This window comes from Mobula hypostoma, chromosome 11 (assembly GCF_963921235.1).
Source record: "Mobula hypostoma chromosome 11, sMobHyp1.1, whole genome shotgun sequence".
NCBI lineage: Eukaryota > Metazoa > Chordata > Chondrichthyes > Myliobatiformes > Myliobatidae > Mobula > Mobula hypostoma.
Window position 1 is genome coordinate 105,948,219 of NC_086107.1, and position 144,179 is coordinate 106,092,397.

At 47.1% G+C, this 144,179-nt stretch overlaps 3 protein-coding genes across 5 annotated transcripts in view; 1 reads left to right on the forward strand and 2 right to left on the reverse strand.

Annotated features, from left to right (window-relative positions):
- Positions 1-2,703, forward strand: part of LOC134354070 (uncharacterized) — a 137,104-nt gene extending 134,401 nt beyond the window's left edge. The window contains exon 4 of the mRNA XM_063062808.1: positions 2,131-2,703. Coding sequence (XP_062918878.1) covers positions 2,131-2,517 — 387 coding nt within the window. The 3' untranslated portion in view covers positions 2,518-2,703. The remainder of the gene's footprint in view (positions 1-2,130) is intronic.
- Positions 2,704-8,623: 5,920 nt separating this feature from the next.
- LOC134353522 (endoplasmic reticulum resident protein 27) lies at positions 8,624-101,043 on the reverse strand. Its single transcript, XM_063061521.1, has 11 exons — positions 100,917-101,043; positions 98,909-99,000; positions 91,753-91,875; positions 84,563-84,700; positions 83,752-83,871; positions 79,304-79,429; positions 76,296-76,493; positions 41,100-41,256; positions 33,761-33,796; positions 30,933-31,023; positions 8,624-9,313 (listed from the first exon to the last, which is right to left on the reverse strand). The coding sequence occupies exons 1-8, from the start codon at positions 101,041-101,043 to the stop codon at positions 41,143-41,145; spliced, it is 1,038 nt and encodes a 345-aa protein (XP_062917591.1). The 3' UTR covers positions 8,624-9,313; positions 30,933-31,023; positions 33,761-33,796; positions 41,100-41,142.
- Positions 101,044-132,520: 31,477 nt separating this feature from the next.
- The window catches only part of LOC134354391 (dynein axonemal light chain 4-like), a 22,325-nt gene continuing 10,666 nt past the window's right edge, over positions 132,521-144,179 (reverse strand). For all 3 annotated transcript variants that reach the window (XM_063063381.1, XM_063063382.1, XM_063063383.1), the window contains exons 3-4: positions 137,514-137,597; positions 132,521-133,484 (exon numbers count right to left, since the gene is read on the reverse strand). In XM_063063381.1, the coding sequence (XP_062919451.1) occupies positions 133,320-133,484; positions 137,514-137,597 (249 nt within the window). In that variant the 3' untranslated portion in view covers positions 132,521-133,319. The remainder of the gene's footprint in view (positions 133,485-137,513; positions 137,598-144,179) is intronic.

Consider the following 144,179-nt stretch of genomic DNA (forward strand, 5'->3'; position numbering starts at 1 on the left):
TGGATCTATACTGGCCGCCAGCAAAGCAGTCCAATCAATCCCATTCCCCCTGTACCCCTGCTATGTATTTCTTCTCACTTGCCCTGTTGATCTTGCTACCTATGCACAAATAACCGATTACACTACCATTGGTACGTGCGAGGAAACGAGGAAAACTGTTCCGAGAACAGCAAGCTTCACAGTTCCTGGGCACCGACGTCCCAGAGGGTTTACCCTGGGCCCAACACATTGATGCAGTCACGAACAAGGCAAACCAGTGACTCTACTTCGTTCGGAGTTTGAGGCGATCCGGGATGTCGCCAAGGACTCTTGCAACTTCCTGCAGATGCGCGGGGGAGAGCATTCTGATGGGTTGCATCGCGGCCTGGTACAGCAGCCCCAATGCACAGACTTGCAAGAGACTGCAGAAGGGTTGTAGAATCAGCCAACGCCATCTGGGGCACAACCCTCCATCTATGACACCTCCAAGAGGAGGTGCCTCGAGGTGTCATCCATCAGTAAGGATCTTCACTATCCGGAAAGTCCCCTGTTCCTGCTACCACAATCAGGGAAGAGGTGCAGAAGTCCGAAGACCCACGCTCGACAACCTCTACCCCCTGCCATCAGATTTCTGAACCGTCAATGAACACTACCTCACTAATCCTCTTTTGCACTATTTCCTCCTTTGTTCGTTTATTTATTTAAGATTCAAAGGTTTAAAGTATATCGATGATCAAACTATGTATCAGACTACAGCCCACAAAGCAAAGAAAACCATTCAAAGAAAAAAAAATCAACCCCTCACCGCACAAAAAAAAACAAATTGCGCAAACAGCCACAAAAATAAAACAAGTAAGAAACACAGAATAAGAAACAGTCCAGGGATACTCAGTTCAGCCCAGTATTCGTTATCTGCAGGCTGCTCCGATTCATAATCACCCAAAATGGTCGTCGTTATGTCGGGGACCGTGCTGCTGCTGTAAACAACACATATCCCATGACACGCGTCGGTGGTAACAAACCCGGTTCTAGTTCTGATTGCAGTGCCAGAGGTCGGGATTGAGCTCGGGTTGCCAGAGCGGCGAAGTAGCAGGACTACCCGCTGCACCGTCGTGTGAGTTAGGTCCCATTACAGCACAGGGGACTGGCCCTTCAGCCCGTAAGATTGTTTCAGTCGTAACCCTGCACTCTGCTGTTTTTGTTAACCTTTTGTACCACCTCAATACCTGACCGTCCAGTGTGGAGGGGCCGCTCCACAGGATATGAAAAAGCTGCAGAAAGTTGTAAGCTCAGCAAGATTCTCCGTGGGCACTAGTCTCCCCGGCACCCAGGACACCTTCAAAAGCTGATGCCTCGAAAAGGCGGCATCCATCATTAAGGACCTCCATCACCCAGGACATGCCCTCTTCTCATTACTATCATCAGGGAGGAGGTACAGAAGCCTGAAGACACACACTCAACATTTCAGGAACAGCTTCTTCCCCTCTGCCATCATATTTCTGAGTGGACTTTGAACCCATGAACACTTCCTTATTATTTTCCCCTGTCTTTATTCCCATCGTCCAGGACATGCTCTCTTCTCATTACTACCATCAAGGACGAGGTACTGAAGTCTGAAGACACACACCCAGTGTTTCAGGAACAGCTTCTTCCCCTCTGTCACCACATCTCTGAGTGGACTTTGAACCCACGAACACTACCTGATTATTTTCCCCTGTCTTAATTCCCATCGTCCAGGACATGCTCTCTTCTCATTGTTACCATCAAGGATGAGGTATAGGAACCTGAAGACACACACCCAGTGTTTCAGGAAACAACTTCTTCCCCTTTGTCACCACATTTCTGAATGGACATTGAACCCATGAACCTTTTCTCAGTATATTCCCCCTCTTTTTTTGCACTGCTTATTTAATTCAATGTTTTATATATATTCCTTATTGTAATTTATAATTTTTATTATTATGTATTGCAATTATGTATTGCAACAAATTTCACAACGTATGCCAGTGCTATTAAACCTGATTCTGATTATGTACGGCATGAAATGTTCACATAGCATACAAAGAGAAGGTTTTTTTAAACTGTGTCTCAGTACATGGCAATAATAAATCAATTTTGTTTATTATTTAAAACGTGTTTTTTGTTTTACAGAAACTTGGCTATCCAGATGCAGCGATACGTCTGGCTGGCTTCACAATTCACCGCCAAGACTGGACTGCTGAGTCTCTCAAAGGCACAGGAGGTGAAGTGTGGTTTATGATCAACTCCTTGTGGTGTACGAGTGTGGCGATGCTGTTCCAGTCCTGCTCACCTGACCTGGAACATCTCGCCATCAAGTGCAGTCCATTTTACCTGCCGCGGGAGTTTTCAGCCATAATCTTGGTAGCGGTGTACATCCCATCTCAAGCCCATGTCGAACAGGCGATAGATGAACTGAGCAATGTAATCGACAGACATGAAAGAATGCATATTGCTGCCTTCCCTATCATTATGGGCTATTTTAGCCGGGCCAGCTTGAAAAAAATGCTGGAAATCTGAAGTAAAAACACTACTGCACTACCATCAACTTGGATTGTGTTTTTGCACTAATGCCTTGTTTTGCACTATTTTGTGTAATTTATGCATAATTCATGTTCTATTTGTTGTCTGAGTGTACGTACCTGAGAAGCTGCTGCAAGCAGTTTTTCATAGAACCTCACTGTATTTGTAAGCATGATAATAACCTCGACTAGACAGCTTGTCTTGTCTTGATTTTCTTTCCTCCGGCAGGTGGATGAATTCAGTCAATTTTCTTATCATAATTTTATTTTGATTTTGACTTTTGTTGGGATATGGGACAGCAACATACCCTTTCAGCCCTATAAGATTGTGTCACCCAATTAGTTATTAACTTAAAAAAAAAATTCTCAGCTCAAGTTGGTAAAACCTGAGACACGGGTGTAGCCAAGTACACTCATTTCTCAACTGCTAGGAACTTCCTGACTATTCTAGTGGTGTTTAGTATTGAGGCTTTCTGGAGATTTACATAAATATTGCTGTGTAGCCCTAATTGTTTAATGGTATGGTGCAGTGCCTTTGGGGTGATACCAGTTGTGGATATTACTATTGGGACAATGTATACCCTGTTCATGTTCCATAGTCTTTCAATTTCCTCTTTTAATTCAGCATACTTCTGGTGTTTTTCACTTAATGATTGCTGTAAGTTATGTGTGTTTAGAATGGTTATATCTAATAAGTAAGTTGTTCTTGCTGGTTTAACCTGTATTATTATATCTGGAAGGTTGTTATGGATTGTCCTATCTGTAATAACGGGTCGGTCATAATTATTATTATTATTGAGATACAGTGCACAATAGGCCCTTCCAGCTCTTTGAGCCACACCACCCAGTAACCCTCCAATTTAACCCTAGCCAAGTCACGGGACCAATTACCCCACCAACCAGCACGTCATTGGACTGTGGGAGGAAACCAGAGCACCTGGAGGAAACTTACAGAGTCACAGGGAGAAAAAGCTTCCGGGGTCAATATCACAAATGACCTGACTTGGTCCAACCAAGCAGAGACCACTGCCAAGAAGGCCCACCAGTGTCTTTACTTCCTGAGAAAGCTAAAGAAATTTGGCCTGTCCCCTAAAACCCTCACTAATTTTTATAAATGCACCGTAGAAAGCATTCTTCTAGGGTGCATCACAACCTGGTATGGAAGTTGTCCTGTCCAAGACCGGAAGAAGCTGCAGAAGATCGTGAACACGGCCCAGCACATCACACAAACCAATCTTCCATCCTTGGACTCACTTTACACCGCACGCTGTCAGAGCAGTGCTGCCAGGATAATCAAGGACACGACCCACCCAGCCAACACACTTTTCAACCCTCTTCCCTCCAGGAGAAAGCTCAGGAGCTTGAAGACTCGTATGGCCAGATTTGGGAACAACTTCTTTCCAACTGTGATAAGACTGCTGAACGGATCCTGACCCGGATCTGGGCCGTACCCTCCAAATATCCGGACCTGCCTCTCAGTTTTTTTTGCACTACCTTACTTTCCATTTTCTATTTTCTATTTATGATTTATAATTTAAATTTTTAATATTTACTATCGATTTGTACTCCAGGGAGCGGGATGCGCAGAATCAAATATCACTGTGATGATTGTACGTTCTAGTATCAATTGTTTGGCGACAATAAAGTATATATAAACTCCTTATAGACAACGGCGGGAATAGAATCCAGGTCACCTGTACTTTAAAGCGTTGTGCTAACCACTATGCTACCGTGCTGTCCCAACTACACCCACGTGACGAATTACCCTACCAATCTGTATGTCTTTGGAACGTGGGAGCAAACCAGAGCACCCAGAGAAAACCCATGTGGACATGGAAGAGCATACAAACTCCTTGCAGGCACCGGTGGAATTGAACCCGGGTCACTAGCGTTACACAGTCTGGTGGTTTCATGCCCATTGAACCTAACCATTTCCATTTAACTTTGGTTGAATTTCCTCATCAGCTGGGTTCAGAACTCACCACTCTGTCCAACCATTTGGGTGTTTGGATTTCTAGTTCAGTAAAATGGCTCTTACTGCAACATCTTCCTCCAAAGAGAAAAGCAGCAATCTCACGGAACATGGTGCCAGGAGGGAACAGTTCATCCTCTCACCTATCAATAAAACCTCCCTACCATTGATGCTCTCCGTAAGTCTGCAACTTGGCTAACCTTGGAAGCACAAGAGGCTGCAGGTACTGGAATCTGGAGCAACACACAAAAATCTGGAGCAACTCTGGGGATCTGGCAGCATCATTAATGGGACCAATCCAGACGAAGGGTCTCAAATCGAAGCATCAGCTGCCCATCTCTCCCCACAGATGTTGCCTGATCTGTTGAGTTCTTCCAACTTTCCGTGGGCTGCAATTGGTCAACAATTGTCCTGTGTGAGCTTGCTGTGTCCGTGCCAGAATATACTTGCAGTTTTCCCCCAGCATATCCTTAGGTTCTGTTGGTTGTGAAGGCAAACAGCACATGTCATTGTATGTTTCCATATATCTGTTCGTCCATTATGTGCCGTGTTGGATGACGTGAGCGATCATGGTCTTTCCATGACTATTCTTGGCAAATTCTTCTACAGAAGTGCTTTACCATTGCCTTCTTCTGGGAAGTGTCTTTACAAGACAGGTGAGTCCAGCCATTGTCCATGCTTTTCAGAGAATGTCTGCCTGGCGTCAGTGGTCACGTAGCCAGGACTTGTGATATGCACCAGCTGCTCATACGACCATCCACCACCTGTTACCATGGCTTCACGTGACCCTGATCGTGGGGATAAGCAGGTGCTACATTTTGCCCAAGGCTAGCAGAGGGAAAGAGCGCCTTACACCTCCTTTGGTAGAGACGTACACCACCCTGCCACCCATGTTCGATGGATAAGTGATAAATAAACAAGTGAATCTGATCTGAGTCCTCATCTGACATAGGTCGATGGGAGGGCGCAGGCTCTTGACTGAAGGTTTACAACTTTATCTCCACACTTTGTTATGTGGATAAGTTGGGAACAACCTGAAAGTGTCACCATACATTCTGGCACCAACCACACAGGACACTCTATCAAGGGGAATTGTTGCTTGCTTGCTGGCAGGAATATTCAAAGTTCAAGGTAAATTTATTGCTGAAGTACTATATAAGATTTAGCATATATAAGATTCATTTTCTTGCAGGTATTCACAATAGAACAAAGAAATCCTTGCCATAGAGGGAGTACAAAGAAGGTTCACCAGATTGATTCCTGGGATGGCAGAACTTTCATATGAAGAAAGACTGGATGAACTGGGCTTGTACTCGTTGGAATTTAGAAGATTGAGGGGGGATCTGATTGAAACGTATAAGATCCTAAAGGGATTGGACAGGCTAGATGCAGGAAGATTGTTCCCGATGTTGGGGAAGTCCAGAACGAGGGGCCACAGTTTGAGGATAGAGGGGAAGCCTTTTAGGACCGAGATTAGGAAAAACTTCTTCACACAGAGATTGGTGAATCTGTGGAATTCTCTGCCACAGGAAACAGTTGAGGCCAGTTCATTGGCTATATTTAAGAGGGAGTTAGATATGGCCCTTGTGGCTACGGGGGTCAGGGGGTATGGAGGGAAGGCTGGGGTGGGGTTCTGAGTTGGATGATCAGCCATGATCATAATAAATGGCGGTGCAGGCTCAAAGGGCCGAATGGCCTACTCCTGCACCTATTTTCTATGTTTCTATGAAATACCATAGAATCAACGAAAAACCACACACAGACTGACAGATAACCAATGTCCAAAAGTGGGTAGGTAAAGGTAAAGCTCGTCCCTGCACCTTGTTTGGGCGCATCGGGACGGCAAACTTGCTGTTTCTTTAGCGTTTGTCTGCTCTACCAGGCAGACTTGCTAGCTCGACCTCAACCAGCACAGATGGAAAACGTGCGAGATGCCGGCCAGATCAGAACCCGGGACTTCTCGCTCTGAAGTCCAGTGCGGACACCAGTGCACCACTGGTACAGACAGTCAAATGAAGGCATCTGTTCAAATTAGATTAGATTAGATTATGAGGACACGCAGTCCTCTTTTATTGTCATTTATTAATGCATGCATTAAGAAATGATACAATGTTCCTCCAGTGTGATATCACAGAAATACAAGACAGACCAAGACTGAAAAACTGACAAAAACCACATAATTATAACAGATAGTTACAACAGTGCAAAGCAATACCGTAATTTGATGAAGAACAGACCATGGGCACGGTAAAAAAAAGTCTCAAAATCTCTCGAAAGTCCCATCATCTCACGCAGACGGTAGAAGGAAGAAACTCTCCCTGCCATGAGCTTCCAGCACCGCAAACTTGCCGATGCAGCATCCTGGAAGCACCCGACCACAGTCCAACTCTCAGTCCGTCTGAAAACTTCGAGCCTCCGACCAGCTCTCCGACACCGAGCACCGAGCACCATCTCTGCCGAGTGCTTCAACCCCATTCCCGGCCGCCAGCAACAGGCGAAGCCGAGGATTTGGGGCCTTCCCTCCGGAGATTCTCGATCGCACAGCAGCAGCGGCAGCGAACCAGGCATTTCAGAAGTTACTCCAGATGTTCCTCTGTGCTTCTCACATCCATCTCCATCAAATCAGGATTGTGCACGGCCCCCTATTTAACAAATACGATATCATTTCACTGGAGAGGCCGCGTGCACTGCATTGCGCCACCATCTTCTCCTCCCTCCTTAGCAAAAATGCAAAAAAACTCAATAATAAATAGATAATACTGAGGACATGAGTTGTAGAGACCTTGAAAGTGAGTCCCTAGGCCGCTCAATTAGTTTAGTGTTGAGTTGAGTGAAGTTATCCACGCTGGTTCAGGAGCCTGATGGTTGGAGAGTAATAACTGTTCCTGAACCTGGTGGCATGGGACCTGGGTCCCCTGTATCTCCTTCCCGATGGCAGCAGTGAGAAGAGAACCTCGATGTTGGGGATTGTTGATGATGGAGGCTGCTTGTGACAGTACTCCTCACAGATGTGCTCAGTGGTGGGGGAGGGAGTGTAACCATCACTTTTTGTGGGATTTTTCAATCTCGGGCATTGCTGTGACACCAGGTCATGATGCAACCAGTCAGGAAACTCCCCACTGTGCATCTAGCAAAGTGCGCAAGTCCAGTTGAAATCATAGCGTTAGCACGGTCAGGTCCTGTGGTCTCCCCTGCTTACTGAGGGAGAGTGAGGGAGGTCGAGAAGAACGGTTCGAAAATTGGGGTTATCATTTGGATCTGCTTCCTGTCCACTTACTGTCCGCCATCTTATCCAGCCTGTGGTTTCCCTGTTAACCCTTCTTCCTGAAACTGTCCTCATACTGGGACCAGAACCAGGCTCAGAACGGAAGCCAAGCTTTAGAGATGAGGTTGGGGATGGCCACAATGCAGTTAGAGTGAGCCGAGAACAATTTTATTGCCCTGGTCAGACATACCTGGGGTATAAGTTCCATAAGTTTGCTTCTTGCAGCAGAAGCACAGTACAATCATAAATTCCATAAACTTGAATTAACATAAATTATACATAACTTACACAACACAATAAAAATAGTATGTCATTAGCACAAGCTGAGTGAAATATAGTCTGAGGTATAATTAAAGAGATTAGCTTTTATTTGTTACATCTACATCAAAACATACAGTGAAATGTGTCATTTGCATCAAATCCAATCAGTGAGGATTGTGCTGGGCAGCCCGCAAATGCTGCTGCACTTCCAAGTCCAACATGGCATGCCCACTACTTACTAGCCCTTACCCGTAGGTGTTTGGACTGTGGGAAGAAACCAGAGCACCCAGAGGAAACACACACAGTCACGGGAAGAACAGGCAACGGTAGGAATTGGACTCCAATCAGTGCCCGCCGGAGCTGTATTAGCGTTACACTAATCACTATGCTACCTCAGGGCTTTCCATGTCAGCTTGAGAGCCTGACAGCAATGGGGAAGAAACTATTATTGAACTTTGAGGTGTGGGTCTTCAGGCTCCCGTACCTCCTGACTGATGGAGGCAAAGAGAGGAGGGGAGGGCCCAGACAGTGAGGGCCCTTATTGGTAAATGTCACCTTCCTGAGACAACTGATGTCCTCGGTGGTGGGGAGAACTGTATCCGTGATGTGAGGGATTGAAAGGATAAAATCCAATCCTTTTCATCTGATTTTCCATAGCAAAAAAAGATATCTGAGTTAGAAGATTGCACAAGATGTATCTTGGGATATTATTTCAATGCTCGTTCAAAATCGTTTACATTACATCATGCACAGAGGAACAATACACGTAATATAAGAACTCCACATCCTTTCGGCTTATGCCCTCGTTTAAAACTGTGCTTTTGGTCATTGCAACTTAAAATAATCGTTTGCACTCCACCATACTGTGGCTCCATCCACCAGCAAGATCCTGTTCCAAAATAAAATCAGAACATGGCTAAAACAAAAACGTCAGTCTTCTAATCTTAGTACGAAAGCTGAAATTTGAATGACTTACTCCATAACCGAGCAGGCGTCGATCTCCACCAAACTGACACTCTGCGTGTTCCTGAAGGTACCCAGTGCTCCCCGTTGAAATTAATTAAGCCGCTCTAAGTTGTGAATGTTGGTGCCTGATTGGTTGCAGTGTGCATTATGAAGATCCCAATACTGATCTGACTTGCTTCTTGGTAATCAGTGTCTCTCTGGGATCTGAAGGTTGTAGTGCTGTTCTTTGGTACTGTACTGAGGGAGAACCCACACTGTCATTGCTGCACCTTCGAGGGCTGCTGTAATCTGGTGCAAGGCACTGAAAGAGCACGAAAGGCCGAGCAGCATCTGGTGGAGGCAAAGACATCGTCAGGATCCTGGGTGAGAGAGAACATGTTACAGTGGAGGAACAGGATTGATGGGAATGCGTAGACACGAGGGGTTGAATGGTACGGTGAGGCGGCTAAAAGAGCTATTGCCTCACAACACCTGGGACCCGGGGTTCAATCCTAACCTCGGGACCTGTCTGTGCGGAGTTTGCACGTTCTCCCGGTGACCATGCGGGTCTCCCCCAGGTGCTCCAGTTTCCTCCCACATCCCAGATACGTGTGGTTTGGAAGGTTAATTGCTCGCCGTAAATTATAGGGGAGTTGGAGAAACAAGCGTAACAAAAAATATTTTTGGAATCAGAACCAGTGGATGTGGTATATTTGGATTTTCAAAAGGCTTTTGACAAGGTCCCACACAGGAGATTAGTGTGCAAACTTAAAGCATATTGGGGGTATGGTATTGATGTGGATAGAGAATTGGTTGGCAGACAGGAAGCAAAGAGTGGGAATAAACGGGACCTTTTCAGAATGGCAGGCGGTGACTAGTGGGGTACCGCAAGGCTCAGTGCTGGGACCCCAGTTGTTTACAATATATATTAATGACTTAGATGAGGGAATTAAATGCAGCATCTCCAAGTTTGCGGATGACACGAAGCTGGGCGGCAGTGTTAGCTGTGAGGAGGATGCTAAGAGGATGCAGGGTGACTTGGATAGGTTAGGTGAGTGGGCAAATTCATGGCAGATGCAATTTAATGTGGATAAGTGTGAAGTTATCCACTTTGGTGGCAAAAACAGGAAAACAGATTATTATCTGAATGGTGGCCGATTAGGAAAAGGGGAGGTGCAACGAGACCTGGGTGTCATTATACACCAGTCATTGAAAGTGGGCATGCAGGTACAGCAGGCGGTGAAAAAGGCGAATGGTATGCTGGCATTTATAGCGAGAGGATTCGAGTACAGGAGCAGGGAGATACTACTGCAGTTGTACAAGGCCTTGGTGAGACCACACCTGGAGATTTGTGTGCAGTTTTGGTGTCCTAATCTGAGGAAAGCCATCCTTGCCATAGAGGGAGTACAAAGAAGGTTCACCAGATTGATTCCTGGGATGGCAGGACTTTCATATGATGAAAGACTGGATGAACTAGGCTTATACTCATTGAAATTTAGAAGATTGAGGGGGGATCTGATTGAAACGTATAAAACCCTAAAGGGATTGGACAGGCTAGATGCAGGAAGATTGTTCCCGATGTTGGGGAAGTCCAGAACGAGGGGTCACAGTTTGAGGATAAAGGGGAAGCCTTTTAGGACCGAGATTAGGAAAAACTTCTTCACACAGAGGGTGGTGAATCTGTGGAATTCTCTGCCACAGGAAACAGTTGAGGCCAGTTCATTGGCTATATTTAAGAGGGAGTTAGATATGGCCCTTGTGGCTAAAGGGATCAGGGGGTATGGAAGGAAGGCTGGTACAGGGTTCTGAGTTGGATGATCAGCCATGATCATACTGAATGGCGGTGTAGGCTCGAAGGGCTGAATGGCCTACTCCTGCACCTATTTTCTATGTTTCTATGTTTCTATGTTAATCGGAATCAGGGGGTGTTTATCACTGACGTAAGTCAAGTGAAATTTGTGGTCATTTAACTATACAGACGTATACTGCCAAATGAGACAACATTTCTCCAGGTCAGGGTGTAAAGCATACTAGTACACACAGCACACATATAACACACAATAAGTTAGGAAAATAAGAATTAAATCCACAAATGAATTATGCACAGATAGACTGAGTAAACTGCATAAATTAATTATTGAAGGGTATAGTACAAACACTATTAGCTGCAATACTGTGCCACTCAGCCCTTTGAGTCAATGCAATCCAATCCACTCCGTTCCCCTACTGTAATATATCCTCAAGAATACTGATGATCACTTTGCTCCACCAAATACTGATCAGCTCTTTGAGCTCCTCCAGTGGCTCTGCACCAGATTACAGCAGCTCTTTATGATGTTGAATTTTTCCGGTTTAAGATGGTGCTACAGAAATCAGGCGACAGTTTACTGGTAGTTCAAAATACAAGGAATTTGACTAAAAAACATTATTAATAACACCTTTTCTGAATTAAATTATGCTAAACACCTTGAAGCTTTGGGCCTTCTCCAGCTGCTCCGAGGATTAGGATCAATGGACTCAATCTGGATCAAAAACTCGCTTCTGTTGTTTGCATGATTTGTGTTTTTTTTTGCCCCTTTCTCTGCGCATTGGGTGTTGGTCTTTCCTTTTTTAAACTGGGTTCTTTCAGGTTTATTGCTTTGTGGCTGCCTGTTAGCAGCCAAGTCTCAAGGTTGTACAATTTATACATACTTTGATAATAAATGTTTCTGAATCCTTTGAATCATGACAACATAAGTCATGAAATCCGTTGCTTTGTGGTAGCAGAACAGTGCAATACATTAAGATTATTATAAACAACAATTAAAATATGTAACAAATAAATAAATAGCGCAAAAAGACAGTAAAGTAGTGCGGGAGTGTTCATGGGTTCATTGCCATTCAGAAATCTGATGGCAGAGAGGAAGAAACTTTTCCTAACAAAGTTGAGATTTTGTTTCCTGCTCTTTCTTGATTCAGCAGTGGGGGATATCCGCAAAGGAGACACTTTACACATGTTAAAGGTTACAGGAAATCACTTAATTGGAGTTACAAAAATACAGGAAGGAAGAAGAATACCTAATACAATATGGAAAGAACAAAATAATGCTTATCAACTAATCAGTGGACTGATTCATAAACACGAGAAAGTCTGCAGAGGCTGGAAATCCAGAGCAGCACACACAAAGTGCTGGAGGAACACAACAGGTCGGGCAGCATCTATGGGAATGAATAAACAGTCGTTGTTTTGGGCCGACACCCTTCTTTGGGACTGGAAAAAACAAGATTAGAGGTCACAGTAAGAAGGTGGGAGAGGAGAGGAAGACGTACAAGGTAGTAGGAGATAGTTGAAACCAGGAGTGGGGAGGAATGAAGTAAGGAACTAGGAAGTCGATTGGTGAAAGAGATAAAGGGCTGGAGAAGAGGGAATCTGATAGGAAGGGTCAGAGGCCATGGAAGAAGGGGAAGGGGAGGAGCACCAGAGAGAGGTGATGGGTAGATAAGGAAGCAAGGTGAGAGAGGGAAATGGGAATGGGGAATGGTGAAGGAGAAGTGGGGGACAATTACAGAAAGTTCGAGAAATCGATGTTTATACTCAGACGGAATATAAGGTGTTGCTCCTTATTGCAGCAGTAGAGGAGTCCATGGACTTACATTTGGAATGGGAATGGGAAGTCGAATTGAAATGGGTGGCCACTGGGAGATCTCTGATTAAGTCTACGAATCTACATTGGGTCTCACTGATATACGGGAGGACAACATTTCCAACATCTGCAGGTTTTCTCTTGTAGATGATAGGTGAAGCCAAATTGGGTGGGAAAGGTGAAGGACTGGAGAGGAAGGAATCTGATAGGAGAGGAGAGTGGACCGTGGGAGAAAGGTGTTGCTCTGCCACTCTCCTTGGCACAAGAGGAAACCATGGACTGACATGTTGGAACTGATTCATTGATTATGTCTGGCAGAGTCTCAGTGACTCTCTCTCTCTCTTAGCACCAGTTGCAACCCAGCCCAGAAGCTCACTTTTATACCTTTCAGAACCTAACACAATACCTACTCCAGTATTTTTAAATTCAGTCATAGTACCACTCTGCACCCCCTATCTCCTGTGATCCTGAGCCAAGGCATGTACCGTAAAAATAGAGACAGTAGGTCTGCAAGAAGGAATTTTTCATCAGTCTCTAATGTCAAGACCATGCATCAAAAGCCCAAGCACGTCAAGATATTGCCACTTTCCAAGCTGTCACCTTTTTGTGTTACACACTTTGCACTTACAAAGGAGGAATCAAATATACCCTTTCTAAAATGTTCTCCTTACAACTGGGGAGGGGGAGCGGGGGAATTGATGTGAATGTGGTAAGTATAAAAGGTGGGATTAGTGTAGGATTGGCGTTTATGGGTGAAGGTTGGGATGGACTCAGTGGCCAAGTGATCTGTTTCCCTGGTGACCGTTTCTATGGCCTCCAGTACTCTGAGAAATATAGACGACTGGCTATTTATAGCAACTCTCACAACACGCTTGAGGAACTCAGCAGGTCGGGCAGCATCCGTGGAAACGATCAGTCAACGATTTGGGCCGGAACCCTTCATCAGAACCAACGAACCCGGCCCGAAACGTTAACTGATCGTTTCCACGGATGCTGCCCGACCTGCTGAGTTCCTCCAGCGTGTTGTGAGTGTTGCTTCCACCCCAGCATCCGCAGAGTATTTTGAGGCTAATTATAGCAACAGGGCTTCCTGCTGTGTTCACTGCATACCTGCCCTTCATTGACCCCAAAGCACTCTGGGATGTCTTAAGGGGGAATAAAACACGCTATCTCCATGTCGGTCCTTTTTGTGAAACTTGATCTTCGGCCCAGTTTGGGCTCTGGCAGAGATGCGGACACAAATACTCCTACACCCCACAGCTTTCTTCCACCGGTAAACATCAAGGTTGCTTCAGGAAAAAAATATTGAAGGTAAGTGTAAACATTTGTTGAATTGAGGTTGTGGACCATGCAGTACACATTCCCCATGTTCCTGTCTGGCATAATGGTGCCTGGGCTGGAAGGTTTTGCGGTGCTGTATGAACCCAGTTTGATTTGCACAGCCCTGTATACACTGGCAGTCACAGCCGGCCTGTTGCTGTTTGCTTTGCGACTGAGTCAATCAAATGTGCCTTTGGATACACGGTCACACCTGGGAGGATGGTGGGAGAGAAAAGTCCCCGGGAGTGGGGGCGTAGCGACAACAAATTGCATCAAATATTTGGTGTCTGGAAGTGCCTAGCCATCAACTAAAGGAAGATAGACCCTGTGTGAATTGTGCTCACCGACTGTTTCCAGCACCAGCCGTTAGATTCATTACCTGTTGCTCATTTACGGTGGGTGAAAAAGCTTTGAAGTTTTCAAAGTTCAAAGTAAATTTATTATCAAGGTACCTGAGCTCATTTTCTTGCGGGCATACTCAATCCAATAATCATAATAAAATCAATGAAAGCCCACACCAACCAGTACGCAAAAAACAGCAAGCTATGCAAATACAAAAAGAAAGAAATAATAATAAATAAGGCCAGATATAAATGTAAAGGCTCAGAGCTAGAGAAATGCCAAGAGAAGCTCCAAGGAGCTCGTCCCTGGGAGAAGAAGGACCTTCATGGATGGGTTACACCTGGGGACAGCATGAAAGACAGGCCCGGGACAGACAACTCCGACAGGCTGCAGTTGGCAGCCCATGTTCCCACAGGACTGATGGGCTTAAGGTGAAGAAGAAGTAGAACTGCACACTGTTAGGGCATATGCTGCACGTAGGGTGTGCCGCAAAATATTAACTTCCACAGCCAATCTTTAGACCTGAACGTGGATTAAATTTAAAATGTAGATCTGGACGATAGGTTCCCAGAGCTGTACACATAGTCATAGTCATAGTCATACTTTATTGATCCCGAGGGAAATTGGTTGTCGTTACAGTTGCACCATAAGTAATTAAATAGTAATAAAACCATAAATAATTAAATAATAATATGTAAATTATGCCAGGAAATAAGTCCAGGACCAGCCTATTGGCTCAGGGTGTCTGACCCTCCAAGGGAGGAGTTGTAAAGTTTGATGGCCACAGGCAGGAATGACTTCCTATGACGCTCTGTGTTGCATCTCGGTGGAATGAGTCTCTGGCTGAATGTACTCCTGTGCCCACCCAGTACATTATGTAGTGGATGGGAGACATTGTCCAAGATGGCATGCAACTTGGACAACATCCTCTTTTCAGACACCACCGTCAGAGAGTCCAGTTCCATCCCCACAACATCACTGGCCTTACGAATGAGTTTGTTGATTCTGATGGTGTCTGCTACCCTCAGCCTGCTGCCCCAGCACACAACAGCAAACATGATCGCACTGGCCACCACAGACTCATAGAACATCCTCAGCTTCGTCCGGCAGTTGTTAAAGGACCTCAGTCTCCTCAGGCTCTGTCCCTTCTTGTAGACAGCCTCAGTGTTCTTTGACCAGTCCAGTTTATTGTCAATTCTTATCCCCAGGTATCTGTAATCCTCCACCATGTCCACACTGACCCCCTGGATGGAAACAGGGGTCACCGGTGCCTTAGCCCTCCTCAGGTCTACCACCAGCTCCTTAGTCTTTTTCATATTAAGCTGCAGATAATTCTGCTCACACCATGTGACAAAGTTTCCTACCATCAGCAGGGAATGGAAAACCAGACAATGCTGATTAACATTTATTTTGGGTGTCTGGAGCATGGGTGCGAAAATTATATGTGATTCAAAGGAAGCATTGTAGATACATTGTAAATAGAGAATTGTCCTTTGAGCTCTAGCATATATAATGTAATGTGATGTTGGGTTGAACAGTTCTCTTCCTCTTAAAGGGTCTCAGTATGATTGTAGAAGGGCCAAGATGGCCTGTTTCCATGCTGTAATTGTTATATGATGTTTTTGTTGAATAAACCACTTGTGCATCCATAAGCTTCAGACTCTCATTGGTGACTTGGTTTGCTTTACAACACACACAATACTCCAAGTGCAGCCTAACCAAAGTTTGATGTACAGTAAATGAAATGTGACTTAGTGACTCTTATACTCAACGCCCCGACCAATAAAGGCAAGCATGCCATCCACTTTCTTAATCAGCCTGTGTACTTGCATGGCTACTCCTACTGAGCTAATTAAACCTTCAATCGTCCACCAGTAAACTAGCGCAGACAAGGTTATCAAAGCTGGCCTGAAGACTCACTTATGCTCACAGGAGTCAGAGGAGGTTTGTAGAAGAGGACATCTAATTGGAGTCTGTAAATTTTAACTATTTAGGATGATAATTCTATAACCTGCAAAGAGATAAGCGATTGAGTATTTCTACTGTCAATCAAGTTTGGTGACCACCCTACTGCAACTGATCTTATGTAGATAATTTATATGTAATGTGTTATAATACATAATATATACCGTAGCATAGCATATAGTACATAATATGCATGAGCAGTATGGTAGCGTGGAGCTTAGCTATTACAGCGCCAGCGAACCAGGTTTAATTCCTATCATCGTCTGGAAGGAGTTTGTATGTTCTCCCTGTGTTCCCATGGGTTTCCTCTGGGTTATCCTCCCACATACTGTACCAAAGACATACGAGTCCGTAGATTAATTGGTCACATGGGTGTCATTGAATCGGAAGAGCCTTTTAGACCATAAAACATAGGAACAGAAATAGGCCATTCAGCCCGTCGAGTCTGCTCCACATTCCATCTTGGCTGATTTATTATTCCTCTCAACCCCATTCTCCTGCCTTCTCCCTGTAACCTTTAATGCCCTTACTAATCAAAACCCTATCAACTACTGGTTTAAGTATATCCAATAACTTGGCCTTTGCAGATATCTGTGGCAATGAATTCCACAGACTAACTACCCTATGGCTAAAGAAATTCATTCACGTCTCCGTCCTGGAGGGATGTACTCTGAGGCTGTGTCCTCTGGTCCTCGACCTCCCCACCATAGGAAACATCCTCTCCACATCCACTCCGTCGAGACCTTTCAATATTAAATAGCCTTCAATGAAACACCCCCCTCATTTTTCTAAATTCCAGTGAGTACAGGCTCAAAGCCATCAAATGCTCCTCACATGTTAACCCTTTCATTTCCAGGATCATTCTTGTGAACCTCCTCTGGACTCTCTCCAATGCAGACACGTTTTGTTACCAGATGGTATCTCCAAATAAAAATTTAAACAAAAGTACATGGAGCTTAGGAAAATAGAGGGCAATGGGTGACCCTAGGAAATTTCTAAAGTAAGTACATATTCGACACAGCATTGTGGGCCAAAGGGCCTGTATTGTGCTGTAGATTTTCCATGTTTCTATGTTTTTAAGTAAGTCTCCTGCATTTTCTGGAGAAATTTCCCGGCTTTTATCAAGAGATGTTGCTGCTGTTGTTAATATTTTTTTAACATTATCTCTAAATTAGTTTTGTGTGAGGCACAGTAGACTGATGAGACATTTTCTCCATTTTATGTAGTGTTGTCAATCAGTATTCTGCGTTACTGTTGGCGGTTGTGATGGGTGGTCAGCACAGACATTCAGTAGCAACATGAGTCAGTTTATGGTGGGTTCACTGCAGACTAGGTCCAGACTGACTCGTGAGTGTGGTAATGAGGGGCAACTCCACTGTCCGAGGCAGTGAAGCTAAGCTTGCATCTTATAGTCCAGTGGTCCCCAACCTCCGGGCCGCGGACAGATACCGGGCCGCGAAGCATGCAGGGGTGTAGTGGTAGCCGGGACGCAACCAGCCCATCTTTAAGAAAAAAGCCAAAATAAACAAGCTAATTAATTAGGTGCAAACAACAGGAATTCTGCAGATGCTGGAAATTCAAGCAACATACATCAAAGTTGCTGGTGAACGCAGCAGGCCAAGCAGCATCTATAGGAAGAGGCGCAGTCGACGTTTCAGGCCGAGACCCTTCGTCAGGACTAACTGAAGGAAGAGTGAGTAAGGGATTTGAAAGCTGGAGGGGGAGGGGGAGATGCAAAATGATAGGAGAAGGCAGGAGGGGGAGGGATAGAGCCAAGAGCTGGACAGGCGATAGGCAAAAGGGGATACGAGAGGATCATGGGACAGGAGGTCCGGGAAGAAAGACAAGGAGGCGGGGGTGACCCAGAGGATGGGCGAGAGGTATATTCAGAGGGACAGAGGGAGAAAAAGGAGAGTGAGAGAAAGAATGTGTGCATAAAAATGAGTAACAGATGGGGTACGAGGGGGAGGTGGGGCCTTAGCGGAAGTTAGAGAAGTCGATGTTCATGCCATCAGGTTGGAGGCTACCCAGACGGAATATAAGGTGTTGTTCCTCCAACCTGAGTGTGGCTTCATCTTTACAGTAGAGGAGGCCGTGGATAGACATGTCAGAATGGGAATGGGATGTGGAATTAAAATGTGTGGCCACTGGGAGATCCTGCTTTCTCTGGCGGACAGAGCGATAATTAATTAGGTGCCGCCCGGCACGTAAACGTTGGCCCTGATCAGAGGTGACTGCCGATTGCGTAGAGCAAGTGGTGCAAAATCAGTCGTGATGCTTTAAGTTACAACAGAGAATAAATGGTCTCGTCAATGAGGGAAAAAAGTGACAATGGAACTTAATCCAGAGAACTGTGAAGCGATGCACCTGGGAAAGTACAACAAGGCAAGGGAACGCACAACTCCACCAAAGATACTTGCAAATTTCTACAGGTGTACCCCAGAGAGCAGTCTAACTGGTGGCATCACCGTCTGGTAAGCAGGGGGGGCCACTGCACCGGTTCGGAATAAGCTGCAGAAAGTTGTAAACTCAGCTTCACCACGGGCACCAGACTCCCCAACGTCCAGGACGTCTTCAAGGAGCAACGCCCCAAAAAGGCAGCATCCATCATGAAAGACTCTCAACACCCAGGTCATGCCTTGTTCTCATTGCTACCATCAGGGAGGAGATACAGGAGCCTGAAGACACACACTCAATAATTCAGGAACAGCTTCTTCCCCTCTGCCATCTGATTTCAGAATGGACTTTGAACCCATGAACACAACCTTGCTTTCTTTCCCCTTTTTGCACTGCTTAATTAACTTAACTTTTTAAAAAATATATATGTACTTCTTGCTGTAATTTACAGCTTTTACTATTATGTATTGCAATGTACTGCTGCCACATTACAGCAAATTTCACGGCATATGCCAGTGGTATTAAACCTGATTCTGACAAATAATATAGATAGTAAGAGGTGTGGAAGAACTAAGGGATCTCGCAGAGTTTGCCCACATATCATAGGTAGCAGAGCTTGACAGGAAGGTGATTAAAATGAGCTACTGACGCACAAGAGGAACTGTGAGGTTATGCTGCTGCTGTATACAACCCCAGTTAGTCCACAGCTGCAGTGCTCAGTACAGACCTGTCACCACATTACAGTACAGATACCATTGTGCTGGAGGACGGGTAGAGGGGGATTATGGTGATGTTACCAAGACTGGAAAACTGAGGCAGTTAGAAAAGATGAGATCAGAACGGTTGTTTTTCTTCGGAACAGAAGAAAGCGAGGGGAGATTTAATTACAGAGTGCAAAGTTATAGTGGGTCCACATAGAGGCAATGAGGCAACACACACACAAAATGCCGGGGGAACCCCGCAGGCCGGGCAGATTCTGTGGAAAAGAGAAAACAGCTGACATTTCGGGCCAAGACACCTCATCGGGACCTGATGAAGGCTCTCGGCCTGTTCACTCTTTTCCGTAGATGCTGCCTGGCCTGCTGAGTTCCTCCAGCATTTTGTGTGCGTTGCTTTGGATTTCCAGCGTCTGCAGATTTCCTCGTGTTTGTAGAGACAATGAAGGCTATTTTTCCTTCGCAAGTAAGAGGGCTGGAGGAGAAGGAGAACGACACTTACTTTTCAGAGAGATGCGGAGCTGTAGAACCCACTGCCTGAAACGGTGACACAGGTAGAGACTGTCAACTTGGTTAAAAGATATTCAGGTAAGTGGGCAGGGAGCTGTCAGGGGGACAGACCAAGTGCTGGTGGGATAAGGCTGGGCAGTTCACTTCCTACAATGGGCCAAATGGCCTCCATCTATTTGGAAAACAATCTCTGAGCACACCACTCTATATTATTAGCAAATCCCTTTAGAAACCTAAACACAGCATTATCCTTAGCTCCCTGCTGCCTCTCCTCTGCTGAGAGTGGACTGCCAGACTGCACTTTGTACTCACTGGAATTCAGAAGGATGAGAGGAGATCTGGTAGAAACGTATAAAATTTTGAAAGGGATAGATAAGGTAGAGGCAGGAAAGTTGCTTCCACTGGATGGTGAGACTAGAACTAGGGGACATAGTCTCAAGATTCGGGGGAGTAGCTTTAGGATGGAGATGAGGAGGAACTGCTTTTCCCAGAGAGTGGTGAATCTGTGAAATTCTCTGCCTAATGATGTAGTGGAGGCTACCTCAGTAAATATATTTAAGACAAGGTTGGATAGATTTTTGCAAAGTGGGGAAATTACGGGTTATGGGGAAAAGGCAGGTAGGTGGAGATGAGTCCATGGTCAGATCAGCCATGATCTTATTGCATGATGGAGCAGGTTCGACGAGCCAGGTTGCCGACTCCTGCTCCTATTTCTTATGTTCTTTTGAGAGGCAGGTCTGTTTAGATAATTGGCCCTTCCTACCCAGACTCATCATCGCAGCCATTCTGACCGGAAGATAAAGCAGGCAATGCGATGAGGAAGAATGCATTTGTTTATTTATTTTTTTCTGTTATGTTTGCAAGAATGCGGTGGTACTGAAGTGTTTTCACCCTACATACACAGAGACGATTTGCAGTGCGGAGAAATCATAGTGACAAGGAATTTAAAAGCATTAGCAACTGCAGTATTATGTTGTAGACCTGCATATCATTAATAGTTAATCGAATATTAAAGTGTCTGTGCTGTAACATCATTATAAAGTATGCGTTTTTGTTTTCACCATTTGTGCCTTTCAAATGTTGAATATTTAAACATTAAATATTCCTGCAGATTTTTGACAAACTACACAGGCTAGAGTTACTGGGAATGGTGATTCAGAAGAGAGGTAGCTGTACTGGTAGTGGAGAGGGAAATACAATGGGCACATTCCCTATTATGTCTCAGCATAGACCTCCCTCCGTGGGGTTGTTCCCAAATGTTCCCAAACATCCTGATGACCAAACTCCTTTCTGCTTCTCTCCCCCTCCAGTGGCAAATCCACCTCTGGTTTTAACAGCGTGTGATTGAAAGGTTCACAGCTGGCAGCTAGTTCTTACTCCTGAGTTCATGTCTACTAAAAATCCCTCTTTTCCCCAACTCGTGTTTGTAGTCCCGCAGACTCCACAGGGTCTTGACGTCCGGGCGTGGTTCCACCTGCGGCTTAGCAACCGTGGGGTCAGGTGGGGCACTGAAGGTCAAAGGTGAAGGAGCAGCAAGAGAGACACAGACGAAGGGAGACCCACAATCCCACCTGAACCAGGCAGGGTCTTTCTTCACTCTTTTCACCTTTGACGGACACTTGTCGCATCCAGCTTCCAAGCACATCACTGGGCGTGCAGGGCCGAAAATGCGTGCCAGAGACTGCGCTGAAAAGTGGGGCATCAGAGCACGACTTCCAAAGCACTTTCTGGGGGGGTCGGGGTGGGGGTGGTGAGATGAAAGAGGAAGAATGGCCAGATGCCTTGCCTTAGCCTCCCCCAGTAAGTAGTGTTAACTTTTCATATTTCCAGTAACCATATCACTCTGACCACTGCCGGCTTTGACAAGAGAGATGCCTACACTCTGTGTGTGTGAGAGTGAGAGTGAGAGAGACTGAGAGAGAGAGAGTGAGACAGAGAGAGAGAGAGTGAGAATGAGAGAGAGAGTGAGAATATGAGAGAGAGAGAGAGAGAGAGTGAGAATATGAGAGAGAGAGAGAGAGTGAGAAACCTACACTGTGTTTGAGAGAGTGTGAGAATGTGATACCTACACTGTGAGAGTGAGAGTGTGAGTGTGTGTGTGTGTGTGTGAGTGTGTGTGAATGTGTGTGAGTGTGTGTGAATGTGTGTGTGTGTGAGTATGTGTGAGTGTGTGTGAATGTGTGTGTGTGTGTGTGAGTGTGTGTGAATGTGTGAGAGTGTGTGTGTGAGTGTGTGTGAGTGTGTGTGTGTGTGAGTGTGAGTGTGTGAGTGTGTGTGAGTGTGTGTGTGTGTGTGAGTGTGTGTGAATGTGTGTGAGTGTGTGTGAATGTGTGTGTGTGTGAGTATGTGTGAGTGTGTGTGAATGTGTGTGTGTGTGTGAGTGTGTGTGAATGTGTGAGAGTGTGTGTGTGAGTGTGTGTGAGTGTGTGTGTGTGTGTGTGTGTGAATGTGTGAGAGTGTGTGTGTGTGTGAGTGTGTGTGAATGTGTGTGTGTGTGAGTGTGTGTGAATGTGTGAGAGTGTGTGTGTGTGTGAGTGTGTGTGAGTGTGTGTGTGTGTGTGTGTGTGTGTGTGTGTGTGTGAATGTGTGAGAGTGTGTGTGTGTGAGTGTGTGTGTGTGTGTGTGTGTGTGTGTGTGAGATTGAGAGAGAGAGAGAGAGGTCACTCGTCAAGCACTCTTTACACCAGTGGTTCCCAACTTTTTTATGCCGAGGACCCCTAACATTAATCAAGGGATCCACGACCCCTAGGTTGGAAACCCCTCCTTTACACCCTCATCAGTGGTTCAATGTTTCCATTGATATGAAAATAATTAATAGTCGATCAAATATTAATCTGGCTGTGCTCCAGCATCATTGTAATGTATATGTTTTTGCTTCCATCAGTTATGGATCTTGGAGTTGCTGACGTTTGGATATTCCTTCGGTCTTCTGAAGACATACATGGGTTAGAGAGATACTGTTGCTAGAATTAGTTGACCAGAAACGTGATAGTTATGGGGAAGGCGCAAAATGCCGGAGGAACTCAGCAGGCCAGGCAGTATCTATGGGAAAGAGTAAACAGTCGACGTTTCGGGCCGAGACCCTTCATCAAGACTGGAGAGGAAAGAGAGGAGTCAGAGTAGGAAGGTGGGGGGAGGGGAGGAAGAAGTACAGTGGGGCAGGTGATAGGTGAAACCGGGAGAGGGGGAGGAGGTGAAGTAAAGAGCTGCAAAGTTGATTGGTGAAAGAGATGAAGGGCTGGAGGAGGGGGAATCTGATAGGAGAGGGTAGAAGAAAGAAAAGGGGGAGGAGCACCTGACAGAAGTGATGGGCAGGTAAGGAGATAAGATGAGAGAGAGAAACAGGAATGGGGATGGTGAAGGAGGGGGGAAAACACCGAAAGGTCAATAATGCTCCCCCTGTTATATCTCAACATGGCCAAGCATCAGTGGGATTGTGGTGAGTCCCCAATTGCCCAAAGAGGTGAAAGTTTTCTCATCACAAAACTCCTTCCCTTTTTTTGTGTCTTCTCCCTACCCTGTAAAGGCATCCGTTAGTCTTGCGAGACCATAGCTCTGCGCCTGGAAAGTCTTCACTCTCCAGGGCGCAGGCCTGGGCAAGGTTGTATGGAAGACCGGCAGTTGCTCATGCTGCAAGTCTCCCCTCTCCACGACACCGATGTTGTCCAAGGGAAGGGCATTAGGACCCATACAGCTTGGCACTGGTGCCGCCACAAAGCACTGTGTGGTTAAGTGCCTTACTCAAGGACACAACATGTTGCCTCGGCTGGGGATCGAACTAGCAACCTTCAGATCACTAGTCGAATGCCTTAACCACTTGGCCACGTGCCCACAAGGGGGAATTAAACCTTCAGCTCTAACCGTGCAAGCGTGTGGTTCAGGAGGCACTGAACTCTTATCCTGAGCCGGGCTGAATGCTTATTTTCTTTACCCTCTCTGTCTAAGAGGGAGGGATAAGAGATTGGTCCTCGGCCATTGAGATCAATTATCTGTTTCCTCTGCTTTGCCTTGCCTGGTGCATTACACTAACTTGATATTTTTCCAGTAACTGTATTGCTCTGACCGGCACCTGCTTTGACAGGGGAGTGAGGGGTTGGGAGATTCTTCGTAATCACACTCAGTATTTAGCATAGGAGGCATAGTAGTAGGGTCTGGGGTATCCATAGTAACCGTAGCCACAGCCTTTGCCATAGTATGAGTAGGGGTAATCCTTTCCGCAGTTCTCATCATCGTCACAGTATTCTCTGTGAAGTTCAACAGGGCCCCTATAGATCTCCCGGGCACTGAAACACACAGAAAGAATCAGTTTTCTATCACAACTCTCACAGCACCAGGACATCACAATAAGCTGTAATAACAAGGGGAATACCATTGCCAGAAGAGGCACAGCCAGCAGCAAGGATTAGGGTAAGTGCAAGCAGGATTTTCACACTCACCCTGGGCAAGGCTAGGACTAGAGGTCATGGGTTAAGGGTGAAAGGTGAAATATTTAAGGGAGGGACAAGAGAGGGAACGTCTTCACTCAGGGTGTAATGAGGGTGCCTTCTCCGTGGATTGTCACCTTGTCGCGGTGGAGAAGCTTGTGTGGTCCTGTGATCCCGAGAGCGATGCCGTCTGGTGCTATGCTCCTGGTAGGGTCACCCATGGCGGTAAGGTTGAGGGTGAGGTCCCTGACAAAGAACAATCCAACCAAGACCTCAACGGTGGAACAGGCGGACGAAGTTACTTCGAACTCAACGGCTGTGAAGGCGGATGAAGGCTGCAACAAATCTATCAGCTCCAATCGTCGTGGTTTCCATGCCATTGGAATCAGCTGGTTGATTTGTGAAGTATCGTGTGCTTCTTGGAGTGCAACATCAAGTACACGTTAAACAAATACACGCACAGGCGTCTTCGCTCTGTGGGACACTTCTTCAGAACGAAGACCATCATCCTCGACCTCGAGGATAGCCACGACGACGATGAATGAGGGTGTGGAACGAGCTGCCTGTGGAAGTGATGGTTGTGGGTTCCGCAAAATTCTGCTCCTATGTCTTGTGTTTGGCTCTGTCTCCCTGAACACGACAATCATCAGGCTCCTGGCCTGGCATGCTATGGGGTGTATGGGGTGTCCAGGGAGTGATAGCATCTCTGGTGATGGGGCTTGTCGTGTCCATTCCAGGGCAGCTCACTCACTTTTGGTCCCCGCTGGACACGTGGCTCTCACCTGTGGCTCCAAGTAGCTGTTTGCACGCAACACTCTTCACCACTCTCTGGGGAAATCAGTTCCTCCTCATCTCCATCCTAAGTCTACTCCCCCGAACCTCGAGGCTATGTTCCCCTAGTTCTAGACTCACCTACCAATGGAGACTCACCTCTAGTCTCACCTTACAGCACCTTTGACTCGATCAAAGCTTTTGCAGATCGCTTCAACTATTATTCGCTCTGTCACAACTGATGTAGTGCTGTCCATAAATATTCTGTGTTAGTGTTGGTGCTGGTAGCGAGTGGTCGTAACACCATGAGTAATATCATGAGTCAGCATGCAGTGCAGACTAGATCAATGCGTCTCGTCAGTATGGTAGTGAGGGACTTCTGCACTGTCTAAGACAGTAAAACCAAGCTCTCATCTGAATATTTAAGAATTTCTTATGCTCTGAACAAGTCGATCACACAAATAGTTCAACGGTTCTAATTAATATCAGAGACTGTGTACAGTATACAGCCTGAAATTCTTACTCTTCACAGACATCCACAAAACAGAAGAACAAATGACAGAAAAAACATAAGAACCCCAAAGCCTCCCACGCACAAGCAGCAACAAAGCATCAACCCTCCCCCTTATATTCCAGCAGAACGCATTAGCAATCACACCACCCACTATACAAGCATCAGCAAACCCCCTCCCAAAGAGAGACCATGATCTACAGACCATCAGAAACCACCGTTCACCAAATAGTTCGACATGCCACAGGCTCTCTCTCTTTGTGGACTAGTTCTGTGTACCAAATGGCAGTAGACTTCCCTACTAATGCTTTTCAAGCAACTGAACATTTATTATGGAGTGATTTCTGTGGAGTCGAACAGTCGCCGCCAAGCAACCATTTACAGCAATCTACACAAATCCAAAATTAAAGAGATTTTGCAGGTGCTGGAAATCCAGAGCAACACACACAAAATGCTGAAGGAACTCAGTAAGTCGACGGAGGGGAATAAACGGTCGACGTTTGGTCAGTCTGGATAGTAGCATACCGGTTATTGTAGCGCTTTACAACACCGGCACTAAGACCGGGGGTTCAGTTCCTGCTGCTGTCTGTAAGGAGTTTGCACGTTCTTCCCCCTTCCTCTGGATGCTCCAGTTTCCTCTGGCATTCCCAAGCAGCATGGTAGCATTATACACCCAACTGTTGCTGAGTCATCAGAGAATTTCTGTTGTATCTATAATCTGAGGTATACAGGGTAAACAGGAAGGAGCCAACTGTGGGGCCCCAGTGCTGCTTATAGCCACGTCTGACACACATCTCTGAAGCCACACAGACTGCGGTCTGCCAGTCAGGTAGTCCATTATCCAGGATACAATGGAAGTGCCAGCCTGCACTGAACGGAGCTTCTACCCCAGCAATGAGCACTGCATGGTACTGAAGGCACTTGAGAAATCATGATCCTCACAGTGCTACCCTGCTTACCCAAATGGGAGTCAGCTCTGGTCAGCAGGTAGATGACAGCATCGTCAACTCCAGTGTGCTCCTGCACTTTGAACTAGAGGTGATGTATTAATGGTGAAATGTTTAAGGGGAATACAAGGGGAAACTTCTTCACTAAGAGGGTGATGAGTATGTGATACAAGCCCCGAACGGAAGTGGTGGAAGAGGGCATGATTTAAGATAAATTAGCATAAATACATGGATGGGGGGGTGGTACGGTCTGGGTGCTGGTCGATGGGATTAAGCAAGATAATAGTTTGGAGAGATTAGATGGGCTGAAGGGCCTGTTTCTGTGCTGTGGTGTTCTTTGACTCTATGACTCTAGTTCAGGAATGTGAGGGGATACACTTAGGGGTGTAGAACAAGACAGGGGAAGTATCTTAAATGGCGAAGACACTTAGTGATGTGGAGAATCTAGGGGATCATAGACCTACCCTTAAAGGTTGCAGGAGAGAACAAGAAGATGATTAAAATGAGCTACTGATGCACAGAGGAACAGGGAGGTTATGCTGCAGCTGTATACTGCCCTAGTTAGACCAGAGCTGCAGTGTTCTGTGCAGATCTGGTCACCAGATTACAGTACAGATACCACTGTGCTGGAGAGGGGGCAGAGGAGAATTATGACAACGTTACCAGGACTGGAAAATTGTAGCTTTTAGAAAAGATGAGATCAGAACAGTTGTTTTTCTTCGGAACAGAAGAGACGGAGGGTGAGATTTAATTACAGAGTGCAGAATTATAGTGGGTCCACATAGAGACAACGAGGACTGTTTTCCTTCACAGGTAAGAGGGCTGGAGGAGGAGAAGGACAGAACTTATTTTCAGAGGGATGTGGGGCTGCAGAACTCGCTGCCTGGAAGGGCGATGGAGGTAGAGACCACAGTGGCTCCACATAGAGATGAGAACTGGTCTTCCACCAAAGGGTCAACAGCCAGGAGGGCTTAAAGTAAATAGTGAGAGGATAAGCACACTTTCAGAGGGAGATTGGGTGTACAGCTCAGTGCCTGAAAGGGTGATGAAGTAGAAACGTCACTCTGAAAGGTACTTAGGTGCGAATTTGAAGAGGAGAACAGGCAGGGATATAGATCAAGTTCTGGTGGGTGGTATTAGTATGGACTGTATCTTTGGTACAATGGGACAAATAATCTATGATTCTACTATTTTGTATATATTTTAAAATTTTATTTAGAGATTCCGTACAGTAACAGGCCCTTCTGCCCAATCACACCCATGTGACCAATTAGCGTACTAGCCCGCACGACTTTGGACTGTGGGGGGAAACAGGGACACACGGAGGAAACCCATGCGGTCACAGGGAGAACGTACCAGCTCCTGACAGACAGCGATAGGATTGAACACCAATCGCTGACATTTTAAAAATGATACACTAGCCTCTATGCGAACTTATTGCCCAGATTATGTAAAACTATGATTGTTCCAATCGGAAATCTAATAGAATGGATGCATCATCTATCAACCGCCTCTGCCCTGTTGAGACATTATTCTGTTTATACCAGCAGATCTTCCTACCTAGACTCCCCATCACTGTCACTCAGACCAGGGAATAAAGCAGGCAATGCAAGGAGGGAGATCGCATTTGGTTTATTTATTTATTTCTGTTAAATCCGCAAGAGTACACTGGCGCGTGCATATTGGAGTGCTTTTAGACTAGATTCAGAGAAATGATTTACAGTGAGAAGGCATCAAAGAGACAAGGGAGAGATTATAAAAACAGTGGTAACTGCAACGGCGTGCATATTATTAATGATTCACAAATACTAATCTGCCCGTGCCCTAACGTCGCTATAATGTGCGTGTTTTTGCTTCCATCAGCCATAGCCTTTGGAGTTTCTGAAGTGTAAATACCCCTTCAGACCTTTGACAAACTATGCAGGCTAGAGAGATACTGTTACTGGGAAGGGTGGATCAGAGAAGCAAAGCTATGCTGCGTTAGTGGTGAGGAAGCTACAACGGGCGCTTTCCCCGTTGTATCTCAGTGTTGTCTCAGATGGACGTCCATCCGAATGAGTCCCCCATCCCAATAGAGATGTCATTGCCCTTCTCACCAAAAACCTTCCCCCTTTTTATCACCTTCTCTCTGGCCGACTATGAGGAGATGGAGTAACTGCTGAGGAGTCATACTTCCCGCTCTAGCTGTGCAAGGACATGATTCAAAAGTTCACTCCCCCGTCTCTCTCTCTCACTCACTCTGGAGTTGGCCTGACTGGTCACTTTTCTTTTTCCTCTCACGTTTGCCAGAGGAGAGGAGAAGATGGCGGCGCAACGCAGCTCACAGCGGCCACTCCGGTGGTGATGTCTGTTATCTGTCAAGTAGGGTGCCGTGCACCATCCTGACTTGATGGAGATGGACGCGAGAGCACGGAGGAACATCTGGTGAAACTTCTGAAATGCCTGTTTCGCCGCTGCTGCTACTGTGTGGTCTGAAATCTCCGGAGGGGAAGGCCCCGAGTTCTCGGCTTTGCTTGTTGCTTGGCGGCCGGGGTGGGGTCGAAGCGCTCGGCAGAGGATGGTGCTCAGTGTCGAAGGGCTGGTCGGAGGCTCGAAGTTTTCCGATGGACTCAGAGTCCGCTGAGGTTGGGTGCTTCCAATGGTGCTGCGTCGGCAAGTTGGCGGCGCTTGGAGGTTCATGGCGGGGAGAGTTTCTCCCTTCTGCCGTCTGCGTGAGATGATGAGGCTATCAGGACTCTGAAACTTTTTTTTACTGTGCCCATGGTCTGCTCTTTATCAAATTACAGTATTGCTTTGCACTGTTGTAACTATATGTTATAATTATGTGGTTTTTGTCAGTTTTAGTCTTGGTTTGTCCTGTGTTTCTTGTGATATCATACCAGAGGAACATTGTGTCATTTTTTAATGCATGCATTTCTAAATGACAATAAACAAGGACTGAGTGTTCTCATAATCTAAATCTTCCGATTTCCGAACCAGTTGCGAGTTGTGTGGGTAAAAAGGCTAATGGCTAAAGGCATGGAGTGGATATCTCCGATAGTGGAAGAGTGTAGGACTCAGTGTCTGAAAGGGTGATGAAGTAGGAGTGTCACTTTCAGAGGTACTTCTATATGAACCCAGAACAGAACGACGGTGGTGAGTCTGTGGAGGACAAGTCATACTTGATGCAGAGTTTAATAGGTTCTGATCGGTAAAGGTGTCAAAGAGAGAAGGCAGAAAAATGGGGTTGAGAGGGATAACAAATCAGCCATGATGGAATGATAGAGCAGATGCAATGGGCCGAATGGCCTGATTCTGCTCCTATGTCTTATGGTCAACAGCCCAATAATTCGGCCTCACCTTCCCTGGTAAGCCATATTTGCTATTTCCAGTAACTGCATCAATCTGACCACTGCCTGCTCTGACAGTGGGTGGGGGAGGAGATTCTTTGTAATCACGCTCAGTGTTTGGCAGAGCTGCAGTCAGCAAGAAACGGGCCTTTTAGCTCATCAAGTCCACACCGAATATCAAACACCCTTTTTACACCAAAATCCCATGTTCCCAACAAAAGCTCATTTTAACCTTCCATATCCACACCCAGAGCGTATGCTGTAGTGTCTTTCTTTAACATCTCGTCTGAAAAAGCACACCTCTACAGTATAGCACTCCTTCAGTGCTAACATTGACAGCTTAAATCTTATTTTTTCTGATCAAGTCTCCAGAGTGGGACTCAAACCCACAATCTGTTGATTCCAGGGAGTGCCCTCTATTGAGCTAAGATCAGCAAAAAGAGTCAAACATATGGATTCAGTCCTGACGAAGGGTTCCAGCCCGAAACATTGACTGATCGTTTCCACGGATGCTGCCCGACCTGCTAAGTTCCTCCAGCGTGTTGTGAGTGTTGCTTTGATCCCAGCATCTGCAGAGTATTTTGTATCAAACATATGGAAGTTCTTTGGCTATATAACACCTTTGATTCAATAGAAGTACCTTAGCAATAATTTAAAATTACTCCTCATAAAGATGTGTTAGGATACGGGACCAGAGTGTGGGAAATGGCTCCCACAGGTCCACGATCTAAGGATCACCACTCCTGAGGTTTGGAATGACACAACGCACACAAAACGCTGGAGGAACTCAGCAGGTCGGGCAGCATCCACGGAAATGAATAAACAGTCGACGGCTTGGCCCAGAGATCCTTCTTCAGGACTGGAAAGGAAGGGAGAGTGAAAAGGTAGGGTGGGGGGAGGGGAAGGAGGACTAGCTGGCAGGTAATAGGTGAAACCAGGTGAGGAGGAAAGGTGAAGGACCGGAGAAGAAGGAATCTGATAGGAGAGAAGAGTGGACCGATGACAAGACGTTGGAATGATGCCCCCCAACAAGGAAATTCCTGGGGATGTCACTGGGACAGTAATAAATTGTCAGGGGCTTCAAAACAGAGAGGGAAGGGTGTGTCAGGCCCTACCTCTCGTACGATGGTACGTGGTGGTAGCACCCATAGGCATGTCTCTTTCTCCTCACAAAGTTGTTTGCCGACTGCGTGCCCATGAAGGTTTCTACAGGAAATAAGAAAGTGCTCTGGGTTAATGAGCAACCAATCTACACAATGTAACTGGGATCTGCACCCCTACCCTAATGCCAACCATGCCTGCTTTACCTTGTTAAATACATCCAGTGGTCTCTTTATTAGCTACCCCCTGTACCTAATAAAGTGGCCACTGAGTGTAGGTTCATGGTCTTCCACTGCTGTAGCCCGTCCACTTCAAGGTTTGACATGTTGTGCGTTCAGAGATGCTCTTCTGTACACCACTGTTGTAACGTGTCATTATTTGAGTTACTGTCTCCTGCCTGGCCATTCTCCTCTGACCTCTCTCATTAACAAGGTGTTTTCTTCCACAGATCTGCCGCTCGCTTGGTTTTTTTTCTGTTCTTTGCACTAATCTCTGTAAACTCTAGAACAGGGGTTCCCAGACCCTCGGTTAATGGTAGGGGCCCATAACCATAAAAAGGTTGGGAATTTGGGAACCCCTGCTCTAGAGACTTCTGTGTGTGAAAATCCCAGGAGATCAGCAGTTTTTGAGATACTCAAACCACCCCATCTGGTACCAACAATCACTGAGATCACGTATCTTCCCCATGCTGATGACTGGTCCGAACAACAACTGAACCTCTTGACCTTCACTGCATGTGTTTATGCATTGAGTTGTTGTGCCATGATTGGCTGATTAGATATTGGCATTAAACGAGCAGGTGCCCAGGTGTACCGCATAAAGTGGTCACTGAGTGCGAGAAGATGACAGTAATGACCAGGTCGTTTCAGTCTCCAGGGCAGACAAGAGCTGCGCCTCTGTGTTGAAGGAGCTGCTTACAGCTGGGTCATGGTCATGATTTAACATTGGCTGCATATCCCAGGATTGGGAGGGGAATTTGGGATCCTTCATTTCCTTATTGCTGGAGGCATGGGCCACTGGGAAGTCAGTGTGTGGGATTGTCTCACAGTGAGGGTCACTGTGTGTGTGTGACCTGTTCCCCCAGTGAGGGTCAGTGTGTGTGTGACCTGTTCCCCCAGTGAGGGTCAGTGTGTGTGTGTGTGTGACCTGTTCCCCCAGTGAGGGTCAGTGTGTGTGTGTGGGATCTGTTCCCCCAATGAGGGTCAGTGTGTGTGTGTGTGACCTGTTACCCCAGTGAGGGTCAGTGTGTGTGTGACCTGTTCCCCCACTGAGGGTCAGTGTGTGTGTGGGACCTGTTCCCCCAGTGAGGGTCAGTGTGTGTGTGACCTGTTTCCCCAGTGAGGGTCAGTGTGTGTGTGTGGGACCTGTCCCCCAGTGAGGGTCAGTGTGTGTGGGACCTGTTCCCATAGTGAGGGTCAGTGTGTGTGTGTGTGACCCATCCCCCAGTGAGGGTCAGTGTGTGTGTGTGTGTGACCTGTTCCCCCAGTGAGGGTCAGTGTGTGTGTGAGACCTGTTCCCCCAGTGACGGTCAGTGTGTGTGTGTGTGACCTGTTCCCCCAGTGAGGGTCAGTGTGTGTGTGTGTGACCTGTTCCCCCAGTGAGGGTCAGTGTGTGTGTGACCTGTTCCCCCAGTGAGGGTCAGTGTGTGTGTGTGGGACCTGTTCCCCCAGTGAGGGTTAGTGTGTGTGTGACCTGTTCCCCCAGTGAGGGTCAGTGTGTGTGTGAGACCTGTTCCCCCAGTGAGGGTCAGTATGTGTGTGACCTGTTCCCCCAGTGAGGGTCAGTGTGTGTGTGACCTGTTCCCCCAGTGAGGGTCAGTGTGTGTGTGACCTGTTCTCCCAGTGAGGGTCAGTGTGTGTGTGTGACCTGTTCCCCCAGTGAGGGGCAGTGTGTGTGGGACCTGTCTGCTAGTGAGGGTCAGTGTGTGTGTGGTACAGTCCCCCAAGACGGTCAGTGTGTTTGTGTGGGAAAGGACCCTGGTAAGTGCCAAGAGATGGAGAACAACTGCATCATGAAAAAACAGGAAAAGAAATTTGGTTATCAGAATGTAACCAGTTCTGTGGGAATAATTTTGACAAGGAGGACGTCTTGCAGGTCTGCTAAGGAGCTGGTGCAGGAACAATGGGCTGCAAATTGGCCAGTCTACAATCAGCAGGAGTCGAATGGAGGCCAGGGTGACGTCAGAGGCAGAAGAGAGAGTTTATGTCAAACGGATTGCGTTTCTGTTATTAAATTAGCGCCAAATGACTGGGATTGCTGTTTTCATACAATACAGCATGTGCGACATGATCTCAGCCAACAGACAACAGGTCAAGACATTTAGCAGAGAAAGTCAGCTCTTCCAGAATAATATGGTCACGTCATTGAGTAATTAGATGGTAGTTGAAGATCACAATATGAGATTAGCGAGAATTGAAAGACTGTCATCTTGAGAATTACGTAGCATCATTACAGGACAGTGGTTTCAGTGTGCGGTTGTGATGACATCAGCTGGTTTTAACTGCCCTTTGAAAACTTTCTCTCTTCCAGTGTAGCTGGCAGTTTCTTCCCCCGGTGATTTATACATCACTCAACCTGCACTTGGAAGCTGACACACTGTCCCTTCACAGGAGGTAGCAAAGTCCCAACTCCTGCCCAACCCCAGTCCCTAGCTCTCACCCCACTCACCCTTGCCCCCTCTCTGTGCCCTTTGGCAACCCCTTCATGCTTGGCTGAGATGAGATCCCCCTAGGCACTGCCCCTCTCACTGTCCTTAGCTTCTCGTTTCCTGTCCACTCACTAGCTCTCCACATCATGCACTGTTATAACCTTCAGTGTACAAACTCTTGGCAGATGTACTGACCTTCTTTCTCGGCTGATCCGATGAATTCTTTGGGGGCTGGAAGAGAGAGAGAGAAACAAATAGAATTCAAAGTACAGCTGGCAGAGTCCACCAAATCCTCAACCAGTTTAAAGAAGTGCAGTGGGGGGCACTTACAGAGTCCAAAGACCTAGATACAATACTGACGGGTTCTGTCCATGTAGAGTTTCATTGTGGACTTCAGAAAGGGTAAGAGGAGGGAAAACACACCAGTCCTCATAGGGGGATCAGAAGTGGAAAGAGTGAGCAATTTCCGTAAGACCATAAGACCACAAGACAAAGGAGCAGAAGTCGGCCATTCGGCCTATTGTCTGCTCCGCCATTTTACCATGAGTTGATCCATTCTCCCATTTAGTCCCATTCCCCCGCCTTCTCACCATAACCTTTGATGCCCTGGCTACTCAGATACCTATCAATACACCCAATGGCCTTAAATACACCCAATGACTTGGCCTCCACTGCCGCCCGTGGCAACAAATTCCATAGATTCACCACCCTCTGGCTAAAAAAATTTCAAGTCCCTGGGTGTCAATATCTCTGAGGATCTAATCTGGGCCTAACATATTGATGCAGCTACAAAAATAGCACAACAGTGGCTATATTTCATTAGGAGTTTGAGGAGATTTGGTATGTCACCAAAGTGCACATTTCTACAGATGAACCATGGACAGCATTCTAACTGGCTGCATCACCGTCTGGAAGGGGGTCGGGGGGCATTGCACAGGATCAAAATAAGCTGCAGAAATTTGTAAACTCAGTCAGCTCCATCATGGCCAGTAGCCTCTCCAGCATCCAGGGCATCTTTAAGGAGTGATGCCTCAGGAAGGCAGTGTCCATCTTTAAGGACTCTCATCACCTAAGCCATGTCCTCTTCTCATTGCTACCATCAGGGAGGAGGTGAAAGCAACACTCACAACACGCTGGAGGAACTCAGCAGGTCGGGCAGCATCCATGGAAACGCTGACTGTCCTGACGAAGGGTTCCGTCCCGAAACGTTGACTGATCATCTCCATGGATGCTGCCCGACCTGCTGAGTTCCTCCAGCGTGTTGTGAGTGTTGCTTTGACCCCAGCATTTGCAGATTATTTTGTGTTTAGGGAGGAGGTGAGGAAGCCTGAAGACACACACTCAACGTTTTAGGACCAGTTTCTTCCCCTCTGCCTTCTGGTTTCTGAATGGACATTGAACCCATGAACACTATCTCACTACTTTAGCACTGCTTACTTAATTGAACACATATCTATATAGACTTTTGCACAATTCTGTATATTATGCCAGTGATATTAAACCTAATTCTGATTCTAATATTCTCTGTGACCACATAGGGTTTCCTCCAGATGCTCTGCTTTCCTCCCGTGTGATTTAGGTGCGTGGGTTGGTGGGCGAATTGGCCACCGTAAATCATGGCCAGTGTGTGAGTGGGTGGCAGAATCGGGGGGCAATTGTGTTATGTCTTGTAACTTCAAAACATTAAATTAATTCAAAGGAAAACCTGGGGAGTCCGAAATACGGGAGTATCTTCAGCTTTACTTTTAGCGAGGCGCACACGTATCACGTGGTAGCATGATGACATATGCAATTAATGTATTTTTACATATAACCCATAATTAATTATTTAAATGAACAAGACTGCTTAATTAAAGAATCCCCATATATAAGTGTACTCAAATATTATTGAAATACACAAGTTGGTGAGAGTATAGGGAGCATAAATGGGATTAGTGTAGGATCTGTACAAAACCGGTTGTTTGATGGTTGGTTAGGACGAGCCGGTGTACTTGCACTGTGTGTGACTCGACTGAACCTAGCAACAGACACAGGTAAGCAACAGGTCAGTGTGAGAGTGAGAGGACGCTGAAGTGTCAGATGTGTCCTCCCACACATCACAGAGAGGAGAAAGCGGCCAAGATGATTCAGCAGACGAAAATCCAGAAAATCATGAACCCCCCCTGGTGAAGCAATGGAAATAAATGAACAGGGGTTGTTGGGCTGACAGAAACTGTGGATACTGTGGAGAATGCAGCAAAGGAGATGACTGGTAATTGGTTTATTAAAGTACAAATTTGAAAGTAAATTCATTATCAAAATACACATGCTACCATATTCAGCCCTGAGTTTCATTTTCCTGCGGGCATACTCAATAAATCCAAAGAGTAGTGACTATAAGAGAATCAATGAATAATCAGCAAACTAGGGTTTTCAACCAGACTGCAGAAGAGTCCTAAGGCTCCTGTACTTTCTTCCTGAAGGCAGCAACAAGAAGAGAGCATGGCCTGGGTTGTGGAGGTCCCTGATGTTGGATTGAATTGGCTTATTATTGGTGCAAGTACCAAAATGCAGTGAAAACCATTGGTTTGCCATCCAGGCAGATCGCTCCGCACGTAAGTACAGTAAGGTTATGCAAAAGAAACAAGAATGCAGAATATAGAGTTACGGTTACAACGAAAGAGCTGTGCAGGTAAACAGACAAACTGCAAGGGTCATGATGAGGTACATGGAGAGATCAATGCATGCCCAAGAAGGCACCCACAAACATCTTGTTGGCACATGGCATGCAGTGCCCCCACTCGATTCTTTAAACACCACCCATAATAAAAAGATACAAAATGATTATTTTCACTGTCAAGCGAAGCAGTGTTTGTTTCTTTTCCACAGGAGATGTTTTCTCAGGAAATCTCCATAATTATTGTCATTAATTCACTAATGAATGATAACGTCTGTTCAAAATTACCGTGGCATGCTAGAGAATTTTGTTTGGAAGATTATTGCCAATTTGGGCGCACATTTGTGAAAGGATTTGCCACCCCTGGTATGGGTGGAGATACGTCTCTACTGAAGGAGGTGTAAGGCACTCTTTCCCTCTGCTAGCCTTGGGCAAGATGTAGCACCTGCTTATCCCCACGATCAGGGTCACGTGAAGCCATGGTAACAGGTGGTGGATGGTCGTATGAGCAGCTGGTGCATATCACAAGTCCTAGTTATATGACCACTGACACCAGGCAGACAATCTCTGAAGAGTATTGATAATGGCTGGGGTCTCCCATCTTGTAAAGACACTGCCCAGAAGAAGGCAATGGCAAACTACTTCTGTAGAAAACTTTGCCAAGAAAAGCCATGGTCATGGAATGATTAATGTCGCCCACGTCATATGACACGGCACATAATGATAATGATGATGGTATGGGAGGTCTTATAACAGCAGGATGGAATCTGACCTTCAGCCCAGAGGTACGTGTTCTTAGTCTTTGTACCTTCTGCCTGATAGGAGGGGGGGAAGAGAGAATGACCGGGTGGGTGGGATCTCTGGCTGCTTTCAAGGCATTTGAAAAGACAAAGTACACTGGAGCAGGGAACATTTGGGTAAATTTCTGACAGTATTCCCGTGAGTCGGGGACATCGGTGGCAAATATCAGGCTTTGTTACCCATCGTTAATTGTCCCTAAGAAGAAGGTGGCGGCTGTCGTCTCAAATTCTTACAGTTCTTCGAGTGAGGGAGACAGGCATTGGGGTCAGAAAGGGGTTCTTGTGGCCATTCGACCCATCTAGTCCGTGCCAAGCCATTAATCTGCCAAGTCTGTGCCGACATGGTATTCTGCCTACTCCCATTGGACTGAACCCGGACCATGGGCCTCCATGCTCCTCCCATCCATGTACCTATCCAAATTTCTCTTAAATCGTGAAATCAAACCTGCACCCACCACTTCTGCTGGCAGCTCATTTCACACTCTCACCACCCTCTGAGTGAAGAAGTTCCCCCTCATGTTCCCCTTAAACATCGCACCTTTCACCCTTAACCCATGACCTCTAGTTCTAGTCTCACCAAACCTCAGTGGAAAAAGCCTGCTCACATTTACCCCACCTATACCCCTTATAATTTCGTATACCTTCTACATGTGACTCCAAACCCACCAATGAGATTGCCTCTTAATTTACCTCACATGCCACTCAGGAAGATGACCATTGGCAAAGCTCAGTAAATGCCAATCTTGTCCAGGTCCCCCAAAAAATGAATAAATAAAGAAAAATTCTCCTCTCAATCCCATTTCGACAACCGTGAGTCAGTGTCAGGTGGGAGATACGAGAACTGGCTCTCTCTTAGGCTAGGCCATGGTGTCCGTGAAGACCAGAGTGAACACTGAGGCACTTCAGGGACACGTGGACTGGACGTCCCACTGGGTGGATGGACAAGGCAGGGAAATTCCGGAGCGAGAGTAGAGTGAGGAATTATAGGGAAAGTGAACCAAAAGATGGTGGCAGGAGCGGTGCGATCTAATTTCAATGCTGACCTGAGGTGCTGCCTTTGTGGAGTTTCCACACTCTCCATGGTTCTCCGGTTGACCAAAGGTCAGTTACTTAGAAAAAAATAACCTTTAGTGTAAGTGAGTGATATGTGTAGGTAGGGAAGGGGACTGATGGGATTGCTGTGAGAGCTAGTGTACTCTCAATGGGCTGAATGGTCTCCTCTGTCGTAGGAAACTATCAGTAGGTGAGACTTAGGGCAAGTGGAAGAGAGTTGGTATCAATGTTACCAGTGCACATTGTAAGAGGAGGGAGCCAAGAACAGAGCCAACATGGAGCTTTATACAGTGTAGTGGCCAGCAGGGCTGTCGCAGATTATGTTTCACCCGGTCACATTTCTCTAAGCTTTCCCTTATTGATTTATTGAGATACAGCATGGAAACAGGCCCTTCTGGACCTTCAGATGCTGCCCAGAAACCCCCAATTTAATCCTATTCTAATCACAGGACAATTTAATTTTACTAATTAACCTACCACCGGTCAACATTCCGAGCCGAAATCCTTCATCAGAACTGGAGAGGAGGAGCTAAAAAGTCAAAATAAAAAGGTGGGGGAGTGTGGAAGGGATGGGGGATGGAAGTTACTACAGTTATGCACGCTGTTCCTTTTTGTAACATCGACTGTTTATTCATTTCCGACACCGAGCACCGAGCACCATCTCTGCCGAGCGCTTCGACCCCGCCCCGGCCGCCAAGCAACAGGCAAAGCCGAGGACTCGGGGCCTTCCCCTCCGGAGATTCTGGATCACACAGTAGCAGCAGCAGCGAAGCAGGCATTTCAGAAGTTTCTCCAGCTGTTCCTCCGTGCTCTCACGTCCGTCTCCATCAGATCAGGATTGTGCACAGCACCCTACTTGACAAATAACAGACATCACCACCGGAGTGGCCGCTGTGAGCTACATTGCGCCGCCATCTTCTCCTCCTGCCAATTCATAATTATCCTGAGAGCTCCCTCAGGGTGGAGAGACATGGTGGGAGGAACCTTGGAATGAGGAAGGAAACGTGGTCTGAGTGGAGTGAGGAATGTTGAGGGGAAGAGTTGGCAACGGTGGGAGGGATGTACATTAATCTGGCAAAACTATCCTGGGGGAAACTTCAAAGTGAAGTCAAAACTCATTAATCCCATGTTAAAGTTTATTGGGGAACAAGCCCTGGAGGTGAAGCCAAGGTCTGGGGATTTAATTGAAGTGCAGCCCAGAGGCTCATGTCACTGAATGAGACAGTGGTCTGGCACCTTCTAATGTAGCCTCATCTTTTCAGGTACTCCCGATTAGCAATCCCTACACAGCTCCTTCCCCTGCACCTTGAGAACCTGAAGCAGACATATCTGTCTATGTTTGGTCCACATCCCTCTAACCTTTCCTGTCCAAATCTTTGATAGCGTCTTTTAAATGTTGCAATTGTACCTGCCCCAAAGACGTCACCTGGCATCTTGAGGTTTCGCTACACAGTGCATACCATCCTCTGGGTGAAGAAGCTGCCCCTCTGGTCTCTTTTAAACCTTTAGCCTCCTTTAAATCTTTTACCCCCTTCCATGGAAAAATGATGGTGTACATTTCCTCTTATGACTTTATATATCTCTATAAGGTCATTTCTCGGACCCACGCTCCGGTGAATAAGATCTAGCCTGCACAATCTCTCCCTATAATTTAGGCCCTTGAGTCCTGGAGGTGTGTCCTGCTGGGACCAGGGCACAAAGCGCTCAGTCTACTCATCCAGGTGGCCTTTACTTACACCCAAGTTTAGAATGGGACAGGACATCTCACTTTGTAAGTTGTTATCACCTCTGTACTCGAATATTCTGACTCTCTCCTGTCTCCACAAATATAAGACCATGGCAACCCCAACTTCTCAGCACCAAGGACCATTCATCGTGACCTTCACTAGTTCTGGGTTGAGCAAAGCCTTGCTTTTAAAATTATCATCCATGCTTTTAACTTCCCCCTTGTCTCCCTTAGTTACCTCACCCTAACTCTGCAACCTCCTCCAATCCTAGAACCGTCTGTGGTCTCTATGTTCCTCCAGCCCAGCCCTCCTCATCGTCCTGCGACAACACCACCATCTTGTCTTCAGTCACCCGTGCCCCAAGCTCTGGAATTCCCTCCGACAATGCTCCTTAATCATCCCTCTTTCAGTCACCACTGAACATCTCTGGATATGGTGCCAATTTTTGCTAGATAACGTTCCTTATAAGAAAGGTTAAGCGAGCTAGGGAGTGAAGGAGGATGAGAGGTGACTTGATAGAGATGTACAAGATGATAAGAGGCATAGATAGAATGGACAGCCAGGTAATTTATTTTTCCCCAGGATAGAAATGATTAATAACAAGGGGCCTAAATTTAAGATGGTTGGAGGAAAGTATAGAGGGTGATAGGCTGACTTTGGAGAGGACGGTGCTGTTTTGCAGCAGAGCAATATTGACCTCTATTGTCTTAGCCTGCCTTTCACTGTGTAATGTTGCACATTGGCTTCTTCATGATGTAATATCTCCCATGCCCAAACAGTCTATAGAGCATAAAGATGAATGTCCAAGCTCAGATGAAGATGAGCTTGAATTACACAAAGATAAAGATCTGATGGATTCGGGGATGTTTCCGATAGTGGGAGAGTCTAGGACCAGAGGGCACAGCCTCAGAATACAAGGACATCCCCTTGGAACAGAAATGAGGAGGAACTTCTTTATCCAGGGGGTGGTGAAACTGTGGAATTAATTGCCATTGACGTCTGTGGGGGCCAAGTCTTTGGGTATATTTAAAGTTGAAGTTGATAGGTTCTTAATTAGTAAAGGTAACAGGGTGAAGGCAGGAGAATGGCGTTGAGAGAGAAAATAAATCAGCCATGATTGAATGGCAGAGCAGACTCAATGGACCAAAAGGCCTAATTCTGCTCCTATGTCTTATGGTCTCACCCGTATTCTATCCATCATATAGGTGTTTGATGGGACAGTTAGATGGAGCTTTACTCTCATTCTGTACAGTGTATGATAGTCCCTCTCACCGCCCATCCACTTCCGATGGACTCACCCTCACTTTGATGTTAACAAAAAGTGTGAAAGAATTCTTCTTCTCATCTGTGTCCACCAAAGTCACGGATCTTTCCGCTGCCGGGTGCAATCATGGGATTACCGAACGTCTCCCAGGGCTGCAATTTTAAGTCCCTGCTGGGACCATCTTGAAGAAACTAACAGTGTAAAAAGAAAACATTTTGTTGAAATTAGGCTTCATTTGCAGAGTACAGAAAATTCCACTTAATAAAAAAGAAAGTGATGGTGTGGAATGTATTGTAAACGGTGACACGTAGCAGCTCTGATCCGTTCTGACCATAGAATCAATTACCTCTCCTTAAGTACTACAAATATTTAAAGGCTGTTCCATAGAATTTCCAATTCCATGTCAAGCCATGGTCTTCTTAAATGGGGGAACAAGATCAAGTGGTCAAGTAGTTATCTTTAAAGAGAGTTTACAGTGCAGAAGGCTAATTCGACCCTTTGAATTCATGCAAATTTTACTTTTAAAACTTTTTAAACTTTTTAAAACTTTATTTATAAAATATAAGAAATATGAAAAACAGAATACACAGCCCAGCACATCACACAAGCCAATTTTTCGTCCTTGGACTCACTTTACACCGCACGCTGTCGGAGCAGTGCTGCCAGGATAATCAAGGACACGACCCACCCAGCCAACACAATTTTCATCCCTCTTCCCTCCGGGAGAAGGCTCAGGAGCTTGAAGACTCATACGGCCAGATTTGGGAACAGCTTCTTTCCAACTGTGATAAGACTGCTGAACGGATCCTGACCCGGATCTGGGCCGTACCCTCCAAATATCTGGACCTGCCTCTCGTTTTTTTTTTTTTTTGCACGACCTTATTTTCCACTTTTCTATGTTGTATTTATGATTTATGATTTAAAATTTTACTATTTACTATTGATTTGTACTCCAGGGAGCGCGAAGTGCAGAATCAAATATCGCTGTGATAATTGTACGCTCTAGTATCAATTGTTTGGCGACAATGAAGTAAAGTAATATACTCAAAGTGTTGATCGGTCTATACATTCATAGTATCGCCAGTTTTATATATTAGTAAGTAACGTGAGCACGTTCTGTACACAGAGCACCATGGCCACCCATGTGGGCTTCTTTGAGCAATACACTACCTCTTGTGTTTCAGATGTTTTTATACAGATGTTGCAAGGGTCAGTAACTTTAAATTCCTTGCTGTTATCACATCCACGGATCTGTCCTGGGATAGACACATAATTGCCATAGCAAAGAAAGAATGACAGAGCCTCTACTTACTTCAAAGTTTGTGGAGATTTGGCATGTCACTGAAAACTTTGACACTTCGACAGCTACGCAATGGAGCGTATCCGTGCTGCATCACAGCCTGGTATGGATACACCAATGCCCTTCAGTGGAAAAGCCTACAAAATGGGGTGGATACAGCCCAGGCCACCACAGGCAATGCCTTCCCCACCATTGTACCCATCTACAAGGAGCCCTGCCACAAGAAAGCAGCATCTGTCATCAAGGACCCCCATCGAAGGCCATGCTCTCTTCTCGCTGCTGCCATCGGGAAGGAGATACAGGAACCGTAGGTCCCACACCGCCTTCAACCATCAGGCTCCAGAACCACTGCGGATAACTCTGAACTGATTCCACAACCTATGGATTCACATTCAAAGATTCTACAACTCATGATCTTAGTGTTAATTATTTAGTTATTCATTGCACTTACCCAGTCTGTCTTCTTTTGTACATTAGTTGTTTGTCAGTCTTCGTTTGTGTGTAGCTTTTCATTGATTCTATTGTATTTCTTTGTTCTACTGCGAACGGCTGCAAAACATGAATCTCAGGGTAGTATACACTGACATATGTGTACCTCGACGATAAATTTACTTTGAACTTTGAACTCAATGTGTCATGGCTGAAGAAGCCCAGACTGCAGTCCTTCCCACACGATATAACTTTGTGTTGGTTACACCGACTTCAGTGTATCCCTCAGCATGCACCCCAACAGGCCGGAGTGTGCCAGTTGACAGCATTCCCTTACAGACACCTCGCTGTGTTGGAAGATCAATCAGTTTTGGGCAGACCAAAGTACATCTTTCACCAACTTGATGATCTTCCACCAGCACTTAATGTTTGGTTGAATATGCAGGGCTATTGAAACTAATCCCAATTTGTCCAGATCCTGGTCCTTGTGGGGCACGGCTAATCAAAGTGTTTTTTCGATCTGTTGGATTAAAACACCCATTGAAGCCCCCATTCAATGGTTTTAAGATAGATCAAGTTTGCATTCATTTATTTAAAGACTTTGCTTCCCTCTCCCATTGATATAGGGAGCTCCAACGGTGCTCAGAACGAGACATAAGTGACTTGGTTCAAGATCAAGGACGAAGGGTCAAAGTTCAAAGTAAATTTATTATCAAAGCACGTCAGTATATACAACACTGAGATTCATTTTATGCATTAGCGGTTAACGTAGCACTACTAGTAACCTGGGGTTCAATTCCAGCCGCTATCTGTAAAAAAAATTGTACTTTCTTCCCATGGGTTTCCCCTGGGTGCTCCAGTTTCATTCCACATTTCAAAGACGTACTGTTTAGTAGTTTACGGTCACATGGGTATAAATAGGAGGTACCTGGTTCCATGCTGTATCTCTAAGTAATCAATTAATAAATAAATAAGCAAATATAATTTATACATATTAGCAATTTGCTGTGGTGCATTGCGGAGGGTGCAACATGCAAAAACAAAAAAAATTCAACAATTACAAAGAATAGTTATATAAATAAAATTAGAGATTAAAGTAAGGATATGGAATAAGTATGCATAATTACCAACATGTATTTGCAATGTAAACAGCATTTTAAAAGTGGCACAAACAAAATGCTGGAGGAACTCAGCAGGCCAGGCAGCATCTATGGAAATGAATAAACAGTCGATGTTTTGGGCCGAGACATTTCTCAGAGTATCTACGGTGCAATGACAGGAATAGATAGAGAGGGTGGGATATATAACCAGAATGGTTGATCAGATCTAGGGGAAGAAAGTTTTTAGATGCTGTGATTTTTTTTCTAATAGCCCTATAACGCTTTAGAGAAGGGAGTTTTTGGAAAAGGCAGTTTGCAGGGTGGGTAGTGTTCTCAATGATTTTTCCTGCCCACTTCATTGTCTTGGACACATACACACCCTGCAGAGATAGTAGTCTGCAGCCAATGACTTTTTCTGTTGACCTGAGAGTTTGCTGTAGCTTTTGTATACACCTAGTGGCCATTTTATGAGCTACCTTCTGTACCTAATAAAGTAGTCACTGAGTGTATCTTTGTGGTCTTCTGTTACTGTAGCTTATCTACTTTCACGTTTGACCCGTTGTACATTCAGAGATGCTCTTCTGCACATCGTTGCTGGTTATTAGAGTTATTGCTGCCTTCCCGTCAGCTTGAACCATTCTCCACTGACCTCTCTCATTAACAAGGCATTTTCACCCACAGAACTGCTACTCACTAGAGTTTTTTTTTTGGATTTTTGCGCCATTCTCTGCAAACTCTAGGGAATGATGTGCATGAAAATCTCAGGAGATCAGCAGTTTCTGAGGTACTCAAACCATCCCGTCTGGCACCAACAATCACTCCACCATCAAAGTCACTTAGATCACATTTCTTCCCCCATTCTGATGTTTGGTCTGAACAACAACTGAACCTCTTGACCAGGCCTGCGTGCTTTTATGCATTGAGTTGCTGCCACATGATTGGCTGATTAGATATTTGCATTAATGAGCAGATGCACAGGAGTAGTTAATAAAGTGGCCACTGGGTATATGTTGCCACTGGAGGAAAGCTCCCCCTCTTGTCAACCCTATCTGGATCAACCATATTTTCAATCAGCAATTATCCTTTTACATCATCTGGTATGAGGGGCGGCGCTACACCACAGGAGCGAAATATGCTGCAGAGAGTTGTAAACTTAGTCAGCTCCATCATGAGCTACATCATAGCCTCCAGGACATCTTCAAGGATCGATGGCTCAAAAAGGTGGAATCCATCATTGAGGACCCCCATCTCCCAGGACATGCCCTCTTCTCATTGCTACCATCAAGACGAAGGTAATGAAGCCTGAAGGGGGAATGTCGACTCAGACCATGAGAGGCCTGCGTTGGGCATTTTCATGCCTTACAAGGCGCAGATTGGAAGTCTGTGTGGGGCACCACTCCTCACACAGACACTACAGCAATGTGTGATTAAGTGCCTTGCTCAAGGACACAAACACGCTGCCCACAGCTGAGGCTCAAACTAGCAACCTTCAGATCACTAGAGGAATGCCTTAACCACTTGGCCACATGCCCAACACAAGCCTGAAGGCACACACTCAACAATTCAGGAACAGCTTCTTTCCCTCTGCCATCTGATTTACTGAATGGACATTGAACCCATGAACACCACCTCACTACTTTTTTATTTCTATTTTTGCACTACTTATTTAATTTAATTATTTAAAACACATATACTTTTAATTCATGTGTAGCCCCCCCCCCCCCCCGGCCACCCTCAGGGTCGCTCGGCTCGCTGTCGTCTAGGGAAACAGCCTCGGCCCCGCCAAACTGGATAATTCGTTTGTGTGGATGCTGTGTGATGTACCCCACCCCGCACAAATAACAGACAATACACCAGATACGATTTACAGTTTATAGATATTACTGGAACTATATAATTAAGAGAGAATAAAATATGAAAGGAAAATGAAAGGCGCCACACTTATCAAAGTTCAATCTCTTCGTGCACAAAACAGTTGGAGCTCAAGGACCTTCTTCTTCACCCTGCGACCCCCTTGGACCACCTCGACCGGCCACCTGGGACCAACAACGGTGGTCGACCAGATGCTCCACAGGAGTCCGTCTCCGTCTCCTCGCCGAACGTCCCGCTCGGGGTCCGATCTCGTTAGCGGACATCACAGCACATCGTCCATCCTCTGTCTCGCTCTCCCGCCTTCTGCCCCCAAACCCCGCGCATACAGTATCTTCAAATACACCAAAACCATAACAACTATCCCAATTGGTTAATAATATATTTTTATCACACTCTAAACCAAAACAAGCTGCTAGCGCAAACTTTCTCAGCGTTTAACACAACAAAGCCGCATTCCCCAGATTAACATAACAAAGACGCCATTTTAATTAGCCTCCGCAGTAACATAAAAGTCAAACCCCCCTTACACATGTTTTTTCTCTATTATTATGTATTGCATTGTACTGCTGCCACAAAGACAACAAATTTCACAACGTTATACCAGTGATATTAAACCTGATTCTGAAGATATCATCCACTAAGTCTTAGTCTTTAAACCTCTTGGTGTAAGTTTAGTCACTGTCCCCTCCCACCCGTTCTCCTCTAACGCAAAGAAGACAACCCCGTTCTAGCTAGTCGCATAACTGTGATGCATACGTGCTGGTAATGCCTTAACTCTCCTCTCCACCTTCTCCAATGCCGTCAAATCCCGACAGTGCAGGGGTTCCCAACCATTTTCATACCATGGACCTCTAATATTAACCAAAAGGTCATTAATGGAGTGACCACAGTTTTATCCACTGTTCCTACAGTTGCTTATTGTATCGTGCTCTTGAACCCACAGCTTTATCACTGACGGAGCCTAGTCCATAAGGCACAAGTCCCCAGATGGTGCACAGATGAAGCCACGATGCATTTTCCTTCCTCTGCGCCACGTAAATGAGGGCTGCCGTGAGAGTTTTATGTCAGGACAAAATGTGCAAGTGGAGTGAGACCACACACCGGGGGAACGGCAGGAGTCGAGATTAACGCACAGTTGCTGTGTGACTCGAGGCTTGTTAGTGGTGAACATGACAGATTGAAGGGGAAAGGGGACCAGGACACCATAGATCACAGCAGAGTGCCTTCAGAGTAAACTAAACAGCTTTCATGGATGGAAAACTTCACATGAAATTGGAATGTAGGTGCTGTGTTCAAAAGGAACAGTACACTCCATCAGGACCTGGCTAGTACATGTCACAAAGACATATTTCCATTCTGTTTAAAACAATCCATTCCCCCTCCCACCGCCAACCCCTCCTCTTATCTAAAACTATGGAATACTTGAACAAGGAATTTTCTTTAAAGCTTTCCTTTTGTAGTTGTAAATATAAGACACTCTACAGATGTTGGAAATCCAGAGTAACACACACACAAAATGCTGGATGAACTCAGCAGGTCAGTCAGCATCTATGGAAAGGAATAAAGAGCCAACATTTTGGGGCAAGACCCTTCATCAGGACTGGAGAGGAAGGGGGAGGAATCCAGAATAATAAGATGCGAGGTTGGAGGGGAAGGAGTACAAGCTGGCAAGTGATAGGCTTCTTCCTTCCTTCCTTTCCAGTTCCAATGAAGGGTCTCGACCCGAAACATTAACTGGAGTACAAGCCAGAAGATGGTAGGTGAAGCCAGTTGAGGGGAAGGTAGGTGGGTGGTGGGGCGGAGGGTGGTGATGAAGTAAGAAACTGGGAGGTGATAGGTGGAAAAGGTAAAGGGCTGAAGAAGAAGGAATCTGATAGGAGGGGAGAGTGGACCAATGGTGAAAGGGAAAGAGGAGGGAGGGGATAGACAGGTTAGGAGAAGAGAAGGGGTGAGAGGAGAGTCGGAATTCATGCCATTAGTTTGGAAGTTACCCTTTATAGTTGTGTTGTGGTGATCGGAAGTGTGGGAAGACAGCTATTTCTCAAATGAATGTGATAGAGTGGATGTGGAGAGGATGTTTCATACGGTGTGGGAGACTAAGACCAGAGGACACAGCTTAGAATAGAGGGACGTCCATTTAGAACAGAGATAAGGAGAAATTTCTTTAGCCAGAGGGTGGCAACTCTGTGGAATTCGTTGCCACGGGCGGCTGTGGAGGCCAAATCATTGGGTGTATTTAAGGCTAAGCTTGACAGGTTCTTGATTAGTCAGGGCATGAAGGGATATGAGGAGAAGGCAGGAGATTGGGGCTAAGAGGGAAATGCATCAACCATGACAAAATGACAGAGAAGACTCAATGGGCCAAATGGCCTAATTCTACTCCTACATCTTATGATACCAGGCTGCCTGATCAGTGACTAGCGGACTCTGACCCATAGTTTTGACCCAAAATTCTGACAATTCCTTTCTCCCCACAGATGCTGTGCAAAGTATTGTTTTCCATTGCTCCAGATTCCAGCATCTTGTGTGTCTCAAAGTCAAAGTAAGCTTATTGTCAAAGTACATCATTATCATGTACTACCGAGATTCATTTTCTTTTAGGCATTTACAGGAAAATAAAGAAACACAATAGAATTAATGGGAAACTATGCATAAACAACGACTGACCAACAACCAGTGTACACAAGAGGACAAGTTGTGCAAATAATGAGATAAATAATACTGAGAACATGAGTTATAGAGTCCTTAAAAGTGAGTCTGTAGTTTGTGGATTCAAAGTAACTTAGATATCTAAGAATGGATGTGCTGACATTGGAGAGGGCCCAAAGGAGGTTCAGGAACATGATTCCAGGATTGAAAAGCTTGTCATATGAGGAGGGTTTGATGGCTCTGGGCCTCTACTCACTGGAACTCAGAAGAATGAGGGGCAACCTCGTTGAAACCTATCGAATATTGAAAGGTCTCGACAAAGTGGATGTTTCCTATGACGGGGGAGTCTAAGACCAGAGGGCACAGCCTCAGAATAAAAGCATGTCCAATTAGGATGGAGATGAGGAGGAATTTCTTTGGCCAAAGAACAATGAGCATCACTCAACTTCACTTGCTCCATCATTGAAATGTTCCCACGACCTACAGACTCACTTTCAAGGACTCTTATCTCAAGTACTCAATACTTATTGCTTACTTCTTTATTATTATTATTTCTTCTTTTTGTATTTGCATAGGTTGTTGTCTTCTGCACTCTGGTTGAATGTCCTCGTTTGGAGGTTTTTCATTGATTCTGTTATGGCTAATATTCTATAGATTTATTGAGTATGCCCACAAGAAAAAGAAACTCAGGGTTGTATATGATGACATATATGTACTTTAATATTAAAATTTAGTTTGAACTTTGAAAACAGTACAGCACAGTACAGGCCCTTCAGCCCACAATGTTGTGCCAACCTTTTAACCTACCCTAAGATCAATCTAACCCTTTCCTCCTACATAACCCTCCATTTTTCTATCATCCATGTGTCTATATTAGAGTTTCTTAAATGACACTAATTTGTCTGCCTCTACAAGAAGATACATTTAAGGCAGAGATTGATAGGTTTTTGATTGGTAGGGAGGCTAAGGCTTATAGGGAAAAGGAGGGTAAATGGAGTTGATAAAAATCAACCGTAATTAGATGACAGAGCAGATTCAATGGGCTGAATGGCCTAATTCTGCTCCTATATCTTATGGCCTTATAGGGTACTCACTATAATACCAATTTAAGGAACATTTCTGATGAGATTTCTGACCAGATTTCTCTCTGGCATCTTTGGTACAAATCTCGGCCAAGCAATTTTAATTTCCTTCTGAATCCTATGGCGTTTTACGATCGCTCCATTTCCAGCCACCTCACGAGAAACGGGTTAATTTATTACAGGTGCATATAAGGAACATAACTCGATATTTACTACGTGCCAATTGGAGCCTCACATTTTGTGAGCCACCTCACGGGGAACTCCCTGCTTCTTTTAGCCCCTTACCAATTGAGTGGTTCACCGCATAAGCCTTGGTCTAAATTGTCTGCTTTGAAACCATTAAGAGCTCCTTTAACGACCTGTCTGGATAGGTCTCTTTCACTTACTGTACTTGAAGACAATTTCAGTGTGAAACATGAACACTGCTTTGCCTTCAAATGCATATCACAGACACTCTACACTGGTGTCTATAGCAACACACAAAATGCTGGAGGAACTCAGCAGGTCAGGCAGCATCTATAGAAAAGAATGAACAGTCGACGTTTCGGGCCGAGACCCTTCTTCAGGACTGGAAAGGAAGGGAGAAAGGCAGGATATGAAGGTGCGGGAGGAGAAGCTGGCAGGTGCCAGTCCTGATGAAGAGCCTCAGACTGAAAGGTCGACTGTTTATTCCTGTCCTTAGAATCCGCCTGACCTGCTGAGCTCCTCCAACATTCTGTGTGAGTGGCTCTGGACTTCCAGCATCTGCAGAATCTCTTGTGTAGGTGGTAGGCTCCCTCCCTCCTCCTTTCCAGTCCTGATGAAGGGTCTCGGCTCGAAACGTTGACTGTTTATTCCCCTCCATAGATGCTGCCTGACCTGCTGGGTTCCTCCAGCGTTTTGTGTGTGTTGCTCTGGATTTCCAGCATCTGCAGAATCTCTTGTGCTGGTGACTATACCTTACACGAGGCTCTTGCAAACCCTCCTCACCTCACCCCGTTATGACAGCATTCACATTCTACTTCACTTGGTTGTTTAGCCAGCTTTCCCTTAAGTTCACCATTGCCATTCATCTCAACTGCTGCCTACAAACAAAGTCCACCCCAAGCACCTCTCTCCAAATCAATTCTGGGATTAATCATTATCTCCTGTACCTAATAAAGTGGCCAGACTGGATGTTCATGGTCTCCTGCTGCTGTAGCCCATCCACTTCAAGGTCCGACATGTTGTGCATACAGAGATGCTCTTCCGCACACCACTGATTTGCAACATGTGGTTATTTGAATTACTGTTGCCTTCCTGTTAGCTTGAAATACTCTGACCTCTCTCATTATCAAGCTGTTTTTCACCTACAGTACTACCTCTCATTGTTTTTTTTTTGTTTTTCGCACCATTCTCTGTAAACTCTAGAGACTGTTGTGCATGAAAATCCCAGGTGATCAGCAGTTTCTGAGATACTCAAACCACCCCGTCTGGCACCAACAATCATTCCATAGTCAAGGTCACTTAGATCACATTTCTTTCCCATTCTGACGTTTGGTCTGAATAACGACCTCTTGACCATGTCTGCATGCTTTTATGCATTGAGTTGCTGCCATGTGATTGGCTGATTAGATATTGTATTAATGAGCAGGTGTACAGGTGTGCCTAATAAAATGGCCACTGAGTGTACAGTATAGGAGGAAATGTTTCCCAAATCCTGCTGCTTAACTTTAAGAACCAAAGATCATAAAAATAGAAGATCGAATTATTATTATTTAAATAGTGAAAGACTGCGGCGTGCTGTTGTGCAGAGAGACTTGGGTATGCTGGTACATGAATTGCAATGGCTTGGTTTACAGGTGAAACAAGTTCAAAGATTCAAAGTACATTTATTATCAAAGCATTTATGTAGTATACAACCCTGAGGTTCATCTTCCCACAGACAGCCATGAAACAAGGGGGATATTAGAGGAAGGTTTTTTACTCAGAGAGTGGTTGGTGCGTGGAATGCACTGCCTGAGTCAGTGGTGGAGGCAGATACACTAGTGAAGTTTAAGAGACTACTAGACAGGTATATGGAGGAATTTAAGGTGGAGGGGTTATATGGGAGGCAGGGTTTAAGGGTCGGCACAACATTGTGGGCTGAAGGGCCTGTACTGTACTGTACTGTTCTATGTTCTACGAAACAAAGAAACACGATGGAATCTATTCAAAGAAAACATCAGGTACCCAATGTGCAAAAAAAAGAACAAATCATGCAAACAGCAAAAAAAAAACACAGAATATAAAATATCAAACCACAGGGTCATTGAAACAGACCAGTTCATTTTAGCACTGCGTCAACTGCAGGCCGCGGTGCCAGTTTGCCCTGATCAAAGTCACACAAGATATCAATAAAAAAAAAGTAACTAGAAACTCAGATAACATGAGCTCCAGCGACCAATCCGCAGACTGCTTTGATTAAACCTTGCCCAAGACCCAAGACTCCAGCATCATTCTTCGGCAGCAAAGAGTAAGGGCGGGGAGAGAGAAAGAGAGACAGAGAGAGAGAGAGAGAGAGACCAGACTAGGTTATTAAGAAAGCAAGTGGAATATTGGCTTTCTTTGCTCGAGGGATCGAATTTAAGAGCAGGGTGGTCATGCCTCAACTGTGCAGGGTACCGATGAGACCATACCCTGCAGTACTGTGTGCAGTTCTGGTCTCCTAAACTTAAGGAAAGATTTACTGGCTTTAAAGGCGGCGCAGAGGAGGTTCATGGGGTTGATTCCAGAGATGAGGAGATTAACAGATTAGGAGAGATCGAGTCGCCAGGGACTATACTCACTGGAATTCAGAAGAATGAGAGAAGATCTTACAGAAATATTTTTAAAAAAATGAAAGGGACAGATATGATAAAGGCAGGAAAGTTGTTTCCACCGATAGGTAAAATTAGAGCTAAGGGACATAGCCTCAAGGTTCAGAGGAATAAATATAGGACAGAGATCAGGAGGGACTGCTACTCCCAGAGAGTCGTGAATGTGTGGAATTCTCTGCTCCAGAATTAGAATCAGGTTTTATATCACTGGTATATGTTGTGAAAATTATTGTTATACAGCAGCAATACAATCATAATGAAAACTGTGAATTACAGTAAGCAGTATACTTACATGTCTCTGTGTTAAATTAATTAAGTAGTGCAAAAAAAGTGGTGAGGTAATGTTCATGGAATCAATGTCCATTTAGAAATCGGATGATAGGGGGGAAGAAGCTGTTCCTGAATTGTTGAAATTGTGCCTTCAGGCTCCTGTACCTCCTCCTTTAGGATAGCAATGAGATGAGGACATGTCCTGGACCCTGGGGAGATTAGCGCCATGATTGAGCTGACCGAGCTTACAATTTTCTACAGCTTATTTTGATCCTGTGCAGTAGCCCCATCCACGAACCCCCCACCCCCCACCCCCGGGCGGTGATGCAGCCAGTTAGAACGCTGCCCACGGTACATTTGTGGAAATTTGCCAATATCGTTGGTGACATACCAAATCTCCTCAAATTCCAAATGAAATATAGCCTCTGTCGGGTCTTTTATGTAACCGCACGGATATGTTGCCCTCTGGATAGCTCCTCAGACACCCGGGGACTTGAAAGTGCTCAATGCTCACTCTTTCCAATCCTGGTCCCTCTATGAGGTCTGGCTTGTGTTCCCTCATCTTTACCCTCTCTGAAGTCCACAATCAATTCTTTGGTTTCTTAGTGACATTGAGGGCAAGCTGCCTCATTAAATATACTTAAGACACAGTTAAGTAGATGGTCGCAGAACAGGGGAATTAAAGTAGGTTTTTGGAGCTGAGCCCACGGCCAGAGCAGCCATGATCTTGTAGAACGGCAGGTCAGTCACAATGGCCAGATGGCCAACTCCTGCTTCTATTTCTTAAGTTCTTACGTGCTCCTGTTTTGAATTCTCCCCCCAACCCCCTAATATTTTCTCGTTTCCTCCCATGCACCAGAGAAAGTGGATGCTTTGCGGTAAGAATCAAACCTTCATTCACATGAAGACAGAAGCCTTGGGCACACTTCACACTTCAGACCAAAGGAATGGGTGGCAACATAAGGAGAGGCGTTCCCCTCCTGTTGCTGGAGGGAGACACACAGGCACGTCGATCACACACCGCCCCAGCACCCCACAAGCCACATACAGCAGCAGTCCCCAACCACCGGGCCGCGGACCGGTACCGGGCTGCAGAGCATGTGCTACCGGGCCACGAGGAAACAATATGATTTGGCGATACGAGTCAGCTGCACCTTTCCTCATTCCCTGTCACGGCCACCGTTGAGCCATTACGCACGCGAGGTCATTACCCGCGGTTTATCCATGTCAGCGTGGGAAGAAGACCAACTCCTCGAGCTTGCAAATGACGGCGGGCTGAAAAGTATGTTTGACATAACATCTCTGCCGGCATTCTGGATCCAAGTCAAGGCTAAATATCCTGAGATAGCCAGGAAAGCACCGACAACGTTGCTTCAATTTCCAACATATAGAAACATATAGAAACATAGAAAATAGGTGCAGGAGTAGGCCATTCGGCCCTTCGAGCCTGCACCGCCATTTATTATGATCATGGCTGATCATCCAACTCAGAACCCCGCCCCAGCCTTCCCTCCATACCCCCTGATCCCCGTAGCCACAAGGGCCATATCTAACTCCCTCTTAAATATAGCCAATGAACTGGCCTCAACTGTTTCCTGTGGCAGAGAATTCCACAGATTCACCACTCTCTGTGTGAAGAAGTTTTTCCTAATCTCGGTCCTAAAAGGCTTCCCCTTTATCCTCAAACTGTGACCCCTTGTTCTGGACTTCCCCAACATCGGGAACAATCTTCCTGCATCTAGCCTGTCCAATCCCTTTAGGATCTTATACGTTTCAATCAGATCCCCCCTCAATCTTCTAAATTCCAACGAGTACAAGCCCAGTTCATCCAGTCTTTCTTCATATGAAAGTCCTGCCATCCCAGGAATCAATCTGGTGAACCTTCTTTGTACTCCCTCTATGGCAAGGATGTCTTTCCTTAGATTAGGGGACCAAAACTGCACACAATACTCCAGGTGTGGTCTCACCAAGGCCTTGTACAACTGCAGTAGTACCTCCCTGCTCCTGTACTCGAATCCTCTCGCTATAAATGCCAGCATACCATTCGCCTTTTTCACCGCCTGCTGTACCTGCATGCCCACTTTCAATGACTGGTATATAATGACACCCAGGTCTTGTTGCACCTCCCCTTTTCCTAATCGGCCACCATTCAGATAATAATCTGTTTTCCTATTTTTGCCACCAAAGTGGATAACTTCACATTTATCCACATTAAATTGCATCTGCCATGAATTTGCCCACTCACCCAACCTATCCAAGTCACTCTGCATCCTCTTAGCATCCTCCTCACAGCTAACACTACCACCCAGCTTCGTGTCATCTGCAAACTTGGAGATGCTGCATTTAATTCCCTCATCCAAGTCATTAATATATATTGTAAACAACTGGGGTCCCAGCACTGAGCCTTGCGGTACCCCACTAGTCACCGCCTGCCATTCTGAAAAGGTCCTGTTTATTTCCACTCTTTGCTTCCTGGCTGCTAACCAATTCTCCATCCTCATCAATACCTTACCCCCAATACCATGTGCTTTAAGTTTGCACACTAATCTCCTGTGTGGGACCTTGTCAAAAGCCTTTTGAAAATCCAAATATACCACATCCACTGGTTCTCCCCTATCCACTCTACTAGTTACATCCTCAAAAAATTCTATGAGATTCGTCAGACATGATTTTCCTTTCACAAATCCATGCTGACTTTGTCCAATCATTTCACCGCTTTCCAAATGTGCTGTTATCACATCTTTGATAACTGACTCCAGCAGTTTCCCCACCACCGACGTTAGGCTAACCGGTCTATAATTCCCCGGTTTCTCTCTCCCTCCTTTTTTAAAAAGTGGAGTTACATTAGCCACCCTCCAATCCTCAGGAACTAGTCCAGAATCTAACGAGTTTTGAAAAATTATCACTAATGCATCCACTATTTCTTGGGCTACTTCCTTAAGCACTCTAGGATGCAGACCATCTGGCCCTGGGGATTTATCTGCCTTCAATCCCTTCAATTTACCTAACACCACTTCCCTACTAACATATATTTCACTCAGTTCCTCCATCTCACTGGACCCTCTGTCCCCTACTATTTCTGGAAGATTATTTATGTCCTCCTTAGTGAAGACAGAACCAAAGTAATTATTCAATTGGTCTGCCATGTCCTTGCTCCCCATAATCAATTCATCTGTTTCTGTCTGTAGGGGACCTACATTTGTCTTTACCAGTCTTTTCCTTTTTACATATCTATAAAAGCTTTTACAGTCAGTCCTTTTTACATCGCTATAAAAGCTTTTACAGTCAGTCCTTTTTACATATCTATAAAAGCTTTTACAGTCAGTCTGCGATGAATGTAACAAAAACTAAATTGAGGAATAGACTGGTCATAAGGAACTCCATTCGAGTATCACTGTCTCCCATCACCCCTCGATGGCACCGTCTTGTTGCAGGGAAACAAGCCCAGGGCTCCCACTGATTCAGCAATATTGGTGTGTTGTAATGATTTTATATGTTCATACGGGGAAAATATGTGCTGTGTGTTTAATATCCAAACGTTACTTAAAATGTTATGATGCTATTGACTTATATAACCATATAACAATTACAGCACGGAAACAGGCCATCTCTGCCCTTCTCGTCTGTGCTGAACGCTACTCTCACCTCGTCCCACCGATCTGCACTCAGCCCATAACCCTCCATTCCTTTCCTGTCCATATACCTATCCAATTTTTCTTTAAATGATAATATCGAACCTGCTTCTGCCACTTCTACTGGAAGTTCGTTCAACACTTACTTCAAGCTTCCCTGTCCTCCCCTGATAATTGACTTATCACTATATTCATGCAAGGAAAATATGCGCTGTGTGTTTAATATTAAATTTGTTAGATAAACCCTTTTAGAAACAAAATTGAGTGTACTAGCCACTTATCACCGATATTACGGTCGTGGTTAACACCTCCCCCCCGTGAACGGAATCGCCAAAAACAATTTGTAGAAAAAATAATCGGTACGTGCACGCATGCACAAGTCACACATGCGCACTGGTGCCCTCGCAAGGCTTCATGGTCATTGTAGTCTTTCTCTGGGTAAACACAACGTATTTGACTGCTACTCTTTTCCGTTGCCAAACATCTCCCCACCCCCCACCGGTCCGCCAGTCCGCAAGAATGTTGTCAATATGAAACCGGTCTGCAGCGCAAAAATGGTTGGGGACCCCTGATATACAGTACAGACTCCAACAAGAACAGGGTCTGCCTTGACCTCGCAGCCTGGGCGAGTCACGGAGGGAAGCTGCTTGCACGTGGAAGAGTCAGCACTTTAAGGTGGGAGGACCCCTCGAGTACCAGGGGCCATCTCTCCATCCTGTGCACCGACTTCTTTGCATTCGTTTGATCAGGAACGGAGAATCCACCTCTTGGGCAACATGCGTTCCTGCTTAATTCCAGATCAAACAGTCATTATCTCGGAAACACATGGAGCGGGTGCGCCATGTAGTCACTTAACACATAAACCTTACAAAATTGTTCCCTGGTTGTAAACCACCGCGCTCCTGCGATGGACCCATTTCCATCTGAAGAGGGGGGTGTGCTGATAACTCTTGTTACCGCTGAATTCAACCGGTTCTCCTGCCAAATCCTGGCTACTTTGATGAGCCCGAACCAAGAGCGTAGCCACGAGAGAACTTCAGAGATTGCAATGGGCTGTTCACACTGTGCGGAGCTCAGCGTGAACCCTCACCAAAGGAGATTGAGGGATTAGTGAGGCCTACTGCTGACAGAGGCTCTTTTGGGGCAGGGGTCCTTTGAAGTTGCAATCTTATCACCATCAGAAATATATCAAAGTATGAAGTGAAATGCATCGTTTTCATTAACAGCCAACACAACCTAAAGATACACTGGCGCTGCCACACATTCTGGTGCCAATATAGCATGCCCACAATGCTTGGCGCGTGGCCAAGTGGTTAAGGCGTCAGTCTAGTGATCTGAAGGTCGCTAGATCGAGCCTCAGCTGAGGCAACGTGTTGTGTCCTTGAGCAAGGCACGTAATCACACAGTGCTCTGCGACGACACTGGTGCCAAGCTGCATGGGTCCTAATGCCCTTCCCCTGGACAACGTCGGCGGTGTGGAGAGGGGAGACTTGTAGCATGGGCAACTGCCGGTCTTCCATACAACCTCGCCCAGGCCTGCGCCCTGGAAACCTTCCAAGGCACAAATCCATGGTTTCACGAAACTAACGGATGCCTACAATGCTTGGCAGAACAACAGCAAAACAAATCCCTTTCCTTCCTCCCACCCTCCCACCCACCCATTCCCAACCACAGGACAGGTTGCCTCCATGCCTCAGGCTTCCATTGGACTTGTGGACTCGCAGACTTCGGACCTCCAACTTCACCAGTGGACTTGCAGACTTATTGACACAGGGCTTTGGCCATCGGGCCTCGACTTCTGAACTTCCGATCGACCTTTGTGCTTTGATCATCAGTATCAGCCCCAGTACTCTCCGATGACAGGACCCCGATCTTCAGGCCTTAAGCTTTGGACACGCTGATGACTGGACCCTGAACTCAAACCCATCGGCTGGTGACTCACCACCTAGGTGTCACTGGCCCTCATGCCTCCTCTGGTCCTACTGACGCCACCAGGGAACTTTATGACCTGGGATGGGAGTGTGCCAACCTAGTCTTCGCTGGTCTTCATTCCACAGCTCCCGAGACATCCACAACCCAACAAGGATTAGATTACATTCCCAAAAGAGATTATATAAAAGTTGATCACACCACCTTGTATAAAATTGCGAGCGATAGATAGGGCAACTGCTAAAAAGGGTGTCTCAACTGGGTAGTAATCTAAAGCTGAGGGTCACTGTCTCCGGATAAATGGCAGCCCATTTAAAACAGAAATGAGGAAACAGAAATTTCTTCACTCAGAAGAATGAAAATCTTACGGAATCTTCTTCACCTGATGGGTCTGAGTCCGTAGTTGATTTGCAAGTTTAAGACTAGAGAACCGTAGTGTTACACAGCACCGAACTAGGTCCTTAGGCCCAACCAGTCCCTGGCAACCAAGATGTCTATCCAAGCTAGTCCTATTGCAAGCACTAGACCCTTAGCCCCTAAACCTTTTTGGTCCATATACTGGTCTAAAGTTCTTTTAAACACTCTATCCACCTCCACCACCTTCCCCTTTTCATATACTCACTACCCTCTATGTGAAGAAGTTACCCCTCAGGTCCTTTTTAAATCTTTCCCCTGTCACCTTCAACCTTTGCCCTTTAGTTTTAGACTGATCTATCCTGGGAAAAAGACTGTCACCATCCATCTTTTCTACAGTTCTCATGAGATTATAAACCTCTATAAGTCACTCATCAGCCCTCCTTCGTTCCAGGGGCAATAGTCTCAGCCTATGTAGGCTCTCCTTATAAGTCAATAACTGTCATTACAATACTTGACATTTGGAGAATCAAGAGACCCATGGAACAGGCAGGAAAATGGAGATGGAGCACGGGTTCTTACTGAATGCCAGAATTTTCTTGATGGGCTGAAGGGCCCTTTGCCCTCTCTTTTTCACGTTCTTATCCACAGAGAGACAGAACGTGAGGCATCTTTCCCTGAAAGGTTATATCCTCTGCAGTCATGTGGGGAAAAAATGCAAGAGATATTTAACAGGTCAAACAAGATCTGTGGAGAGTTTAACTCTTCACATCAATGAAATTTCAAAAGTTCAAAGTTTGAAGTAAATCAACTATCAAAGTACATCAATGTCACCAAATGCTACTTTGAGATTCATATTCCTACACGAAAGAAAGTAATAACAATTGTACTTGAACAGACAAAACTTTACAAGGAACACTGCCACCAGTAAACAGCATCCATCATCAGGATGCTCACCGTTCAGCCCATTCTCCTTTCTCACTGCTGCCACCGAGAAGGAGGTACAGGAGCCTTAGGCCCCACACCAGCAGGTTCGAGAACAGTTATTACCCCTCAGCCATCGGGCTCCTGAACCAGTGCGGATAACTTCACTCACCTCAATGTCGAACCGACTCGACTCGACGACCTACAGACTCACTTTCAAGGACTCTGTCTCAATATTATTTATATCTTTGCACAATTTGTCATCTTTGGCAAATTGGTTGTTTGACAGTCTTTTTTTTCATAAATTCTTTCGCATTCGTGTTCCTGTAGAACGTGGTAGCGTATGTGAACTTTGATAATAATGTTACTTTGACTTTGACTAATCTGTGATTACTGATGCTGTAAAATATTGTGCTGAACGCTATGCTATCACGTCACTGCCGTGTTATCCGTATATGCACCCCCGCTCCATTTTAATAGCTGAAATGTTCAACCTGGACCAGCTGGGACAAGTCTGTGCCTCCTATGGGATGATGTCTTCCATTGCCATTGCCTCGCAGAACCCCAGGAGCGTGCTGTTGCATGAGAATGATAAAGACAGGGTGATGGAAATCTGGATCGAACACAGAGAATGCGGGCAACACTTAGGTCACCTCAGTAGAGATCTGTTTTCACTTTGACACAAGAGTCTTTTTCTGTTGATCAGTGTCAAAAAAGCCAAATTAAATCCACTGTAATTCAATGTCATAAAACAATAAAACATGAAAACGTCCGGGGAGGGGGGTGGGGTTGAATACTTTTTTTAGGCACTGTAAGTACATAGATAGAAAGAACATCCATATTATCACTTTGTAATATATATTATGGTTGCATGGGGGTTCTAACTTGTAATGATGAACCTCTGGAGTTATTGCTATTTTGTATCTGAAGCCTCTGCTTTTATATTCGTTCCTTCTCAGTTCAAATGTTGCATTTCAGTGTTATCGGCTATGGGTCATCTGACTAACCTATAACCCTTTCTCATTGGATGTAGCCAGGGGCTACACAACCTCATGCCTTGGGTGAGTTCTTTTGTTCCCTTTGATTCTGGTTCCAAACAGTCAAACCAGCTTACCCAGACACTGCGCTGAGATAACGAGATTACTTCTGCAAACCCACCATTGTAGACAATTCACAGTTTATCTGAGAATGTTCTCAGGTTTAGCAGCTCAACAGCAGAAACCCCTTGTGTCCATGTTCAATTGCTCTGATTAGATTATCTCAGAGCAAGAATCAGTTCATCAAACAGTTCACAGGATGGAGGTTACAGAGCAGCTTCACAAAATGGTAGTCTCCATTCCTTTGAGCACGTGGCAAGAACAAAGGTCACTGGTTTGTCTGCTTCCACTTGGCCTTGAACCATTTGAGTTCGACGTCTTCTTCCATATTTTAACTCCTCCATGGCCAACAATATTACATGACATTCCAAAAGATCCCTGTCATAGAGTCATACAGCAAAAGCACAGGCCCTTTAGCCCATCATATTGATGCCAACCATCAAGTACCTATCTGCACTCATCACATATCCAAGCCTTTGTCCCCATAGCTTTCTATACCTTGGTGATTAAAGTGCTTGTTCTTTGCCCATTCTCAGTGCATGTGTTCAGCATTTTCATATGATGTAATATGATGTAATGTTTTCAATACCTCTGCTACGAAGAAAGATTCCCTACAATCTACCTTATCTCTCCCTTCAATTCCATATAACTTTTATCCTCCCTTTGAGACAGGTTGGACTGGACTGAGAGCAAAAGGTCTCAGTGGTATTACAATGCCTTCTGGGCCCTGGAATTATCACACAAAATGCTGGAGGAACCCAGCAGGTCAGGCAGCACCTATGGAAATGAATACTGTAGATCGTCAAGGTTTCGGGCTGAGACCCTTCTTCAGGACTTGCTGGAATTACAACCTCCTCAGAACGCCCACCTCCAGCAAACAAATAATTGCTCCCCCACCACCGCTACTTTATCATTTCCTGTCAGAGGTCAGAGTCACCTTATGTACAGACACACCTGTGCCTGGAGTCACTTTATGGTCATAGAATCAATCTATCCATATAAGCTACCTCATGTATTTATTTTTATTGTGTTTTTTATTATTATGTTTTTGATCTCATTATGTTTTTTTTTTGTGCTGCATCAGATCCAGAATAACAGTTATTTTGCTTTCTCTTATACTTGTGTACAGGAAATGACATTAAACAAGCTTGAGAAACACACTCAAAATGCTGGAGGGACTCAGACGGCCGGGCAGCATCTATGGAAAAGAGTGAACAGTCGGCGTTTCGGGCCCAGACCCCTTGTCAGGACTAGAAAGGAAGAGGAGAAGTCAGAATATGAAGGTGGAGGGAGGGGAGGAAGAAGTTCAAGGTGGAAAAGGGGACAGGTGAAGTAAAGAGCTGGGAAGTTGATTGGTGAAAGAGATAAGGGGCTGGAGAAGGGGGACTCTGATAGGAGAGGACGGAAGACCATGGAAGAAAGGAAAGGGGGAGGAGCACCAGAGGGAGATGATGGGCAGGTAGGGAGATAAGGTGAGAGAGGGAAACGGAAATATGGCGAAGGTGGAGGGGGTGGGAGAGGCAATTACCAGAAGTTTGAGAAATCGATGTTCATGTCATCAGGTTGGAGGCTCCCCAGCCGGAATATAAGGTGTTACTTCTCCAACCTGAGTGTGGCCTCATCGCGGCAGTAGAGGAGGCCATGGACTTGAATCTTGAATCTACACCTCCTTCAGCTCAGCTAAAGAAAGCATTAGCGTTTAAGTAAGTTTCACACTGGCAAAATTCCATTTGAAGTGCACTCCAGTCCAGTTTGTCAAGAGCAAAAGTAGGCTGAGGTAGGAGTATAATAAAATAACTTGCTTCCGGCAGCCTCACAGGCATTTCGGTTCAGACATCACACAGAATATAAATTATATATAAATTGTACATAAATTATACAAGGCTGAGAAGGGAGATGGAAAAAAGTCTGTGTAAAAACAAAACATTAGTGCAGAAAAGAGACTCAATCAGAGAGATTCCAAAGTGCTGTGAAGTTTAGTCCCACCCAGCGAAAGCACAATATCTTTACATTCCAAACTCTTCCCTGGCTCGACAAATGTGTTGTCCACTGGTTCACTCAGTCTAAACCCATCCACTGAGAATGTGCAAAGGGCAAACACGCTGGGTCAGTAGACAAGCATCAGGTCCACGCTCCTCAACAATTAGGTCTTCTGGAGATGGCATTAAGGACATTTCATTCAATTTATATCTATGCATACATATATATTTATGTATGGGGTGTATGGGGTGTCAGGGAGGGGTAGCACTTCTGGTGGGGGAACATGTCGCGTCCTTTTCAGGGCGGTTAGTCCACCTTTGGTCCCCACCTGGCACTCAGCTCTCACCTGTGGCTCCCCGTAGCTGTTTGCACGCGACAGCGGCCACTCCCCGGGCGACGGCTTCAACAAGCCGGCTAAACCAGGTGAGGGTAGCCGACGGGTCTCGAACCCTCCGTGAGATAGGGAGTTGTCCATCCCAGCATGTGAAGACAGACTCCGGCGGATTAGGGCGGACAAGACCAATGGAAGGTCCAATGGTCAAGAAGGCGGTCTCTGCAAGCGTCGTGGAACGTGTAGAGCAGGACAAGACACAGAAGTCGTCCTGGTCATCCACTGCGCCTAGTCCCATCTCCAGCCGTCTAGACTCTGTCTTGCCACTGGATCCAGACGGGAATTGGGAAGAGAGAGTGAGGCTGACGCTGCGCAACTCTCCCTCACTTAAATCCAAATCACACGCTAGTCTCGACACCATCATTATGGTGTCGAGGTCCTCTTCGACGTCAACGATGGACGAACAACAACATATATTTATTACCAATCTTATAATGCTACGCACGCGCGCACACACTTACAATCAATTGCTTCAAAGATTCTTTGAAGTTCAGCGATTTCCTGAGGCCATCACCTGCCTAGAATTTTATGGTCTGTGATGGATGAAGATTGAACATAGAACTGGTGGCTCGATGGAAGGGGAACTGCATCAGGTCAGTTGATTGTCATATTACAAGAAACAGCTTCCAACTCTAAAAGAGTGACAGCTCGGCAGCCATACCAGTGAACAAGTAATCCCGCACCCCAGACAAAAGATCCAAAGACACAAGTTCAAATCTCATTGCAGTAACTATGGAACTTAAATTAAATTAACCTGGAACTAAAGTTCAAAGCTTAAAGTAAAGTTTTTATCAAAATACATATATGTCACCATATACTCCTCAGAGATTCAATTTTTTTGCCGGCATTCCCAGTAGAACAAAGAAATACATCAGAATAAGTGAAAAACTATGAACAAGACTGACAAACAATGTGCAAACTGTGCGAGTACAGAAAAACAAATAACAAATATAGAACTGTGCAAAACTCTTAGACACATATGTATAGCTAGGATGTCTAAGACTTTTGCACAGTACTGTACTAATCTTATGTATTGCACTGAACTGCTGCCGCAAAAAAAATTCATGACATATGTGAGTGATGATAAACCTGACACACACCCCTTATATAAACGCTTCTCCCTCCTGCCTTCTGGAAAAAGGCACCAAAGCACTCGGGCTCTCACAACCAGACTATGTAACAGTTTCTTTCCCCAAGCCATCAGACTCCTCAATACCCAGAGCCTGGCTTGACACCAACCTACTGCTCTCTACTGTGCCTATTGTCTTGTTTATTATTTATTGTAATGCCTGCACTGTTTTGTGCACTTTATGCAGTCCTGGATAGGTCTGTAGTCTAGTGTAGTTTTTGTGCTGTTTTATGTAGTTCAGTGTAGTTTTTGTACTGTTTCATGTAGCACCATGGTCCTGAAAAACATTGTCTCATTCCTACTATCAACACACATAAAAGTTGCTGGTGAACGCAGCAGGCCAGGCAGCATCTCTAGGAAGAGGTACAGTCGACGTTTCAGGCCGAGACCCTTCGTCAGGACTAACTGAAGGAAGAGTGAGTAAGGGATTTGAAAGTGGGAGGGGGAGGGGGAGATCCAAAATGATAGGAGAAGACAGGAGGGGGAGGGATGGAGCCAAGAGCTGGACAGGTGATAGGCAAAAGGGATACGAGAGGATCATGGGACAGGAGGTCCTGGAAGAAAGACAAGGAGGTGGGGGGGACCCAGAGGATGGGCAAGAGGTATATTCAGAGGGACAGAGGGAGAAAAAGGAGAGTGAGAGAAAGAATGTGTGCATAAAAATAAGTAACGGATGGGGTACGAGGGGGAGGTGGGGCATCAGCGGAAGTTAGAGAAGTCGATGTTCATGCCATCAGGTTGGAGGCTACCCAGACGGAATATAAGGTGTTGTTCCTCCAACCTGAGTGTGGCTTCATCTTTACAGTAGAGGAGGCCGTGGATAGACATGTCAGAATGGGAATGGGATGTGGAATTAAAATGTGTGGCCACTGGGAGATCCTGCTTTCTCTGGCGGACAGAGCGTAGATGTTCAGCAAAGCGGTCTCCCAGTCTGCGTCGGGTCTGCCAATATATAAAAGGCCACATCGGGAGCACCGGACGCAGTATATCACCCCAGTCGACTCACAGGTGAAGTGTTGCCTCACCTGGAAGGACTGTTTGGGGCCCTGAATGGTGGTAAGGGAGGAAGTATACTTATCCGTGTAAGCGGAACAAGTGCTACACATGCCCTTACACTTCCTCCCTTACCACGGGGTCCCGTTGTGCAGGTTGGGGAACCCCCAGGGTACCGTTGTGCGGGTTGGGGAACCCCCGGGTTCCCGTTGTGTGGTTGGGGAATCTCCGGGGTCCCGTTGAGGGAGGTTGGGGAATCTCCGGGGTCCCGTTGTGCGGTTTGGGAATCCCCGGGGCCCCATTGTGCGGTTTGGGGAATCCCCGGGGTCCCATTGTGCGGGTTGGGGAACCTCCGGGGTCCTGTTGTGTGGTTGGGGAATCCCTGGGGTCCCGTTGTGAGGTTTGGGAATCTCCGGGGTCCCGTTGAGGGAGGTTGGAGAATGCCCGAGCCCCGGGGTCTTGTTGAGGGGGTTGGATCCCCCGGGATTCATTGAGGGCTGTTGAGCGGAGGAAGGAGCTTGGTCGAAGAGCAGGGCCCAGGGTGTGGGGTATCCCGATGCTGGGAGATGGCGATAATGATCCCGATGGGAGGGGTGCGGAGCGGATCGGCTGTCCCAGAGAAGGGTGAGAGGCCGGACCCCAACAATCAGGTCTGAGGCACGGCTCCGTCTGGGCGAACGTCGCTACGGCCGCACTCCCATTAAAGCGGCCTGTCGGAGGCTCAATTTATTTTTGTGGCCAGGGCAAATTTTCCAAAAAAGGAAAACTATTTTGTATCAGAAGTCAAGTGTTCCGCTGGTTTTAATTGTTTCAGTCAATATATTTAGACCGCGGCCCCAGGGATGTCTGTGGATGTGGACGTGGACGGGGCTCAGACGCCACAAAGCCCAAGGACATTTCTCACATCCAGTTACACCGCCGGCGGGGTCGGGAGTTTAAACAGAAGTCCTTGCTCCTACTACTGATTAACTTCTGGAGAAGTCCTTGTTACAACATCCCCCCGCTGGACACTACCCCAGCGGAGACCGACTGCTAACCCGCCCCCAGCACCCTCAAACGCGCCCCGAAATCAGTCTCCGTGCGCCGCAGGATGCAGATTATAAACCAGGAGCCCCGGCTGGGTTTCACCCTCTGTAAACAAGATGTTGGGGGAACCCGGCTGTCCAGGCAATGGAGATTCCAGATGAAGACGTCAACTGCCCGTTTCAAGATTCGAGATACAGGATTGCCTTTTTTTTGGTCACTCATCAGCGTAAAGGAGAACAAAATGATTGGTACTCCGGTTCAGATGCAGCATTAAAAAGCACGATAAGATAAAGAACACAATATCAATAAATACATAAGATTAGCTTCTATAGACGGACGAGGGTATACATAATCGGCATCAGGGTTAATATCACCGGCATATGTCGTGAAATTTGTTGTCTTTGCGGCAGCGGTACAATTAAATGCATAATAATAGAAAGAAAAAAGCTGGATTACAGTAAATATATATTAAATTGTTAAATTAAATAAGTAGTGCAAGACTAGAAATAAAAAAGTAGTGAGATGGTGTTCATGGATTCAATGTCCATTCAGAAATCGGGTGGGGAAGAAGCTGTTCCTGAATCACTAAGTGTGGGCCTTCAACCTTCTGTACCTCCTCCCTGATGGTAGCAATGAGAACAGGGCATGTCCTGGGTGATGGGGGGTTCTTAATGATGGCTGCCACCTTTCAGGGGCATCGCTCCTTGAAGATGGATGCTACCTACGAAGGCTAGTGCCCGTGATGGAGCTGACTAAGTTTACAACTTTCTGCAGCTTACTTGGAACCTGTGGTGTAGTTCCCCCCTCCCCGTACACACTAGACGGACATGCAGCCATTTACTATGCTCTTCCCAGTGCATCGGTAGAAATTGGCCAGTGTCTGGTGACAAACCTCCCCAAACTCCTCATGAAATATAGCCACTGTCATGCCTTTTTTGTAGCTGTGTCGACATGTTGAGCCCAGGTTAGACCCTCAGAGATATTGACACCCGGGAACTTGAAATTGCTCACTGGCAGATTTCACTCTGTTAGAAGGGTTTGACAAAGACTCAAGACCATTGCTGCATTTTCATAGTGATTAATCTGACTCAGCATCCAGGGAGGGATATGCACCCTTTTTACCCACTCAGACCAATATCTCAGTCCTTGCCTCCTGAGCATCTACTGCCCATCCCATTCGCTGATTTCACACAACCACTCAGTGGCCACTTTATGAGGTACACCTACACACCTGCTCGTTAACGCAAATATCTAATCAGCCAATCTTTCCAGGAAAGCATACAGGCGTAGTCAAGAGGTCCAATTGTTGTTCAGACCAAACATCAGAATGGGGAAGAACTGTGATCTTGAGTGACTTTGACCGTGGAATGACTGTTGGTGCCAGATGGGGTGGTTTGAGTATCTCAGAAACTGCTGATCTCCTGGGATTTTCATGCACAACAGTCTCTAGAGGTTACAGAGAATGGTGTGAAAAACAAAAAAATACCCAGTTCTGTGGGCATGAAAGCCTTGTTGATGGGAGAGGTCAGAGGAGAATGGCCAGTCTGGTTCAAGCTGACAGGAAGGTGACAGTAACCCAAGTAACCACACGTTACAACAGTGGTGTGCAGCAGAGTGTCTCTGAGCACACAACGTGTCGCAACTTGAAGTGGATGGGCTACAGCAGCAGAAGACCACAGACAGACACTCGGTGGCCACTTCATGTGGTACGAGAGGCACAAAATAAAGTGGGTACTGAGTGCACACTCTGTTTAAATTATGCTGGCCCATCATGATGAGCATCTCCACCATCCTGTCACGGGGAGGGAATGTCAACTCAGACCATTAGAGGCCTGCGTCGGGCATTTTCATGCCTTACAAGGCGCAGATTGGAAGTCTGTGTGGGGCACCACTCCTTGCACAGACACTAGAGCAATGTGTGGTTAAGTGCCTTGCTCAAGGGCACAAACACGCTGTCACAGCTGAGACTCGAGCTAGCGACCTTCAGATCACTAGACGAATGCCTTAACCACTTGGCCACGTGCCCAACAACAGGGTGTGGAGGTTAATTGTACTCTACAACAGGTCCATCCATTCTGACTGCCCACTTCCAAGGTAGTGACTATGCCCAAGTTGAGAGGTGGTGGACATATGGATTGTGTGCTTGCACTGGCTCTGGAGTCTTCCCCCACTATCTGACACTGTACAGGGTTCGAGTACATCCTGGGTAGAGAAGACAGCACCAGAGATTTAGTTTTACTGCTGTTTTAATGAAAGTGATTTTAAAATTCCAAAAAGGATATACAAATAGGAACAGGGAAAGAAGGGGTTAAATATAGGATAAAGTCAGACTGATCGACATGTATGGGTCTGTCGATCATTATTTGAATGGAAAGTTAATACTTGACCTACAGCCAATATCCCAGGAATGAAAGGGTTAAAGTATGAGGAGCATTTGATGGCTCTGGGCCTGTACTCACCGGAGTTTAGAAGAATAGGGGTTGGTGTGGAAATCTCATTGAAACCTACTGGATATTGAAAGGCTTCGATAGTGGTTAGAGGATATTTCCTAAAGTGGGGGTGTCTGGGACCAGATGGCACAGCCTCAGAATCGAGGGACATCCATTTACAGCAGAGATGTGGAGGAATTTCTTTAGCCGGAGGGTGGTGAATCTGTGGAATTTATTATTATAAACGGCTGCTGAGGCCAAGTCATTGGATATATTTAAAGCAGAGGGTGGTAGATACTTAATTAGTAGGGGTATCAAATGTTATGGGCAAAAGGCAGGAGATTTGGATTGAGAGGGAGAATAAGTCAGCCTTGACAGAATGGCACAGCAGACTTGATGGGCTGAATGGCCTAATTCTGCTCCTATGTTCCTATGGTCGATACCGGGTGTTGAAGCAATCTCTTCGCAGTGATCAAAAGGTGTGTCTTTATTTCAGTGACCGAACACAACGTGGGAAAACATGAACAGCATAAAGAGGATGGCAATCCGTGTGATTCACAACTCCTCTGACGGAACTTTCTTCGGCGGCTGAAAAACAGAACGGGCAGTTCGGTCATTGGTAACAGAAGTAAGAGTTTGAGACCATATGAAATGAAAGTGGAAGTTAGCCAGTCTGTCCCTCCCTCCTGTTCTGCTGCTCAATAACATCCCTGGCATTGCTTTAGTTCAGCATCACTTTCTTACACTAAATCTCTTGCTTCTGTTAAATCTATCAATCTCTGTCTTGAATATAAGACTATACTATACAGTACTATATATATTGTATATAGCACAATATATATGGAATAGGCCCTTCCAGTCCTTCGAGCCGCGCTGCCCAGTAACCCCCGATTTGACCCTAGCCTAATCACGGGACAATTCACATTGACCAATTAACCTACCAACCGGTATGTCTGTGGACTGTGGGAGGAAACTGGAGCACCTGGAGGAAATCCACGCGGTCACAGGGAGAACGTGCAAAGTCCTTACAGGCAACGGCGGGAATTGAACCCTAGTCGCCGGCACTGTAAAGGGGAGCCCACGTCAGAATGGGAATGGGAAGCAGTTAAAATGCGTGGCACTGGGAAGTCCCACCAAGGTGCTCAACGAAGCATCCTACATTGCGGGTCACTAACGTAGAGGAGGCCGCACTGGGAGCACCGAATACAGTAAGTGACCCCGACAGGTTCACAGGTGAGGGGCTGCCTCACCTGGAAGGATTGTTTGCGGCCCTGACTGGAGTGAGGGAGGGGGTGTAGCACTTGTCCCCGCTTGCAGGGGTAAGTGCCAAGAGGGAGATTAGTGGGGAGGGCTAAGTGAACAAACAAGTCACATTGGGAGCAATCGTGCAGAGAGTGGGGAGGGGAGAGAAAGATATGCTTTGTGGTAGGATCCTGTTGAAGATGACAGGTTTTGGAGAGGGATGTGCTGGTGCAGACTCTCGTCAGGTGGTGAGTTAAGTGCAAGGGGAACTCTATCCCTGTTACGGTGCTGGGGAGGTGGGATGAGGACAGATGGCTGCGAAATAGAGGAGTTCAGGGTAGTTGGAGGTGCTTGACAAAGTAGGCCAAAGTCAGCACAGTTGGAATTCTGTTGGAATTCTTTTAGGAAATAGCAGGCAGGGTAGACAAAGGAGAGTTAGTGGATGTAGCTTACATGGATTTTCAGAAGGCCTTTGACAAGGTGATGCACAGAAGGCTGCTTAACAAGAGCCCATGGTAATACAGGAAAGATATTTGTGTGGACAGAATACTGGCCGATTGGCAGGAGGCAGAGAGTCGGAATAAATTTTCCAAGCAGGGTCAGCAACCTCTCATGGTGCACGCACACGAAATACGGACTCGTCCAGACTGCGGAAATGGACAAGTCCGTGAATAAATTTAAAAACCTGTTCCACAGCGCAGCTCTGTGCCTGCCCTGGAATGTTTGACGGGGATGACTAGACAAAGCTTCACACTGCATCTAACCTCTGCTCTCCCTTTTCCGGGCACAGCACACAAAATGCTGTAGGGGGCATAATTTTAAGGTGATTGGAGTAAAGTACGGGGGTGGGGGGATGTCGGAGGTAAGGTTTTTACACAGACAGTGGTGGAGTACACTTTAAGGGATGGTGGTAGAGGCAGGTACATTAGGGACACTTGGGAGACTCTTAGATAAGTCAAGGTCAAAGTAAATTTATTATCGAATTATGTGATGACACCGTGTACTGCTTTAAGATTCATTTTCTTGCAGGCATTTATAGGAATAAATGCAGCGTCCATTATTAAGGACCTCCAGCACCCAGGACATGCCCTTTTCTCACTGTTACCATCAGGTAGGAGGTACAGAAGTCTGAAAGCACACACTCAGTGATTCAGGAACAGCTTCTTCCCGTCTGCCATCCCATTCCTAAATGGACATTGAAGCTTTGGACACTACCTCACTTTTTAAAAAATATACAGTATTTCTGTTTTTGCACACTTTAAAAAATCTATTTAATATACATATACTGTAATTGATTAACTTAATTATTATTAATTTTTTATTTTATTTATTATTTTTCTCTCTCTCTGCTAGATTATGTACTGCATTGAACTGCTGCTGCTAAGTTAACAAATTTCACGTCACATGCCGGTGATGATAAACCTGATTCTGATTCTGAAAATAAATAACTATAATTTATGAAAAAATATACATAAACAAAGACTGACATACAATCAATGTGTAAAAGAAGACAAATTATTCGAAAGAGTACTGAGAATATGAATTGCAGAGTCCATAGGCTGTGGAATCAGTTCAGCGTTGTTGAGGGTTATGTTACCCAGCAGATGCCTTGTGCAGATTGGCACATGGATGATAGGGAAATGGAGGGCTATGTGGGAAGGAAGGGTTAGATTGATCTTGGGGTAGGTTAGAAGGTTGTTACAACATCATGGGTCAAAAGGCCTTTACTGTGCTATACTGTTCTATGTTTTATATAACTCAGCAGGTAAAGCAGCTTTCATGGAGGGGAATAAACAGTCAATTTTTCAGACATAAATCTCAACTTTAAAGTCAGTTTGTGTGTGGGCCCCACCTCTTTGTCCTGAGCACCAGAGAGAGAAACAAGCTTTCCCACCCTGGTTCCTGCCCCCTTCCCTTCCAGTCCTGATGAAGGCTCTCAGTATGAAACATCGTCTGTTTATTCCTCTCCATAGAAGCTGCCTGACCTGCTGAGTTCCTGCAGTACTTTGTGTGTGTTTCTCAAGATTTCCAGCATCTGTATAATCCATCCATGCCTTCTCTGGGTCCGTCTGATGTCATAAACTCTGGATTTTTGCTTTACGGGCTTCACCTTGATGAGCTTGGCAGAGATAGCAGTTGAGTTTCAACAATGAATCGAGTGAATTGGGAGCTGTCCCGTGAGCGGGCTTCCCTGCAGGGTAACAATAGTCTGCCAGTTCCCTCTAGTGGCTATGCCTTCGCTGTGCTCCCACTTGACAAACCTGACATGGCTGGGATTTAACACAAGAAAATCCAAAGTAACACACACAAAATGCTGGAGGAACTTAGGCAGCGTCTGCGTAAAAGAATAAAGAGTCGATGTTTCGGGCCAGGACCCTTCATCAGGACTGGGATATGGCATCTGTAGTTTTTGATTTTCAAGAAGTTCAAAGTAAATTTATTAATAACAACGAGCTTGGGATTCATTTCCTTGCAGGCAATTATGGGGGAAAGAGAAATACAATAGAATTTATGAAAAACTACACTTAAACAAAAACTGTCAAACAACCAATGTGCAACAGAAGCCAAAATATGCAAATTAAACAAAAATAGTGAGAACTTATGTTGTAAAGAGTCCTTAAAAGTGACTGTGTAGGTTGTAGAATCAGTTCAGAGGAGTGGTGAGTGAAGTTGTCCGTGTCAGTTCAGGATCCCAATGGCTGAAGGGCATTAACTTTTACTGAACCTGCTGGGGTAGGACCTAAAGCTTCTGTAGCCCTGCCTGATGACAGGAGCAAGAAAAGGGCATGGCCCGGATGGGGAGGGTCTTATATGATGGAAGCCGCTGTCTTGTGGCAGTGCTCCATGTAAATGTACTTAGTGGTGGGGAGGGTCTTGCCTGTGATGGAGTGGGCTGTGTCCACCACTTTCTGTGCATAACGTCGCAAGGTCCATCTCTGAGGAGAAAGGATTAGAGAAGCAGAGATTTAAAGTTCAAAGTAAATGTATTATCAAAGTATATATATATCACCATATCCAACCCTGAGATTCATCTTCGTGTGGGCATACACAACAAATCAATGGAATAATAATCATAATAGAATCGATGGAAGACTGCCCAACTTGGGTGTTCAAGCAGAATGCAGAAGACAACAAACTGTGCAATTGCAAATAAAAAGAAATAATAATAATAAATAAATAAGAAATAAATATCAAGAACATGAGACGAGGAGTCCTCGAAAATGAGTCTATAGGTTGTGGGAACATTCCAATGACGGGGCAAGTGAAGTTGAATGAAGTTCAAGAGCCTGATGGTTGAGGGATAGTGACTGTTCCTGATGGTGTGAAGTCCTGAGGCTTCTGTACCTTCTTCCTGACGGCAGCAGCAAGAAAAGAGCATGACCTGGGCGGTGGGCATCGCTGATTATGGATGCTGCTTTGCTTGCTGCCACAACGCTTTGTGTAGATGTGCTCAATGGTGGGGAGAGTCTTACCCATGACGGACTGGGCTCTATCCACTGTTCTTTGTAGGATTTTCTGTTTGAGGGTACCGGTGCTGCAGCCAGTCCATACACTCTCCACTACACATCTACAGAAATTTGTCAAAGTATCAGGTGTCATGCTGAATCTTCGCAATCTCCTAAGGGAGTAGAGATGCGACCGTGCTTTCTTCATAATTGCACTTACATGCTGGGCCAAGATGTAGTTCTCTGAAATGATAACACTGAGGAACTTAAAGTTGCTGATCCTCTCCACCTCTGATCCGAGGACTGGCTTAGGAAACCCTGGTTTCCTCTTCCTGAAGTCAATAATCTGCTTCTTGGTCTTGCAGACACCGAGTGAGGGGTTGTTTTTGTGGCACCGCCCAACCGGATTTTCAATTTCTCTCCTGTATGCTGATTAGCACCTTTGATTCAGCCTTTGACAGAGGTAAGGGTGAAAGGTGGCGAAGGTGGAAATGCACGGCGCGAGGGTTAAACGAGAGCACAGATTCATGGAGTCACTCCTCCTGGAAACAAACTCTTCAGCCCAACCTGTCCATGCTGACCAACATTTCCATTTCAACTCGTCCCACATGCTCACCTTTGGCCCATATCTCTGCAATTTTTTCTATCAACGTGCCTGTCTAAGAGTCTTTCTCTGGTAGCTCATTCCATATGTGCTGCAACCTCTGTGTGAACATATCACCCTTCAGGCCCCTTTTAAATCTTTCCTCTCTCATCTCAAACTCCAGTTTGATTCCTTTCCCCTGTGAAAAAGCCCCTATCTTTGCCCCTCATGATTTTATACACCCCTGCCAGGTCACCTCTCAAAAAAGTCCCAGCCTATCCAACCCTTTCCCTTTTAATCAGCCCCTTGATTCCTAGCAATATTTTTGTAAATCTTCTTTGTATTCTTTCCAGCTTAATGATACCTAGCCTCTACAGTGGGACCAAAACTGAGATTTAGAATTGGACTTAGTTTATCATTGTGCCCTGATACAGTGCAAAATCTTCATCCAGACTGATTATGCCATATATAAAATACATTCAGTAAAGGCATCCGTTAGTCTTGTGAGACCATGGATCTGCGCCTGGAAAGTCTTCACTCTCCAGGGCACAGGCCTGGGCAAGGTTGTATGGAAGACCGGCAGTTGCCCATGCTGCCAGTCTCCCCTCTCCACGACACCAATGTTGTCCAAGGGAAGGGCATTAGGACCCAAACAGCTTGGCACCAGTGTCATTGCAGAGCAATGTGTGATTAAGTGCCTTGCTCAAGGACACAACACTCTGCCTCGGCTGGGGCTCGAACTCACGACCTTCAGATCGCTAGTTGAATGCCTTAACCACATGGCCACGTGCCCACGTGCATTCAGTGGTATGCCACTTTATTAAGTACCTCCTGTACCTTATAAAGTGGCCACTGGGTGTGTGTTCATGGTCTTCTGCTGCTGTAGCCCATCACGTGTTGTGCCTTCATAGATACTTTTCTGCACATCACTGTTGTAGTGGGTGGTTATTTGAGTTACTATCACCTTCCTGTCAGCTTGAACCAGTCTGGCAATTCCCCTCTGATCTCTCTCATTAATAAGGTGTTTTCACCCTTAGAACTGCCACTCACTGGATGTTTTTTGTTTCTCATGCCACCCTCTATAAACTCAAGAGCAGGGGCTCCCAATCTTCTCTGTGCCATAGACCAATACCATTAAGCAAGGAGTCCGAAGACCCCAGACTGGGAACCCCTGCTCAAGAGACAGATGTACATGAAAATCCCAGATCCGCAGCGGTTTCTGAGATACTCAGAGCACCCTGTCTGGCACCAACAATCATTTCATGGTCAAAGTCACTTAGACCAATTTTTTTTAGCAATTCTGATGTTTGATCAGAACGACAACTGAACCTCTTGACCATGTCTGCATGCTTTTATGCATTGAGTTGCTGCCACGTGATTGGCTGATTAGACAGTTGTAGTAATGAGCAGGTGTATAGGTGTACCAGTAAAATGGCCACTGAGTGTACATATAACAGAATTCAGAATATAGTGTAGTAACCTCAAAGGAAGATATCACACTGAAGTAAACTGGGAGAACAAAATTCATCTTTCGTTAATGAGAGGTCCATTCGAGAACCTGGTAACAGCAGGATAGAAGAGTCTGTTGAATGGGTGTTCAAGCTTTTGTATCTTCTGCCCAATAGGAGAAGGAGAAGAGAGAATTACCAGGCTCCTTGAATATGTTGGCTGCTTTCTTGAGGCAGTGGGATGTGTAGATGGAGTCAATAGAGGGGATGCTAGTTTGAATGGTTGACTGGGCCTAGTTCACAACTCTCTGCACAGTTTGTTCATTAAGTGCTGTGTTGCATGATGTGGGCAATCATGGTCTTTCCAGGACCATGATTGTTCTTGGCAAATTTTTCTACAGAGGTGGTTTGCCATTGCCTTCTTCTGGGCAGTGCCTTTTACAAGACGGGTGACCCCAGCCATTATCAATACTCTTCAGAGACTATCAGCCTGGGATCAGTGGTCACATAACCAGGACTTGTGCTGCTCATATGACCATCCACCACCTACTTCCACAGCTACATATGACCCTGATCGAGGGACGAAGCGGGTGCTGCACCCCGCCCAGGAGTGACCTGCAGGCGAGCAGAGGGAAGGAGCGACTCACAGCTCCTTTGGCAGAGACGTATCTTCACCCTGCCCAGTAATGGTTTATTATTGTTGCATGTACCAAGACACGGTGAAAAGTTTGTCTTGCATACTGTTCATACAGAACAAATCATTACACAGTGCATTGAATAAGATAAAAACAATAACAATGCAGAATAACGTGTAAAAGCTACTGGAAGTGTGCAGTGCAGGTGAACAATGAAGTCCATAATGAAGATGATTGTGAGATCAAGGGTCCATGTTATGGACAAGAGGTCTGATAACTGTGGGACAGAGCTTTCCTTGAGCCTGGTGCTTCACGCTCTCAGGCTTTGGTGTCTTCTGCCCGATGGGAGAGGGGAGACAAAGGGACGTCTGGGGTGGGTGGGATCTTTGACGATTCCTTTACTGAGAAGAGAGGAGAAGCAACGTGGTGATAGTGATTTTCATAACATTTCATCAAGATGACCCTGTCACTCACCTCCTCAATACCTCCTATGAAGTCAGTGTAGAACCTCCGTATGACACCAGGGCTGATTTCACTGACCTTCATCGCCTTCGCTGCGTTTGTCTCCACGTGAAAGAGGCAGATCGCAGGCAAATCTGGCTCCTTCACTTTGAAGAACGTAGTCACTCGTCGGTTCTCCTTCTTGTCTGTGTTGACCAGAACAAAGATGACCTGAGAGAGAAGAGGCGGGCAGAGGTTAGGAGCTGAGTAATTGGCAGACACGTTGAGTCCTTGCGGAGAGGTCTCCTGAGCCGCATCAGGCGAAGAGCGAGAAGGTGGCAGGTGCACAGGTGGCCGATCGATCGCGCATTGAATCAATTGGACCTCCTGCACGCAGAGGGTTCTTTCTTTCCGCACGGGCTTTCAAGTCTTAGCGGCTTCGTTTGTAGCTCCCACACTATACGTTTCCCAGCGCATACTGTTAGTGACATAACTGAGTAAAAAGTTTTAATTCTACCACTCCGCTGTCGTCCTGGCTCCACACACACGCAACATCTCCTATCTCTCTTACCAGCAGGCAAAAAACAAAGGGCAAATGACTTCAAATATGAACAAACAATCCACTGGAGGAACTCAACAAGTTGAGAGGCAACTATGTAGGAGCGGTGTGGTAGTAGGGGGAAGAATTGTCGATGTTTGTCAGGTCAACCTTCGCTCTCCCCTCTTCCCTGTCGCATTTGCAATGGAGTTGTCCACGGGTGGAAGTTCACGGCAGGGCAAGGGTTAACATAATGTCCGGGCAAGGACAGATTGCGGTCAGCCCAGGCAATAAAGGTCTTTGAAGAGCAGAGTTTCACTTTGCACAGCAAACAATGGAGCCATTAGGCTTGCTGAGCCAAGGTAAGAGAGGGATTCAAGTGAAACCCCTTTTTACTGGGCGTCTCTGGAAATGCAGCTCGTTAGCTTTTTGCTAACAGCCACTGGGCTCTGCAGCGAGGAACCCACCTTTCTCAGGGTCCGTACGTCTAGGATGTACACGACCTTGGACCCGCCAAACCCGTGAGGTTGGAATGTCTCACCCACCCAAACCCCAGTGTGTGTGAATGCTGTGTGATTTACTGCCCCCTGCAGTTGGCTGTTGGCATGAAATCGTACACTACAGACAATTATAAATAAAGTATATTTCAGAATGTTAACCAAACAGTTATTAAAGAAAAGAAAGGAAAAAACAAAAGGGCACATCATAACTAAACAGTCAAATGTGCAGATAAGTTGGAGCTCATCTTGCATTTGTCTTTAACTCACGCACTGGTCCCTCAGTCTGCGTGAAAGCACACACCACCTTCCAAATCTCGCTCAAAACCCATCCCGAACCAACACGAGAGTATTGGTTCTTCCTCCTGGAAGCCACTCATCTGCACAAAGCACCTTGTACAACAGGGACGGCATCCTCAGCCATCTTCCCTCCTGTCTCCTCCCAGCTCCCGCCAAAAAAGACCTCAACCTACACCAGTTTCCCTCACAAAAACCTCTCTGCCCAGCATTCTCTAGAACCTTCTTCCAATTGCACCATCCTGATTGGCTGACACCACATTCCTAAGTTGCACAACAAAGCCCCTTATCTCAGCTCAACCCCAAACGGACTGCTCTTACAGAACTGCTAAAAATGAAATACCTACATAATATCAGCAAAAATCTTAACCATTGCATTAAACAAGGAACACACACCAACTAAAGGACAATTACTTTCTTAACTTCAAATTTAACTTGTAGTTTCTATTACCTTTTAACACCTGTATTGTGAATGGTGACTGATCCTCTAAGTAACAAATTTGAACAAACATAGTTTATCAAATGGTCAATATCCATAACTGTTAGTCAATTCTGTAAAATGTAATTCCTTTGGGGTTCTAACATTTTTCTGTCACTCCTTCTTTGTTTTTTTTCTCTCTCTCTGTTTCGTGGATGTCTGCGAAGAGTAAGAACTTCAGGTTGTATACTGTCGCAAACACGAGGAAATCTGCAGATGCTGGAATTTCAAGCAACACACATAAAAGTTGCTGGTGAACGCAGCAGGCCAGGCAGCATCTCTAGGAGGAGATACAGTCGACGTTTCGAGCTGAGACCCTTCGTCAGGACTAACTGAAAGAAGAGCTAGTAAGAGATTTGAAAGTGGGAGGGGGAGGGGAGATCCAAAATGATAGGAGAAGACAGGAGGGGGAGGGATGGAGCCAAGAGCTGGACAGGTGATTGGCAAAAGGGATATGAGAGGATCATGGGACAGGAGGCCCAGGGAGAAGGAAAAGTGGGGGAAGCCCAGAGGATGGGCAAGGGGTCAAGGGGTATAGTGAGAGGGACAGAGGGAGAAAAAGGAGAGAGAGAAAAAGAATGTGTGTATAAATATAAATAAATAAATAACGGATGGGGTACGAGGGGGAGGTGGGGCATTAGCGGAAGTTTGAGAAGTCAATGTTCATGCCATCAGGTTGGAGGCTACCCAGACGGAATATAAGGTCTTGTTCCTCCAACCTGAGTGTGGCTTCATCTTTACAGTAGAGGAGGCCATGGATAGACATATCAGAATGGGAATGGGACGTGGAATTAAAATCTTATTTCAGTTAGTCCTGACGAAGGGTCTCGGCCTGAAACGTCGACTGTACCTCTTCCTAGAGATGCTGCCTGGCCTGCTGCGTTCACCAGCAACTTTTAGTTTGTATACTGTATACAGTCTCTGATATTAAGTTGATTTATTGAACCATTTCTGTGTTCAGGCTTCAGAATAGTGTAGTGACAGGGGCCGGGCTGTTCTCCTTGTGCAAAAGTAAATAAGGTATGTTTGAGGAGTGAGTGTGAGTTTTCAGAGTCCAGTTAAATCAGCCATGATACACCTGCTTGTAGTTTCCAGGCCGTGCTTCATCAACACCTGAAATTCCATCCGACTTCCCAAAGAGCAAACCATTGACATCACCAACATTCAACCAATAAATGCAACACATCAAAGACATACACAAACAGCTTCTTACGAACTACCTGGGACTTACCTTCCCCAGAAACTCAGGGGCTACACCTTTGAACTTGTCGAACAGAGGCTGATATTCTTTTGATGTCTTGCTGACAAGCAGAAGGAGCTGAGTAGGAACCCCAGACCCGAAGATCTGGCCTGCATACTGAGAAGAAAGAAATGCAATCATCTTCCAAAGCATTTTGTGCGGAGACGTTTATGCAATTTGTTCACTCACAGGATGACAGTTCTGGAGTTTGCTGTCCATCCCTACCTAACTCTTGATCTGACAGCTTTCTGCAGGCTCTCTACGGTAATTCCCATGATTAGAAGGTTGTCCAATCAGGAACAACAAAAAGGCTAGATCTATATTATAGACATGGAGTCATAGAGCACTACAGCAAAGAAACAGGCCCTTCAGCCCATCTAGTTCATGCTGAACTGTTATTTCGCCTAGCTGTTGAGTTCTGTTCATTTGGGCCATGTAAACATTTAGCTGGGATGTACACTTCCCTTGTTATGGGCGTGCACCCAGAGGCTGAGAGGGGATTTATGGGGAAGAAGATGGCAGCCTTTTTGTAGAGGATGTAGTCAGATAAAGTAAAGTTGTTTAAATGAAAGAAAATCTTGTCTTTGTCGTTTGAACGTTAACATAGTCCCATTGACCATTGGCCTAAGGAATCCACGTATTCCCTGGATTTGGAAAGATGAAGGTATCTATGTATTCTACAGAGTTTGGAAGGATGAGAATGATCTGAAGGGGTCATGACAAGGGGGATGTTGCCATGCTCCCAGTAGTAGGAGCTTCTTGAATGGGGTGATCTGGCGACAAGATCAAGGGGCAGTCCCTTACAACTGAGAGGTAGAAAAATTCCTTCTTATAGAGGGTGATGAATCTCGGGAACTTTAACCGAGGAGGTTTTTGGAGGCTAAATCATCGGAGGTAATTAAAAAGGAGGTGGATACATCTTTGAAAGATTGAGAGCTCTGGGAACTGCCACAGTACTGTGCAAAAAACAACTTTCATGATATATGCGAGTGATGATAAACCTGATTCTGATATGGGTCTCTATTGTGGACTGAGAGTGGGAAGGGGGCAGGAAGAAGGGAATCATGGTTGGGAAAAACAGATGGGAAGGGGAGAGGGAGTTGGAAGCACCAGAGAGACATTCTGTAAGGATCAATATACATTATACTTTATACTTTATTGTCGCCAAACAATTGGTACTAGAATGTACAATCATCCCAGCGATATTTGATTCTACGCTTCACACTCCCTGGATTACAAATATTAAATATTAAAAATATTAAAAATAGTTAAAATTAGTAAATATTAAAAATTTAAATTATAAATCATAAATAGAAAATAGAAAAATGGGAAGTAAGGTAGTGCAAAAAACCCGACAGGCAGGTCCGGATATTTGGAGGGTTCGGCCCAGATCCGGGTCAGGATCTGTTCAGCAGTCTTATCACAGTTGGAAAGAAGCTGTTCCCAAATCTGGCCGTACGAGTCTTCAAGCTCCTGAGCCTTCTCCCGGAGGGAAGAGGGATGAAAAGTGTGTTGGCTGGGTGGGTCGTGTCCTAAACCAGTTGTTTGGAATCAAACGACCTTCCCTGGTGTGTCAGGGCTGGGTGTGTCTACACACACGCCGCCTCCCACCCCGGCACTCGTTTTCTGCCACCTGTCCCGCACCCCTCCCGTGGCACGCCACCCTCGCCATTCCCAGCATCCTTTGCTCCAGCCAATTTACAAACTCACCCTCTGCTCCACATTGACAAGTACAGTACTGGGTATAGGTCTTAGGCATTCTAGCTACATATATGTGTCTAAGGCCTTTGCACAGTACCATATAACATAAAACATAGAACACCACAGCACAGTACAGGCCCTTTGGCCCATGATGTTGTGCCAACCTTTTAATCTACTCCTGGATCAATCTAACCCTTCTCTCCCATATAGCCCTCCATTTTTGTATCAATCATGTGCCTAACTACGAGTCTCTTAAATCACCCTAATGTATCTGCCTCTACCATCAGCTCTAGCAACATGTTCCACGTGTTTACCACTCCCTGTGTACAAAAACCTACCTCTTACATTCCGCCCCCCCCCGCGTACTTTCCTCTCGTCACCTTAAAATTATGCTTTGTATTAGCCGCTCCCACCCTGAGAATAAGGTGCAGGCTGCCCACTCTACTAATGCCTCTTATTATCTTATACACCTCTATCAATACACCTCTCCTCCTTCTCCATTCCAAAGAGAAAAGCCCCTCCTCACTCAGCTTTTCCTCATATGACAATAAGAACACTGAGGCTGTCTACAGGAAGGGTCAGAGCCGTCTCTATTTCCTGAGGAAACTGAGGTCCTTTAACGTCTGCCGGACAATGCTGAGGATGTTCTACGAGTCTGTGGTGGCCAGTGCGATCATGTTTGCTGTTGTGTGCTGGGGCAGCAGGCTGAGGGTAGCAGACACCAACAGAATCAACAAACTCATTCGTAAGGCCAGTGATGTTGTGGGGATGGAACTGGACTCTCTCACAGTGGTGTCTGAAAAGAGAATGCTGTCCAAGTTGCATGCCATCTTGGTCAATGTCTCCCATCCACTACATAATGTACTGGTTGGGCACAGGAGTACGTTCAGCCAGAGACTCATTCCACCGAGATGCAGCACAGAGCGTCATAGGAAGTCATTCCTTCCTGTGGCCATCAAACTTTACAACTCCTCCCTTGGAGGGTCAGATGCCCTGAGCTGATAGGCTGGTCCTGGACTTATTTCATAATTTACTGCCATAATTTACCTATTACTATTTGACTATTTATGGTTCTTTATTATTTATGGAGCAACTGTAACGAAAACCAATTTCCCCCAGGATCAATAAAGTATGACTACTACGACCACTACTACTACATGACATGCTTTCTAATCCGGGCAGCGTCCTCTGCACCCTCTGTAAAGCTTCCATGTCCTTCCTAAAGCGGGGCGACCAGAAAAGGAGATCAGGTCTGGGGTAGGAGGCCTCACTTTGACAGGTGTTTGCAATGAAAGGTGGGGCAGGCTTGAGGAGCGGAGTTGTCCTCTCCTATCCCGCTGTCCCTCTTTTCTCGTGCAGGCCAGCCTGGGTTCGGGCAGAAGATATCCAAGCCCATGGAAGGAGTTTTATAACAATCCAGTCAGTTCCACGCACACCGTTAGCAATGCACTTTCACTGCAGATAGGCTTAATTAACAAATTTAGTGAGGGATGCGGCCTCTTATCTCTAGTCCGGTGATGGAATTAATCCCGTAACTTTTAGCCGGCTGGTGGTGTAGTGGCTTCCGCACCAGACTCCGAGGCAAGTGGTCTCAGGATTAAGTCCAGCCTGCTCCTCGTACACTTTCTATTGATGCCGGGATGAGCACTGAGCTGGCAACTCGACCTCGTGAAAAACAGACAGAAATGCTAAAGAAACGACATGGTTGCCACCCGATGCACTGGCAAGTGCCGAAAGGAACAACGATTCAGTAATTAAGGCATTGAATAAGGCTCGATCACCAGTTCTTTATTCATCCTACATTAGGGTTCGTTCATCCTACATCCTAATTAAGTGAAGGCCATGGTTAATGGAATTTAATTTTGCTAACTGCTCCAATGGGATCTGAACTCATGACTGGATCAATATTCCTGGATACTAATTTAGCAAGTTCTCCACTGTGCCATGATGGAATTGAGTCTCTGTGGCCAAGTTTGCAGTGAATGCAGGTGGAGGGGTAGGAATCTGTAAAAAGGCTTGGACAGATTAGGAGAATAAGCAAAGAGATTAGGGGAACGGGCAGATTAATGCAGCGTTGGGAAGTGCATGGTCATGAAGGAGGACAATTTAACATGGAGGAATCTAATGACATGCGGGGGGTGGCGTGGTCGTAGAGTGGTTAGCAGTGATGTGTGGATAGGCATTGAAAAGGCTTGCCACAGGAGGGCGCAGGTTTAAGGTGCTTGGGAGTAGGTACAGAGGAGATGTCAGGGGTAAGTTTTTTACTCAGTGGTGAGTGCGTGGAGTGGGCTGCCGGCGACGGTGGTGGAGGCGGATATGATAGGGTCTTTTAAGAGACTTTTGGATAGGTACATGGAGCTTAGAAAAATAGAGGGCTGTGGCTAACCCTAGTAATTTCTAAGGTAGGCACAGCTTTGTGGGCTGAAGGGCCTGTATTGTGCTGTAGGTTTTCTATGTTCCTATGTTTCAATAAGGCTGAGGAAGATCGTGGACCTACTATAACCCCTAACCTCCTCGATTATCCCAATATTCCCTTGGGAACTGTTCTTTTTGCAAAGGATCTGTGGTTACCCGCATTCTCAGTCCTCTCGTGTTAAGAGTTCAGTATGAGTTTGGACGTGGAATCATTTTCCAGCTCACTAGGCTCTCCAGGACTGGACGGCTCTGTCGCTGGGGCCTAACATTCACCACCCACCCCGAATCCTCCCCCCCCCCCACTCTGCGGCAGTGTACATTACCGTGGGATTGTACTCGGTCACCAGGCGGAGTTCGTTGTGCCGCAAGAAGTGAATAATCTTCGTGACGTTCGGCTTCAGGTGACCTTCCTCGAAGGCATAGTCAGCGCGCCCTTCATCGAACTGACAGCAATAAAGAGAAGACAGGAGAAACTGCAGGTGCTGTATTCTTGAGCAGCATCCGGTAAAGAGCAGACTGACAAGGGCATTGGCATGCAATGCAAAGTGAATTGTAAGTCAAAGTAAAGCTATTAGCAAACTACATTTATGACACTATATTACTACCATAAGATTAATTTTCTTGCAAGCACTTACAGGAAAATAAAGAAATTCAATAGAATTTATGGAAAGACTATATAGACAAAACCAATGTGCAAAAGAAGCCAAACTGCGAAACAAAACTATACTGAGAACATGAGATGTAAAGTCCTCGAAAGTGAGTCTGTACATTGAGGAATCAGTTCAGAGTTGAGGTGAGTGAACCTCTAGGCAGATTGGTGGAACAGAAACATGAGAAATTCTATACTGGAAATCCAAAGCGACACACGCAAGGGCTGGTGAGACCCAGCAGCATCTATGGAAATGAATAAACTTTTTTGTTCGTTGTTTCGGGCCAAGACACTTCTTCTGGACAGATCAGTAGAACTTTCTTTTCTTGGAGGGTGTGGGACTTGATCCCAGAGGGAATTAGCAAAGAGGGAAAGCTGGTGGGATTATGGATTGAGTGACGGAGTGGGCTGGAGAGAGATGGGACGAAGCTCATGTGGCAAATTAACACACAACTATCACTCTGTGGAAGCTGACTTGATCTTACCTCTTTGAAAAGGGTGATGGTGCTCCTGCTGATGTTAAACTTCTCCCAGACGGTTGTGTTGTAGGTTACGGCGAAAGACAATCTTTTCAGCTTCTGAGCCACATCACTGAAAGCCTCGGCCTCCAAGGACTTCAGATCCTGGCGTGGGGAAGGAGCATGAAGAGAAGTCACAAGAGGCAATGAACCCAGAGTATCAGCAAACACGAGCAGGAGTCCTGACCAATTCCGCCCCCATTCTCCCCAAAGTGTGGGACGCCATGGTAACACAGCGGTTAGTGCAACACTATTACAGCTCAGGGCGTTCCCGAGTTCCAAGTTTACTTCTGGCACTTTCCGTAAGGGGTCTCTGTGAGTTTTCTCCGGGAGCTCTGGCTTCCTCGCACAGACCAAAGATGTATCGGGGAAGTTAATGGATCATTATAAACTGTGCCATGGTTAGGTTAGGGTTAATCGGGGTTGTGGGGTTGCCGGGGAGGCATGGCTTGAAGGGCCAGATAGGCCTACTCTGCGCTGTATTGCTAAATAATTAATTATATTAAGCTTGTCGTAGCCGGAAGGAGAGGGGCGTGGTGGTATTGGGGGCAAGCCCCCACTACCTATTAAAAGCTTCCAATGGCGGGTGTCTCAGGTAGCCTCTGACAACCAAGTCCAGCTCCTGGCCTTCACGTGTGGCTTAGCTACTAAGCCCAGCAGAACTGTTTCTGCTGATAGGAGAAGGGGCAAAGGTGGGTTACTGGCACCTTAACACCAGTCGCTTTGGGCAGATGGGGCTTGTCAGCCGTGGTTGGCAGCTCGTCTAGGAGACGGAAAACTCGGATCTCTAACCTCTGCTGCCTTGTGGCTGCACCCACTCATGGGGGGGGGGTCTTCAGGAGTAAACCCCAAGGAAAAATCCGGAGCTGGAGTCCCTACGTTGAGATCAACGCTGACTGGCAACTCCTGCGACACCATTGATGCCAGACTGTATCGGTCTCTGCCGCTCCCTCAGTTGCTTGGAGAGGGGGAGCTTGCTACATGAGCAATAGCAGGCTCCCCATATTGTACTCTCCTGGCTTGTGTATCACAACTAAGACGCAACATCCAGGGTCAAGCCCAACCATCTCCTCCTCCCCAAAATGTGGGACTGAGAGCCATTCAAGTATTTTAAAGAAGTTGAAAAAATACGATCAGTTACCACTTTATGAGGTACACCTGTACACCTGCTCATTAATGCAAATCTCTAATCAGCCAGTCATGTGGCAGCTCAATGCATAAAAGCATGCAGACACGGTCAAGAGATTCAGCTGTTGTTCAGACCAAACATCAGAATGGAGAAGACATGTGATCCATGTGACTTTGACTGTGAAATGATTGTTGGTGCCAGATGGGGTGGTTTAAGTATCTCAGAAACTGAAGATCCCCTGGGATTTTCATGCACAACAGTCTCTAGAGTTTACAGAGAACGGTGGGAAAAACAAAAAACATCCAATAAGCGGCCGTTCTGTAGGCGAAAACGCCTTGTTAATGAGAGAGGTCAGAGGAGAATGGTCAGACTGGTTCAAGCTGACAGAAAGGAGGCAGTATAGTAACTCAAACAGCCACACGTTACAGCAGTGGTGTGCAGAAGAGCATCTCCGAATGCACATGACAAACCTCGAAGTGGATGGGCTACAGCAGCAGAAGGCCATGAACATACTCTCAGTGGCCTCTTTAGTAGGTACAGGAGATCCCTAATAAAGTGGCCACAGAGTGTAGGTTATCATTCTGTAGATACAAGGGATTCGACAGAGGCTGGAAATCCAGAGTAACACACACAAAATGCTGGAGGAACTCAGCAGATCAGGCAGCATCTATAGCGAGGAGCATACAGTTAACATTTCAGGCTGAGATCCTTTATCAGTACTAGTGGGGAGTCTCAGCCCAAAATGACGACTGTTTATACAAAATACTCTGCAGATGCTGGGGTCAAAACAATACTCACAACACGCTGGAGGAACTCAGCAGGTCGGGCAGCATCCGTGGAAACAATCAGTCAACGTTTCGGGTTGGAACCCTTCATCAGGACTGTAGGGGGAAGGGGCAGAGGCCCTATAAAGAAGGTGGGGGAGGGTGGGAAGGAGAAGGCTGGTAGGTTCCAGGTGAAAAACCAGTAAGGGGAAAGATAAAGGGGTGGGGGAGTGGAAACAGGGAGAGGATAGGCAGGAAAGGTGAAGAAGGAATAGGGGAAAACACAATGGGTAGTAGATGGAGGCGGAACCGTGAGGGAGGTGATAGGCAGCTGGGGGAGGGGGCAGAGTGTAAAGGGGATAGGGGAACGGAGGGGGAGGAAATTACTGGAATTCCCTCTTCACTACCCTCCCCCCACCTTCTTTATAGGGCCTCTGTGCCTTCCCTCTTCAGTCCTGACGAAGGGTTCCGGCCCGAAACGTTGACTCATTGTTTTGACGCATTTTGTGTGTGTTGCTCCTGTCATTGTACAGAATATTCCAGATTCAGGGTCAGATGAATTGTCGATGACTTACGTGAGGTGAAATTTGTTGTTTTGCAGCAGCAGAGCAGTGAAGAAATAAAATTACCATAAATTACTAAAGCAAACCAATTATGCGCAAAAGAGAAATGAGGTAGTGTTGGCTGTTCAGAGATCCTTCAGAAATCTGATACTGGAGAGGTAAAAGCAGTTTCTGAATCGTTGAGTATGGGTCTTCAGACTCCTGTACCTCCTCGCCGACAATATTCCCTCTAATTTGTAATGACCAATGAGCGCAAAGATCTTGCGCTGCGCAGTTTGTTGCCCGGTGACAACAACAAGTGTGAATCAATAAGTTCTTCAATTAAAACAGTATAAATAAGCCAGTTCTAAACTCTGCGGACAAATCATCACAAACTCCACATTGTCAACACTGTCCACATCAGAAAGCAGAAAAGGAAATATGATTGTATATGATTGTGAAATATATTTAACATGCCAATGAGGTAGAGGGTGACACTGTGTGCTGTGTGTGTGTGTGTGTGTGTGTGTGTGTGTGTGTGTGTGTGAGAGTGTGTGTGTGTAGATTGTGGTGTGTGTGGTGTGTGTGTGTGTGTGTGTGGTGTGTGTGTGTGGGGGGAGCACATGGAGGTTGTGTTGTGTCTGTGGGTGCTGTGTGGTGTGTGGGGGGAGGAGGACACGGGAGTGGTGTTGTGTCTGTGGGTGGTGTGTGTGTGTAGATTGTGGTGTGTGTGGTGTGTGTGTGTGTGTGTGTGTGAGAGTGTGTGTGTGTGGAGATTGTGGTGTGTGTGTGTGTGTGTGTGTGTGTGAGAGTGTGTGTGTGTGTAGATTGTGGTGTGTGTGGTGTGTGTGGGGGGAGCACAGGGGAGTGGTGTTGTGTCTGTGGGTGGTGTGTGTGTGGGGGGAGCACAGGGGAGTGGTGTTGTGTCTGTGGGTGGTGTGTGTGGGGGGGAGCACAGGGGAGTGGTGTTGTGTCTGTGGGTGGTGTGTGTGTGGGGGGAGCACAGGGGAGTGGTGTTGTGTCTGTGGGTGGTGTGTGTGTGGGGGGGAGCACAGGGGAGTGGTATTGTGTCTGTGGGTGGTGTGTGTGTGGGGGGAGCACAGGGGAGTGGTGTTGTGTCTGTGGGTGGTGTGTGTGTGGGGGGAGCACAGGGGAGTGGTGTTGTGTCTGTGGGTGGTGTGTGTGGGGGGGAGCACAGGGGAGTGGTGTTGTGTCTGTGGGTGGTGTGTGTGTGGGGGAGCACAGGGGAGTGGTGTTGTGTCTGTGGGTGGTGTGTGTGTGGGGGGAGCACAGGGGAGTGGTGTTGTGTCTGTGGGTGGTGTGTGTGTGGGGGGAGCACAGGGGAGTGGTGTTGTGTCTGTGGGTGGTGTGTGTGTGGGGGGAGCACAGGGGAGTGGTGTTGTGTCTGTGGGTGGTGTGTGTGTGGGGGGAGCACAGGGGAGTGGTGTTGTGTCTGTGGGTGGTGTGTGTGTGGGGGGAGCACAGGGGAGTGGTGTTGTGTCTGTGGGTGGTGTGTGTGTGGGGGGAGCACATGGAGGTTGTGTTGTGTCTGTGGGTGGTGTGTGTGTGTGGGGGGAGCACATGGAGGTTGTTTTGTGTCTGTGGGGGGAGCACAGGGGAGTGGTGTTGTGTCTGTGGGTGGTGTGTGTGTGGGGGGAGCACAGGGGAGTGGTGTTGTGTCTGTGGGTGGTGGGTGTGTGGGGGGAGCACAGGGGAGTGGTGTTGTGTCTGTGGGTGGTGTGTGTGTTGGGGGAGCACAGGGGAGTGGTATTGTGTCTGTGGGTGGTGTGTGTGTGGGGGGAGCACAGGGGAGTGGTGTTGTGTCTGTGGGTGGTGTGTGTGTTGGGGGAGCACAGGGGAGTGGTATTGTGTCTGTGGGTGGTGTGTGTGTGGGGGGAGCACAGGGGAGTGGTGTTGTGTCTGTGGGTGGTGTGTGTCTGGGGGGAGCACAGGGGAGTGGTGTTGTGTCTGTGGGTGGTGTGTGTGGGGGGGAGCACAGGGGAGTGGTGTTGTGTCTGTGGGTGGTGTGTGTGTGGGGGAGCACAGGGGTGTGGTGTTGTGTCTGTGGGTGGTGTGTGTGTGGGGGGAGCACAGGGGAGTGGTGTTGTGTCTGTGGGTGGTGTGTGTGTGGGGGGAGCACAGGGGAGTGGTGTTGTGTCTGTGGGTGGTGTGTGTGTGGGGGGAGCACAGGGGAGTGGTGTTGTGTCTGTGGGTGGTGTGTGTGTGGGGGGAGCACAGGGGAGTGGTGTTGTGTCTGTGGGTGGTGTGTGTGGGGGGGAGCACAGGGGAGTGGTGTTGTGTCTGTGGGTGGTGTGTGTGTGGGGGGAGCACAGGGGAGTGGTGTTGTGTCTGTGGGTGGTGTGTGTGGGGGGAGCACAGGGGAGTGGTGTTGTTTCTGTGGGTGGTGTGTGTGGGGGGAGCACAGGGGAGTGGTGTTGTGTCTGTGGGTGGTGTGTGTGTGGGGGGAGCACAGGGGAGTGGTGTTGTGTCTGTGGGTGGTGTGTGTGTGGGGGGAGCACATGGGAGTGGTGTTGTGTCTGTGGGTGGTGTGTGTGTGGGGGGAGCACAGGGGAGTGGTGTTGTGTCTGTGGGTGGTGTGTGTGTGGGGGGAGCACATGGGAGTGGTGTTGTGTCTGTGGGTGGTGTGTGTGTGGGGGGAGCACAGGGGAGTGGTGTTGTGTCTGTGGGTGGTGTGTGTGTGGGGGGAGCACAGGGGAGTGGTGTTGTGTCTGTGGGTGGTGTGTGTGTGGGGGGAGCACAGGGGAGTGGTGTTGTGTCTGTGGGTGGTGTGTGTGTGGGGGGAGCACAGGGGAGTGGTGTTGTGTCTGTGGGTGGTGTGTGTGTGGGGGGAGCACAGGGGAGTGGTGTTGTGTCTGTGGGTGGTGTGTGTGTGGGGGGAGCACAGGGGAGTGGTGTTGTGTCTGTGGGTGGTGTGTGTGTGGGGGGAGCACAGGGGAGTGGTGTTGTGTCTGTGGGTGGTGTGTGTGTGGGGGAGCACAGGGGAGTGGTGTTGTGTCTGTGGGTGGCGTGTGTGTGGGGGGAGCACAGGGGAGTGGTGTTGTGTCTGTGGGTGGTGTGTGTGTGGGGGGAGCACAGGGGAGTGGTGTTGTGTCTGTGGGTGGTGTGTGTGTGGGGGAGCACAGGGGAGTGGTGTTGTGTCTGTGGGTGGTGTGTGTGTGGGGGGAGCACAGGGGAGTGGTGTTGTGTCTGTGGGTGGTGTGTGTGTGGGGGGAGCACAGGGGAGTGGTGTTGTGTCTGTGGGTGGTGTGTGTGGGGGGGAGCACAGGGGAGTGGTGTTGTGTCTGTGGGTGGTGTGTGTGTGGGGGAGCACAGGGGAGTGGTGTTGTGTCTGTGGGTGGTGTGTGTGTGGGGGGAGCACAGGGGAGTGGTGTTGTGTCTGTGGGTGGTGTGTGTGTGGGGGGAGCACAGGGGAGTGGTGTTGTGTCTGTGGGTGGTGTGTGTGTGGGGGAGCACAGGGGAGTGGTGTTGTGTCTGTGGGTGGTGTGTGTGTGGGGGGAGCACAGGGGAGTGGTGTTGTGTCTGTGGGTGGTGTGTGTGTGGGGGGAGCACAGGGGAGTGGTGTTGTGTCTGTGGGTGGTGTGTGTGTGGGGGGAGCACAGGGGAGTGGTGTTGTGTCTGTGGGTGGTGTGTGTGTGGGGGGAGCACAGGGGAGTGGTGTTGTGTCTGTGGGTGGTGTGTGTGTGGGGGGAGCACAGGGGAGTGGTGTTGTGTCTGTGGGTGGTGTGTGTGTGGGGGGAGCACAGGGGAGTGGTGTTGTGTCTGTGGGTGGTGTGTGTGTGGGGGAGCACAGGGGAGTGGTGTTGTGTCTGTGGGTGGTGTGTGTGTGGGGGAGCACAGGGGAGTGGTGTTGTGTCTGTGGGTGGTGTGTGTGTGGGGGGAGCACAGGGGAGTGGTGTTGTGTCTGTGGGTGGTGTGTGTGTGGGGGGAGCACAGGGGAGTGGTGTTGTGTCTGTGGGTGGTGTGTGTGGGGGGGAGCACAGGGGAGTGGTGTTGTGTCTGTGGGTGGTGTGTGTGTGGGGGGAGCACAGGGGAGTGGTGTTGTGTCTGTGGGTGGTGTGTGTGTGGGGGGAGCACAGGGGAGTGGTGTTGTGTCTGTGGGTGGTGTGTGGTGTGTGTGGGGGGAGGAGGACATGGGAGTGGTGTTGTGTCTGTGGGTGGTGTGTGTGTGGGGGGAGCACAGGGGAGTGGTGTTGTGTCTGTGGGTGGTGTGTGTGTGGGGGGAGCACATGGAGGTTGTGTTGTGTCTGTGGGTGGTGTGTGGTGTGTGGGGGGAGGAGGACACGGGAGTGGTGTTGTGTCTGTGGGTGGTGTGTGTGTGGGGGGAGCACAGGGGAGTGGTGTTGTGTCTGTGGGTGGTGTGTGTGTGGGGGGAGCACATGGAGGTTGTGTTGTGTCTGTGGGTGGTGTGTGGTGTGTGGGGGGAGGAGGACACGGGAGTGGTGTTGTGTCTGTGGGTGGTGTGTGTGTGGGGGGAGCACAGGGAGGTTGTGTTGTGTCTGTGGGTGGTGTGTGTGTGGGGGGAGCACAGGGAGGTTGTGTTGTGTCTGTGGGTGGTGTGTGTGTGGGGGGAGCACATGGAGGTTGTGTTGTGTCTGTGGGTGGTGTGTGTGTGGGGGGGGGAGCACATGGAGGTTGTGTTGTGTCTGTGGGTGGTGGGTGGAGCTGGTAGGCCTGAGCTCTGAACCACGGCCGCTCTCCTACCTGGAGAAACCCGACGACGGTAACCGGGGCGGACTGGATGAAAGCTTCAGCACTGGGCACGTCGTTCAGCACTCGCGCCGATTGCTCCTTATCTGTAAAACAAACTCCCAGTGACTCCCGGCGCTGATGCAGGAGACCCCCCCCCCCAGAAAACCCGTCAAAAACGAGTTTGTCCCTCAACAGTAGAGGATACTGTATTCCAGGAGGGGAGGAAGATTCTGCTGAGGGAGAATCCATTCCTCAAAATGGAATCACAGACTCAAGCGTGTGGAAGTTGAGGGGAAGTGGTGAGAGGGTTTGACGTTGGTTAGTGTTACTGACTTCATCAGCTTTGCGGAGGTGTTGGAAGGGCAGCTGGAATTACTGATGTGATGAGTGGCTTAGAGTGGGTGTCCATTCATGTCAGTCTGGGCTAGAGGAGAGACCACCGTCCTCACTAACCTCTGATCCCCAGACACGTTAGCACTGATGGTCCGCTGTGAGCACAAACAAGGCATGGAAGACATCAGCATGCACCAAAATCCTCTGCGAAGACAGACCGGGGAACAATGCAGTACCCTCCCTCCGACAGCGAGACACTCCCTCAGTACTGTCCCTCCGACAGCGAGACACTCCCTCAGTACTGTCCCTCTGACAGTGAGACACTCCCTCCGTATCGTCCCTCCGACAGTGTGACACTCCCTCGGTACCGTCCCTCCGACAGTGTGACACTCCCTCGGTACCGTCCCTCCGACAGTGAGGCACTCCCTCGGTACCGTCCCTCCGACAGTGAGACACTCCCTCGGTACCGTCCCTCTGACAGTGAGACACTCCCTTGGTACCGTCCTCCTGACAGTGTAACACTCCCTCAGTACTGTCCCTCTGACAGTGTGACACTCCCTCAGTACTGTCCCTCCGACAGTGTGACACTCCCTCGGTACCGTCCCTCCGACAGTGAGACACTCCCTCAGTACTGTCCCTCCGACAGTGTGACACTCCCTCGGTACCGTCCCTCTGGGTACTGTCTCTCTGACAGTGTGACACTCCCTCGGTACTGTCCCTCCGACAGTGTGGCGCCCCCTCGGTACCGTCCCCCCCGACGGTGAGGCGCCCCCTCGGTACCGTCCCCCCAACGGTGAGGCGTCCCCTTGGTACCGTCCCCCCGACGGTGAGGCGCCCCCTCTGTACCGTCCCCCCCCAACGGTGAGGCGTCCCCTCGGTACCGTCTCCCCCCCGACGGTGAGGCGCCCCCTCTGTACCGTACGGTGAGGCGTCCCCTCTGTACCGTCCCCCCCCAACGGTGAGGCGTCCCCTCACGGTGAGGCGCCCCCTCGGTACCGTCGCCCCCCCGACGGTGAGGCGCCCCCTCTGTACCGTCCCCCCGACGGTGAGGCGTCCCCTCGGTACCGTCTGAGGCGCCCCCTCGGTACCGTCCCCCGGACAGTGAGGCGCCCCCTCGGTACCGTCCCCCCGACGGTGAGGCGCCCTCTCGGTACCGACCCCCGACGGTGAGGCGCCCCCTCGGTACCGTCCCCCCGACAGTGAGGCGCCCCCTCGGTACTGTCCCCCCCGATGGTGAGGTACTCCTTCAATGTCTCTCTGGGAGCCCCAACTTGGATTATAAATTGAAGACTAACTCAGCTGCAATAGACGACCCCACTAAAGCAAAACTGACAATCAATAGGTTTATCTTGATAATAACTTCACAAGGTTGTGATATTTTAAGCTGCTGTTGTTTTACGTCGTGGTGCATTGTAGCTGCTGAGTAGTTAGCCTGCTCCTTAGTCTTTCATCCACTCATGAGTAATTGTTCTGCTCAGCTTATTTTCAAAATAATAACTCGTGCACTTTAGGCACCGGGTTTCTCCCATTTTTCTCTGAGTTCGACAACATTACAGAGTATAGATTGAGAGATAGATTGTTCTAGAAGGATGCCATAGTGAAAACATTATATTTGAAAGGTGGGGGAGGGGAGGGAGAAACGCCAGGCTCAAAGCTAAAAAAAAAATCTACTTCAAACAACAGGAATTCTGCAGATGCTGGAAATTCAAGCAACACACATCAAAGTTGCTGGTGAACGCAGCAGGCCAGGCAGCATCTCTAGGAAGAGGTGCAGTTGACATTTCAGGCCGAGACCCTTCGTCAGGACTAACTGAAGGAAGAGTGAGTAAGAGATTTGAAAGTTGGAGGGGGAGGGGGAGATCCAAAATGATAGGAGAAGACAGGAGGGGGAGGGATGGAGCCGAGAGCTGGACAGGTGATAGGCAAAAGGGGATATGAGAGGATCATAGGACAGGAGGTCCGGGAAGAAAGACAAGGGGGGGGGGACCCAGAGGATGGGCAAGAGGTATATTCAGAGGGACAGAGGGAGAAAAAGGAGAGTGAGAGAAAGAATGTGTGTATAAAAATAAGTAACGGATGGGGTACGAGGGGGAGGTGGGGCCTAACGGAAGTTAGAGAAGTCGATGTTCATGCCATCAGGTTGGAGGCTACCTAGACGGAATATAAGGTGTTGTTCCTCCAACCTGAGTGTGGCTTCATCTTTACAGTAGAGGAGGCCGTGGATAGACATGTCAGAATGGGAATGGGATGTGGAATTAAAATGCGTGGCCACTGGGAGATCCTGCTTTCTCTGGCGGACAGAGCGTAGGTGTTCAGCAAAGCGGTCTCCCAGTCTGCGTCGGGTCTCGCCAATATATAAAAGGCCACATCGGGAGCACCGGACGCAGTATATCACCCCAGTCGACTCACAGGTGAAGTGATGCCTCACCTGGAAGGACTGTTTGGGGCCCTGAATGGTGGTAAGGGAGGAAGTGTAAGGGCATGTGTAGCACTTGTTCCGCTTACACGGATAAGTGCCAGGAGGGAGATCAGTGGGGAGGGATGGGGGGGACGAATGGACAAGGGAGTTGAGTAGGGAGCGATCCCTGCGGAATGCAGAGAGATGGGGGGAGGGAAAGATGTGCTTAGTGGTGGGATCCCGTTGGAGGTGGTGGAAGTTACGGAGAATAATATGTTGGACCCGGAGGCTGGTGGGGTGGTAGGTGAGGACCAGGGGAACCCTATTCCTAGTGGGGTGGCGGGAGGATGGAGTGAGAGCAGGTGTACGTGAAATGGGGGAGATGCGTTTAAGAGCAGAGTTGATAGGGGAGGAAGGGAAGCCCCTTTCTTTAAAAAAGGAAGACATCTCCTTCGTCCTAGAATGAAAAGCCTCATCCTGAGAGCAGATGCGGCGGAGACGGAGGAATTGCAAGAGGGGGATGACGTTTTTGCAAGAGACAGGGTGAGAAGAGGAATAGTCCAGATAGCTGTGAGAGTCAGTAGGCTTATAGTAGACATCAGTGGATAAGCTGTCTCCAGAGACAGAGACAGAAAGATCTGGAAAGTGGAGGGAGGTGTCAGAAATGGACCAGGTAAACTTGAGGGCAGGGTGAAAGTTGGAGGCAAAGTTAATAAAGTCAACGAGCTCAGCATGCATGCAGGAAGCAGCGCCAATGCAGTCGTCGATGTAGCGAAGGAAAAGCGGGGGACAGATACCAGAATAGGCACGGAACATAGATTGTTCCACAAACCCAACAAAAAGGCAGGCATAGCTAGGACCCATACGGGTGCCCATAGCTACACCTTTAGTTTGGAGGAAGTGGGAGGAGCCAAAGGAGAAATTATTAAGAGTAAGGACTAATTCCGCTAGACGGAGCAGAGTGGTGGTAGAGGGGAACTGATTAGGTCTGGAATCCAAAAAGAAGCGTAGAGCTTTGAGACCTTCCTGATGGAGGATGGAAGTATATAGGGACTGGACATCCATGGTGAAAATAAAGCGGTGGGGGCCAGGGAACTTAAAATCATCGAAAAGTTTAAGAGAGTGAGAAGTGTCACGAACATAGGTCGGAAGGGATTGAACAAGGGGTGATAAAACAGTGTCGAGGTATGCAGAAACGAGTTCGGTGGGGCAGGAGCAAGCTGAGACAGGCAGGTTTGTGGATCTTGGGTAGGAGGTAGAAACGGGAAGTGCGGGGTGTGGGAACTATAAGGTTGGTAGCAGTGGATGGGAGATCCCCTGAGCGGATAAAGTCGGTGATGGTGTGGGAGACAATGGCCTGGTGCTCCTTAGTGGGGTCACGATCGAGGGGTAAATAAGAGGAGGTATCCACGAGTTGTCGCTGTGCCTCGGCAAGGTGGAAGTCAGTACGCCAGACTACAACAGCACCACCCTTATCGGCGGGTTTAATAATAAGGTTAGGATTAGTGCGGAGGGAGTGGAGAGCAGAGTGTTCCGAAGGAGTGAGGTTGGAATGGGGACAAGGTGCGGTGAAGTCGAGACGGTTGATGTCCCGTCGGCAGTTAGCGATAAAGAGATCCAGAGCAGGCAGAAGACCAGAGCGGGAATATGAAGAAGAGGAGGGTTGAAGACGGGAGAAGGGGTCATCGGTGGGGGTGGAAGAGTCCTTGCCGAAGAAGTAGGCTCGGAGACGGAGACGGCGGAAGAAAAGTTCCGCATCGTGGCGAACACGGAACTCGCTGAGGTGTGGGCGAAGGGGGACAAACGTGAGGCCCTTACTGAGAACAGAGCGTTCTGCCTCCGACAGTTGAAGGTGGGAGGGGATGGTAAAGACCCGGCACGGATGAGAGCTGGGATCAGAGGGGGGAGGGGGGAGGCTGGGGGTGTCAATGGAGAGGGGAGGGTTGGAGTGAGAGGAAGATGGAGCCTCTGAGGGCCCAGGAGTTGACGATGGGATCTGAGGAAGACGGGGCTGCGGAGTGGTGGTGGGGGAAGGGGAGACGGGAGTCACAACAGCAGCACATAAAGACCAGGCCTGGAGTTCAAGGCTGGAGTCACAGTTGGTGGTTGCGCAGTTTTTTTTCTCCAGTTCTCCCATAGGGTTTCGGCCCGAAGCATCAACTGTACTCTTTTTCCATAGATGCTGCCTAGCCTGCTGAGTTCCTCCAGCATTTTGTGTGTGTTGCTCGAATTTCCAGCATCTGCAGATTTTCTCTTGTTTGTGCTGAACAATCATTCAGGGGCCCTGTGCCCTGAATGATGAAATATCAGTCCTAGGCCCTGTACCCTGAATGATGAAATATCAGTCCTAGGCCCTGTACCCTGAATGATGAAATATCAGTCCTAGGCCCTGTACCCTGAATGATGAAATATCAGTCCTAGGCCCTGTACCCTGAATGATGAAATATCAGTCCTGGGCCGTGTGCGAAACATAACAAACTCTTTAGTTTTTGGCTCTTGGTTATTGTGTTAATGGACAGTAGGCCTTTACTCCATGAAATGAAATAATCAAACAGGGCTGTGAGCCTTGTGTACTGAACATTGTGATTTGTCTCATACCAGGAGGTTGACACAATAAGTAGTAGGGTCAGTCAGCACCTGAGGTGGGAAATGGAAAATTCGACTGTTCATTTCCCTCCATAGATGCTGCCTGAGCTGCCGAGTTCCTCCAGCAGTTTACTTATTTATTTATTGAGATACAGCGCGGAATAGGCCCTTCAAGCCTTTCACGCCACACTGCCCAGTAATCCCCCGATTTAATCCCAGCCTAATCACGGGACAATTCACAATGACCAATTAACCTACCAACCGGTATGTCTGTGGACTGAGGGAGGAAACTGGAGCACCCAGAGAAAACCCACACAGTCACAGGGAGAACGTACAAACTCCTTACAGACAGCGACGGGAACGGAATCTGGGTCACTGGGTTAACCACTATGCTACCATGCCGCCCGTATCTCACGTGATGCTTAAGATTCCAGCAGTCTCCTGGGCCTTTTGTTCCGAAGCTGTCTGTCCTGGGCTCTGGAAAATGAATTAGCAGCCCAGGGTCCTGTATATTGTACTTCCAGACCTGGGCCCTGTCTACTGAACTACCGGCCCTGGGCCCTGTATAATGAACTACCGGCCCTGGGGCCCAGTCTACTGAACTACCAGCCCTGGGCCCTGTATAATGAACTACCGGCCCTGGGCCCTGTATAATGAACTACCGGCCCTGGGCCCTGTATACTGAACTACTGGCCCTGGGCCCTGTATAATGAACTACCTACCCTGGGCCCTGTTTACTGAACTACTGGCCCTGGGCCCTGTATAATGAACGTTAGCCTTGGGGTTTCTTCTCTGGTTTAATTCACAGAATAGATTCAGGGGTTGGGGGTGGTTCAAGACAGGTCTGGAGTCCAGTCTAGGCACCCAGCCCCAGTGCTCTACAGGCAGTTCGCACCCTTTCCAGCTCGGTGGCATTCTTCCTGTAGCAGGTGAACAGAATCATGCACAAAACTCCAAGAGCAGTTTCACCAACATCCCATAGAGTTGTGACATGATGCCCCAACTCTTGCTTCAAAGCTCTAATTACCAGACTGCAAAAACTCATTTCAGGGAGGTAGCATCATCAATTTGCGGGAGACTTCCCGGAGAGGTGGGATGTCTGCAACAGAGTAGCTCCTTAGCAGCTAACCAGCTAGTTCAAATAACGTTAGCTATGCTAATGAACGAATGACACCTGTTAAAGGGTCTCGGCCTGAAACGTCGACTGCGCCTCTTCCTATAGATGCTGCCTGGCCTGCTGCGTTCACCAGCAACTTTGATGTATGTTGCTTGAATTTCCAGCATCTGCAGAATTCCTGTTGTAAACTCACCTCAACATGTCTTTTACAGTCTAACCCACCATGGGCAATAGAAGAGTCACTGTTGCAAACAGTGCAGCGAGCAACACTGTCATTATTTTTGACCCCTATTAGACAGGGGTACACTTTAGTGTAGTCTGGGGGGACGTACGTTTTATATTTTCTTTTTGGAACACTCTGCCACTCTGACTTTTTTTGGAACTCTCTTGCTCTCGCTCTCTCTCTATCGCGCACATGCGCGCTCTCTCGCTCGTGGTCGCTCTCACTCGCGCTCGCTCTAAAAAAAATCAATTTCTGGGACATTGTATATAATTTGCGGGCACCAGGGAGCCACTATTAATTTGCAGGAGACTCCCGGACTTTCCGGGAGAGGTGGGATGTCTGAATTACTGAAGTCAAGCATGCCATAAAGCTTTTTCTCCACCCTGTCTACCTGCATCACCGCTTTCAGGACTTTGAGGAAGGGAGCCCTGGGGAGTTGAAGTCATTCAGAGCCTGGCCCGGAGTGAAAAGGCTGAGAGGCTCGAGTGATGTCGATCTGTTTGACTCCTACCTGCTGGAGAAGGCTTTTCTTCTCTGTTACTGTCCTCTCCCTCGGCTTCTCCTTGTTGGCCAGAGTCCTGGGCGGGGAGATCACCTCCAGCCCTGAGGAAGAGCAGAACGAAGAGGAACAGGGAGCAGGAGGTCATTTTGAGTGGCCACTCAGACAACACAAACACACACACACACACACACACTCACACACAAGCAGAACGCTAGCTGGAGCCTGCTGAGCTCTCTGCCTGACGTGTGGCTGAATTATAATGCTGGCACCAAAGAAATCTTGACCTTGGAGCAGGTGTGGGAACAGGGCAGGTGCCGGGCTGATTCTCACCGGCAGCGTACACAACGCTCGCCATCATGACACTCATTTGTTGAGTTTTTTTTCCAAATGCCTGCGACTTAGTGGTGAAAAAACATCAGGACGGCGAGAACCTCAAACTGAAACAGGAACTGCGGGCCCCAAGATTGAGACAAAGGGTTGACCGTGGCCCGGCAGAGCGCTAAGTAAGAGTTCAATCCAAGTCCCGTTCCTGACTGGAATCCCAATTCTGATCCAGCTCCAGCTTTTGATTGAGATCCAGCTCCAATCCAGTCCTGCTCCTGATCCAGGCCGGTTTGTGCTAAGAATCCCTCGGTGTGCGCAGCATGAAATATTGATATGCATAAATAAATATTCATTGGTTTATTTATCTGCTTTAAAGTTAGCAATGTACTATGGTGACATTTAGAAGTATAGACATAGAGAGTTATTCAGGCATCATTTCAATGCCAGGTCTTTTTTAAAGAGTCCCAATTAGTCAGACTTTCCCCTCCTTTCCCCCAGAGCCCTGCAGATTTTCCCCAGCAACTACGAATCCAAATTCCACTTCTGGAAGTTCCTCTTGAACTTGTTTCCACTGCACCATTAGACAGCGTGACCTGCATCACAACAGCTCGTTACCTGCGTGAAAATTTCTCATCTCTCCTCTAATTCCTCCGTATTACCCTTCTTTGGTTCCCAGTGGAACCACCCTCCCTTTACGTACCCTGACAATCTCCGGAGATTTTCATGGTACTTTCCCACATGAGCACCCACTCGGTTCAGAGTATGTGAGTCTGACAAGGGACAGAGGTAATGGCAGACACAAGAGCAAACACACACACAGTACAAGTGACCCAGGTTCAATTCCCACCTCTGCCTGTAAGAAGTTTGTATGTTCTTTGTATGTGACTGCGTGGGTTTCCTCTGGGTGCTCCGGTTTGCTCCCACAGGCTAAGGATATAGGTTAGTTGGTCATTGTAAATTGTCCTGTGACTAGGCCAGGATTAAATGGGGGGATTGCTGGGTGGTGTGGCTCGAGGGTCTGGAAGGGCTTATTCTGCGCTGTATCTCAATAAATAAAATATAAACTCACACACGTGTGCGTGACTCCGAAATGGGAGACAGGCAGAAATATAGACAACAGGAACACAGAGACAAAAACACACAGACACATACCCATACATGCACACGAACTGATATTCAGATTGTACTGACAATGGTCTAATGGTCCACCGTGGCTTTGATTGGACCTAAATTAAAGCTACATGATATGATTCATGTCCCTCCCCAACCCCCTCTCCCAGTACAGCTTCAACTCGATTTGACCAAGACTTCGGTCCAGTGATCCGGGACTTAGAACGAGTGTCATTTACCGCCGTGCCCTGTAAACTACGGGACACTGCTTGAGTTCTCTTTGTATGCCACATCCGGGCAGTGCAGTCACGAAGAAGGCACACCAGTGGCTCAATTGCGTTCAGAGTTGGAGGAGATTTGTCACCATAGACTCGTGCAAATTTCTACAGATGTACAGCAGAGAGCATCCTGTCTGGTTGCGTCATCAGCATGTTTGGAGGCTCCGGTGTGCAGGGATCGCAGGAGGCTGCAGAGGGTTCTGGACTCACCACGCCCCATCACAGGCACAACACTCCCCGCCATCAAGGTCACCTTCAAGAAACAGTGCCTCGAGGAGGTGGCGTCGGTCACAAAGGACCCTCACCATCGGGGACATGCCCCCTTCTTCTTGCCAGCATCAGGGAGGAACCAGAAGCCTGAAGACCTACAGGCTTCTTCCTCTCGGCCACCAGCTTTCCGAACGGTCCCTGAATCCATGAGCACGACCTCATTATTCCTTTTTATTCTGCACTAACTGTAATTTATAGTAATTTTACGTCCTTGTACTGTACTGCTGCCATAAAACAAGTTTCCCATCAGGTGCGACACTGATGATAAACCCGATTCCGAGTGAGGAAGATGAAACTGCATTTCCATCCTTCTGGTCGGGGGGAGCTGTATTTGGACGCACCTGCTCCCCTCACCTTGAACCAGCCCCCAGCCCACTTTAATAGATCAATAACTAATGCAAAGGGTGGTGGGGTGGAGATACGTCTCCACCAAAGGAGGTGTAAGATGCTTTTTCCAGCCACTAGCCTGCAGGTCACTGTTGGGCAAGGTGTAGCACTGCTTAGCCCCCCCTCAACCCCCGATCTGGTCACGTGAAGCCATATGAGCCGGTGGTTGATGGTCATATGAGCAGCCAGTGCATATCACAAATCCTGGTTATGCGACCACTGACGCCAGGCGGACGATCTCTGAGAAGTATTGATGATGGCTGAGTTGAGCTGTTCTCTGATCGTGGCAATTTTACTTGCAAACGTCTTGTCACCATGCGAGGAGGCATCGTCAGTACGCTGTTGATTGTGGTGTGCCCTCCGAATGCTTGGCCTTTATATACTTATCGATAAGCTGGTCGGATATCTTTTTGGAGGCTCATTTGTGATATGGGGAGGAATTCCCGTCGTTGACTGGCTGAGTGGCAAACTTTGTGCGTCGTGGTCTGGAATTTTGCCTGCATCGGCTCATACATAGAATCGAGGTCCGCGAGTTTGTTTACAGAACTGTTTGCGGAAAAACACGCTTCTAGGAGTTCTCTTGCATACCTCATACTCACTTGCCCAGTAACTTTCACTGATGGCCAGTCGAGCTTGTGCTCCTCTCGATCTTCACGGGTACTGATAACGGCTGGGGTCACCTGTCTTGTACAGACACTGCCCAGAAGAAGGCAATGGAAAACCAATTCCGTAGAAACATTTGCCAAGAACAATCATAGTCATGGAAAGACCATGGTCACCCATGTCATAAGACACAGCACATAATGATGATGTCATATGACATGGCACTTAACGATGATGTCATGTGACATGGGACATAATGATGATGTCATTTGACAAGGGACATAATGATTATGAGGAACTAACTCAGAATTTGATACATTTTCAGTATTTAATTTTACATTGATGTATGCTGTCCGGCTCATCCTTTATCAGATTCTCTTACCCCCCAACGACATTAGATGTAATGTACAAGAGCCCAAGTCCATTAACCATGGGTGCCATGGTAGTGTAGCGGTTAGCGCGACACTATTACAGCTCAGGGTGTCGGAGTTCAGAGTTCAATTCCAACGTCACCGGTAAGGAGTTTGTACGATCTCCCTGTGGAATGTGTAGGTTTTCTCTGGGTCCTCTGGTTTCCTCCCAAATACTGGTTAGTAGGTTAATCGGTCATTGAAAATTGTCCCATCAACAGGCTAGGGTTAAAATCAGGGGTTGCTGGGAAGTATGGCTTGAAGGGATGGAAAGAACTATTCCGTGTTGTATCTCTAAATGAAATTAATTACATATAGATAGATAGGTAGAGAGACAGACTGACTGTCAGCCATTTTCAGAACATGGGAGAAAGGGGAAAAACCACCGTGGTCACAGAGACAGCGTGCAAACTCCACACAGACAGTGCCAAAGGCTGGGATTGAACCGGGTCTCCGGAACCGCCAGGTAGCAGTGCAACCAGCTGCACCACTCTGCCACAAAATATTTTATCTTCTCATGAAAGCTCACCAAAATGAAACAATAACCTTTCTTTCTTTCTCCATGGATGCTGCCTGGCTTGCTGAGTACTTTTGACTCTTCCTGATGTTATTCCTGAATTCTCATCGCTCCTGGGAGAACGATCCCAGCTTTGCCGGTCTCTCTTTACCAACGCCTCTCAACCAGGCAGACTTCCAATGTAACACACACACAAAGTGCCGGAGGAATTCAGCAGGTCAATCCCCAGAGAGGAATAAGCGGTTGATTTTTCCAGCCGACACCTGATGAAATGTTGACAGTTTGTTCATTTTCATAGATGCTACCTGACTTGCTGAGTTCCTCCAGCATTTTGTGTGTCACAGACACCAGAAAATCTGCAGATGCTGGAAATCTAGAGCAACGCACATGAGTAGCCTCCAAATTTCTTTTCGTTGTCGCTATTTTGTGTGATTTTGATTGGGGTGGATTGCAGCCTGAGTTAACGAGCAGCACAGCGCAAGATTGAACTGAACTATTGAGCTAAACTGAATATGTCCGGCCTCCTTTCAATGACTTTGGGGGCTGCTTTTTTATTTTCTGTGGTTTTTGCTCGTTTTTTTGTCCGTTTGCACAATTCTTTTTCCTTGCGCATTGGGGCTTTGATGGAATGGGGTTTCTTCCTTTGTTTTCCTGGCTGCCTGTGGGAAAGTCGAATCTCAGGGTTGTATACTGCATACATAAATAAAGGCATCCATTAGTCTTGCGAGACCATGGACCTGCGCCTGGAAAGTCTTCACTCTCCAGTGCGCAGGCCTGGGCAAGATTGTATGGAAGACCAACAGTTGCCCATGCTGCAAGTCTCCCCTCTCCACGACACCAATGTTGTCCAAGGGAAGGGCAAGGGCCGATACAGCTTGGCACCAGTGTCGTCGCAGAGCAATGTGTGGTTAAGTGCCTTGCTCAAGGACACAACACGTTGCCTCGGCTGGGGCTCAAACTCACGACCTTCAGGTCGCTAGTCCGATGCCTTAACCACTTGGCCACGTGCCCACACACTGCATACATACTTTGATAATAAATGTACTCCGAATCTTTGAAAACCTGGATGGTATGAATATCGGTTTCCCCTTCCAGGAAAACAAAATCCATCCCCTTCCCCTCTTCTTCAATTCTCCACTTTAGCCCCTTACCTCTTCTCACCTGCCTATCACCTCCCCCTGGGTGCCCTCCTCCTCCTCTTTCTCCTATCAGATACCTTCCTCTCCAACCCCCCCCCCCCCCACCGGCTTCATCTACCACCTACCGAGTCCTTCTTCCCTCCCCCAACCTTTTACATAGAACATAGAACATAGAATAGTACAGCACAGTACAGGCCCTTTGGCCCACAATGTTGTGCCGACCCTCAAACCCTGCCTCCCATATAAGCCCCCACCTTAGATTCCTCCATATACCTGTCTAGTAGTCTCTTAAACTTCACGAGTGTATCTGCCTCCACCACTGACTCAGGCAGTGCATTCCACGCACCAACCACTCTCTGAGTAAAAAACCTTCCTCTAATATCCCCCTTGAACTTCCCACCCCTTACCTTAAAACTACGTCCTCTTGTATTGAGCAGTGGTGCCCTGGGGAAGAGGCGCTGGCTATCCACTCTATCTATTCCTCTTATTATCTTGTAAACCTCTATCATGTCTCCTCTCATCCTCCTTCTCTCCAAAGAGTAAAGCCCTAGCTCCCTTAATCTCTGATCATAATGCATACTCTCTAAACCAGGCAGCATCCTGGTAAATCTCCTCTGTACCCTTTCCAATGCTTCCACATCCTTCCTATAGTGAGGTGACCAGAACTGGACACAATACTCCAGGTATTCCAGCATCTTCCTTCTTCCTTTCCAGTCCAGAAGAAGGGTCTCAGCCCAAGACGTTGACTGTTTATTCACTTCCACAGATGCTGCCTGATCCATCGCATTCCTCCAGCATTTCGTGTGTGTTCCTCTGGACCTCCAGCATCGCGGAGTCTCTTGTGTTTAAAATTTCCCCTGTGCTCTATTTGGAAACCGTGAAGGACATTCACACTTAACAACTAAGGCAGGTTTAAAAACAGCAGAATGAAAGAGATAAAGGAAGAAAGATCCAGTTTATTGAAAAATATTTCCTCAGATAATAGATGGTGGAGCCACAGTAACAGTAACATTGTGAGCTGTTCGGAACTTACAAAGCCTCAGGGTGCTCAGCAAAGGCCTGCTCTGTGCCTGAAGGGAGTCTGGAAGGGGCAAGGAAATGTGGCTCACTGCCTGCGAGGCCAATCACATCATCATGGGCTTGACAGAATCTCCCTACAGGGTGGAGAGGGGCAGAGGGGGGGAGGAGTGGAGAGGGGGGGAAGAGTGGAGGTGGGAGGAGTGGGGGGGAGGTGTGGAGGGGGGAGTAGAGGGGTGGAGGGGAAGGGGGAGGGGTAGGGGTGGGGTGGAGGGGAGAGGGGAAACGGAGAGGAGGGAGACAGGGGGTGGGAGAGGAGGAGTGGGAGAGGGGGAGAGGAGGAGGGGGAGGAGTAGAGGGGAGAGGGGAAAGGGAGTGGGAGAGGGAGAGTGGGGGGGAGAGAGAGGAAGGAGAGGAGTGGAAGGATGGAGGGAGAGGAGTGTTGAGGGAGAGTGGGGAGAAGAGGAAGAGGGGAGATCACCTGGAGACAAAACCCCACTGGAGAACCTCCTGTCGCACGAGATGCTGGTGTGAATCTATATCATGAAGTGAGAATTCGCCGAGATCGCGAGGAATGCGTGAACCTGCACACTAACCCCACCCAGCACAGACCGCACAATGTGGAGCTGTACAGCTGAGCTGATGCATCAGCAGATACAGTGCGTGAGATCTGGCTGAGAACTGTCCGAGAAGGAGCTCCCGATCGCCAGTGGATAAATCAGGACGCTCTGCGTGGGCTCCAGTCACTCACTCTGCATCAGGAATCTCAGCCCAGTCCTTCTGGAGACAGAGGAGTCATCCACAGTTCATGTGTTCAGTCTTGTCGTCATCGATGAAGTTCAATTTCATGGTGTAGTTGCCGCGAGATGGGAGCCCCTTGGGAGGGTCTCCCTTCGAAGACACAAACTCATACTCCTCCATCCATGGACCGTAGCTGCCCATCATGAAAACTGCCTTTTCCACTGAGAGAGAGAGAAATAACTGACATTTCTGTAGCAACATTCACAGGGGCAGGGGCTTCACCTTGTGGAAAAGTGAACAACCAGCTAGCACATAGGAAGAATTTTTTTTTAAAACCTGCACATACTGGAAATCTGAAACAGGAACAGAAAATGCAGGAAATGCTCGGCAGGTCAGTCTGCCTCCGTGGGAAGAGGACCCGTTAGGCATCTCCACCATTTTCTGTTTCCATCTTAGCGCATTGGGAGGCTCTGCGATCAGCAGCTCAGAATGAACTGCTGGGGGAACTCAGCGGGTCGAGCAGCATCCGTAGGAGGTAAGGAATCGTCAATGTTTCAGGTAAGGGAGCAGCAGAATATGAGACCGGATGCTCCAGCAAAGGACCCTGAGAATGGCTGAGAGGATCTTAGCAGACTCCCTACCAACCATTGGGGACATTTATCAGGAGCCCTTAGCCCTTAGTATTATTAAGGACTGTGCTGGCGCGTTGCCAGGTGGTTAAGGCGTTGGACTAGTGATCTGAAGGTCGTGAGTTCAAGCCTCAGCTGAGGCAGCGTGTGGTGTCCTTGAGCACTTAACCACACATTGCTCCTGCACGTTTATAGCCCAGAGGCGGCGGTTGGCGCAGTATGGACAAGACAAGACAAGGATCCCACCCATCCATCCAGCATCCTCTTTGACTTTCTACCATCAGGCAGGAGACTCCGATACATAAAGACAAGAACGGTCAGGAAGGGAAGCAAGGCCATTAGGATTCTGAGCTCTCTGCCGCATCATCTTCGATGTGTCACCAGATAATCTATACTCTACCCGGCAATATTTAATTTATGCACTTTACTTTGCTTATCTGTGGATAATTCATTTGTAGATTTAATTCTTAATTGTCTAAGTTATTGTGGGTTATGTGTACAACTGTGCTTTACATCCTGGTCTGGAGAAACTTTGCCTCATTTGGTGGTATACCTGTAGATAGTTAAATGACAATAAACTTGAGTTGAATTTGAAAACCCCGCATCAGGGGCCCGAAACATTGACAATTCCTTTCTTCCCATATTAGTCATTGCCTCCCTGGGAAAAGAAGTGCTGGTTGTCCACTCTAGCTCTGTCTCTTATCCTCTTATACACACCTCTATAAAGTCACTCTCACCCTCCTTCGCTCCAAAGAGAAAAGACCTCGCCTGACTTTCCTCACAAGACACGTTCTCTAATCCAGGCAGCATCCTTGTAAATCTCCTCTGCACCCTCTCTAAAGCTTCCAAGTCTTCCCTATAAATGAGTGGACCAGAATGGAATGTGGTCAAACAGCAACACTTTGCACCTGTCAGGGTTAAATCCCAGGAGGAAGGGACTGATGGGATGTTCCCCTTGGAGTTAGCATGCGCTCGAGTTGAATAGTCTGTCAGGGGTTTCCAACCTGGGTCCACAGACTCCTTGCTTAATGGTATTGGTCCGTGGATAAAAAAGGCTGTGAACCCCTGGTCTTAGTCATAATAAGAGTTTAGAAGAATGAAGGGAGACCTCAACGAAGCATTTAAAAAAGGATTGACAGATTGGGTGTGGTGTGAAATGCACTAAGGATTTCCAAGGCCTTGTGATATCGTTTGAGCATAAGGGATCCAGCTGTTTAGGTCTGAGATGGGGGAAAATGCCTTCATCGAGAGGGTGGTGATGTGGCCCATGAAGGAATTAAACCATCGAACTGGAATGAGTCGAGACAGTGCGAGTAGACAAACCAAGTGTCTTTGCTCTTGACACCATTTTGTGTTGCAACCTCCATTTTGTGAACTGCATTTACTCAGGAATAGCTAGATCAAAGTACTTAAAAGTGGACGCAATGAGGCCTCTGCTGATAATCTGCTGAACTAGAGATAATTCCCAACTAAGAGGCTGTTTGTGAGATGTTTCTTGGTAAGATAGAACATGCAGGTTTATGAGTAGGGCAGTCTGTGCCTGTAACATGAGGTAGGTAGCCTGAGCCTAGCAGTGATAATCCTGCTGAACTGCTCCGATTCAGGGAGAACAAAGAAAGAGGCATTAATTACGAGTCATTATTAATTACGAGTCATTACTTGTGAGAAGGGCAATAAAATAACCTGCTATGTTCCTCCAGCACTTTGTGTGCATTCAAGATTTCCAGCATCCGCAGAATCTCTTGTGTTAATAAAATAATTCTGTCTTGGACCAGAGCTAATGAAAAGCTGGTGCACATTAGCTGGTTAGGCCAGTGAGATTGGTACACAACAGTTTGAATTGATAAGGGAAGAGAGTAAGAAAGAGTGGCTTCGGGCGCAAAGCCATGAGAGCTCTGGAGACTAACCGTTGCAACGAAGATCCCTTGCCAGGGGTGGGTGAAGGAGGATCAATCATTTGGCCTGTGTTTGAAACTGGAGAGGTGGTCAGAGTGAGTATGGCCACAAAGGGAACAACAGCGTCTACAACTTAAATCACTGGCCTGGGGTCGACATGGTTACGTTGATATTTGTGTAGGGACAATGAAGTGCGAACGCTGGGCAACGGTAGCCTCGCGGTTAGCGCAACACTTTTGCAGCCCGGGGCGCTCCAGCGTTCAGAGTTCAATTCCGGCGCCACCTGTAAGGAGTTTGCATGTCCTCCCCATGACATCGAGGGTTTCCTCTGGGGGCTTCTTTTCCCTCTCACAGCCCAAAGCCGCAATGATTAGCAGGTTAATTGTAAATTGTCCTGTGATGAGGCTCGTGTTAAATCAGTGGGTTGTTGGGCCAAAAGGAGGCCTCTTCTGTGCTGTATCTCTAAATTAATTCATTAAGAGTTGTGTAGTGAGTTGCCTAACTGAGGTCGGTTTGAGATAGGTCAACAGGGCACCTTTGGAATTTTCTATCCCAGGGGTCTGTGGGGGCTTTGCCACTGAGTTCATTCAAAACAGAGGTTTCTGGATACAGAGCAAGCCAAGGGATATGGGAAAGGCAGGGAAACTCCCTGGATATTGATGATTGGCAGAGCAGGCTCGAGGGACCTGGCTCACATTTCTTAGCAACACACTCAATATGTTGGAGGAACTCAGCAGGTCAGGCACTTTCTATGGAAGTGAATAAACAGTCTATGTTTCGGGCCGAGACCCTTCTTCAGGACTGAAATGGAAGGGGGAAGATGCCAGAATGAAAAGGTGGGGAGTGGGGAAGGAGGCTAGCTGGAAGGTGATGGGTGAAGCCAGGTGGCTGGGAAAGGTCAAGGGCTGGAGAAGAAGGAATCTGATAGGAGGGGAGAGTAGACCACAGGAGAAAGGGAAAGAGAAGGGGACCCGGGGGAAGAAATAGGCAGGTGAGAAGAGGTCAGGGTGTGGAATAGAGAAAGTGGAGAGGGGGGTGGGAAATTTTTTACTGGAAGGGGAAATCAATATTTGTGCCATCGGTTTGAACGCTGTCCAGATGGAATACAAGGTGTTGCTCCTAAGGGCGGCCTCATCTTGGCACAAGTCAAAATGGGAATTGGTGTTGGAATTAAAATGTCCGGCCACCTGGAAGTTCTGCTTGTGGCGGGTGGATCTGAGGTACTCGACAAAACAGTCCCCCAATTTACGACGGGTCTCACCAATGTACAGGAGGCCGCAGTGGGAGCACCGGAAGCAATAGACGACCCCAGAAGATTCGAAGGTGAAGTGTTGCCTCACCCAGAAGGACTGTTTGGGTCCCTGAATGGAGGTGTACGGTCAGGTGTAGCACTTAGGCCATTTGCAAGGAAAAGTGCTTGGAGGGAGACCAGCAGGGAGGGACGAACAGACAAGGGAATCGTGGAGGGAGCAATCCCCGCAGAAAGCAGAGAGGGGTAGGGAGGTAAAGATATGTTTAGTGGTAGGATATCTTAGATTGTTTTCTTACAATCTTATGATAAGTACAGGAACACCAGGAAAATATTCAATGAGAGCTGTATCAGTCTAGAAGTCATAAACCAAGGTTAATAACACACTGTTAATGTCCTCCAAGTGGACCACAACCCTGTAGTAGGGTTTGGAGGCTTGTGTGCCTCAATGACCGGGAGAGCTCTGTTGGCTGGAGTCAGGGCTTTGGCTCTTGGTAGGGTCACCAATGCAAAACAGGTCAAAGGGTAGAGGTCAGACTAAGAGTGGTCCACCGGTCTTCCAGGTTCAGGGGTTCAGCTCAGGGCTGACAACCCAGACTGATCAAACAAATTTGTTACGGAAACAGCGATGAAGAATCCTTCTACATCTGAGCGTGACAGTATTCCTCAGTCTCCACCCGGGACTCGCATGACTGACAGTAGTGAAAATGGAGAGGAAGCTTCTGACACGGTGAAGGAAGCCAGAGATGGAGAACATTCACTGCTGCCGTAAACAGCAGCGGCATTACATAGAAACATAGAAACATAGAAAATAGGTGCAGGAGTAGGCCATTCAGCCCTTCGAACCTGCACCGCCATTTATTATGATCATGGCTGATCATCCAACTCAGAACCCCGCCCCAGCCTTCCCTCCATACCCCCTGATCCCCGTAGCCACAAGGACCATATCTAACTCACTCTTAAATATAGCCAATGAACTGGCCTCAACTGTTTCCTGTGGCAGGGAATTCCACAGATTCACCACTCTCTGTGTGAAGAAGTTTTTCCTAATCTCGGTCCTAAAAGGCTTCCCCTTTATCCTCAAACTGTGACCCCTTGTTCTGGACTTCCCCAACATCGGGAACAATCTTCCTGCATCTAGCCTGTCCAATCCCTTTAGGATTTTACACGTTTCAATCAGATCCCCCCTCAATCTTCTAAATTCCAACGAGTACAAGCCCAGTTCATCCAGTCTTTCTTCATATGAAAGTCCTGCCATCCCAGGAATCAATCTGGTGAACCTTCTGTGTACTCCCTCTATGGCAAGGATGTCTTTCCTCAGATTAGGGGACCAAAACTGCACACAATACTCCAGGTGTGGTCTCACCAAGGCCTTGTACAACTGCAGTAGTACCTCCCTGCTCCTGTACTCGAATCCTCTCGCTATAAATGCCAGCATACCATTCGCCTTTTTCACCGCCTGCTGTACCTGCATGCCCACTTTCAATGACTGGTGTATAACGACACCTAGGTCTCGTTGCACCTCCCCTTTTCCTAATCGGCCACCATTCAGATAATAATCTGTTTTCCTATTTTCCTATTACGGGCTGTAACTCACAGTTAATATGACTGAATGAACCGAGGCCCTATTTATATCCATAAACCCACGAACACTACCTCACTAATTTGCTCTCTTTTTGCACTACTTTTTTAAAAACGTATTTCTTATTGTAGCTGATAGTGCTTTTTAAATATATGGCACTGTGCTGGGGGCGCAAAACAACAAATTTCATGACATATGTCATTTTTCTCATTGCTACCGTCAGGAATGAGGTACAGAAGCCTGAAGGCACACACTCAATGATTCAAGGACACCTTCTTCCCCTCTGATTTCTGAATGGACATTGAACCCACGAACACTACCTGACTTTTAAAAAATTATTTACGTTTTTGCCTACTATTTTTAATTTAACCAAGTAATATACATTTTTTCTATATTTATCGTGTATTGCATTGTACTCCTGCCACTAAGTTAACAAATTTCACAACATATGCCGGTGATATTAAACCTGATTCTGATAATGGTCCTGAGTCAGCTCTTGCTTGTCACATGATTTTACTGTAACGCTTTGCTACGGCTGCGCCTTGGGGAAAAGCAGTGAACTCAAGCCAATTCTCTCGTGCCATCCCTAGACCAACAGCTGCTGCCTTGTTCCCATCACTGACTGGTCCCGCACTGTGCTTTCATATATGCTTGAGGTGGGGCCCCAGTCTGCCTGGCTTCACCTCCGCCTACGTCTGGCTCCTGAGCTAAAAGATCGGATTGAAATAGACAGCGCATCACCCCAGGGATCTCAGGCGAAAGTGGGGCTGCTTATCCACCTGGGCGATCCACCCTGCCCACCTCTCTTCTTAATGCTTTTAATGCCCCTGACACATTGACCCCTCTGTTGCACATACAGTATGAACTGTGTCTCCACTGCAGTGCACCCACTGACCCTGAGAAGATGCTGAAAGCTATATTTTTAGAGCGGGGGTTCCCAAATTGCCTTTATGCCATGGACCCCTACCGTTAACCGAGGGGTCTGTGCACCCCAGGTTGGGAGCTCCTGGCATAGAGGGACCTCTGTAGAACAGAGGGAACCAGGAGCATAAGCATGTAGAAAGTCACGCAGCATCTATAGAGGAAGTAAACTGATGAAGGGTGTTGAGGCAGATGATACGTCTCTACCAAAGGAGGAACAAGGTGCTCCTTCCCTCCACTAGCCTGCAGGTCACCCTTGGGCAAGATGTGGCACCTGCTTTGCCCCTCGATCAGGGTCATGTGAAACCATGGGAGCAGATGGTGGATGGCCATATGAGCAGCTGGTGCAGTATCACAAGTCCTGGTTACACGAGCACTGATGCCAGACAGACAATCTCTGAAGAGGGTTGATAATGGCTGGGGGTGGGGGGGTCACCCACCTTGTAAAGGCACTGCCCAGAAGAAGACAATGGCGAACCAAATCTGTAGAAAAATTTGCCAAGAACAATCATGGTCACCACGTCATTCGACACGGCACATAATGATGATGTCATATGACACAGCACAGAATGATGATGTCATACAACACAGCACACAAGGAATGAATGAAAACTGATGAAAGGTCTCAACCCGAAACATCGACTGTTTACTTATTTCCACAGATGCTGACTGACTTGCTGAGAATTCTGTGTGTGTTGTTCAAGATCTCAGGATCTGCAGAAACTCCTGTGTTTAGAATAATTTGGTTCAATTACAGTAAGAAGGCGTTTGGAGGCCAGCACTAACTTACTGTTCTGAAAGGCCTGTGGGTCCCTAAAAATGGCATCACAAGCAAGCAGGGAGGTGAAGGAGGCTTCCGGCCCACTGGCCTTCATCAGTCAGGGCACTGGGTCGAAGGGTGAGGACGTTATGTCGCAGTTGTGCAAGACGTTGGTGAGACCACAGTAGGAGTATTTTTTCAGTTTTGGCTACCCTTTTGGATTCACAGAGCCATTGAGCCACACAGCAGTGATACAGCCCTTTGGCCCAACTAACTGATGCTTACCAAACGTCCACACAGCTCAGCTAGTACCAGTTTCCTGTGTTCAACCCATTTCCCTCTAAGCCCCACCCCTCCATGTACAGTACTGTCACAAAAGTCTTAGGCACGTGTATACAGCTAGGGTGCCCAAGACTTTTGCACAGTCCTGTAGTAATTTTATGTATCGCCCTGTACTGCTGTCATACAGAAAAAAACAATTTCATGACATATGAGTGATGATAAACCTGATTCTGATCTGGGTCTCTATTGTGGACTGAGAGTGGGAAGGGGACAGGGAGAGGGGAATCATGGCTGGGAAACGGGGAAAGGAGAGGGGAAGGGAGAATGAAAGGAGCAGGAAGCATCAGAGAGACATTCTGTAACAATCAATTGTTTGGAATGAAATGACTTGCCTGATGTCTCCGGGCTGGGTGTGTCTGCATCCACACCAGTCCCCCACCCCTGTCACTCCTTCTTTGCCACCTGTCCCACATCTTTTACTCCCACCAGATTTACAAACTCACTCTCCACTCCATGTTAACTAATACAGTACTGTTCAAAAGTCTTAGGCACCCTAACTATATACTGTATATGTAGCAAGGAGAAGGGAGGGGGGTGGTGGGAGCGAGGAGAGGGGAGGAGGGTGCAGGGAGCAAGGGGAGAGGGGACGGGGAGAGGGGAAGGCCCCTCCCCTGCCCTTCACCCTCTCCCTCGCCCCTTCCCCCCTCCTCTCCCCACTCTCCACCCAGTCCAACCTCCTCCCCACTCCCTGACCCCTCTCCACCCCCTCCTCTCCTTGCTCCCTGCATCCTCCCCCTCCCGTCGCTCCCTGCAACCTCACCCCTCCCCTCCCCTCTCCTCACTCCCTCCACCCTCCTCTTCCTCCCACCACCCAGCCCCCTTCATCCCTCTCCCTCCTTTCACAGCCCCCTCACCTCTCCCCTCTCCCTCCCTCCTTGCCCCTTTCCCTTCTTCGTCCTTGTCCCTCTCCCACATTGCCCCCTCTCCTCTCTCTCTCTACCTCTCCCTTCTCCCCCTCCTCTCCCTCCCTCTTCCCCCTCCTCTCCCTCCCTCCTCCTCCCTGTCATCTCCCTCCCTCTTCCTCCTCTCCCCTCCTCTCCCTTCCTCTTCCTCCCTCCTCTTCCTTCCTCTCCCCCTCCTCTCCCTTCCTCTTCCCCCTCCTCTTCCTTCCTCTCCCTCCCTCTTCCCCCTCACCCCCTCTTCCCCTCTCCCCTCCTCCCCTCTCCTCCCCTCCCTTCCCCCTCCTCCCCTCTCTCCTCCCCCTCTCCTCTCCCTCCCTCCTCCCTCTCCTTCCCTCCCTCCTCCCCCTCCCTCTTCTCTCCCTCCCCTCCTTCTCCCTCCCTCCTTCTCTCTTCTCCTCTCTCCCTTTCTCCTCTCCTCTTTCCCTTCCTTCTCCCCTCCTCTGTCTCTCCTTCTCCTCTCTTCTCATTCCCTTCCTCCTTCTCCCCTCTCCTCATTCCTTCCCTCCTTCTCCCCCTCCTCATTCCCTCCCTTCCTTCCCTCTCTCCCTCCCTCCTCCCTCTTTCTCTCCTCTCTCCCTCCTCCATCTATCAGAAATTCACATGTAAATATGTACCAATATCTATCAGCTATAAAAGCCCCCACAGTACGTGACCATATGAAACTACTGAGCCCTCGTCTCTATCCAGGTCAACAAAACAGAGGCCAAAAATCACTTGATGTTTAACTTCTGAAAGTTGGCTCTTGCGATAGTTCCAGCTCACAAAAAAGAGGGAGTGATGCATCTACTGCCGACTGGCTGTCAGCCTTCTCTCTGTTTTCTTCTCACCTCCAGACACAAACACCTCCGCAGTCCCGAGAGCCTCTGCCCCCTCGTACCTCAGGAGAAAGTTGGGCTGTAGGTCAGATCCACCAGAACGGGCAAGTTTTCAGAACAATGTTGTATGGAGCAGGCTTATATTTTGTCAAGCTTAACAGTGATCCAAATGAGCTGTTTTAGATGATTAAAGGATTTATGTTAACAAGGAAACAAGAAAGTACCATCCAACCCCATTCTGCCATTCAACTGATGTGGTTAATTCTAACCTAGCTTCAAGTACTCATAACGCCTCTCATTAGCAAAGTATTTGACAGGAATTTTTATTTTATTCATTTTAAAAGACTTGGGTATTGCTGACAAGACCACCATTGATCGTCCAAACCTACTCTTCCTTGAGAACATGGAGGTGACCCACCAATTTGAACCACTTCAGACTGGTTGAGTTCCCTGGTTTGGAACCAGCGATGTTGAAGGAGCAGTCCATAAATGTCCACTCACAAGCAAGAGAAGATCGGCAGAATCTGGAAATCCAAGCAACCAGAGAAAACCTGCAGGATCTGGAAATACAAGTAACCGGAGAAAATTTGCAGATGTAAACACGAGGAATTCTGCAGATGCTGGAAATTCAAGCAACACACATCAAAGTTGCTGGTGAACGCAGCAGGCCAGGCAGCATCTCTAGGAAGAGGTACAGTCGACTTTTCGTGCCGAGATCCTTCGTCAGGACTAACTGAAGGAAGAGTGAGTAAGGGATTTGAAAGTGGGAGGGGGAGGGGGAGATCCAAAATGATAGGAGAAGACAGGAGGGGGAGGGATGGAGCCAAGAGCTGGACAGGTGATTGGCAAAAGGGATATGAGAGGATCCTGGGACAGGAGGCCCAGGGAGAAGGAAAAGGGGGAGGGGGGGAAAAAGCCCAGAGGATGGGCAAGGGGTATAGTCAGAGGGACAGAGGGAGAAAAAGGAGAGAGAGAGAAAGAATGTGTGTATATAAATAAATAATGGATGGGGTACGAGGGGGAGGTGGGGCATTAGCAGAAATTAGAGAAGTCAATGTTCATGCCATCAGGTTGGAGGCTACCCAGACGGAATATAAGGTGTTGTTCCTCCAACCTGAGTGTGGCTTCATCTTTACAATAGAGGAGGCCGTGGATAGACATATCAGAATGGGAATGGGATGTGGAATTAAAATGTGTGGCCACTGGGAGATCCTGCTTTCTCTGGCGGACAGAGCATTGCAGATGTTGGAAATCCAGGAAACAAGGGAAAAACTGCAGATGCTAAGGCAGTCCTGGCTGAAGGGTCTCGGCCCGAAACGTGGACTGTTTACTCTTTTCCATAGATGCTGGCTGGCCTGCTGAGTTCCTCCAGCATTTTGTGTGGGTTCCATAAATGCCCATGTCAGGATAGAGAAGGGCAATCAGCAGATTGTGGCATTCATATATGCCTCTTGTGGTGGCATATGTACAGATCATGGTGCTCACAGATGCCTCCTGCCCGTGACCTTCTTGGTGGCACAGGACTTGGCTTTGGGAGTTGTTATCAGAGCAGCCTGGGCAGGTAACTGCAGTGTGATTTTGTCGACAGTAGAGGCTGTGGCCACTGAGTACGAGAGGAAATGGATATCCCGGGTGGTGAGTGGGGTACCTTTTAAGTGGGCTACTTTGTCCTGGATGGAGTGTCTTGAGTGGGGCTGAGGCTGCACTCATCCAGGCAAGCGGACTGTATTCCATTACCACCTTGACTTGTGTCCTGTATTGCTAGTTCCAGGATACTAGAGGGGCAGCAGAGTAGCACAGGGCGGTAGAAGGGAGAAACTCTCCCTGCCATGAACCTCCAAGCGCCGCCAACTCGCCAATGCAGCACCATTGGAAGCACCCGACCGCAGCGGACTCTGAGTCCGTCCGAAAACTTTGAGCCTCCGACCAGCCCCTCCAACACAGCCTCTCCGAGCACCATCCTCTGCCGAGCGCTTCGACCCTGCCCCGGCCGCCGAGCAACAAGCAAAGCCGAGGACTCGGGGCCTTCTCCTCCGGAGATTCCGGATCACACAGTAGCAGCAGCAGCGAAGCAGGCATTTCAGAAGTTTCTCCAGATGTTCCTCCGTGCTCTCACGTCCGTCTCCATCAAATCAGGATTGTGCACGGCACCCTACTTGACAAATAACAGACATCACCACCAGAGTGGCCGCTGTGAGCCGCGTCACGCCGCCATCTTCTCCTCCCGCCTGCATTAAATTTAATCTTAGAAGGTTAAAAGATTTGTCTTCTTTTGCACATTGGTTGTCAGTCTTTGTTGATGTATAGTTTTTCATCAATTTTAATTGTATTTCTTTATTTTTCTGTAAATACCCGCAAGAAAACAAATTTGAGGGAAGTATATGATAACATATACGTAATTAGATGATAAATTTTACTTTGATACCAAAGTTGTGAATTCCACAGACCCAGGTATATTCTACAAGTCCCAGCTCATCCTCGCACCCTTAGCCCAAAAAGCAAACTGCTGCAGGTTCCAGCACCTGTCTCCTGAAGAACACATGCTCCTGGCTAGATTGGTCAAAGCCAATAGAATGATTGACCAGACTGCCCCACCATCACTCATTCGATCCTGAACCCTGCCCCAGGCACTCTAGGATTAATGGGTCTTTCACCACCCAGCAATGACTTAAATCGGTGGTTCCTGTAGAAATCCCAGACAGAAAATTTAACCCTTATCTCTGTTTACTGACAAAAAAATTCTGCTTTTCTTTAAAGCTCTTCTAAAAAGGGAGAGTGGGTGGAGTGGAAACACAAGCTTGTCTGTGTGTGTGTGTTTTTTTAAATATATAAATGTTTTGGTTTGCAGTTTTATTTCTCTCTGATGTCTTTTCTTATTTATGTTCCGTCTGTTTCCTGAACCTGTGTGCCTATGACATTGCTGTAAGCAAATTTGTCCATTGTACCTGTACCTCACCATACTTGTGAACATAGTCATACACCAACACAGCATGGATACAGGCCTTCAACCCAACTAGTCGATGCCAAACATCGAACCCACCCATCTCGAACCAATTTCTTGCGTTCAGCCCAATATCCCTCCATGTACCTGAGCAAGTGCTTCTTAACTGGCTCTATTTCCTCAACCACTTCTTCTGGCAGCTCGTTCCACGCACTCACCATCCCCTGTGTGAGAAAATCACACATGGAGATTTACAAGGATGTTGCCAGGACTAGAGGCTGGTAATCTGGCACAACTAAATGCTGGAGGAACTCAACACTAATGAAGGGTCTTGACCTAAAGAGATAACTGCTCATTCCCCTCCATACATGCTGCCTTACCCGCTGAGTTTCTCCAGCATTTTGCACATGGTACCTTCTTTTATTTTTTGGTATTGGAGGTGGAAAATGAATCCCTTGTCCATCATGATTTGTCATGTGGCAAAACATCAGGATTATAACTAATGAGAGCCGGAAAACACAGCAGGGATCCTTGTAATTCTGGGCATCAGCCCCAAGAAGTGAAGTCAGATCCCAGAAAGAGAAAAAGTTGCTGTTTAAGCATCTCGCTGCGACCAAGCAACTGGTAAAGGGTGTGATTATGTGACTCAGGCATGGAGATCTTGAATCGGGCAGACTCTGGTCCAAATTAACTGCAGTCTCATTTTCTGTCAATACCCATAACAATGGCCCTCAGGTAGACAAAGATGCATAGTTCTACCCTAAAAGCTATCTGATAAAATGAGTTATCAAAGGCAGTGGGAGCATTGGTTTCTTGCTGGTGAATAGTCCAAGGTAACAATGCCATTGTAATAACCATCTTCCCATTTTCTGTCTGTAAACATCCAGATCTTGTTGTCCCAATTCCATCACAATTATGTTGTACCACGGTGCATTCAACTAGCCAGAATAATAGTTCAGACCAGACTAGATGGGCTGAAGAGACTTTTCTGTGTTGTAGTGTGCTGTGCCTCTATCCTTACAGCTTGTAGGTACAACCAACTTTCTAATGCAAATCACCAGTCAAAGAAATCTTAAACCTATTACTGACTCTCAAGTTACCTGTGAGATATATGACAATTGGTTTCGCTGCATCTTCACAGAGAAGAGTTATTCAAGTCACAGTCACACTAAGTGCATTGGGATCTAGAAGAGGAATCTCAATGTCAGAAATAAAAGATTTTTCTTGGAAATGGATCATTAAATCATATAGGGTCCAAGTGTAAGGGGGTTTCGACTTTTATGTTACTGTGGAGGCTAATTAAAATGGCGTCTTTGTCATGTTAATCTGGGGAATGCGGCTTTGTTGTGTTAAACGCTGAGAAAGTTTGCGCTAGCAGCTTGTTTTTGCTTTAGAGTGTGATAAGAGAGTGCTACTAACCAATTGGGATAGTTGTTATGGTTTTGGTGTATTTGAAGATACTGTATGCGCGGGGTTTTGGGTCAGAAGGCAGGAGAGCGAGACAGAGGATGGACGAGGTGCTGTGATGTCCGCTAACGGGGTCGGACCCCGAGGAGGGCGTTCGGCGAGGAGACGGAGACGGACTCGTGTGAAACATCTGATCGACCACCGTTGTTGGTCCCAGGCGGCCGGTCGAGGTGGTCCGAGGGGTCGCAGGGTGAAGAAGAAGGTCCTTGAGCTCCAATGGTTTTTGTGCACGAAGGGATTGAACTTTGATAAGTGTGGCGCCTTTTATTTTCCTTTTATATTTCATTCTCTTTTAATTATATAGTTCCAGTAATATCTATAAACTGTATATCATTTAATTGCATCTGGTGTATTGTCTGTTATTCGGGCGGGTTGGGGTACGTCACACAGCATCCACACAAATGAACTATCCAGTTTGCCGGGGCCGAGGCTGTTTCCCTAGACGACAGCGAGCCGAGCGACCCTGAGGGTGGCCGGGGGGGGGGCCACAAAAGGTATAATCCATCTCTCCCCCTGTATGCATGTCACCATGTCACACAGCCCCATCCTCTGCCTCCTCAGCACCGTCTGACCACTTTATTCCCTTGAATAGAAACTCCTACAAAAAGTAGTGAATACAGCCGGGTAAAGCCTTACCCGGGTACATCACCAGTAAAGCCTTCCCCACTATTGAGCACATCTACATGAAATCCTGTCGCAGCAAAGCAGCATCCATCATCATGGGCCCCTTCCACCCAGGTACACACTCTCTTCTCACTGCTACCATCAGGAGGAAGGTACAAGAGCCTCAGGACTCACACCGCCAAGTTCAGGAACAGTTACCACCCCTCAATCATCAAAGGAGATAGTGTCACTCGACTTGCCCCATCATCGAAATGTTCCCACAATCAGTGGGCTCACTTTCAAGGGCTCTTCATCGCATGTTCTCAATATTTATTATTTATTGTTATTGTTTCTTATTTTATGCAGGAAAAAAATATGATCGAAGTGACTTTGACTGTGGGATAATTGCGGTGCCAGACAGGGTGGTTTGAGTATCTCAGAAACTGACGATCTCCTGGGATTTTTGTGCACAACAGTCTCTGGATTTTACAAAGGAAGAGAAAACATCCAGTGGGCAGTAGTTCTGTGGGCAAAAACGCCTTTTTAATGAGAGAGGTCAGAGGAGATTGGCCAGACTAATTCAAGCTGACAAGAGGGTGACAGTAACTGGGATAGCTGCGTTTTACAACAGTGCTGTGCAGAACAACATCTCTGAATGCACATTTTGAACCTTGAGGTGGATGGCCACAGCAGCAGAAGACCACGTACATACACTCTATGGCCACTTTATCACAGAAGGTACCTAATGAAGTGGCCACTGAGTACATATATTGCACAAAAATTTAAAAAAAGTCATAAGTACTTTAAAATACCAGCTCACAGCGGCCACTCCGGTGGTGATGTCTGTTATTTGTCCAGTAGGGTGCCGTGCACAATCCTGATTTGATGGAGACGGACGTGAGAGTGCGGAGGAACATCTGGTGAAACTTCTGAAATGCCTGTTTCACTGCTGCTGCTACTGTGTGGTCCAGAATCTCCGGAGGGGAAGGCCCCGAGTCCTCGGCTTTGCTTGTTGCTTGGCGGCCGGGGCAGGGTCGAAGTGCTCGGCAGAGGATGGTGCTCGGAGAGGCTGTGTCGGAGGGGCTGGTCGGAAGCTCGAAGTTTCCAGACGGACTCAGAGTCCGCTGCGGTTGGGTGCTTCCAATGGTGCTGCAACGGCAAGTTTGCGGCGCTTGGAGGTTCATGGCAGGGAGAGTTTTTCTTCCTTCTACCGTCTGCGTGAGATGATGGGGCTATTGGGACTTTGAGACTTTTTTTTTTACCGTGCCCATGGTCTGCTCTTTATCAAATTACGGTATTGCTTTGCATTGTTTTAACTATATGTTATAATTATGTGGTTTTGTCAGTTTTCGTCTTGGTTTGTCCTGTGTTTCTTATGATATAATTCTGGAAGAACGTTGTATCATTTTTTAATGCACACATTTCTAAATGACAATAAACGAGGACTGAGTGTCCTCATAATCTAATCTAAAAATATTTTAATAGCACCACTGCCACTTTTGTGGGCCGCTGTGGTGATACAACCTTTCATTGTCTGGGGGGCTTCCCCACCAGACTCAGCCCTATATTCAAGATTCAAAAACTTTATTGTCATTCTAACCGTACATCAGCTCTGCAGGGCAGAATGAGACAGCATTTCTCAGGAGCAGTGCAATCATAACATAACAAACGCAAGACTAAATAATAAACATAACATTAAATAGTAAAACACAACAGCCGCATGTCAGTTAAAATCAGTTATAAGTGTCCAGTGCAAGTTAAGAGTGTCCAAAGCAGAGTCAGGTGGAGCAGCTATTTAGCAGTCTGACTGCCTGTGGGAGGAAGCTGTTTAGTAGCCTTGTGGTTTTAGTTTTGATGCTCCTGTAATGTTTGCCTGATGGCAGAAGAACAAACAGTTCATGGAGAGGGTGTGAGGGGTCTTTAATGATGTACCGTGTCTTCTGGAGGCATCGACTCTGAAAGAGGTCTTGGACAGAAGGTAGGGAGACCCCAGTAACCTTCTCTGCTCCCCTAACCACCCTCTGTAAGGCTTTTTTGTCGACAGCACTGCAGCTGGAGTACCAGGTTGTGATGCAAAAGGTCGGCACACTCTCTTTCTGTAGTGGAATGGCACTAGTGCTCTTCCCCACGGACCTTTTGTACTCAGCAGTCTGAGTTTCCGCCGGTACCCCTGCACCAAGGGTCGTGTCAGTCAGCGGTATCCCTATGCGGACTTCTCACTGTCTGTGAGCAACACGCACACACAAAACACTGGCGGGACTCAGCAGGTCAGGCAGCATCTATGGAGGGGAATAAATGGTTGAGGTTTCGGGCCAGCACTCTCCAGGACTGTTCACTTCCCTCTTTTGGGGGTGCCTGACTTGCAGAGTCCCTTCAGCGTTTTCTGTGTTTTGCTCAAAATTCATAGCATCTGCAGAAACTCTAGTGTCACCGTCCCCGAGGTATCTTGGGATGTTAAGGGTGCTACACAGAGGAAGGTTTGTTCGTACTTACTGACAGATAATACGCCAAATCTTCATTACCCCAGGACAGAACTGGCACTAATACTTAAACTTGCTGACAAATGTTTTTAATTAAAAAAGGAAGTCCATTTTTCTAAGCTATTAGTGCTATGTTCATAGTGCGGACTGCTAGCACGAAGTTGATATCGAGAGCAATATCTCAGTTCAATTTGCTCCACCATTAACAGTCATCCCTCCAGCAGGAGCTACTGATTATGGGAAGTTGGGACTCCAGCTGGAATTGTGGAATGGTTGAGAAACGCGGGTACAGATGGAGAAGCTGTGACCCGATTTTGATTTGCTCGGACTTGCAGACCAGGAGGTGATGGTGTAACCACAGAGTGTACGTGTCCAGTCTCAGGCAAACCATCCGACAACTAAGTGTGACAGTTGTACACAGTTCCTCGTTCTCAGTTAAAGAGGAACTCAACAGAGTAATTTGAGTTGTTTGTATTCACGGTGTTCCTAACCGCCTTCATCCTCTATAACCCTCTATCTCTGTAACCTCTTACGATCCCCACTATCCTCTCTATAACCTCCTCCAACTTCCACAAGCTTCTCCATCTCTGTAACCTCCTCCAAGCCGGACAATTCTCCATCTTTCAAACAAGAGAGACTCTGCTGGGAATCCAAGAAACGCACACAAAATGCTGGCGGATCCCAGCAGGCCAGGCAGCATCTACGGAAAAAAGTACAGTCGACATTTCAGGCCAAGACCCTTCAGCAGGACTGGAGATAAAAAAGATGAGGAATAGATTTAAAAGATGTGGGGGGGAGAGATAAATAAGGTGATAGGTGAAACTGGGAGGGGAAGGATGAAGTGAAGAGCTGGGAAGTTGGTTGGTGACAGAGATACAGGGCTGGAGAAAAGAGACTCTGATAGGAGAGGACAGAAGGCCATGGAAAGGGGGGGGGAGGGGAAGCACCAGAGGAAGGCGATGGGCAGGCAAGGAGATTAGGTGAGAGCGGGCAAAGGGGATGGGTCTGGTGAAGAAGAGGGCAGGGTGCAGGCGTCATTACTGGAAGTTCGAGAAATTGATGTGCATGCCATCCGGTTGGAGGCTACCCAGGCAGAATATGAGGTTGTCCTCCAACCTGAGTGTGGCCTCATCGCGACAGTAGAGGAGGATTGACGTATCGGAATGGGAATGAGAAGTGGAATTAAAATGGTTGGCCACCGGGAGATCCCCTTTGTTCTGGTGGACGGAGTGTAGATGCTCGGCGAAATGGTCTCCCAGTCTACGTCGGGTCTCACTAATATACAGGAAGCCACACCGGGAGCACTGGACACAGCATATGATACCAAAAGACTCACAGGTGAAGTGTCGCCTCACCTGGAAGGACTGTTTGGGGCCCTGGATGGTAGTGAGAGAGGAGGTGTGGAGGCAGGTGATGGAACCTTCTCCGATCCAGACAATTCTCCATCTCCTAGACCTCCTCCACCCCTGCAACCCCCAACCACTATAACCCTCTCTATCTCTGTAACTTCTTCCAACACCAACAAACCTCTTATCACCTCCAAATCCTGCAGCCCTCATATCTCAGTAGCCTCCTCCAACCCTATCTCTGTAATGGCCTCCACCCTCTATACCCTCTCCATCTCTGTAACTGCTCTAGACGTTAGAAGCCGTTTCACTCTTCGACCTCTGTCAACCATTACACCCACTGTATACTTAAGCATGCTGAGTCGTAGAATTATGCAGGATGGCAACAGGTTATTCGTCCCACAGTGTTTATGTCAAACAGTGAGCACTTGTCCGTCTCAATCCCATCATCCAGAACTTGGACTGTAGCCTCCAAAGCCTGGCTGATTCAGTGTTCAATGCCGCCATTGCCCTGCTCTCTCAGGGAATGCTCCAGTCCCCACTAGATCTTCTAGTCTTTACACTAACTCATTGCTCTCCAGTTTTATCTACTCTACTCTGAGGAAATGTTTCCTGCAGTCAAAATCTATCTATACCAATCATAATATTATAAACCTCAATCATGAGCCTTCTTAATCTCTTACATTCCAGGGGAAATGAAGCCAGCCTGTCCCGTCTCTGGAAAACTCCAACCCCAGCAATGTTCAAAGTTCCAAAATTCCAAAGTACATTCATTATCAAAGTGTGTATTCATTATACAACCTTGAGATTCAACCCCTAACAGGCAGTCACTAAGCAAAAAAACCCAAAAGATCCCATTAAAAAAAGACCGTCAAAGATCCAATGTGCAGAGAAAAAAAGAACAAATCATGTAAACAATGAACACCAGCAAATATTGTTCTGAACTGAAGCCCACAAAGAGAGCAGGTCTATTGATCCTTAGTTCAGCTTAGAGCAGAGTAACAAGCTAAACTGGCCTGACCCTGGCCTTGGGCACCAATACCCTGATCTTTTCAATCTGGCCCGGCGCCTAAATCATCGTCCAAACATCGGGTTCAGTCGCTTCAATACGCCCTTGTTGCTTAGAACCCGCCTCTTCGATTCAGCCTGTATCCGACCTTTCCAATTCGGCCCTGCACTTAAATCGATCGAACCTCGGGTCTTCCTCACCCTCGACGATAGGCCCATAGTCTCGTCACGGTTCTGCCACATCAAATTGCCTCCAGGTCCAAAGAAAAGCTACAGACTATTCTTTACGGTGATCGTTTGCCAGAAAAAGAGTGATCAACAAGGTACTTGGTTGTTGCCTGGATTGGAGAGCATGCCTTATGAGAAAAGGCTGAGTGAACTTTGCCTTTTCTCCTTGGAGCGACAGAGGATGAGAGGTGACCTGATAGAGGTGCTGAGAGGCATTGATCGTGTGGATAGCCAGAGGCTTTTTCCCAGGGCTGAAATGGCTAACACGAGAGGGCACAGTTTTAAGGTGCCTGGAAGTAGGTACAAGGGGGACGTAAGAGGCAAGCTTTTCCCCACACAGGGAGAGTGGTGGGTTTGTGGAACATACTGCCAGCGGCGGTGGTGGAAGCGGATATAATAGGGTCTTTTAAGAGCCTCTTAGGTAGGTACGTGGAGCTTAGAAAAATAGAGGGCTATGCGGTAGGGAAATTCTAGGCAGCTTCTGGAGTAGGTTACATGATCGGCACAACATTGTGGGCCGAAGGGCCTGTAACGTGCTGTAGATTTCTAAGTTTCTATGCTTTTCCTTGTTTCATTAGTCATCAACCGGAAGTCACCAAGATTCAGCACTCCAAGATGGGTCTTGAAATGCATTTTCTTCCGTCCTTTATCGAAAGTGCCAACATTGGGTGCCTTTGGTAGAAGGTGTCAGTAGATTCTATGCCCAGCAGGCACATTCTCTGAGCTGACAGGTTCCCCTGGAGGCTGCCGTCAGGGCTGTATGGAACACTCTGATCAAATGTAAGGCAGAGTTGTGGAACATGGTTTTCTGTCTGGTCTTGTTTTCTGAAAAGCTGTATCTGTTCAAGTTAACGCTGAAACATAGGAAAACATAGAAAATAGGTGCAGGAGTAGGCCATTCGGCCCTTTGAGCCTGCACCGCCATTTATTATGGTCATGGCTGATCATCCAACTCAGAACCCTGCCCCAGCCTTCCCTCCATACCCCCTGATCCCCGTAGCCACAAGGGCCATATCTAACTCCCTCTTAAATATAGCCAATGAACTGGCCTCAACTGTTTCCTGTGGCAGAGAATTCCACAGATTCACCACTCTCTGTGTGAAGAAGTTTTTCCTAATCTCAGTCCTAAAAGGTTTCCCCCTTATCCTCAAACTGTGACCCCTCGTTCTGGACTTCCCCAACATCGGGAACAATCCCCCTGCATCTAGCCTGTCCAATCCCTTTAGGATTTTATACGTTTCAATCAGATTCCCCCTCAATCTTCTAAATTCCAACGAGTACAAGCCCAGTTCATCCAGTCTTTCTTCATATGAAAGTCCTGCCATCCCAGGAATCAATCTGGTGAACCTTCTTTGTACTCCCTCTATGGCAAGGATGCCTTTCCTCAGATTAGGGGACCAAAACCGCACACAATACTCCAGGTGTGGTCTCACCAAGGCCTTGTACAACTGCAGTAGTACCTCCCTGCTCCTGTACTCGAATCCTCTCGCTATAAATGCCAGCATACCATTCGCCTTTTTCACCGCCTGCTGTACCTGCATGCCCACTTTCAATGACTGGTGTGTAATGACACCCAGGTCTCGTTGCACCTCCCCTTTTCCTAATCGGCCACCATTCAGATAATAATCTGTTTTCCTATTTTTGCCACCAAAGTGGATAACTTCACATTTATCCACATTAAATTGCATCTGCCATGAATTTGCCCACTCACCCAACCTATCCAAGTCACCCTGCATCCTCTTAGCATCCTCCTCACAGCTAACACTGCCACCCAGCTTCGTGTCATCCGCAAACTTGGAGATGCTGCATTTAATTCCCTCATCCAAGTCATTAATATATATTGTAAACAACTGGGGTCCCAGCACTGAGCCTTGCGGTACCCCACTAGTCGTATGAATTGGGAGCAGATTTAGCCACTCAGCCCATCGAATCCATTCTGTCATGATAAATACTCTGGCTTGATAAAGGTACATGAATTGACAGAGGTGTACATGATAAGAGGCATAAATAGAGTGGACAGCCAGTGCCTTTGGTTGGACAGAGTAGATGTGGAAAGGTTGTTTCCCTTGGTGGGTGAGTCCAGGACAAGAGGCCATAGTCTTAGAATTAGAGGGTACCCAGTTAAAACAGAGATGAGGAGAAATTTTTTTAGCCAGAGGGTCGTGGATTTGTGGAATTCGTTGCCACATACAGCTGTGGAGGCCCGATCATTGAGGGTGTTTAAGGAGGAGATTGACAGGTATCTAATTAGTCAGGGTATCAAGGGATATGGGGAAAAAGACGGAAATTGGAACTAGATGAGTGAATAGTTTAGCTCATGGGGGAGCTGCGGAGCAGACTCGATGGGCCAAATGGCCTACTTCTGCTCCTTTGTCTTGTGTGATCTTGTGATCTTTTTCCCCATGGCAGAAATGGCTAATATGAGCAGACGTAATTTTAAGGTGATTTGAGGAATGTATAGTGGGGGGCAGGGGTGGAAAGAGGAGAAATATCAGGCAGGGTCTGCAATTGCTCAGCCGGGGGCAATAGTAGAAGCTGGTACATTAGGGAGATTTAAGAGACTCTTAGAAAGACTCGTGGATGAACGAAAAATGCAGGGCTTTGTAGGATTAAGGGTCAGATTGATCTTGGAGTGGGTTAAAAGGTCATTGTGGGCTGAAGGGATTGTTTTATGCCACCCAACAATCATGCCTAATTTGATTGTAATCTCACCTCCATATTCTCACTGACCTGCTTTCATAATGTTCGGAGACTATTTCTAGATAAATCCGGAGATTTCTATGACTCCTCGTTCTTAAACGGTGATCCCCTAGTTTCAGGTTTCTTCACAAGAGGATTGGTTTTTTCTGCACGCAACTGTCAGGACTTCCCAAGATCCAAAATGTTTCGAACAAGTCCCCTCTTTCTTCCACACTCCAGCTGATACAGGCCTAGCCTATTCGACCTTTCTTCCCAAGATGCACCACCCACTCTAGGTGTTAGCCTAATAAGTGAAAACCAAAAGGACTTAAGATACTGGAAATCTGAAGTAAAAGCAGAAAATGTGGAAACACTAAGCCTATTTGCAGTATCTGCAGAAAGAGTGTTTCCAATTTCCTCTATTGTTATTAGTCTGGTAAATATTCCCTGATTGTGTATTTTCTCACCAGATCCCTTGGCACCTCATGGCTTTGTAACCTCCCATCAGTTAAATGCTTCTTTAACTTTCCCAACATTTTCCTACATTTATACTAATTTGTTCAAACCTTGCTGTCTCATTGGACGATGTGGCTTTGGAGCCTTCTAATTCCTCCTCAACACCTATCCCCTTTCACCTTGGCATGGGCGTGGAATGATGGGTGCAGGTTCAACTGCTATATTTAAAAGAAGTTTGGATAAGTACATGAATGGAAGAAAGGGTATGGAGTGCTGGTCAATGGGGCTGAGCAGAACAATAGTTTAGCATGGACTAGATGGGCTGAAGGGCCTGTTTCTGTGCTTTAGTGTTCTGATTCTACAGTAATCCATATAAATTTTAAAACAATGTGGACCCAACACCAGCCCTCGGACACACACTCGTTAACCTTGACGACCAGAAAAAGACTAATTTATTTTCTGTTTCCTGTTAGCCACTCAATATATCCACACTATTATGTTCTCTTTCACACCTAACTTGAAGTGTAAGCATCCACAAGATGCTGGAGGAACTCAGCATCTATGTAAAAAGAGTAAACAGTCGACGCTTTGGGCCGAGACCCTTCGTCAGGACTAGAAAGGAAGGCGAGAAGTCAGAGTAAGAATGTGGAGGGAGGGGACGAAGAAATACAAGGTGGGACATGATAGGTGAAACTGGGAGAGGGGAGGGGTGAGGTAAAGAGCTGGGAAGTTCTTTCATGAAAGGGATAAAGGGCTGGAGAAGAGGGAAATCTGATAGGAGAGGACAGAAGATCATGGAAGGATGGGAAGGGGAAGGAGCATCAGGGGGAGGCAATGGGCAGGTAAAAGAAGGCATGAGAGAAAAACAGGAACAGGCAATGGTGAAGGAGAGGAGTGTGGGCAATTACCAGAAGCTGGAAAAATCAATGTTCACGCCATCAGGTTGGAGGCAGATGAGAGATGAGGTGTTGTTCCCGAAACCTCGACTGTTTACTCTTTTCCATAGATGCTGCCTGGCCTGCTGCGTTCCTCCAGCATTAGTGTGTAGTTGCTTCGGATTTCCTAATCACAGGACAATTTACAATGACTTATTAACCTACTGGTACATCTTTGGACTGTGGGAGGAAACCAGATCACCTGGAGGGAACACAGAGTCACACGGAGAACACTCTAACTCCTTACAGGCAGCGGCGGGAATTGAACCCTGGTTTGCCTGTACTGTAATGCATTGTGTTAACCACTACCCAAACGTGCAGTCCCACTACTTTTGATGAAGTAATTGCATTTACTACTTTCTAATCTAATAGCTCAAATCTAGGGAATTTTGGAAAATTAAAACTGATTTTCTCATTAGCCTCTTCTTTTAAGATCCTGCCGTGAAATTCATCAGGACCCTGAGATTTATCAGTCTAAATCTCCAACAATTTTTTCAATAAGCTCCATGGTGATTATAGGTAATTTTCCTCCCTTCCTACTCTTGATTTGCAGGTTTTCTAGGCTATTACTTTTACTCTCTATGGTAAAGACTGAGGACTAATACATGTATAATTTATCTGACTTCTCGACTTTTCCATTAATTCAAAAACTTGCATTAACTCTTCTGTTTTAAATATTTCACATGGTAGTTTTATGACTGATTCCTTAAGGTTATTATAGCCAGGAGTAATAATGGAAGAAGCTAACACTACCTATTAAATGCTCCCAAAGGCATGTGCCCTCAAATAGCCTCTGACAACCAAGTCCAGCTCCTGGCTCTCACGTGTGACTTACCTACCAAGCCTGGTGGAACCATGTCCACTTAAAGGAGAAGGAGTAAAGGCGGGTGACTGGCACCTTAAAACCAGTCACTTCAGGCCTCGTCAACCACAATTGGCTGCTCATCTAGAAGGAAAACTCTGATCTCAAACATCCGCCGCCTTGCGGCTATACCCACTCACGGGGGAGGGCTTTGGGAGTAAACCTAAAGGATAAAATCCAGAGCTGGAGTCCCCAAGGCATCCTATGTTAAGTCAACACTGACCGGCAACTCCTGTGAAGCAGCTGGTGCCAAACTGTATCGGGGTCTGCCATTCCTTTGGGTTCATCAGATGCATGGAGTGGGTGAGCTTGCTACACAGACAACAGCTTGCTCTCCATATTGTACTGCCCAGGCCTGTGTACCTAGACAACTAGGACGCAACATCCATGGCCGACCCTAATCGATACAGGCCTCAGTTTTATCTTTAGCTTTATCTGAAACTTATTTTGACTCATTAACATTTTATTTACACTTTGCTGCTCTTTATATACTGTCCAGCCCATCTTTGCTGGGTCTAATGTAAATAAATCAGACTGTCCTATCTGGTTCACTATTCTCCTTTGGGGGGGTGGGGGGTGGAATCTGTGCTGACATGGTCTGCATCTAAATGTGATTCCAGCTCCACATTATTCTCATAAATGTCCTCTGAAGCCTTGCGGTTGTATTGACATTTCAAGGTACCTCACACCACCTTCATGATAGGCAAGATACTCTTACCCTGAGAAATAACCTCCCCAACATGACTGAAGCTTAACTCATCCCAGACCTAGAAACATAGTTGTACAGCATGAAAACAGACCCTTCAGCCCAACTTGTCTGTGTCGGCCAAAGATGCCTTTCTGGGCTAATCCTATTTGCCTACATTAGGCCCATATCCCTCTAAACCTCTCCAATCCATGAACCTGCTCAAGTGTCTTTGTAATTGCACCCACCTCGTTCCATCTATCCACCACCCTCTACACGAGGGCAAGGCTCATTCCAATCCTGACTATTCCCACACACATTCATGTCAAGGTGACAGACTGTTTGGGATTAGTAAAAATCTGTGAGGAAAGGGCAAGACGACTTCCATGGAGATGTTCAGCTCATGAACAAAGACACCAGATCCAGGAAATATGCCCACTGATGTCACATCCGTTAAAGCGAAGCACAGCAGCTGACTGGCAGTGAGTTGGGATTAGAAATCCCAATTTGGGATTGGGTGTACACTCCAGACAAACCCTTTTCCCCAATCATTTACCCTTGGACCATTATTTACCCATCACGTAGTCTTACCCTCTGCTTGTAACCCGAGATTGTATTGTACCCTGTACCTTCAGACTGCATTGATTTGTGTCTTCACCCTCAGACCCTGTATCAATATTCTGCAACCCATGTTCTTCACTATGTTCAAACCATGTTACCTCACAGCTGTTCCTTAAAACCCCAACTCTAAGGCTATGTACCCCTGATCTATACCACCTTACCCACCCATGTGTCCTCTTACTGACTGCATGGACGATTTTTCTCCTTTTTAAGCCAGAACATGTACCCAAAGAATATGTACTCCAGACTATAACCGTAAACAGATTGGACAAACTTGGGTTGCTTTCTCTGGAAGCTGAGGGGAGATCTGAGAGGTAGGGTAGACAATCAAGAGTCTAGCTCCTAGGATGGAGATGACAAATACTGGAGGATATTGTTTTAAGGTGAGGGAGTGGAGACGTTATTTTTTTAAAACATAGATGCTGCTGCTGGTGAAAGCAGGCACATAGTAACATGCGAATCCAAATTGTTGTGCTCAAATCCATTTGGTCTTGATCAACACCATTTTCAATCCTCCAAAAACATTGTACCTATCTAATTCAGGTCTCTTCAGCATCTGATTTTACCACTTCATCATGGATAATTTGCTGTCAACTGCCAAGACATACCTCTAACTCTAGATCACCATCATTATGTGCCATGTCATATAACATGGGAGATCGTAGTCTCCATGACCATGATTGTTCTTGGCTAATTTTTTTCTGCAGAAGTGATTTGTCATTGCCTTCTTCTGGGCAGAGTCTTTACAAGACAGGTGACCCCTCTAACTCTCTTTTAATGCTCCGTTAAATGCTGCATCCTAATACAGGGGGACGTCAACTCCCCTAATGCAAGTTCAGAATAACAACAATCTCAATGCACCAGCACGTGCTACAGGGCATTTTATAATGCAGATAACAAGCTGTTAATCCTCCAAGAGGGCCACAACTTTGTCACATTTTGGAGGCTTGCGTGCCTCAATGACCTGGAGAGCGATATTCGCTGGAGTCAGGGCTTTATGCTTTGGCTCTTGGTAGGGTCACCCATACCAAACAGGTCAAAGGGTAGAGGCCAGACTAAGAGTGGTTCACTGGTCCTCCAGGTTCAGGAGTTCAGCTCAGGGCCAACAACGCTGACTGATAAAACAAAATTGCTGTGGAAGCAGCAACGAAGAATCCTTCTACACCTGAGTGCACCATATTTCTGTGTCTCCAAGACTGACAGTAGTGAAAACCAAGAGAAGTTACTGACGCGCTGAAGGAAGCCCTGAACCCCACAAAAGACGGAGGACCTTCATTGCTGCCCTAAATGCCAGCAGCATAATAAGCAGCAAGTACAAGCTGTTAATGAAAACATGGACTGGTTCTGTTGAAGGAACACACGCACGATCACACAGCCTGATTGCAGGATAAGTCCCACAGAATATAATAAAGCTACCATTCAATTTTTTTATTAAAACATGTAAGAGCATTTCTATCACAAGAAAGTTCTTTTTTTTAAAAAAAGGAAGTAGTTCTAAACAAGCTAATGAAGTATTTTTCTCTAAGGCTTGTATTTCCGACCCCAGAACAGGTAATGTGAAATGGACAGGATTTTTATCTCCCCTCCCAATTTCTTCCTCCATCTGGTTCCTACAAGTTGCAGAATAAAAATGTAAATATATCTAAACCTCATGTAGTGTTATTAGGACAAACAGCTAGGAGGACTAAGCCACGTTTCATTTGCCAGTCAGAATATAAAGTTTACCACTATTCTCCTTTCCTCCACCTCAATAATGTTAATAGCTTCTGCCAGATCCACTAAAATCTAGAAGCTGTGGCTCCTCTGACAACCATGTGGTATGGTGAAAATTCGGCTTCCGGTAACTTGGCAGGAAAATCCATTCCTTGCAGCCATGCGATGATGGCAATATGATTTAAGATTTTTTCAGGAAAGCATTGTACTTCTGTGGATTATTCAACTTGCTACTGCTCCAGTCACATTAATATTTCAGCATCTCAACAGAATAACCCATTAAACCGTTTTTGACTTTTTTTTTGTATGTTATCTTAAAAACAGGGAAATAAAAATACTTTAGTCCTCATTCCTGCAGCTCTTGCAACCCTAAAAAGTCCTTTCAATCGTTGAAATGTCCACTTGCAGAACTTATCATCAGTGACGATTTACTGACGTACAGCTGGATTTGGAGAACGGAGAGAAGGGAGGTTCATTGCTGCTGCTTCACACACAGTTCTTCAGTTATGTGCACTTCCACACACACACTGCCATGTTGCCCCCGAAATACATGTATAGAATGTTCTTCATCTCATGGGTGACTTCAAACCCAAACCCTTCACCGACCACAACGTGCCAGGAAGCTCCAAACCTCTTGTCCATGGTTTCTTTGATCATTTTGGCTGCAGTCTATGAAAAACAGAAAATAAGTTTAGGAAAAGAATAGGAAAATAGGTTACCAAGATGGCACCGGCGAACCTCAGCAAAATTCTGTGGGCTACATACAGTACTGCTAAATATACCTCTTTTGAATTACTCTCACTGCAATCAATGCGCAGCATGCAATTTCCCTTTAAGCAATGTACTTTTAAATCAACTTAATGATCTAGAGGTTTCACAATCTTCCGAAAGAATCAGCAAGCAGGTATGGCACCTTTTAAGCAACAGAAGTTCATTGCCATGGCCGGATGCAGGGCAGGAAGAGGGACTCCAAGCCAAGCTGAAACACAGGAATGAGACCTCCTCTATCCAGCATCTTGCTAGCAAATATGCAGTTGCTGGAGAAAAAAAATTGAGGACCTGAGGGCAAGATTGCTTGTGTTGAAAGGAAATGAGATTGTTGTGTTCTATGTTTAACCGAGACATGGCTTACTCCCAGCACACCACATCTGGCGATCAGACTTGAAGGCTTCCCAATTCACAGGATGGATTGAACTGCTGATTCAGAAAAAGCAAAAGGTGGAGGTGTGTGTGTATTTCATGATAAACTCTCAGTAGTACTCAGATGTGGCAGTTCTGTTGAAAGCACGTTTCCTGACCTTGAAAACCTGTGGTAGAAATGGTTAAAACTAGTGTATGATGGGATACCTGACCATTCTGGAACAGCTGGGCTTAAAAGATTGCTGATGCGTGTTGAGAATAATCTAGGATGATAAGCATAGTACCAGAAACTCCAATAAATAAGATACTAGATCCCTGGAACCAGCAGGGAGGATGCGTCTGGGGGTAAATTCTAAGTCCTGATACCAGGAAGCAGGAACAACTGTTAGACTCGCGCTGAGAGATTACTGACGTCTTTTAAATGATTGATCACGTACTGACCGTGGGATGCCAAAGTTATGTGAAGTTGTTTGTCTTGCTGTATAAATATGAGCTTTGTACAACCTAAAAATCAGAGTTCTGGTGGCAGTGGAGACTGCTGCAGACTCTCCATGATATTATATTAATAAACTCTTAAAACGAAACTCAAAGTCACTCTGGTGTTCTTAGTTAGTGTTTCCACGACAACACCTAATGATCAAATGCGTTCCATTCTATTTACTTAGGGAGTTCTCATCTGTGATCCTCACTGGAGTTTACATGCCACCAGTGGCCAAGCACCTGAGATACTGCATGATGCCATCTCCAAACAATCATCACTCCATCCTGATGCATTTCAAATCATAGTCACGGACTTCAAACAGGCTTGTTTAAAGAAATCCCTGCCCAATCACCATCTCATATAACCTGTAGCACCAGAGGACCCCACACACTAGACCATTGTTTATGCAAGATAAGGAATGCCTACCCAGACCACATTTCGGAAAATTTGATCACTTGGCTATCCATCTTCTACCTGAAAACAGGCAGAGGCTAAAGAGCAAAGCTCCAGAGATTAGGACAACAAAGAGGTGGTCGTGGGGAGCAAAGGAGCATGCATCATGTTGATCTTTATCGACTACAGGCATAGTATGATCTTTACTGACCACACTCCTCTGACCTCTCTAATAAACAAGGCATGTTTTGCCCACAGAACTGCCGCTCACTGGATTTTTTTTTTTGTTTGTCACACCATAGAGACTGTTGTGCATGAAAATGCCAGGAGATCAGCAGTTTCTGAGAGATTCAATCCACCTCATCTGGAACCAACAATCATTTCACTTAGATCACATTTCTTCCCCATTCCAATGTTTGGTCTGAACAATTGAACCACTTGACCATGTCCGCATGCTTTAATGCATTGAGTTGCTGCCACATGATTGACTAATTATATATTTGCATTAACAAAGTGTACTTAATAAAGTGGCCATTGAATGTATGTTATGGGCCCTGTCAGGGAGACAATGCAATGATAGAGGGCAGTTAAAGATGGAGGAACAGTGACACCAAAAAGAACAACAGTCTACAAATCAGAGAATTTGAATAAATCAAGGACAGTGGACGCAGACAGACTAATTGTTTTTGTTCTTGCTGTGTTCTTGGAGATGGAGGTGGCAATTTTGTGAAGACACTCAGTTTTCCATTTTGTGAGCTTGAATTGTTAGGCTTGATCAGGGTTTTAAAGAAGACAATGATGCTCCAGGTAATCTGCTGGACTAGAGATCACTTCCAAATAAGAAGTTACTTGTGAGATGTTCTTTGGTTGGATATGACATGCAGGTTTGTGAATGTTGGGGTTGGTGCCTGCCTGGAGTGATTCGAACTTGTTGCTGATTGAGTACAAAGAACCATTAATTATCGACTGTCACTTGATGGGAAGAGGGCAATAAATGGATGCTGGCTTGGAGCAGAGCCAATAACAAGGTGTTAAAGGACAGACACATAACCTGAGGCCAACGACACCAGAATGCAATATTTGAATTGATAAGGAATGGATATAAAAGTGGACGCTGTGTGTGTGCTGGCAGCAGTAACTTCGAAGAATAACCATCGCAGATACAAGCATCAGCGACCCTGTGTGGAACGTGTGGCAACTGAATCAGGTCTACCAGGAACGCCTAGCCAGCGTAGACTCCTTTGCCCATGTAATACCTTTGCCTATTCAGGAGAGTCAGGGATACTTAGTCGGCGTCCACACAGGTTATTTAGTTTATGAATTCACGTACTTGTTAGGTTAACCAACAAAGGTGGTTGTTGGTAAATACAGATCTCTCTGTGCCTCTCTGATCGTTATTACAAGGGGTGATTCTTATAACATGCCTTCCCACACAAACACAATGACTCTGGAAATACAGCCATCTAAATCAGCCCATGGTCAACAATTTAGAACCCTTAACAACCAACCCCATTATAGCAGTATGAGTGGCACACCAGCGTGGCGATTCGTGCAATGCTTTACAGCACCAGCTGTAAGATCAGGGTTCAATTTCTGCTGCTGTCTGCAGGTTTGCACATTCCTTCCTATAGGTGCCCCAGTTTCCTGCCACTTTGAAGTTGTGGGCATCCCATGTTGGCGTCAGAAGCGTGCAGCAGCTGCGGGCTGCTCAGCACGATCCTCACTGGTTTGATTTAATACAAAATAATGCATTTCACTGTGTTTTCATGTAAATGTGACAAATAAAGCTAATCTGTAGCAGTACAAGAACCAATACCACTCTACTTGGGGGAAGGAGGATTATCAGTAACAGCAACACGCAGAAAACAAATGAAGATAAGGACCGATTAAGTGGCAAAAATATAAATGTCAATACATTAAAATGATGGATTGAGAGGTGCAAACCATTACGTTTTGGATGGAGTTAGCAACCATCACAGCTCAGTCCCTCATAGGAAAGGCCCTCCCCACCATTCAGCACATCTACACAGGGAGTGTTGTCACAAAAAAGCAGCATCCATCATCAAGGAGTCCCACCTTCCAGGCCAGGCTCTCTTCTCACTGCTGCCATCGGGAAGGAGGTACAGGAGCCTTGGGTCTCACACCACTCGGTTCCCTTCAACCTTCAGGCTCCTGAACCAGGGTGGGTAACTTCACTCACCACAGCACTGAACTGATCCCACAACCTATGGGCTCATTTTCAAGAACTTCAAAACTCATGTTCTCTGTATTACTTATTTATTACTTGTTTTTGAATTTTCACAGTTTTGTACATCAGTTGTGTGACAGTCTTTATGTGTAGCTTTTCCACTGATTCTATTATATTTCTCAGTTCTGTGAATGCCTGCAAGAAAATGAGTGAGCCGTACAGTATATGGTGACATATACATACTTTAAGAATACATTTATTTTGAACTTTGCATTTTATTCTCCTTGGCAAGCAGCAGCACAGTTCAGTTCATGTGATCACTATTTTCTCCTTTTGAAGAATACACAGAATTGGTGTTGTGGCAAAGTTCTACATGCTGGCAGCCTATTTCACCAGGAAGGACATCATGAGAGACTTTTCAGACACCTTGAAGCAACGTGAGGAGGAGTACCATCCCACCCACAAAAAATGCCTCATGAGAACTTGACAGACTCACCTCATTATTTGCAGAATATTTTTCGCAAGCCGTGACACACAGTTCCATCGTCTCAACTTTCATTTCCTCTGGCATATCGCAATGCTGGAAACAAAGGACTGGGATGAGTAGGACATTCTTCTGAGCCAACAAAACTTTGGAATTCTGTACCTCACAGGTATTAAGGCTGCATTATTCAACATATTCAAGGTTTTTTTTCTGTTTTTGAGAATGAAAGATTTGAAGATCACATCAACCACAAGCAGAGCTAGTTTTATGTATTTATTTAGAGATACAACACGTAATAGGCCCTTTCAGTCCTTCAAGCCGTGCTGCCCCACAAACCAGATTTAACCCTAACCTAATCACAGGACAATTTGCAATAACCAATTAACTGACTGGTGCACTTTTTGACTATAGGAGGAAACCGGAAGACCGTGGAAAAGACCCACACATTTCACGGGGAGGATGTACACAGATTCCTTGTAGACGACATCAGAATTGAACTCCAAACTCTAACAACCCAAGCTGTAATAGCGTTCCGCTATACGCCACCATGGCACCCCAAAAAGCAGAACAGACTCAAGGGCTGTATAGACTGCTTGATTGTCATTACCTTGCTTTGAAGAACTTAAAATCAGCTTTCAATGAGGTGAAAACTCTTCTGGGATTGAAGCCACAACTAATCTCTACAATGATCTCATTTCCTTTAAACATCTGGGAACAATTACACAAATGGCTGTATATTTTGTTTCAGAGGGATCTATTGCTGGCTCAAATAATCCTGAACTGCATCTTGCACAGCAAATTGTCAAACTCCTTAATAACCTCAAAATACTTTTCATCCAGTCTCTAAAATGCATCCTTTGGTTACCATCATATTTCCAAGATTTCTAGAAGAGATTTTCTCCAGGGCAGATTTTTAAGATGCTTGATGTTTAATGTCCTCAGCGCTAAATGTGCTTTACTCTTTGCGTGGTTTGATCGAGGCGCTTCACAGCGAAACTGGATCTGTAAATGGGGCCCGCAACCATCAACAAGATGCTGAACTGACTGAGTCTCCGGCGGAAGCCGCGGCCAATGGCTCCTGGACCATTTCACTCACTTCGGCGGCTTGAGGCTGTGGGCTCATTTTTGGGGATTCTGCAGTTTGACAATGTTCTGTGTGTTATTCGTTCACTTTTTGTTGTTTGCATGATTTGTTCTTTTTTATTGCAATTTTAATCGTCTTGTTGAGTGGGGCTTTTCTTTAAACGGGTTCTATTGTGTTGCTTTACTTTGTGGCTGCCTACAAGACAACGAATCTCAAGGTTAATATTGTGTACATACTTTGAACATTAGATTGCATTAGTGACTTGTAACTAATGGATTTCTAAGATAATCTCATACAGGAACACACCATGGCACCTCTCTGCCACCCTCAACTATTGAACAAACCAGGTCCAAATACAGAGTTGTACAGCCCACAAGCTCTTTGTTCCACCACATCCAATCAAACCTTTTTGCCCATCTACACCAATTCCATTTTCCCTCATTAATACTGTATCCACCTATTTAAATGTCTGTCAACTTGCCTTTTAGTATGGTTTAGGCTCAGATTTTGCAGGGAAAGAGGGCAGTCTCAACATAAAGTCAAAAAGACATAGAACTAAAATCATGGGTGCCACGATAGCGTAGCAGCACAACACTATTACAGCTCGGGGTATTAAGGAGTTCAATTACTGCACCCTCTCTAAGGAGTCTCTGTACGTCTGCTCCGTGGAATGTGTGGGTTTTCCCTGGGTACTCGGGTTTCCTCCCACAGTTGAAAGACATACCAGGTAATTAACTGGTCATTGTAAGTTACCCCGTGATTTGGTTAGGGTTAATTGGGGTTGTGGGGTTGCTGAGGCGGTGTGGCTCAAAGGGCAGAGGCCTACACCGTGCTACTTCGCTAAATAAAATTAAAAAGTAGAACCACAGCTGGAATATTAGATTATTTAAATTCAAGAAGTGTCTAATTACCACAAATCATAGGATTTCACTAAAATTTACAGCACTAACCAGCATCAACTGCTAATAGAACCCAAAATCAATAACACAAATGGTATCAACTGACCGTGCGGGTAGACAGTATTTAAATCTGACCTAAAAGATGTCACAAATCAAACAGCAAAAATTAGAAATGTGAAATAAAAGTAGAAGGTGCTAACATGCCCGAACGACTGGCGTCTGTATTCTGGTGCCGGAATGTGAGGTGACACTTGCCGGCTGCCCCCAACGTACTCTTGGGTATGCTGACAGTTAACGTAATTTACACAAATGGTACATTTTACTGTACATTTCTGGTCACTCCACTATAGGAAGGATGTTGAGGCTTTACAGAGGTTCCAAGGTTGTCAAGCCGAGGAGTGGTAACTCCCACTACCTAAAAGTGCTCCTCACTGCATGCACCTCAAATAGCCTCTGACAACTAAGTCCAACTCCTGGCCTTCTCATGTGGCTTAGCCTCTAAACCTGTTTCTACTGACAGGAGAAGGGACGAAGGTGGGTCCTGGCACCTTAAAACCAGTGCTTCGGGTAGATGGAGCTCGTCAGCCTGGGAAGGCAGTCCATCTAAGAGAGGGAAAACTCTGATTTCAAACCTCCGCTGCCTTGCGGCCATACCCACAGATGGGAAAGGCTTCGGGGGTAAACCCTGAGGACAAATCCGGAGCTGGAGTCCCTCAGGCAGTCCGACGTTGCCTTCAACCTTGTTCTGGCAACTCCTGTGACGACACTGGTGCCAAGCTGTATTGGCCCTTGCCCCTCTCTTGGACAACATCGGTGTCGTGGAGAGGGGAGACTTGCAGCATGGGCAACTGCCAGTCTTCCATACAACCTTGTCCAGGCCTGCGCCCTGGAGAGGACACTCCAACGTCGCCTCATCGCGACGGCACAACACGGAAAGCAGCAGTCTACCGGTTATAAACCTGCACTCAACTGGCATAGAGCAAGGCACCAGGGGTTGCTTTTGACGGAGGGAGAGACCATTGTGTCTCACGGGACAGCTACTGCCCACCTCAAGCAGGGCAGCCCCCAGCCAGTTAGGTACTGTCCTGCCACAGTCCGCCCGCTCCACTGGGTGCACGGGGCTCAGGGATACAAGCAGCCCGAACTGCGGACTGTAAACACTGCACCAAGCATAACTAGAAGACAAAGAAAGAAGCCAACACTCAAGACTAGGATGCTAGAATATACGGACCATGACAACCGGTATATCAGATGACCTTCAGGAGATCAGCGACACACGCAAGACAGCAGTGATTAACAATGAATTGGCTCCAAGTGGACATCGCAACGCTCCAAGAGACACGTCTCGCAGAATCGGGAACCCTACGTGAAAGAGACGATACCTCCTGGCAGGGGAAGGGCTCAGACGAGACCAGAGAGCATGGTGTTGGCTTTGCCGTGAAGAACTCGCTGCTGAAGATGGTAGAGCCTAGCGAGAAAGGGACAGAGTGGATTTTCTCACTTCGACTTCACACATCCAACAGGCCTGTCAACCTTGTCAGTGTCTATGCCCCAACCCTCTACTCTACACAAGACACAAAGGACGAGTTCTATGACCAGCTCTCAATGATGATACAGGAGATCCCAAGTCAGGAACAGTTGCTGCTACTTGGTGACACTCAACGCCAGAGTGGGTGCCGACCATGACTCCTGGCCAAGCTGCCTGGGGCGGTATGGGATTGGCAGCATGAATGACAACGGGCAATGACTGCTCGAGCTTTGCATGCTCCACGAATTGTGTGTCACCAACACCTACTTCCAGACCAAAGCTCAGCACAAAGTGTCTTGGCGACATCCCCGCTCCAAACACTGGCACCAGCTAGACCCGATAATCACAAGACGCCGTCACCTGAGAAACGTGCTCATGACTCGCTCCTTTCGGAGTGCCGACTGCGACACGGATCACTCACTGGTTTATTGCAAGATCAGACTTCGGCTGAAGAAGATGCACTGCGCCAAGCCTCCAGGCAAGCAGCGCATCGATGCCAGTAAGACACAACACCCAGACAAAGCTGCAGAGTTATCAAGTCACTGGAGGATGCTCTCCTTGCAGACCCACCAGAAGGAGATGCTCAGCAGAGATGGGATTCTCTCAGGGACACTATCCACAGCATTGCGCTCAAGGCCTTTGGGAAGAAACGAGGCAAGACACAGGACTGGTTTGAAGCGAGCTCAAGTAAGCTCACCGTTGTCATCGAGGTGAAGCGTGTTGCACGACTAGAGCACAAACGCCACCCCACCCAGGCAACACTGCAAGTGCTAAGGACAGCAAGAAGCAAGGCCCAGGAAACAGCCAGACGCTGTGCAAGTGACTACTGGCTACAACTCTGCGAAAGCATTCAGTCATCATTTGACACAGGCAACATCCATGGAGTGTACAAGGGGATCAGGAAAGCCATCAAGCCAACCCAGAGCAAGAGAGCATCATTGAAGACCATAACAGGCAAGACCATCAATGACAAAGGCAAGCAGATGGAGAGATGGGTGGAGCATTACTCTGAACTCTTCTACAGAGAAAACAGCATCTCGGACAGTGCGCTAGACTCCGTGGAATGCCTGCCTGTCATGGAGGAAATTGATGCATTGCCGACTGCCGAAGAGCTGAGTAAAGGCATCGACAGCCTGCCCACTGGGAAGGCACCAGGATTGGATGGCATTCCACCAGAGGCCATCAAGTGTGCAAAGGGCGTCCTGCTAAACCACCTGCACGAACCACTGTGCCAGTGCTGGATACAGGGAGCAGTGCCGCAAGACATTAGAGACTGCAACATTGTCACCATACATAAGAACAAAGGGGACAGAAGCGACTGTAACAGCTACAGGGGAATCTCCTTGCTGAGCGTCGTTGGGAAGGTCTTCGCCCGCGTGGTCCTGAACAGTCTGCAGAAAATAGCCGAAAGGGTATATCCCAAGTCTCAGTGCGGTTTCAGGTCAGAACGCTCCACAATCGACATGATCTTCTCCCTTCGACAGCTACAAGAGAAATGCAGAGAGCAAAGACAACCACTCTACGTCGCTTTCATTGACCTTACGAAGGCCTTCGATCTTGTGAGCAGAGACGGTCTGTTCAAAATCCTCCCCAGGATTGGTTGTCTCCTGAGGTTCCTCAGGATAGTTCAGTCATTCCACACAGACATGAAGGGCATCGTTCAGTTCGACGACTCTTCTTCGGAGGCCTTCAACATCCGCAGCGGTGTGAAGCAGGGCTGTGTGCTTGCCCCCACCCTGTTTGGCATCTTCTTTGCAGTCATGCTGAAGCACGCCTTTGGCACATCAACTGATGGTGTCTACCTCCACACCAGATCGGACGGGAGGCTGTTCAGTCTGTCCCAGCTGAGGGCAAAAACCAAGGTTCGTGAAGTACTCATCAGGGACATGTGTTTGCAGATGATGTGGCACTGGCAACACACTCTGAACAGCAACTGCAATGCCTCATGGACAGCTACTCAAGAGCCTGCCAGGACTTCAGCTTGACCATCAGCCTGAAGAAAACCAACGCCTTGGGCCAAGATGCCATTACCATCAACAACTACGAGCTGGAGGTAGTTCACGAGTTTACATATCTTGGCTCCACCATCACGGACAGCCTCTCCCCAGACCCTGAGATCAACAGACGGATCGGACGAGCAGCCTCAACATTCACCAGGCTGACAAAGAGAGTCTGGGAGAACAGAAAGCTGACGATGCACACCAAAGTTGCAGTCTACAGGGCCTGCATCCTCAGCACACTGTTGTACGGCAGCGAGACCTGGAGCCTCTACTACAGACAAGAGCGGCGTCTCAATGCCTTCCACCTTCGCAGCCTGACACACATCCTGGACATCACGTGGACTGACCGAGTCACCAACAATGAGGTCCTGGCCTGCGCCCAGATACCCAGCCTCTTCACCCTGCTCCAATAATGCTGTCTCCGCTGGCTGGGCCACGTACACCGCATGTCAGACGGGAGGATCCTGAAAGACCTGCTGTATGGGGAACTGGTCTCCGGCAAGAGGGCACAAGGGCGGCCTCATCTTCGTTTCAAAGACGTTTGCAAGAGAGACATGAAGTCACTGAAAATGAACGTCGAGAGGTGGGAGGACATCGCAAGCGATCGCTCTCACTGGAGGCTGGAACTACGCAGAGGTCTAAAAAGAGGAGAGGAGAAGCTGAGGCTTGCTGCTGAAGAAAAGCGCACTCATCGGAAAAACAGCACCAAGATAACACCAGAGGACAGCGCCTTCAAGTGCAGTCGATGCAGCCAAGACTGTCACTCCCGTGTGGGCCTCTACAGCCACAACAGACACTGCTCTAACAAATTGATGCAAGACCTTCCAGGCGCAGATCTATGGGCTCATGAGACTAACAGATGCCGTCACAGAGGGTGCCAAAGAGGTTTACCAGGATGCTGCATGGCTTACAAGACTCATGGCATCACAAGAGGCTGGATAAGCTTAGGTTGTTTTCTCTGGAGTGCTAGAGGCTGAGGGAAGAACTGATAGAGGTTTATGAGAGGCAAAGATAGAGTAGACAGGGAGCATGTGTTTCTCAGGGTTGAAATGTCTAATACCAGAGGGCATGTGTTGAAGGTTCAAGGAGGATGCAAGAGGTAAGTTTTTCACTCAATCATGGATGCCTGGAATGCATTGTCTGATATGCTGGCAGAGGCAAGTACAT

Coding starts and splice junctions, on each gene's coding strand:
- LOC134353522 (XM_063061521.1), bottom strand. CDS start 101,043: ATGAGGTCGTGCTCATGGATTCAGGGACCGTTCGGAAAGCTGGTGGCC. Junction 83,872..84,562: donor CCATCACCCTTTTCAAAGAG/GTAAGATCAAGT, acceptor TATTGCTGTCAG/TTCGATGAAGGGCGCGCTGA. Junction 76,494..79,303: donor CCCCTGAGTTTCTGGGGAAG/GTAAGTCCCAGG, acceptor CTTCTCTCTCAG/GTCATCTTTGTTCTGGTCAA.